At 54.5% G+C, this 141,279-nt stretch overlaps 1 protein-coding gene across 1 annotated transcript; it reads left to right on the top strand.

The window, feature by feature from the left end:
- Nucleotides 1-38,287: 38,287 nt before the first annotated feature.
- On the top strand, nt 38,288-113,696 carry LINGO1 (leucine rich repeat and Ig domain containing 1). The gene is made up of 3 exons (XM_047074405.1): nt 38,288-38,419; nt 50,443-50,528; nt 111,533-113,696. Exon 3 carries the CDS (start codon nt 111,545-111,547, stop codon nt 113,387-113,389), a length of 1,845 nt encoding a protein of 614 aa, XP_046930361.1. The 5' UTR covers nt 38,288-38,419; nt 50,443-50,528; nt 111,533-111,544; the 3' UTR covers nt 113,390-113,696.
- Nucleotides 113,697-141,279: the final 27,583 nt, after the last annotated feature.

The raw sequence follows: 141,279 nt of genomic DNA, 5'->3' as shown, positions 1-141,279 counted from the left end.
AGCCCCCACTCCCCTCAGAGTCTCCTGTCCAGCTGCACCTGTACACCTGCAGGGCAGGGCCTGAGGCCAGCTCTGCTGCTCTGTTCCTCTCCTCAAGAACCCTCAGTGTCTCTCCATTGCCTGCGCCACAGCTCCCTGTGCCTGGCCTCCCAACTCTCAGCCCTGAGCCCAGCTCAGCCCTTGGGGCTTTTCTGCACAGCCTCCTGTGGTCCAGTTCTGCAGGTGTTCATTGGTCTGGGTGCTTGCTGGAGGTGCCAACCTCCCCTCTTCTCCCCACTGTCCCCTGAGCTACTCAAAGACAGGATGGAGTCTCTCCTGCTCCCTCCAGTGCTGCCTGGATTCCCAGAGGAGTGGGGGCTCCATAAAGCCTTGCAGGGAAGGAGCGTTAAAAACAATGTACTTTCAGGAACCACAGGGGTGGGTTCTTCAGCGTGCAGAATCTGTGCGTATATTTGGCCAAGTCCAGACCTCAGGACAGCCCCATGAAATAGGACACCAACGACATACCAAGAGCAAGCCCAGTTGATGCTTTCATCGTGCCGGCTGCATGCCAGGCGCTGTTCCAGGCATTTTACAAATCTTTATTTATTGAATCCTCACCACAACCCCTGAGTCTATTTCTACAGAAGAAACCGAAACAGAGTGGCTAAGTAACTTGCCCAAGGTAACACAGCCCTTAAGTGGCATAGCGGAGATTTGAACCCAGACAGCCAGATTCAAAAGGAAGGGAAGGGGCCCACCTTTTATTATGCTTCCATTACATTCCAAGCATTTGACACATGTTATCTCCTCGGCTTCCTCCCAGGACTGGCGAGGGAGAAATGTGACACCCATATTACAGATGAAGGACTAGGGGCTCAGGGAGGATGAGGCCTGCCCGAGGTCGCACAGCTGGGAGGGAGAGGATGAGGTGGGGTCCCATCTGATCTTGAAGCTGGAGCTTCCCGTCGAGGCCCCTCCCTGGAGGCTGAAGGAACAGACAGGAACGATGTGGTTAGGGCTGCAAAAAGCCTTCTTCCAGGGGGGCCATCACTTGGGCCCCAGCCCTCAGCGAGGCTTTGGTCTCAGTCTGGCTGGGAACTGGGCAGGCTGTGGGGGCCGAGACTTGGACCTCGGTGCCGCCCCCCTGCTCTGGGCTGGTGGGCATGTGGTGCGTCCGTGAGGAATGGGCTCCTGGAAGGCTGACTGTTAATCACATTGCAGGGCAGCGGGAGAGGAGACACCAGAAGTATCTGCACTGGGCAGAATCTGCCACCACCAGGCCTGGCTGGATGGGAGGGTAAGGGACTAGCCAGCCACCATCTCTGCTAGCAGTTGGTGAGGGACGGGGCCCAGGGAGAAGACACAGCCCTGACCTAGGGGTCCTTTCTGAAGTGATGTAGTTTGAGGGGCCTCCTCCTTTCCCCCCATTTGTATGTCTTCTTTGGAGAAATGTGTACTCAAGTCGTTTGCCCGTTTTTGATCAGATTATTCAGTTTTTGGTGTTGAGTCCCGGGAATTCTTTGTATATTCTGGATATTAACCCTTATTCGATATGGGGTTTGCAAACACTTTCTCTCCTTCCGCAGGTAGTCTTTTCACTCTGTTGACTGTTTCCTTTGATGCGTGGGATTTTTTTTTTTAATTGACAAGTTTTTAAAGTTTATTTATTTATTTTGAGAGAGAGAGTGAGCGAGAGAGAGAGAGCGAGTGAGTGGGGGAGAGGCAGAGAGAGGGAGAAAGAGAATCCAAAGCAGGCTGCCTGCTGTCAGTGTGGAACCCACTGCGGGGCTCGAACCCATGAACTGTGAGTTCATGACCTGAACTGAAACCAAGAGCCGGACACTCAACTGACTGAGCCACCCAGCGCCCCAACGTGTGGAAGTTTTTAAGTATGACAATAGTTCCATTTGCCTAATTTTGATTTTGATGCATGTGCTTTTGGTGTTCTATCCAAGAAAGCATTGCCAAATCCAACGTCATGAAGCTTTCCCCCTGTGTTTCTTCTATGAGTTGTATAGTTTTAGATCTTATGTTTAGATCTTTAATCCATTTTGAGTCAATGTTTGTGTATGCTGTAAGAGAAGGGTCCAGCTTCATTTTTTGCATTAGTTATCAGAAACCGAACATAGGTCAGAGCAACTGCAAGTTCGCTTTGTCTCGGGCATATCCGTGTATGTGAGTCTACTGAGATCAGGGTCCACGTACTTTCCTCCTGGGGGATGGCTGTTGCCCTGAACCCGAGCTCTTCCTCCTCCCTTCTTTGGGCACTGCTGCACCCGGGCCAGGTCTGGGCAGGGGCCTGCAGCCCCACTGGAATGGTGTCAGCCACCACGGGGATGCCGGCCTCTGTGCCACCCATCTCCACGGCTGCCGGGGCCTCAGGGTGGGATCAGGAGTCCTGTGATGGGGCAGACGTAGATCCCCGATGGCTGTCCACTCAGAAGGACTCCATGCCCAAAGAGTCAACAGCAACACTGGGAGGTGGGAAGAAGGTCACACTCAGGGTACCTTAGGGCCCTGGCCCATCATGTCCCAATCTTCTCATGGCTTAGATGAGGGCACAGAGTCCCACTTTGGGCAGCAAGAGGCGGTTCTCGCCTTGGGTGCTCAGCTGATGGAAGCTCTGGGCTACCACCCACTACACCAAATGCAAGTTTAGAGCTAGAAATAGGAAGTTCTGCACTTGGACACAAAAACTCAATGGCCAGGGAACGGGCACAGGAGTGGGGACCGGGTGGCCGCTCCCACACACACTCAGCGACAGAGCTGTCCTGTGGCCGGCTCGCACACCTCTCTCACCCGCCCACTGTCACTTGTTCAGGGATGTTATGGGCCGCTTGTTCAACACAGGCCTCCCAGATGTTCTGGCTTTCCCAGGCCTGGCAGGTGCAGGCTGCACCTCTGACGGGGGCTGCATGTAGAGCCCGAGGGCTGACAGGCTCTGCCGCTAGCTTTCTGTGCGACCTGGACAGGCCTTTATCCCTTCCTGGGCCTCAGTTTCTTCATCTGTAAAATGACTGTTGTTTCCTTCTCATAGGGAAATTTTGAAGGTTAAAAAAGATGATGGGGGGCGCCTGGGTGGCGCAGTCGGTTAAGCGTCCGACTTCAGCCAGGTCACGATCTCGCGGTCCGTGAGTTCGAGCCCCGCGTCGGGCTCTGGGCTGATGGCTCAGAGCCTGGAGCCTGTTTCCGGTTCTGTGTCTCCCTCTCTCTCTGCCCCTCCCCCATTCGTGCTCTGTCTCTCTCTGTCCCAAAAATAAATAAAAGTTGAAAAAAAAAATTAAAAAAAAAAAAAGATGATGGATGTACATCCTTCTGTGGGGAGTCAGTCACGCTCAGAGTCCTGGATTGGGTGCCTGAAAGGTCCCAGAGAACATTGCATCCTATAGGGTGAAACTGAATGGCTGATCCGGGACTCAGACTCCAGGCGCTGCCATTTCCCATCCAGCACTCTTGGTCCTACTTATGTCCTGGGGTAGAAAACCAGCAAATCTCATTTAAACTTTTTTTCTTTAATGTTTATTTATTTTTGAGAGAGAGAGACAGAGTGTGAGCGGGGGAGGAGCAGCGAGAGAAGGAGACACAGAATCCGAAGCAGGCTCCAGGCTCCGAGCTGTTGGCAAAGAGCCTGCTGCAGGGCTGGAACCCACGAGCCACAAGATCGTGACCTGAGCCAAAGTTGGACGCTTAACCAACTGAGCCACCCAGGTGCCCCCAGCAAATCTCATTTAGACCTGCCTCCAGACTGGGTATATCCAAACCAGCTTCAAAGGCCCAGGAGGAAGCCCCACCATGTCTGGAGAGGGTGGAGTATGGGGTTAAATACTCCTGCCACACCTTGTGTGACGAGTGGAGGGTAGGACGGAGGCCAGGCCTTATTTATTCTCAGGCTCTCCAGGGTGCGTGGTAACAGGGTCCACCTGCCACCTGGGGAGCAGCCCCTTGCCATGGACTGGGTGTGAGCTTCGTGGAGACCTGCCAGGGTGGGATGTTGGGGGAAATGGACGAGCCCCTGGCCATGAGAGCTCTGGCCAAGGGAGATGGTAGGAGACTCCGGGGGTACTTCCTGTCCTGGGAGCTCGTGGATCTCTTCCTTATTATGGAATGGGGACTTCATGTGCTTCATGTTACCTCATCCTCACAATCACCCATGAAGTAGGTGCAGACCTTCTCCCTACTTTACAGATGAGGAAACTGAGCTCAGAGAGGTGGGACTTTGTCTGAGCAGGACTTGTCAGTTGCTCTGGACCTTCTCCATCACCCCCTGAGACTTGTCCATGTAGGCCACCATCGGTGATGTGTGTCTGGCTGTACATGTGTGCACACACGCATGTGCAGGGGTGAGGGGGGTGCCTGGAGGAGGCCGGTGGAGCTGAGCTGACCCTGAGGCAATTGGGCAAGAGGAAGGCCCCCATCCCACTCCCCCCATTCCCTCTCAGCTCCTGCTCCAGGGGGCAGGGAGTGGGAGAAGCCCTGGGTAACAGGGTTTGTGCCCACTATATATAGCTGCTCAGACACGCACACCCAGCTATTTCTGTGTTCTTCCTCCTACTGAGGCAGGGGGAGGGGAGAGAAAGTAGTCCATCTATAAATATAACCCGGGGAAAATATCACAGCGCCTGAGCCCGAGCCTGAGAGATCTGTCTCGTTCTCTCGCCTCCCGCCCCCGCGCCCCAACTTACCTCACAGCCGCCTCGGCTCCATTTGGAACCTTCGGGATGTTGCCTCCTCCGCTACCCGTGCCACCTTTCTCTGGTGCACACCGGGTGGGGCTAGGGGCTTGCTGCCCCCATTTCACAGGTGAAGAAACTGAGGCCCGGAGAGGGCTTGCTTCAGCAGGATTCTCAGGCACAGCCCAGCATCTCCACACCCTGCTGGGCCTTGGCCAGGAGGCGGGGGTTGCTGAGTTCAGGACTTGGCTCTGCATTCACTTGCTGCAGCATCTTCTCCCTGAGCCTCAGTTTCCTCAACTACGCAGGGGACAGCAATGCCACTTACCCAGGAGGCGGTGGTGAGGACTGAAGAGAGGTACAGGTAAAGCCTGTGACACATTCCAGGCATGGCGAAAGCAACTCAGTAAGTCAGCCCCCGTAGCCTCGTCATTGTCATTATTATTAGCCTCACCTTCATCTAGGCCATGAGTCCCTCTTTTCCCAAGGCCCCAAGTTTTCTCAGCCCCATTTCCTGTGGCTTTACTGGGTACAGGGTAGTTTAATAAAGACCTTTTCCCTGGGACGTTCCCGAGGACAGGGATGAATCTTATCAGGTCTGCATCCCGGTGTCCAGCACAGAGATCTGCCTGCCCATCACAGTGCTAGTGGATGACTGAGGTTATATTTAAATTTGCCGAGGAAGGGGGGGGCGGTGAGTCTAAGGGTGATTAAGCACCTGTCTCAGGCCAGGCTCCCACTGTATGAGCCATGTGGGGGGGGCAGAGGAGGGGGGTGTTGCCATTCCCATTTTGACAGGAACGTGGAGCTCAGAGAAGGAAAGCTGTGGTCCAAGGGTCACACAGCTGAAGCCGCGGTTCTGAAACAGAGGCTGCCTGACTCCTCTGGGCTCCCAAGTGTCCAGGTTATAAGGGGTCCCCACCTGCCTGGCCCCCTTCTGTGGACTGTGTGAGCCTTTGGGGGGCTTCTCTGAAGGCTCAGCCCCCTGATATTTCTTACTAGTGCTTTTCAGTGTCTTGCTGAGGCCTGTCTCCGAATCTTACCACCAGAGGCTTCTGTGGCTAGGAGAGTGCACCTCTGGGTTTAATGAATACCCACTGGGGTCTGTGTGGTGGGTCAGTGTGAAAATGTCAACCTACACGAAAGTGGAGACAGGTCTATTGAACCCCCTATTCCCATCAATAAGCATAAACTCATGACCAGACCTGTTTCCTCTATGCCTACCCGCTCCCCACCACCCCTGGGTTATTTTGACATTGTAAAATTTTATCCATCAGTGTTTTAGTGTTGTACAGCTCTAAAAGGAAAGGACCCTTTAAAAAACGTAACCATAATGCCATTACCACACCTTAAAAATCAAGTGTTACCTAGTACTTGGTACTTGTTACCTGATTCACTCTTCAAAATAGCCCTGAGGTAGGTAGCATTGCCATTTTATAGATAAGGAAACTTGAGGCACAGGGAGGTTTAGTCACTGGCCCGAGGTCACACAGCTGATGGTTAAGAAGGGATTTGAACTTGGGACACCTGACTACCAAGAAAAGCCAACGCTCATTCTTTTTTCCCTTGCCATCGCCAAAGCATGGCCAAGCCTTGCCCCATTTTTTGTTAGGGAATGTCTAGTTCCCAGGCCTTCTGGCGATGGAGTCCAGCCAGAGGCTCAGCCTGAGTTTGTGCTCTGAGTGCAGGCTGCAAGGGTGTCCAGGCCGCACGGGGCCAGGAGTGAGCTGTCTCCTCTGGCCAGCACTGAGCTTTACGGGGGCATTAACAAGCCATTTAAAAAGCGCTGACAACACACTTTGTGGCTTCTATTTAAGATGTACTAAAAAATAAGCACCTTTTCAGGGAGGAAACTGCAGCATGTCGGGTTAAAATATGTCCATGGTGTCACCTACGCACATGTCACCGTGCAGGTGCTGGTGGGGGGAGCAGCCAGCACTCAGCTTCACCTCCCTGGGTGGGCTTGGAGGGTGGCAGTTACTTGATGAGCAGGTTCATTTGTCAGCATCTCCAGCTCTGCAGGGGGAGGAGGAGGGAGGTCTGCAGTTCGGGGGGTGTTAGATGTCAGGGCGGGGTACAGTAGGGGGTGTGGGAGGAGGGCAGAGAAAGTTACCTGTTCCAGGCAGCCCACTTTGCAGATGGAAAAGCTGAGGTCTGAGGCGGGGGATGCAAGGTCCAAGGTCACATATCCTGAGAGCTGCCCCCAGCAGCTCTTGGCACCCCCAAACCCAAGGGGGACACTGAACCCACAAAGGGTTCTCCTCCCTTCTCATCCCGCTTCAAAACAGACATTCTCAAGACCTGGGGCAGGCCCAGACTCTGCATAAGTTCACTGTAACCTTAGGCACATCCTGCCTCTCTCAGGGGCCATATCTGTAAAATGGGTAGCCAAATGATGCCCTGGTGGGATGAGGGGAGTGGAGAGGTTCCCACTTTGGTGGGACATCCTCACTTCCTCCAGCCCTTAGCAGACGCGGGGCCAGGACACTCACTCCTATGAGAGTGTCCTGGGCTCCCTCCTCACGCTCTTCCTTCTTTCTTTCCATGACTGTTTCTTAAGTGCTCACCAAGAGCCAAGCACTGTGATGGGCACCGGGGATACAGCAGTGAACAAAAAGTGCAATCAAACGATCAAACACACAAACAAAAATAAGATCTCCGGCTGCTTCGTGGAGCTAGTAATTGAGCGCAGGAGGCTAAAGCTAAATAAAGAACCACGGCAATGTCATAAGGCTGCTGTGTCTACACTACCGAGGGCTGGGTATGTGGCGCCGGAAGAGGATTTAAGAGGAGATCAACCATGTCAGGGAGGTCGAGGAGGGTTTCTCTGAGGAGGTAACCCCTGAGCTGAGTGCTGTGGGGTGAATGGACGAGCCAAGAGAGCAGGAGGCATCAGGCAGAGGGAATAGCATGTACAAAGGTCCTGCGGTAGAAGCTCAAGGGGATGAGGAAAGGCAATGTGGCTGGTGTGGAGCAAGCTCTGGGAGGTGTGGCTGAATGGGGCTGGGCCAGGCCTCTGTGAGGCCTATGAAGGGTTTTAAGCTGGGATGGAGACGGGAATGGTGATACACTTAGATTTATGGTATGCACAGATATCTGCCTGAAGGTGAGTCAAGAGTGGACTGGGGAGGTAGATGGGGGTAAAAACATGTGCATCCTGGTAGGAGGGACTGGTGGTTTGGACCAGTTCTGTTCTGGCTGCCTGTTCTCCCCCATTATTCCCCCTAGGCCTGCTGACCCAGGAAAGTCCCCGCAAGTGTTCCGGAGAGGGGGGAGGGGTGGGGCATGAGGTGGGTGCTGTTCTGAGAAGGGTTCCCTTCCTTCTCTAGGAGGTTGGGGAGGCCCTGCTGAGGCCGGGCGTGGGAGGGGGTGGTAGCGTGGGGCCCTCCGGCCTGGGCGGAGCTCCCTCTTAGAAATGCAGCTCTAGAGCATTTCTCTAGAAGCAGCTGGGGTGTGAGAGCATGAGCTGGTTCAGGGTATAACATCTGCCTTGTCTCCGTTCTGAGATCTAACCCAGGGAAGAGCGGGCGCCCGAGAGGGGAAGGGAGCAAGAGGAAAAAAAAAAATAGCTCGCTTTCCTTAATTATGACTGATTGTGACAGCTTGCATCTTTAGTCTGAAAAGTATCTATGGGGTAAGGACTGCTTTTCTCAATCGGGATAATTATGTTAATTAAAATGCTTTCTTTATAGCAGTTCTGATTAATAAAAACAGTTCCACTGCTCTCTTTAAACACTCTAACCTTCTGTTGCACCGGGAAGGAGGTCCTTTCTCAGCAATTTATGGCTCTTCACGCAGATTCCAAGAGGCGACCTGCTGCCGGGGTGGCCTGGTGGCAGGCACTTGGCTCACGCACATGTGGGGATGGATGCAGGGAGAGGGGGCAGACGGCTGGACTGGCCGTAGCGGGCGGGGATGGGATGGGGCATCGTGCTGCTGAGTCTGCTGGAGAATAAAAATACCACTTATTTCTCTAATTGCTGTTTATTTGCTCTGGAAAACATGGGGATAATTAATGAGCTCCCAATTAAGAAAAATTACATGGGGTAAAGAGGGTGCCTGGGCCGGAAGTGGTTCTAGAGCTGAGGGGACGTTCCCCCCCACCTACTGCCCTGGGCTTGGTGGGTGGAGGGTCGGGACAGGGGGAAGGAGGAGGGGCCGCTGGGGTAAGCAGGAGGGGAGTCCTTAATAAAGTGGGGGTGGCTGTGGATGTGCAGGGCAGGGACATGCAGCAAAGGAGGGGCCGAGGGAGGGAGGGCAGTTAGGAACAGGGAGGATGGGGTGACACCTGTCTCCTATTCCGGAGGGAGCTGAGCTATGGGATGAGAGCCGGGGCCTTGATGGCAGAAATTTGAGTTCTGGGCCTGGCTTGTCCACTGACTCTGAGCCTCCCTGCCTCTCAGCCTTGATTCCTCGTCTCTGCCTACCTAGGTCAGAGGTCCCAAATGGTGGCTCAGAGGCAGAACCTGCCCCACAGGCGTATGTGAGTATGTGTATGTGTGGGGGCGTGTGTGTGTGCGCAGGTGTGAGCACATGTGTGTGTACAAGTACATATATGTGACTGTGTTTGTGCGAGTGTATGTGTATGAGGGTTAATGTGTCTGTGTGTAAGTGTGAGGATATGGGAGTATTTGTGTGTTTAGGTGTTTAAGTGTGTATGTATATGTAAGAATATGAGTGTGTGTATGTACAAGTGTGAGCGTCTAGATACATGTACGTGTGTGCGAAAGTGTATATTCCAGCTACAGAGTGTGCCGAAATGCGCAGTCCACAGATTTTTGGAACGATTGGGCAGTTTCCCATGAAAATGAGGCTTTTGGTGTCTCTTGAAAAGTCGGAAGCCCAGACCCTACGACCCAAGAGGAGCTCTGGGTGGCACAGAGCAGTGGCTGCTCCCATGGATCTTACCTGTCCGCCCCCTCCCCATTTTCACTGCAGCCTCACCTGGGGGTGTCTGAGTGTTTAAACTCTGGTCTCAGAGAGGTGCCCTGTGACTCTGTGGTCTGCCAAGGCCCATGAGAATTGGTGGGATGGTCTTGTATGGAGAAGGGCGTTTAGGCCCCAGAGAAGTGGGGGACATCTCAGCTGACCACCATCCCCTTCTCCCGAAAGGACTGAGTGCAGATGGGGTCACAGAGGCCCCAAGTGGGAGCGGCCTAAGTGCTGGAAGGAGACTGTGGGCTTCTCCACTACTTCACATCCAACCATCCCAGTTCTGGTTGCTGCTCAGTCTGGAGTCACAGCCCTGAGGGGCTCAGACAAAGCTGGGGCCTGACTCTCTCAAGGAGGCAGTGAGGAGGGGTTATATAGGGACAGCCTGTCCCCGCACCCTGGGGCCCCAGCTCTCTGCCGGATTCCTCTCCCCAGGTCTTTGTCGCTGCCACTCTCTTGGCCATGCTCCTCATTGAGAAGCCTCCTGTTCTCCTGTTCTTGCCCTTCCTGTTCTATTCATGCCAACCCAGGCCCCGTCCCAAACAGGCTGGGGCCTTGTCCGTCTCCCTTTTCCCCTCCACACCCAGCTCAGTCCTAGCCTCTCTTGCTGCTAGAAATGAGGAAATAAGCCAAGGGGCTTCTTGAATCTGTGGCCTGGTTGCAGTCAGGTAGGCCCTGTAGCCCACAGAGTATGTGGGCCAGGAGGGGTGGAGGCTTGTCCAAGGTCACACAGTCTGGGGCAAGGGACTGGGGAAAGCCCAGAACCCTCACCTCAGGGGGTTATAAAGGTGGCCAAGGCCAAGGGACCGAGGCTGAGGTGTCCCCACTGCCAGAGGAGGTGATGCTGGTGGCTCCCTAGACGCCTGGCCCTTTCTCATGAGAACCTTGCCGACTGGCTCCTGGCTAGCATCTTTGAGACCTGGTATTGGGGTCCAGAGGCTTGCTTGTGCATGTGGGTGTGGGCGCTCACACAGGTGTGCACACATGTATGCATGCGTGTGAGTGTTGACAGATGCCTGTGCACGCACACGGGCACATGTGGTTGCGTGTGGACACGCACCCAGGCTCATGAGTGTGTGTCCATGCAGCTATTTAACGTGTGTGTGTCTGGGATGCAGCACCCTTGCAGTTCTGCCCCAACATCTTTACACGTGTGTGTCTTCCATGTAGGTCTGTGTGTGCAGCTGAGGGAGGTAGCCAGCCCCGCCCCCTCCTTAGGCCCTGGAAGAGGGTGGCTCCCTAGGCAGGTGGTGACAAGTTGGAGGTGTGAGCTCTGGTTCGTGCTGGGATCCAGCCCACTTAGGAAAGATGGTACCATCTCTCTGGGTGCCAGTGAGGGTCCCCTTGAGTGCTGGCTTCTGGGTCCCACTCCCAGTTTGCTGGGTCCCAAGCCCTTGTATGGAGAGAGCATGGGCTGTATGACTTGTTCCATGACTCTACCGACCGGATGTGCTGAGGACAGAGCAGGGACCCTCCTTGTCCACCCCGCTCTGGGCCGTGGCCGGTGGCCAGGGGGGCAGGCACTTGCCCACATGGCTGAACAAAACCCAGGTGTGCGGCGGGGACTGAGTAGTTTTGAGAAGGACCTGGGGCCCCCTCCCCTGCAGAGCAGCCTGGGCCCTGGCACAGAAGGGGCTGCCCCCACCCCAGGCTTCCAGGGCTGCCCCTCCCCCTTCCCGCCAACACACGGGCAAGGTCGAAGTCGGCTCAGCTCTCTGGCCCCCCTGCCTCCCTTCCCCACCTCTCTGCCCCCATTATCTGACCCGCTCGGGGGCTGAGCTCCTAACCGTCTACCAGGAGGGAAGTGTTTTCAAAGACAGAGCAGTTCCGACCCCTAAGATGTGGTGTGCTAATGGGGGGGTTTCAGGAACTGCGCACGATGCTTCTGGGCCGGGAACACCCCCTTGCCTCAGTAGACACAGTTGGTTCCTGCATGCCAGCGGAGGCCCCACGGGCAGGCTGGGATCTGGGCCTGCCACTCCCACCTCAGCCTGCCTAGGGGGCTCCCCCCTCTCACCTCCATCGTATTTACGTGTCTGTTTTATGATTTCAATTTTTAATGCCTCTGCTCTTTGAAGACGCTTAATGCTTTCGAGTGGAACATTTCCTTCCAGGACCTGAGCGTAGATTGAGGACAGAGCAATAAATCAACTAATAACTGGAACCTCATTTTCTGCTCCACGGCAGAGAGTTAACCCCCGCCTTGCTGCACTCCTCTTGAGGTAGCTTCCTTGGCAGCAAGGGGGGTCAGCGGGGGGGAGGGGGCTGGTGAGCAGGAAGCGGGGGTGCTCGGTGCCACTGCACACCCCAGCTGCTTCCCCCTCTGTCACTTCTCCTGGGTCCCTTTCCTCCTCGGCCTTCTCTCCCCTCTTTCTCTTCATCTCTGTTTATTTCCGTCCTGCTCAAAGCAAGTCGGAATAAAGGAGATGTCTGGAGTTGGGGATCATGGGGGGGGGGACGTGAGGAGGCATCTGTTGGGAACTTCCCAGGCCTGGACTTGCTACATGACCCCCAAGGAGTGTCCAGCCATTCCTGAGCCACCAGGTCACCACCTATGCAAAGAGATCCCACCCCATGGGCACACCAGCAGTGGTGAGCCACACTTGAGGGGCCTTTTACTCCCCTGCCCGTGGTGGCCTGGGGAGAGGAGAGGTGACAGACTCTCAGGCAGCGGGACCGAGAGAGACGGCTTTTCACTCCTCTTGTGTGCGCGAGTCTGCCTATGTTCGCTAATGCCTGCCTGAGCATGTGTGTGTATGTCTTCATGTGTTTTAATCTCCAGGGTCATGGAGCCACCACTGCTGTTCGCCTAGGGTGACTCCTGGCCCCCTGCGGGACTTGCTAAGGGGCGTGCAGTGGAGAGCCGTGTCTGAAATGACAGGCTGAGCGCTACAGGTCCAGGTTAGGAGCACTGACTCTGGAACCACACTGCCTGGGTGCAAATCTGGCTTTGCCACTTATTGCCGTGTGTCCTTGGATAAGTCACTTAACCTATCTGGGCCTCAGTTCCTCTACCTATAAAACAGAGATAAGAATAGTGCCTCCCTCATAACTTTTTTGGTGCGGAATAAATGAGTTAGTTGCCTGTAAGGTGCTTGGTACAGAGTAAGTGCAATGTGTTTGCTGTCGTTATTGTAACACACACACACACAGACACACACGCACGCACACTCACACAGCATGCTCCCCTTCCCAAACCTACTGACCATAAGACACCAGAGGTACAGCAGTTACACATACCCAGACCCACCAGCCTCTAGCACCTGGTGTGTACACAGTCTGCAAGTGAGGAGGCGGCCAGTGTCTATCAGAGCAGCCAGGGGGGGCTTCCTGGAGGAGGTGACACCGGCACTAGGCCTCAGATGGAGAGGAGGGTAGACCTGGGCACCTGTTGGGGAAGGGCAGGAAGGATATTTAAAGAGTGCCAAGGCCCAAGTGGAGGTGTTTACATTGAGTCAGAGGGAAGCAGGGAGGGGACAGACTAACATTCAGTAGGCACCTACTGTATGCAGACACTTTGTCTATGTTAACTCCGTGGAGATGAAGAAACTATATCTAAGCACTACTACGTGACTTGCTCAGGGTCACCCAAGGTGTCAGTGGCAGAGATGAGGTTTGAACTCGTGTCTGTGTGGCCCCGAAGCTGTACTCAACTGGTCACCCAAGTCCCAGCCCTGTGAGCCTGGAGAAGGACAGTCCAAACCCCCTACAATGTCCTGTTCCTGATGGACTCCTCTGGTGATGGGAGCTTACTTCCAGGGCGGTTCATGCCATCTTCGTATGATTCCACTCCTCCTGACAGTGATATTCAGGCTAAGCCAAAATCTGGTTGCCAAAACACAGCCTTCTTCCGCCCCCATGCCCCTCCTCCACTCCCTGCCTGGTCCTGATGCTGCCTGACGGGCCCACGCGGAGTAGGCTGCACCAGTTCCTCCCAGTGCCCCACGGATGTGCGACAGGAATGGAAGATGCCCCATATCGAGCGCCTGCAGCGTGCTGGACACGATGCGTGGCATTGCCACATCCCACCCGTGACACAGTCACCCTGCAGAGTGGGCTGAACCAAGCTCCAGTGCCCAGCCCTGGGACTTCGGTGTCTCAGACAGCCAGGCCCACCGGAGGCATCCAGGGCAATCCAGAAAAGAGCTCAGCGCCGAGTATTTGATTTCCAGAGTATTGAAGCAGATGACTCCACTAGGTTATAATTTTAGCACATTACGGCTGATGTCTTCTTGGGTCCATAAAACAGCAAACTTTTATCACTGGAAGCAGCTCCCAGCGAGACGTGGGAAACCATCATGTCGTCGAGTCATCTGGGTATCAGTTACTGTTTGGGGGAGAGTGGAGTGTGTGGGTATTTATAGACATGCACACCCTCCCCCGTGCACAGGCGAGCCAGCCTCGGCGGTGGGGAGAGAGGATGCTGCTGGGGGAGGGGGGAGACCAGGGAGATCCTGTCCATCCACTCAGCAAGCATTATTGAACACCTACTGTGTGCCAGGCACTGACTGCGCAGGCTTCCTCAGGCTGGTGGGGCAAGGCAGACACCAAGAAATTAAAGGCAAACAGGGAATTCGAAGTTGCTAATGGTGCAGTGATGGGATGAATGGGATGCCTGTGAGATGAGGCCCAGCCCTCTGTCAGGTGAGGGAGCACCTGAGCCAGGATGCTAAGTGGGGAAGAGGAGGTTGTATGGCCGGGGAGGGGCCCCCAATGAGGGCATTTGCGTGGGACTCTGGGGCCATGGGGGAGGAGCGGTGATGTTTCCCAAGGGCCAGTGACCAATGACTGATGGGTTCAGCAGATGGTCAGGCAGGGTGACTGATCTGATTTATGCTCTTAAAAGCTCTCTCTTGGGTGTCTGGCTGGCTCAGTGGCTTAGACATCTGACTCTGGATCTCAGCCAAGGTCTTGATCTCACGGTGCATGGGATCAAGCCCCGCTTTGGGGTCTGTGCTGACAGTGTGGAACCTGCTTGGGATCCTCTCTCTCCCTCTCTCTCTCTGCCCCTCCCCTGCTTGTGCTTTTTTTTTTTCCTCTCTCAATATAAATAAATAAACATTAAAAAAAATAAAAGCTCCCATCCCTTCTCGGCCTTTTGGCTAAGATCAAGTGTAAAAAAAAATAAATAAATAAAAGCTCCCTCTGGCTGCTGGAGGGGCCAAGAGGGGAAATGGGGTAAGGTAGAAGTGATGGAGGCTGGGGCCTATATGGTGGCCATGGTGACAGAGGCAGAGGATTCTAGACCCATGATGGAGGCAGAACTGGGGGGTAAGGGTAGAGTTGGGAGGGAGGTAAGGAGGCCCCCTTGGTTCCTTACTTAAGCCACTATGGCCATTTTCTGCGAAGGGGAGGACCATTGGACGTTTGGGACTGGGAGTCAGGCAGGAGTTTATTTGTGACAACCTCCTGAAGCAGAGGTGTCCGCTGGCGGTTGGGTTCATAAGCCTGGAGCTCAGGGAGAGGGTTGGGGGGACGGAGATGTGGGAGTCACCAGCTCTAGGCGGTGTATATAGACATAGTGCAGGTTGCTTAGGAAGAGGTGCGGATGGTGGCCGGAGAGGGCCAAGGCTTGACCCTGGGCTTGCCAGCGTGGAGAGCCCAGAGGGGAGGGAGGCAGCACAAGAGGCTGACAGGGCGTGCCCAGGGAGAGCAAGGAAAACCAGGGTGGTGTGGCATCTCTGAAGCCAAAAGGGGTTCCAAAAGGAAAGAGGAAGTCAGCTGTGCTCAATGATGCGGCGAGGCTGAGCAACATGAAGACACCGATGCTGCCACTGCGGCTGATAACATGGAAGCATCTTGTGAATCATGGGGCCAGCCTTTCTGCATATAAGGAAACTGAGGCTCAGAGAGAGGAATTGACTTGTTCAAGCCCCAGTGGTCCCAGCCTCCCTGCCAGGGCCTGTCCCCCTGCCCCAGGGGCACCCCCACCCGCCACACTGCCATGCCTCCCCCAGAACACGAGTTTCTGTGCAGTGTCATCCTGGACGCTCCAGCAGCCTCATGGAAGAAGCAGGATGAGGGCCTCATTCCCACTTGGCAGATGGGGAAACCGAGGGCAGGATGGCATCTTCTCACCCCGTGTCTCCCGGAGTGCCGACAGAGGGTAGCATCTTTATTATCAGCCAGTCTTCACCGTGGGGAACACAGAAATGACACAGATGCCGTTCCCGTCCCTGTGCCACAGTCTTACAGGGGAGACAGGACAAAATAATGAGCAAAGGTAGGAACATTAAACAAATGGAATACACGTCAAGAAACAATTGCTCAAGGGGACAAATTTGAGGGCTGGAGGATCTCAGAGAAGGAAAGAAAAGTCTGGTGACTGTAGCGGTGAAGGAGCTGGGTTTTGAAGGGGGGTGTGAAGCTTAGCCAAGTGGAGGCGAGAGAGGTCACTGGGGGTGGGTGGGGGAGGGGAGGCATGTGAGCAAAGGCCCGGAGAGGGCCTTGGGGGGGGCAGGGTATCCCGCTAGAGCAGAAGAGGCGGGAAGACAAGGCCGTGCGTGCTGGCTCCTGAGACATCTCAATCTTCTCCAAAGTCGGGTGAACCAGATGCCCCGGAGGCTCGTGAACAGATGCCAACAGTGGGAAAGTGGCCAGTGGATCCTCCATGGCCCAGCACGGCTGCAGCCGCCAAGAGGTGCGACAGAGGGCCTGCGGGCAGAGGGGCATGGGCCCCAGGGTGCAATTGGCCAGCTGCCGTGTGACCTCGAGCCAGCAAGCTCTGCACTGGGGCTATCGGCACCCCTCGCTCCGCTCCCCGCCCCCCCACCCCCCCGCGGGGGGGGCTGGTGGGGTGTCACAGCCCTGTGAAGTCTTCTTCAGCGTAACAAAAGCTGGGGCTGGGAGCGATGGAATGGAGGTGAAGGCTTTCAGCTCCCTGGCAGGGATGCCCAGCAGAAACCCAAGGTGCGTCAGAAAGCAGAGTTTCAGGAGAACCTTTGATTTAGGGAACAAGGTTTTGGCATCAAACTGCGATGAGAGAACAGAGGCAGCCCGCCATGCAGTGAAACTGAGCGCTGTCAGCCTCATTAATCTGATGCCTCCGTGTTCAAAGCAGCACCTAATTAGAAGGAGCCCTGACTCTCCACCGGCTGGGTGGCCCATTGTTCCCACTGGACAAGTCACACCGGGTGACTTCAAAGCCCGCTTCTCTGCGTCCCTCTGCCGCCTAGCAGCAATTAACCAGCATTTAGAGCCGGGCTGCCCTGGCTGGCGAGCTTGGCTGCGTTCGTGCTCATTTGGTGCCAGAGCTGGGGGCCTCCACTCAGTTCTCTAGCTCCTGGGGCAGACAGGAGTGCCAGGCACAGGTGGGGGTGAGGGACAGCCCTGCCTCGCGGGGCCCAGAGGCCTGGAAGGAGCCAGACAAGGCAGAGGAACCATTGTTCTCTCTTGGCCACGCTCTCTCCTCCCTTCCTTCTCTTTCCAGGTTGGGTTCATCCTGAGAAAGCCCTAGGAGGGGGCCTCGGATGCCCAACCAGAGGTCACACTTGGGCTTGGGACACCCTGTGGGTCTCGCTGGTTGGGCTGACCTGCATGGACCCTGGGTCTCCAAGGAGATACAGGGTCCTGCCTTGCCCTGGTTTTTATCCCCATCCGCTAGCCCTGAGCCCAGGGCTTTGCCCACAGCAGGTGCTAAGAAAGGTCTGTCAGCCAGTGTAGCATCTGCCTCATCTGGTGACTGCACCCCAACACACACATCGGAGGCAGTGGGCCAACGGTCCCTTGGAAGCGTCCAGTTGGAGTTGGGCAAAGCTTTTAGCATTGATGGCGCTTTCAGTCTGGAACAGCTGGGGACAGGGAGACTGGATTTTTCTCTGCCTTCCAGGAGAGTGAACTAACTACAGTTGAGGCTAGAGACAGGGAGGGTGCAGAAGGCTCAGGGCAGTGAGCCTGAAAGAGCCCTGGACTGGCAGTCGAGATTCCAGGATTCCTGGGCTGCTGTTACCATTGACTGGCCACCTTGTGCAGCTTATCTGTCTTCTGTGGGCCTCAGTTTCCAAATTGACAGCTTTGTCTTGTCCAGTTTCTTGGATTTCATACAGTGAGGTCAAATGGGGGACTAAGTGTGAACCTGCCCCGGCAGCTGTTCAGAGCATACTGGGGGGACTGCAGACACTTCTGGTTGTGCTTGCACACCCCTGGAGGTGGGGTGATCACCACTTTTGAAGGCCGCCTGTTCCATTGCTGGATAGTCGCACTTGCTGGAATGGTCGTTGTATTAAGTTCCTGGGGCCTGCTGTAACACATTATTGCAAACTTGCTGCCTTAAAACAACAGGAATATACTCTCATGGTTCTGGAGGCTGAACATCTGAAATCAAGGTTTTGGCAGGGTCATGATCCCTCTGAAGGCTCTAGAAGATGAACCTTCTTGTTTCCAGCTTCTGATGGCTGCTGGCAATCTTTGGTGTTCCTTGGCTCGTAAATGCATCATGCCAATCTCTGCCTTCACCTTCACGTGACATTCTTCTGTGTGTCGAAATTTACCTCTTTGTATAAAGACACCAGGTGTTGGATTAGAATCCACCCTAGTCCAGGGGCGCCTGGGTGGCTCAGTAAGTTAAGCGTCTGACGTCGGCTCAGATCATGATCTCACCGTTTGTGAGTTTGAGCCCTGCATGGGGCTCTGTTCAGACAGTTCGCAGCCTGGAGCCTGCTTCAGATTCTGTGTCTCCTTGTCTCTCTTCCCGTCCCCACCTCATGCTCTGTCTCTGTCTCTGTCTCTCTCTGAAAAATAAATAAACATTAAAAAAAAAAAAAAAAAAAGAATCCACCCTAAACCAGTATGACCTCATTTTAACTAATCACCTCTGCAATAGTTACTAATTACCTGGTTTTAAACAAAGTCACATTCTGAAGTCCCAGGTGGACATGAATGTGGGGGGACATCGTTCAACCCAGTATGTTCATTTGCCTTCTCCTGAGCCCAGACTTCCATCCTGTGGCTTTCCTACCCCCCCCCCACGGGTTCTCCCCTGCCTCTGCCCAACCCCAGCTCTTGTCAGCCTCCCATGCCCCAGCAGGGTTCCAGTCTTCCCCATGCCCTCATCTGCTCTCCAGGGCACACCGGCTTGCTTGTGTTGCAGATGCTTATCTGGCAGAGGGTCTGTCTTACCTCCCAGGGTTTGGAGTCTCTCCTGTTCGTCTCACCTTTTAGACGCAGAACTCCCACGGCGGCATTCCAGGACTCAGCCCCAGTCCCGCCAATTACCAGCTGCCTTGATGTGTAACACTATAAACCCCTTCACCTCATTATGGGAAATTTCTTTTGAATGGCCTTTAAAAACCATCTCATTACACAAGAAGAACTGTAATTACCTTGCTCAAGATGGAGGTTCTGGACGAGCTTGTGCCTGGTGCTGTGAAAACTGCGGGACAGGGTTCGTTACTGGCTGCTTTGGCCACTAGACCGATCTCCTCCTCTCCCCCATTTAATCCTCTCTGGCCCCTTTTCTCCCGGGATCCAGGCACTCTCATCTCTGTTGGTGGCCCCAGGAAGTCAGAGCCTCCCACAGAGAGAGCAGAGCTGCAGAGGGCCCGGGCTGGGGGTGGCAGTCTTGGATTGGTGCTCGTGTTGTGATGGTCAGAGCCTCCCCCCCGCTATTGTTAGGGACTGTCCAGCCTCTTCCCAAGCCCACTCTCCTGGAGCCTGGTGGAGCTTGCCTGGTGGTCCCAGAAATCTGCAGCTGGGTGAGACCCCACAGGTCAATAGGTCCAGCCCCTGCCCTCAGCCACTTGCCCAGTCCTCCTCCCCAGTGGCCCCCTGAGAAGGGACCCCAGCCCATCTTCCTGGGATCATCTTCCCGGAATCAAGGTTTCTGTCCAACCTGTTTCGGGGATTTCCTTTGGTTCTGGCTAAAACTCCTGCTGCCCTGTTGCTGACCTCATTTTAGGCCCCTCTCTTCCTGACTGTGTGACTTTGGGCAAGTCCCGTGATGTTTCTGAGCTTGTTTCACGATGATCAGGATTGTTTCTGCTTCAAGGGTCGTGGTGAATTTGGGCTGTGGCCGTGAGTGTGGAATGCCTGGTGTTGGGCACATAGTGTGAAGTGAATCCATGCTGCTTTCCTTTCCCCAGGAGAGGCTCAGAATGGCTCAGTGGCCCTCAGGGGCCCTGGGTAGGTGTGGCTCTCTTTCCCTGTACCCCGCCCCCCTCCCCTGCCTAGGGTGTTATGTGCGTGTGTTTTGGGGGATGACTACAAGGATGGTTGCTCCCCTTTTTCTTGATCCCCATCCCAGCTGTGCCCAGGCCAGAGCTGTGGGTACAGCTGGGGCCACCTCTCAAGCCTCACCCTCCCCTGAGGTTGCCAGCACGTATCAGGGGAGCTGTTGAGGGAGAAGGGAGGGCCTCAGGTTGCCCATCACTCGAGACACCCTCCTATGGGGCTTTTTTGCTGTCCTGACCTTTTCAGTTTTTGGCATTCTGATAGGCTGCCGGGACCACTTTGGTCCCCACTGACTAGTTAGGTGGGCCACGGCGAGGGGATGGCGGCATGTGGAAATGTCAGTGACGTCTGCGGAGCCTGGCAAAGTGGCTCCCTTGGGGTTGGGGTGGGGGGCTGCTGTGCATGTGACAGGACAGCTCTGGAGAGAGACCTAGTTCCCCATACCACAGGCCTGGTGGTCGGGAGTTGGGGGGAGGGGCTGTGTGAGAAGGCCCTTGGGAGGGATGACGGGGCACTTGGGGTTTAGTACTAGTCTGTCCCAGACCCTCCCTCTCACCGCACCCCTCCCCAGCCTCTGTCAGTGCACTGCATGTCAGTGTAGGCACCTTCCTGGGGAGACATCTGTCTCCAGGATCCCTGCACCCCTTCCCAGTCTGGACTAGGTGCCCCTGCTTGTGCCTCCTCCGCCCTGGACTGCCACCAGAGTGTACATCCCCTCTCCTAGTCGCCATTCAGGAGCCTGGAGGCCCTGCGTGGGTGGGCTGGAAGGAGTTACATTTGTGTGGTCGTCTTTCCCAGTAGTTACTCAGGGGACCCTGCCAGGCTTATTCACTCTGGTGTCCCCAGTGCCCAAGTGGTACCTGGTCCCTAGTGCCTGGTATAGATTGATTCAGTGATTGCATGATAGGAGGACTGGACCTCATGGATAAGTCTCCTTGGCCACACCAGTGAAGTCTAAGGGCAGGTCCCTGCCTTGCCTCTGAGACTGAGGCTCATCTGTGGGCAGAAGGTGTCCCCTCCCCCTCCCCCTGAAGTCTGTCCCTCAGGCCTGCCCAGGATGGAGCAGGAGGTGCTGGGCTCTCACAACACACACCTTCCGTGATTTGCTGTAGGTCCCGCTCTGCTCAGTCCCTGGCTGCACCATCTCCTGCAGGGAATCTGCATGGCATCCTGGCACAGCCACAGCCGTGGGCACCAGCCAAGGAGGTAAAGCCATGCCTATCTGATGTCTGTGCCTGCCAACATCCTCCTCTGGGACTCCAGATATGGCTTCTGGGACTGGCTGGGGAAACAGGGAGGGCAGACTCTCTGGTCTGCTCCTGAGTGATGAACCTCAGGGGGGATTCCTGTTCATTGAGCACCTACTGTGTTCCAGGCACTGGGAGCAAGGTAGCCATGGCCCCTCTCTCTCAAAGTTCACAGATTTTGTTGGGGTAGAGGTGGGGACAGATAATAAACAAATAAAAAAAACCAGATGTGTAGTTGCAAATTGTGACAAGTGGTGCAAGGGAATGATAGAGAATGCAGAGGTGGGGTGGCCTGCTGAAACAGCGCACTCTAGGAGGGCTTCTCAGGGGCAGTGTCTCATCCCATAATCAGATGGATGAGGAGGAGGAAGTGGTGTGCAAGGAGGGGGGAAGAGCACTCAACACCTGCAGGAACCTTGGTGTGTTGGAGAGCTGGAAGAAAAGTCATGCAGTGGGAGGAAAAGAGCCAGAGGACGTGGTAGGAGGGCAGGTGGCAGGGCTGGGTCAGGCACAATCTGTGGACTGTGGTTAGGAGGGTGGGTGCATTTTGTTCTAAGAGGAGCTTGATGGAGGGTTTTAAGCAGGGAAGGGACCTCGTCTGATTGAGGGCTCAGTGATACTGGGCTGCCATGTGGGGAACAGAGTGGAGAGGCACAGGACAAAGGGTGTATCCAGAGGGTGGGGATGGGGCTGCAGAGAGAAGGTTGGGTTGGAGGGAGGGAGTTGGGAAGGAGTCCCATGGGGTCCCAGGTTTCTGGTGTGCACAGCTGGGCCAATGGTGGAGACATTTATGGAGATAGGAACGCTGGTGGCAGGGGGGATGTGAAGAGGGGTGAGGTGTTTGTGGGGTATCCTGGGGGAGATGACAAGGATGTCAGGATCTTCGTGGTGACAACCAGATGACTGACATACTCTTATCACCATTTTACGGATGATGGCTCTGAAGCTCAGAAGGGCCACACAGCTGGTGTTGCTGAGCCAGGATATGAACCCAGAGCCATCACCTTTCGAGGTGACACCCATCCTTGTCTAGCCTTATGTTTGAGATGAGCAGTGGTTTAGCCAGAAGGATGAGTTGTGAGTGTTGGGATTTCAGCAGTGGGTGAAATCTCCAGTGTTGCCACCTTGGTCTTCACCCAGGGCCACATCTGGGTTCAGTTTCAGGCTCTCCTTCTAGTATCACACTATGGTGCCCTTGGTCAGGAGGCCTCAGCTGCCCTGCAGAGGGTGGGGGCAGCTCAGCTCTGTGGCCCCATTATGCCAGGGAGGATCCAGAAAAGTCTTTCAGTTGTTCAGCCTGAGAAGAGGTCTAAAATTAGCCCTGAGATGGGACAGAGGATCCCAGGACAGGATGGCTCCCTGGGGCTCTACCCTCCCACTCCCTTCCTGGACGTGGGAGGGGGCTTAGGGATTGTCAGACCCTCATCTGCTGGGCCCCCCTCACCCACTGGCTGGGTGGGGCAGTCAGAGTGCTAGGCAGAAAAAGCATTGGACCAGGATGAGAGTCCTGGGGCTGCCATTCACCCCCAGTGACCTCAGTTTCCCCACCCAACGGTGAGCCCAGTGAATGAGTTGAGGCCTAAGGCTTTTTCCCCCAGGCATTCCAGGATGTCCACCTTCTGAGGTCAGAGAGGAAAAACACATCAAAGGCTTGGACTTTGGAGTTGTGGTCAGGGGACCGAACTGGTCAGGGGACTTAGAAAACATGGCCAGGGTGATGGAAGTGGAGTGGGGTGGAGGTGGGGCACCTTCAAGGCAGAAGCCACTGGTGTGGGGAAGGAATGGAGAGGGTGTGGATGGGAGGGACAAGGGACTGGGGGCACACGGGAATGAACCAATTCATGTGATGGCAGATTAACACAGCAGGTTTTCTACAAGAAGATGGGAGCCCAGCCACCCTCCTTAGGGCCAACTATGACATTGACCTCTGGTATGGACTGGCGATAGTAGCTGGTGCCTGGGTCAGGACTCAGTGTGTGACCAGGGTCAGGGCTCATGTGAGAGCAGGATCAGGAGTCAGTATGTGTGTGTAGAGTCAGGGCTCAGCCTGGCTCTCTACGTGCAGTCCCACTGGGGCAGGTCCAGTGCCCTCCTCATCCACACTCCTTCTGAATTCTCAGCGCTCATCCCCCCCATGGAGCTTATTGTTTAAGTGCCCAAGGCCAACATCACTTACTCTGGGCCTTGATGTGAAAAACCCATCAGCTATTTCCTGGCCAAGAATCTGGTCACAATGTCTGTAGCTCTTCCAGAACTTGCCATGTACCAGACACTATGTGTGTGTGTTTTATTCTCCCCATTGTATAGATTAGGAAACTGGAACTCAAAGAGGTGAAGTGACTTTCTGAGGTCAGCCAGCTAGTTATGTGCTGGAGCTGGGATAAAGCTTTCTGTCCCTTTCCCCCTTTGCAGGCTCCCTTAGCATCCCTCCCTAGGGCAGAGAGGGGCTCTCAGCAGAGCTCCTCCTGCCCAGGCCCCCCTCCCCTATGGAATCTTACTCCTTTTTCTGTGTATGCTAGGGGCTGTCAGTTCAGCCTTCCTCAGGCTGAGGCTCACAGGGTAGACCAGCTGGGCCTAAGGATGGACTAGGAGACCCTCCTCCAAGGTCCAAGGCATGCCGGCAGGTTCTGTGCTCACAGGAGCTGGGAATGGGTGGGGCTTGTCCTTAAGCCCATAAATCCTAGGAGTTTGGCTTTGCCCTTAGAGGGTAAGGGAAGGTGGCAGTGGAGGCATTTGTCTATCACGGTCCTGGATTTGAGAGCTTTGGAGGCCCTTGCCAGCACCCCTGACATCACCCCCTACAGGCATTTCCCCCTTTTGCTTCCAGGAAGTAGTGTGAAGAGGGCCACCTTGCCTCCTGTAGGTCTGGACACCTCTTACTACAGAGGGGGTGACTGAGGGCCAGAGAGAAGATACTTGTGCCAAGACACACAGTGTGTTAGTAGAGAAGAGGGACCAGAACCCCAGGGCCCTCTCCTTCACTGCCAGTATTCTTAGATATTCCCTTTCTCAGGCCCAAAACCATTGTGGAGGGGCGCCTGGGTGGTTCAGTTGGTTAAGTGTCCAACTTCAGCTCAGGTCATGATCTTACAGTGCATGGGTTTGAGCCCTGCATCGGGCTCTGTGCTGACAGCTTAGAGCCTGGAGCCTGCTTGGATTCTGTCTCCCTCTCTCTCTGCCCCTCCCCCCACTCACGCTCTGTCTCTGTCTCTCTCTCTCAAAAATAAACAAACATTAAAAAAAGACCATAGTGGAAACTGAACACTCATGAGCACACAAAGGAACCATATTCTAATAGTGGGATTCTGAGCACTGTACCCGTTGTTCTCTTGGGGCTTCGTGACCCTTCTATTAGCCTCAGACGTTTCTCAGTGATAAGAGTCTGCCCATTTGTAAGTCATTTGGAAAATTTCATGGGGGAAGTGGTCCAGAATTTGAGTGAAGTACCAGGAGGGAGGGGGGTACAGTGAGGGTCCACAGCAGCCCCTTGTATGGCTTATCTGCACTCTGTCCTATAAACCCAAGCAGGTCTGTGAGATGGACGGGACTATCTTGTTTCCCAGCTGGGGAATCTGAAGCTCAGTAAGGTAGTGATGGGCCTAGAGTTTTCCAGCCCAGTTCTTACCCGCATCTGCATGATCCAAAGCCAGTGGGTTTGCACCAGTGCCCTCTGTGTACCCAGACGGTGGCATAGAAAGGAGAGAGGGAGACAGTTTCCTGCCCTCAAGAAGCTGCAGAGAGAGGAGCAAGAGCTACATTAGTGGTGTGTGCCCAGATCACAGCCTGTGCAGGAGCACAGGAGAGATCAGTGTAGCTGGAGCAGTAGGAAAGGCTGGGTGAACTTTAGAAGGAAGAGGGATCCAGAAAGCAGAATCCCTAAGGCTGTGTGTGTGTGTGGCGGGGGGGGGGGGGGGGGGGGTCCTGTCAGGAAGGCAGCACCCAGGAGCTATCTGTGGTGCTGAACAAAACAGTCCATAGGGCTTGTGTGCTGTTCTTGCTGGTCGCTTTGGAGTGTCCCTTCTCGTGCCTGAGCCTCAGTTTGCTCTCCCAGCAAATTGGGTGCTGATATCTGCATCCTAGCCTTGTTGAGAGGATAAGGAAAGATCACGGAGCATCATGCCGAGCTCGCAGCCTGTTGTCGACACAGGCATAGGGAAGGGTGGCTTGTTTGGGGGCCTTGCCACACCCCTTAGGTGTCCATCAGCCTTTAGGCCTAAACACCTCATGTTGCAGATGGGGTAGCTGGGGACCAGAGAGAGGAAGACACTTGTGCCAGGAAACAGTGTGTTAGTAGAGGAAGGGGCCGTACTCAAGGTCCTATCTCTTAACGCCATTGTTCCTAGATGGCGCCTCTCCCAGGCTTAGAAGCCTTGTGGAAACTGAACACCTTTGAGAACTCACAGGAATAATGCTCTAACAGTGGGAGTCCAGGCACTGTGACATCTGTTCTCTTGGGCCTTCCCGATCCCCTCCCTCCAAGTAGCCTCAGCCCACAGGTGACCATGTCATAGCTCTGGATTGAGCTTTCATCTCCCTTTAACCACATCCTTACCCACCCCCTTGCCCAGGGCCAAGCAAAGGTTCTTCCCAAGCCCTGTTGGCAGCATAAGGCCTCCTGCCTGGCCCATCTCACCAGGGAGATGGGATGCTTTCGGGCAGAGGTGAGTGGGGCAGAGAGCCACTGAAAGTGAAAGGAGAGACCTCTCTCACCCCTCCTGCCTCATCTTCTCAAACTGCCCCACCAGCCCTGGGTGTGGGACACCTTGCTGTCACCAGGAGGGGTTTCAGGACAAGTTCGCCCCTGAAGACCCCTCCTGCGCCTACTGATTATGCTTGACATGTCCTCCACCTTCAGCCCCATGAGCCCTTTGGGCCTTTGGTGTCTCCTGGTCCACTAAAAACATACAGTCCTAGGTGTGAGTTCCAGCTCAGCCATTCCCATCTGTGACCTTAGGCAAGGGTCATTACCCCCCGGAGCCTGTTTCCTCATTCGTTGGGAACAATATACCTACCACCCAGTGTTGTTGTGCGCTTCCAGCACGGACACACAGCGACCACCACTGCTGCTGTCCTCCTTCTCTTCCCTCTTCCTCCACCCCTGCCTGCTTAAAGCCTGAGAACTTCTGGAACCTGGTATGTGGGTGAGGTTGGTCCTGGGAAGATAGGAAGGGGGAAGCTGCAGGTATAGACTACACTCAGCACCAACATTTTAAACGCTGTGAGGACCAAACTGAGCTGCCACCACAGACACTAGTTAGTGTCTGACCTTGTTGCCTCTGACCTGGCTCTGGAAGTTTCCCTCCTGCGGCCCCCACCCCCATTTCATTTGCCCAGGCTCAGGAGGGCCACATAGAGTGATGCTGAAAACACTAGGCAACTCGCAGACCTCGGCCACCAGCGACACCCGCCTTGTCTGCCACCCGATTCCAAGACCACAGTCAACCCTCCACAAGCCAGTCCAGCCAAAGGGAGTCGGGGGTGGGGGGTGGGGCGGGGAGGCTCAGCCTCATCTCTACCTCAATCTCTCTGGGAACCAAGTGCTCACACAGAGCCCAGCACAGAATTAGTGCCCCAAATGCTTTACCTATTATTATTGTTAGTAGTAAGAGGAGGAGGAGGATAGCAGTCCCATTTCACAGAAGAGCAAGGTGAGGCCCAGAACAGTTGAAAAGCCACCACCTCTGTGAAGCCTTCCAGGCTCTGCCCCTTCTCCCAGAAGTGGCTCCTCCTTCTTTTTGACTTATTTCAGTTGCTTTCCACTGCTCTAGCTTGGGCAGGGCCAGGCACACAGTGTGTGGATTCTGAGGTGGGGAAGGGGTAGGTTGGAGGAGCAGCTCACAAGGCTGTGGGTGCTGTCAGGGGGCCTGCAGCCAGGAGGCCCATCTGCCCAGGGACGTGCACCCCACCCCCAGCTCTAATTCCCCTCCGCTGGCTTCCCTGCCCGCTTGCCCAATTGTTGAGGAGTCCTACTGTGTGTGGTGAGACCAGGGCCTCTGCTGCATCTGCATGCTGGCTCCCTAGGGCATCTGCCGGGTCCTCCTACAATGTCTGTCTTCCTCTCAGCCCCTTCCCCTGTGGGCAGAATTCTGATCACCTCACATCACTACCAGCTGGTTAGCGGTTAAACTCAGTAAAAGTTAATTGAGCAAAAGTATGTGCAAGGCACTGGGGATGCTGTGAGGACTGGACTCCAAGGGGCCCCGCCACCAGGGAGGGGTGGGGGACAATCGTCTGTGTGCACCTAGTGGGCACTGGGCAGTGCTTTCCCTACCTGACCACCTGAGAGGTGGGGGCTGCCCGGGCTCACTGATGAGGAGAGTAGGGCCCCGGGGAAGTGAGGAACCTACTGGCAAATGCTTGGCTTTGAGGCCTGCAGTAGGACTGGGAACCAGGGGGAAGGAGCTACTCCTATGCTGACCCAGGTGGCTCCCAGGCAGTTAGGTTGCTTCTGGCTTTTCCAGACACATGGCTGGGCCCTTGGGAACCCACACTCTGAGGAGATCTCAGGGCAGCCTGAGGCCACTGCATGGGGCACCTGCTAGGGCAGTCATGGGGCCTGCTCTTCCCTGCTGGGGCTCCCTGCCCTCTTGAAGCTCAACCCTGCCCCTCCCCTCTCCCTGAGGCCACCTCAGAGGGCCCAACCTAGCTCTTGGTCCTCCTGATGTGCCCACCCTGACCCTTCTTACCCTCTGGCCCTGCCTGTGTGCCCCTTCCTCCTTCAGGTGGGCCTGAGGGCCCTGCCATTCCCTATTTGTGCCCCTTCTAGCCTCCTGCCCACAGAGAAGATCAGTCCCCTCCACCATAAACTTGCCTCTCTCTGACTTAATACTTTCTCTCTGGCTTCCCACCACGTCTTGGAAGAAGAGATGCTTCCATTCCAGACCAAGGCTCATTCCTGCCCCAGCCCGCAACCAGCCTTTCCTCTCCATAGCTCCTATCTGGCTTTGCCCCGTGTATTCCCCCAATTCTGGTGGATATCTGGGTTCCCCAAGCCAGTGGCCATTCCCAGTCGGCCCCGCCGTCTCTTGGGCTGTAGCAGAAGCCCTACACCACCTCTCACTCCTGGAGACTGGCAGTAGCCCTGGACTTGCACCCATCCCATGTGGCCGTGGAACTTCCTGGGCAGCACTAGTGGGTCTCAGGTTCCCATTCTCTTGAGTAGGTCAGAGCAATGCCTGGAACATAGTGGGCGCTGAACAATTCTTGTTGAATTAGTGAACTAAGTAACTAATCCCTGGCTCATCCGACTCACCTGAATGTTGTGTGATCAGAGCAACTACCGGATTTAAAAGGGCTTTGCAAAGTTTGACAGTGTTGTTTGGGCATGAGCATCCGTCATGCTCTGTGGGGTATTGCTGCTGTCTTACCAGTGGTATAACCACTGCCTTCACTCTGCAGATTCGGCCTCCCTAATACCTCTTGCATCCTCCCCCTCCTCTCCATTCCTTTGCCTGCCTCAGGACCCACCTTCTCTCCCTTGGTCACTGTTTCAGTTCTAACTTTTCACTGCTTCCTCTCTTGCCCGGTGTAATCCATCCTCTACCCAGGTGGAAGCTGGAGTGATGTTTCTGAAGCACAAATTGGGCCCTGTCACTCCCCACGTAAGACCCTTCAAGCTGCCCATGACTCTTGGGATAAGAGCTAAACCCCTGTGTCGTGCATACAAAGCCCTCCCCGGGGGAGAGGAGCTGTCTCCCTCTCCACTCAACATTCATGCCCCTGGCCATTGGCACAGGCTGCTCCTCTGCCTGCAAGACCCTTCCCCACTGCTTCCAAACCCAGTTCCTTTTCCCTCAAGGCCCTTCTCAAAGACCCTTCCCCTGGAAGCCTTCCTTCCTTGAACCCCAGCTCTGGATTGGAGGCTCCCCTAGCCTGTTCCCCAGCAACTTGGGCTCTTAGTCTCACACAGTCCCTGAGTCACCGTCTCTTATCTCCCTGTGGGCTCCCTCTACCCACTTGTCCCATTAGACTGTGAGCTCCCTGATACAGGATGTTGAGAATTTTTGTACTTGAGTCCACAGAAAGTATTAGCATTTGCTGAATGAATGAATCAATGAATGAATCAGTGAATCAATCAGTCAATGAATAAGTTGCCCCCCCCCCCCCGCCTTGCTGTGGAGACTCTCGGCTGGACCTTTGCGTCTGCGGTGGGAAGTGGGCAGTACAGCAGCCTCTACCTGCCCTAAGGGTGGCCTTCCTTTCTGACGTCTCACTGGGCTGTAGTCTCTTGTCCTGGAATCGCCCTCAGGATGGCCTTCCTGGCCCAGCCATGTGCCTCACAACAGCGGTAGCTGTATCTGCAGTGGGGGGGTCCTTAACTGTCCCAGGAGTTTACTATAGACGGATGGGCATTGGGATCCTGAGGAGCCAGGGTCTGCAGGATCTCCCCACCTGGCTCTCAGCCCTATTCCCTGGTCCCCACCCAGCTAGAGCAGTTTGACCCTTGTCTCCCCTCCCTGCCCCTCCCCCGTCAGCCCTGCCCCTCTTGACCCCGAAGACTCTTCCTGGCCTGAGCCTCCAGCACGTGAGCACTGTACAGGGAACCCAGCACTGAGTCCTACTTCTGTGCTGCTCTGAGCCGGTCCCAGCCCTGACAGTCCCGCAGATGGTCTGGCCACCACTTTGCTCTCACAGACTCGTGTCCTGGGATTTCTGGTTTGCTGGCTTGGCTTCCCTGGTGCTGACTGCCTTCCCATGAGTGTCACCTTGCTATGGATCCAGCCCTGGCTGCCCAGACTGCAAATCGAGCCAGAGTCCTAGGTGCCCTGTCCTAGAAGGGGGCTTGGGGAAGATGGGAAGGAGGAAATGTTGTCCTGTTTGGAGGGAACCCCTAAGACTGCTGTGTGCATGTGGATGCAACCACCAGAAACCGGGAGGGCCCAGAAGGTGGGTTTCTGGCTCTAGGAGATACTCGTGAGTGGGGTTCCTGGAGGGAGTGTTTCCTGGAGGAGGTGCTGGTGCCCAGTGGGGGCCAGTGAGGATGTGGAGGAGGTGACTTGGAGGGGGAGGTCCTCACCAGTGGGTAGAACAGCGTGAGCGAAATTGTCCTGGGTGCCTACTCTGCTGGGCTCTGTGCCAGCTTTGTACCCTGCCCTGTACAGCCTTCGGGTGACTATTATTAGCTCCGTCTACAAGATGGGGAAATAGAAGTTCAAAGAGGCTCAGGGACTCCCCCAGGGTGACCTGCTGTCACCAAGGCATTGTCAGGCCTCTACCCCAGGTCTGGCATCTTTTCAGGCTCCTAAGTGGAGGGAGTGAGGGAGAGTCTGAGGAAGAGGGGGAGGGAGGCTGGCGCCCGCCAGAAGCGTCAAACAGCTGCTGACTGTGACTTTCCGGGGAGGGGGTGTGGATGGGGGGTGGCTTTCTGAGTTGGTCCTGTTCCTCCCTCCCTCCCCCTCCCGTGGGAGAACCCTCACGATGAGAGAGGTTCCCGCCGCGCCCCCTCCCTGGAGAGGCCGGCAGTTTGCCTTTTCAGAGGATAATTCCCCATTATACAGAGATATTTAGCCTAATAGAAGCCGACAGATCATTCAGGGCAGTAATGTACTCCGGCTTCAAGCGTTTAGTTTCCTCGGCCTGAACTCTCAGATTAAAGGCTCCTTGCTCGTGCCCGCCCCACAACGATGCCTGTGACCTTGACTGCAGTGATGGGGTAGGTTTCTCCCTCCCTCTTTCCCTCCTCCTTTGCTGGCTTCCTCCTCCCTCCCTCTCTCTCTCTTTCTTGGGGAAAAAAAAAAGGTATTTTCCTTCTTAAATATTCAGTCGAGAGGCTGTTGCTTAAACCCTGCATGCTCTGGGGACAGGCAGATTGTGCTTGACTGCCAGCGGGGCACGGGAACACCTGGCTGGCCCAGAACACTCGCTCAGCCACATGGGGCCAGCGGGTGTGCTGAGCCTGGTGGGCAGTCTGGATGCTGGACCCTGTGGCTGGGCGTGGGCCCATGGAAGCCGGGCAGATGGTCTTCCCCGGGCTACGACTTCTCCCCTTCCCCCTCTGCCCACCCCCTGCCCTTGTCTCGGGGCTGGCTCCCAGGGGCCTGGCCCAGTACCCTCAGTGAATGGGAGACTCCTAGGGCAGGAGGTTTCATCTGATCCTCGGGCCTGGACATCCGGGGAAGGGTCTAGGGAACACTAGTGGCTGGATTTGAGGGGCAGATGGCAGCAGAAGTGGCGCCTGACAGCCGTTCATTGATCAAGAGGGTGGCTTCCGGAGCTGTCTCGTTCTGGCCCCCGCAGGATCCACTTGTCAATTCATCCATCCAGGCTGCCCTCTGTCTTTCCTTTGTCTTACCTTCTCACCCCTCTCTCTGCTGCCCCTGCCCCCCTGTCATCTGCTCACCAGGCTGCCTTTTTGAGCTGCCTTGTGCTTCTGTACAGGCAGCAGGGGGCATGTGAAAGCACCAGGTATCTGGATTCAAGCTGGTCCCGGGTTCAAACCCGGACTCCAGGACTTACGAGCTGTTTCTGTTCTATTTAATATTTTGAATTTGGACAAGTTCCTCAATCTCTCTGAAGCTTCATTCTCTCACCTGTAAAGTAGGAGCATCCTGAGGGCTCAGGGCGTGATGTGGCGAGGAGTGGCACTAGGTCTGGCAGCCCTCCCGGGCCCCTCCCCCAGATGCTTCGGCCTCTCCTACCCAGATGCCCTCTGTCCCTCTCTCTGTCCCTCTTGGCTAGAAAAAGGGAAGGTGGTCAGGAGGGGTGCCTGGCAAGGCGGGCTCTGGTTCTCCCACTCACAAGCTGCCTGTGTAAGTATGAAGGGAAGAATGAGGCCGAGTTGGAGGGACCTTTCATGAGTTCGTTTTCTGGGCAAAGCCTAGTGTATGGGCACAGGTCTGATTTGAAGGAATCAACTTAAGGGGCTGTGGCTGGACTGCCAGGGGAAGACAGGGGAGGATGTAGGAGCAGGGGCCTGTGTAGCCTGGGAGGAGAAGCCATCTGGGCTGGGACTCCCCTCCCAGGTTGCCCAGGGATGGGCAGAAAGAACCTGTAGCCATCAGGGACGAGGAGTGTTGGCAGCTGGATGAAACCCCAGGTGGAGGAGAAATTTCTGCACTTTCTGGAGCAGGGGTGGTGGGATGACCACTGGGGGTGAAGGAGGGGAAGTCCCTCTTAGGTGTCTGACCACAGAGGGAATCTGGGGCTGATGTGCTATAGGAACTTGGGCTGGTCCCGTTTCTTCTCTGGGCCTCAGTTTCCTCCTCCTATAAATGAGGTTGATCATCCTGTCTTGTGTGCCTCATGGGATGGGCAGAAGATCCAGTTAGAGAATATATGGGCATGTCCAGTGATCTATAATGTAGTACTAATGATAACTATCATTCTGGTCATTACCTTGCTTTCTTTCCACTCTGTGTGACACCCACTTTGATCCACGCAATCTAGCCCCGATTCATATGCTGGTAGAATTAAACATGGCTGAAAGCAACCTCTCCATTTAGTGCGAAATCTCCACCCAACATACATGGTCCCCAGACCTCCACTTGCATGCCCCCAGGGACAGGGAGCTCACTGCTCCTCATGATGGGCAAAAGACTGTCTCCCTAGAATCTTTTTTTCACTGGGCTCCGTTCTGCTCTCTGGGCACATAAATGCTAAGTGTCTTTGTCAGAGACTTAGAGTCCTGACCAGGCCCTTGAGGCTTCCCCAGGGAACCTGGGTTCCAGGCCCACCTCTTCCTGTCAAGGCCCCAGTGAGCAGATTTCACATTATCAAAGACCTTCTATATGGGTACATAGATGCCTGGGCATGGCGTTCTGGAAGTAACTGCACTGTGCACCGTCTCCAGAGCTGAAGCAATGGGCTCACCCAGCCTCTATGTCTCCTGGCCACCAGGCTCCATGGAGTCTACGACTAGAGTCCTTGGCCACTCTCTATAGTAGTGGTTCTTGGAGCTACTCACAGAGTTTACCCCAGGTTCTGGTAACTCTCTCTTATATACTGTTGTCTATTCCTAGGGCACATGGAAGGCTTTGAATAAGAGACCCTGCCTCCCTAATTGACCCCCGTTAGGCTGGACCTACCTTCAAGGCTCCATTCTAGTCTCTGCCAGAAAAGTTGTTCCAGGCAGGGCCAAGGACCAGCCCTGCTAGTGCCAGTGAGAAGCCTCCCCAGGAGCCAGTGTGACCTACTTTCCCACACTCCTGGCTGTGGTTATTTAGCTAACCACTGAGTGACCCAGCCCATGGCTTTCTGCCTCCTCCGCAAGGATGTCATGAGGGCCTTGCTCATGGCTGGCTGGAATGCATTTCATCCTTTCAAACAGCTAAGAGAGGACATGCAGTTATCCCGCGAGATTCTGTGGATAACTGAAGTCAAACTTGCCATTGTCTTTCCTGTGTTCTGTGTAGCACTTCTAGAATTTCTATTAGAATGGATGTGAAGCCTACTGGTCTGAGCCCAAATTGGCTCTTTTAGCCACCCCCTCTTTTTTTTTATTTTTTTAAGTTTATTTATTTATTTTGAGAGAGAGGGAGAGAGAGAGAGAGAGAGGCAGAGAGAGGGAGAGACAAAATCTGAAGCAGGCTCTGTGTTGTCAGCGCAGAGCCCGACATGGGGCTCGAACTCGCAAACTGTGAGATCATGACCTGAGCCGAGATCAAGAGTTGGATGCTTAACTGACTGAGCCACCCAGGTGCCCCCAGCCCCCCTTTTAAAACAAAAGGGGAAGGATGCTAATATTTATAAATGCCAGTTCTTGACATATATCATTTCACTGACTCTTCATCACAGCCTTGTGTGGGAGGATTGTGGTTGCCTCTCGGAAGAGGAGGGAGCTGAGCCTTGGGAAGAGGCAGAACTTACTCAGGGTCCTGCAGCTAGCAAGAGGCAGAGCTAGGGCTCCAAAGCCTGATTTTCCCCAGCCTCTGTGCTCACAGGCCCAGCCAGCTGAGGGTCTGCTCTGGGCCAGCCACCCGCCTCTCTTGTCCTGCCCGAACCTGTCTTCTTTCTTGGACAGTCTTATCAGCCTGGGGGTGGGACCCAATCTCTGCTCCTCCCACAGACCACACACAGGACCAGGGAACAGAGCAGGGGCTCTGGCAGAAAGATGCAGAAAGATGTGAGGCTCAGTATGGGCGGGGGGGAGGGCAGTTTTCATGGCCCTTGCTCATCTGCTGTGTCAGTTTCTAATGGTTTAAGTTTTACTGGGGGGGTGGTTGTAAAAGCAGGACGTGTGTGTGGTAGAAGATAGGAGTCATCCTTGATTCCTTTCCTTGCCCACTCCCTCACATCCAGCCATCTGTGGAGGGGCTCTGCTACAGCACGCACTCCGAATCTGTTGAGTCCGCCCTCAGCTGGCCCAGGCGCCACGTGACCGGCAGCTGTGACAGCCAGCCCACTGGGTCCTTGCTCTCCTGCCCGCGCCTTTAAACCCAGTCTCCACTCAGCAGCCCCAGGGAACTTTTCACAATGAAGGAAAAGTCGCAGCCTTTTCATCACACTGGAGGGGAAGCTGAAAGCCCTTACCTCCGTCCCGAGGGCCCAGCCTCCCTCTGCTTCATTCCTCACAGTTGCCCACACTCTGCCCACCTCATGCCAGGCCCCTGGCCTGCCTGCTGCTCCTCAGAAACACCGGGCTCCTGCCCACCTCTGCTCCCCTCCTCCTCCTGTCCAAGGAGAGACGGATTTCTTATCCCGTAGGATATGAATATATGAATTCAGGTCTGACGTCTGCACAAAGACCTTCCCCCGACCCACCAGCTGGAGTAACCCCTAGTCCCACCCCAGGACCTCTCTCACACTACTTGGTTTGATGATCTTATTTGGACTTGTTGCTCTTTGCAATGAACTTGCTCATTTATTTGCTTATCATCTGTACCCCCATCCCCTTGAGAGTATCAAACTTGTCTGTTTTGTACCCCCACTCAATCCTCAGGACCAGCACCCACCACCCCCCCCCCCGTCCTGCCTATTGTACACCTAGAATATAGTAAATGCTCAGTAAGTATTTGGAGGAAAAAATGAAAAATAACAGAAACATGGCAAGGAGAAATAGATTACACAATTGTGGATATAGGAGCAGTTAATAATGTCATGTGTGTGTGTGTGTGAGTGTGTGAGTGAGTGTGTGTGTGTGTGTGTGTGTGTGTGTGTGTGTGGCTTGGAATCATCTGCTCTTTTAATGAGAGGGCTGGGCCTGAGCCTGAAGCACTACATGCATGTGCATACTGGTCACACACACACAGACACACACACACACACGCATGTGCACACATATGTGTTTCCCTGTTGGGTAGCAGCATAATCTCCGGTGAGTTTTTTCACCTTTTAGGCCTCAGTTGCTCCACCTGTGGAATGGGGCTGCTGGGGCTGGAGGTGCAGGCCTGGATGCCATGGCCTCTGGATGTCAGCCCTTGCCTGTGGAGGGACACCATGGGCAGTGTGCCCGCTGGCCTGCCGGGCTGTACTGAGCAGGCTGGGAGGTGTTTAGATAAGTCCGCTTGTCACAGGGCTGCTTCCCGCTGACCTCTGAGGTGAGGATCTCGTCCAGGCAGGAGGGAGTGGGGGGGGGGGTGGCGGCAGGAAGTGGGCACAGAGGCTTGAAGACGTGAGCTTTGCTGCTAGAAGGTGGATTGCGTTCACAGTTGAGGTCTCTTGGATGCACCAGTAGCTTGACCTTGATGTGTTTTCATTTTTGTGTGCGTGCTTGCGTTTTAAAAAATATTTCAATACATTCATTTTATTTCTTGAAACTTTTTCTTGCAATTGCCACAGAAAGAATTTTTATGAAATTTAAAAGGGAAAAAAACCACACACACACACACCTGTATTTTCACCAACCCAAGACAACAACTGTCCCCTGCCTGCCTCCTTGCCCTTTTCCTGTGAAGACAATACTGGGACCTTGCAGAAAATGTTGGGGGGGGGGTAGAAGGGGCTCTTGACCTTAGACAAGTTACTTCATCTCTCTATATAGGCCTTAGTTTCCTCATCCAAAAAAAGGTAATGCATCATAATTGTGCCCTCTTACAGTTCTTATGCAGATTACATGAGTCAACGTTTATAAAGCACTTAGAAAGGTGCCTGGCACTTAGTATGTATTTGTTAAATAAAAGGAGTAAATAAATAGAAAGGAAGGGACACTCATAATGCTGCCATCATGGCACGAAGAGGCAGCTGTGGAAGTTTGTCCTTAGGGTCAGAAATCAAGAGCTTAAGCCCTGACTCTGCCCTTAGTCCCCCATGTAACCAGGAGCACATATGGCTTCTTTAAGACTCAGCTCCTCCGTCTGTAAAATGGGTATGTAATCTGCACCCCATGATGCTGCTGCACAGGGTGAGGGGTAACGGGTGCACGTGGGCTCAGTGAGCACAGGGCCCCTGCACAGCACTGCAACCCAGCCCCCACCTTCATCCGTCTTCTCAGTTTTCTTGCTCAATATTGTTATAGCTCCGTGTTGCTACCAGCCTCCGTGTTTATCATTTTTTTTTTAAATTTTTTTTTCAACGTTTTATTTATTTTTGGGACAGAGAGAGACAGAGCATGAACGGGGGAGGGGCAGAGAGAGAGGGAGACACAGAATCGGAAACAGGCTCCAGGCTCTGAGCCATCAGCCCAGAGCCTGACGCGGGGCTCGAACTCACGGACCGCGAGATCGTGACCTGGCTGAAGTCGGACGCTTAACCGACTGCGCCACCCAGGCGCCCCCGTGTTTATCATTTTTAATGGCTGTGTGATATTCCATTGAGCAGAGGTGTCACAACGCACTTTGTCTTCTCTATTGTGGGATGTTTAGGCAGCTTCCAGTATCTTGCTGCTATAAATAACCTTTCCGTGAACATCTCTGTGGCTGGAGCACTTCCCCTCTGATGGATGATTTCCCCAGGCAACTTCAGTGACATTCGTTGAGGCTGCTTTATCGGGAGGACTGAGGGGCGGGCAGTGGGACTAGGAGCTGGGGGAACAAGGTTCTGGTTTTTCCTTTGTCTGTCTGCCACTCTCTCACACACTCTCTCTGTATGACCTTGAGCAAATCCCTTCCTTTCCCTGGACCTCAGTTTTCTTCAAGTGTTGTGGCCAGGGACTGAGAGAGGCTTGGTCCAGAGCTGTGCTGTCCCCTGTGGCAGCCACTAGCCATCTGTGGCTATTTTTATTTAAATATAAATTAATTAAGGGGCACCTGGGTGGCTCAGTCAGTTAGGCGTCCAGCTCTTGATTTTGGCTCAGGTCGTGATCTCACAGTTCATGAGTTCGGGCCCCATGACAGGCTCCATGCTGTCAGCACAGAGCCTGCTTGGAATTTTCTCTCTCTCCCTCTCCCTCTGTTCCTCCCTGGCTCGCGCGTGCTCGTGCTCTCTCCCCCTTTCTCTCTCTCTCTCAAAATAAAAAATAAACTTTAAATAAATAAATAAATATTAATTAAATAAACTTTAAAAACCAGTTTCTTAGCCACACTGTGCACAACAGAACCCAGTTGTGGCTGCCGGTGGCTACCACATTGGGCAGCACAGGTATAGAACATGCCCATCATTGCGGAAAGCTCTGCAGGACTGTGCCAGTCATCATGCCTTCTTCTAGAACTAAGAAGAGGGCAAACAGCCCTTAGCTCAGAGGACTCATTAAGGACCTAACAAGACTTAGTGGCTTTCCACAGGCCAGGGCCTCTGGTAGTGTCCAGAGTCTGAAATATCCATGTCCTGTGTCTTTCTCCAAGAGAGAAGCTGGGCAAGAATATGGGCCCAAGAGAGGTGGCCCCAGCAGGGGACAGTGCCCAAGGGAGGCCGGCATGAAGACAGAGTAGGTGGTCTCCTGATTTCTCAGCCGGGAGGGCAGCTGGAGGACAGGTGCCGCAGCTCTCTGCGCTGTCCTCTCTGGATTCTTTTAGAAGTCTGGCCTAGAGAGCAAAGATTGCTGCCTCACTCATCTTGCCCTGTGCTGGCTGCCTGGGGCCCTAAGCCCGGTTCTGGGCACTTGCTGGGAGAGGAGCTGTGAGAAGCGAGCCCACGGCACCAGGAAGAAGCTGCTTCCCTCCCCACCACCACTTGACATACCCGCTCTGGCCACACTTGCCCCCTCCTCTCCCCTTCCACCTTCTGCAGTTGCTTTTCTGCAGCCTGGAGGTAGCACGGGGGCGGGGGAGAGGTACCCAGGGCAGGGGAATAGAGGAAGTAAGCGGAGAGAAACTTGGCTGGCTTTGGTCTCGCCTTTGCCGAAGCGTGGCTGCCTTCTGCCCTGCCCCCGTGCCCAATGCTCCTCTGTCCCCATATGAACCCTACTGCTCACTCTGGTTTCTCCTGTTTTCCAGGGATCCCATGGCCATGTCCTGGCTGCCTTGAGTCTGTGAGGCCACACAGCCTCCCACCTGCATCTCCAGGGCTCTGTCCCTGTCCAGCCCCTGGACCAGCTTCCGAGTCTACTCCTCACCCCAGCCCGGGGACGCCTCAAGCTTCAGGACTCAGTGGGGCACAGTAGCAGTCACGGTAGGTGGCGACCCCACTCTGCTCTCTCTTGGCTCCTGGGAATACTTAGCTGAGCCTTCTTGGTCTCTGGAATAAGAAGGATACCTTTCTGAACACCATATCTGTCACCGTATCCCTTTGGTTGCACATCGCAAAAAAACTTATTTCAATAAAATACAAGTATCAGCTCATGTAACTGAAGTATCCAGAGGTGGATGGGGCTTCTGGCAGGGCTTCATCCAGCGGTTCAAACAGTGTGGCCAGGACCTGTTTTCTGTCTGCATTTCTCTGCTCCCTCTTCCTTGGTGGTGGCTCCACCTCTATGAGCATTTCACATGACATGGTCACAGGATGTCTGCCAACGGTTTCTGGGGCAGTATGCTTCCAGGTTTAAATCTGGGGTCAGGGGTGGAGACAAAATCTGCTTTCTTGATAGAACAAATAAAAGCCCTGGGGTTGATCTCTTGGGCCCTGTTGGCAGGATTTGGATCATCCTGACCCCTTTGGCTGGGTCCACAGGTCTTGGAAACTTAAAGGGACTGGGGGTCAGGGTCTGTCCTTCCCCAACCATGTGACCAGGAGTGAGGACAGGGTGTTTCCCCAAAGGAAGCTTGGGGTCCTGCTGGTAGAAGGAGTTGCCCCCAAGTGAGGGAGGCAAATAACAAATGATCGGTGGAGTCTCCCCAGCTTGGACAGCTTAAAGTCAGTCCCAGATAGATACAGATATGCTGTGGGTCCTTGGGCAGATCCCTATGCCTCTCTGAGCCTCAGTTTCCTTACCTGACGATGAACCTCACCTGGCAGGGGTGCTATGAGAACTACCTGAAACGATGTGTGGGAAGCACTGGTGTCTATAGCAGGTGCTCAGTAAATCCTTTTCTGTGCCCCTTCCCTTTCTCTCCTGGGGAGTTTGGAACATCCTGTTTCCTTCAAACTTGGAAGGAGCTGCGTAGGAAGTATTGTCAGGATCCCTAGAAGCAAAGTCTGAGACAAGGATTTGTGAACATGAGGTTCACTGAGGGTGGGCTTTTGGGAAAAGGGAGGAAGAGAAGAAGTTGGGGCGGGTATGAGAGCCCCATGAGTGAGGTCGTGGCCTTGGGCTGGTCCAGGGGGCCCTGGTGTAGAGTTGACACCACAGAATTGTCCCCTAGACAAGGTGGCCAGGCTTTTGTACCCCTGTATCAATCAGTCACTGACTGTGGGCCATGCCTGCGGTGCCTGTGGGTGGCCCCCATTTGCAGAGGGCAATTCTCTGGAGAAGGGGGTGCAGTGAGCTGAGGAGGGGCTCTGGGAAGGCACCACTTAATACAGGAAGGCAGGATCGTGTCCCTGGCCTGGCCAGTCCTAGAGGAGCCCTGCTCTGCTGCCTCCTCTGGCTTTTGCTCCCCTGGCCCCAGACAGCAGTGCCAGTCCCTTCCACTCGCCTTTCGAGAATCTTTTTCCACCCCAGGCCTCCGTGTCCTCCCTGTGCCCCCTGCCTCTTCCCTAATCGTTCTTCTTTCCTCCCTTCAACTTTAGTCAATCATGCAGTTCCCCCACCTACTATGCCCTTCCTTGCTCTCTACCTCATCCTCTTTGTCAGGCCTGTGGGGGTCCCTCCCTCTCTGCTCACTGCTCCAGCCAATGTTTATCTCCTTTAGTCCTTCCTCCAGCTGCACCCTTTTTACAGATGGAAAGGCCAAGGCCCAGTGTGTACTTCCTCACGAATACTTCGTGGGTTCCTACAGCAGTGCCAGAGTGTGTTGCTCTCTTTGCCTTGGCCACTAGGAAGCTCATAGCTGGTTTGTGGCCCATTTCTGAGAAGTGCTGAGGATGCTGGCATACATACAGTTGCTCAGTCGCCTTCCCTCTGACTTCTCTCTCATTTTCTCCTTTTTCTGATTTCTTTTCTTATTTTTCAGCTTCTGCTTTCTCGGCAGCCTCAAACTCTTTTAGAAGGTGGTGGGGTATCAAAAACCAAGAGTGGCCTTGGCTAAAACATTCAGCCAAATACTAGGCTTTCCCCTTCCTAAGGGTAGCTGGGGTGGGAGAGTCTCCCCCAGGCCTAGGGCTGAGCCCGTCCCCAAGGAGACACCAAAGCCTGACCACGGTAGCCCCGGCATAGCACCCATCCTGCCCTCCGTGGGTCGGGAATGACATTGTTCTGCTTCCTACCCTTTTCCCTCCCCACTTTTCATCTTATCAGAAGCTAATGAAAGAGGCTGGGAAACCCAATCCTCTGGTAATTAAATTTACTTAACGGGTATTCAAGTGGAGTAATGAGAAGTTTAATGCAGTGATTAGATTTTTCTTTAATTAATTAAAATGAGAACCATGTGTCTTGCCAGCAAACCAACTTGACCCTCTGCTTGAAGAGTAGCAGCCAGGGATGGTGGGGGGCTTGGCTGCGTGGCTGGGGGCTGCAGGGTGGATGCAGGCCCCTGCCCCGGCACCATAGCTCCTGGAAGTGAGCCTAGCTCTGATGTCCACCCAGGGCCGTCTCTGACCCCGCTCCCATTTCTGAGCCCTGCGAGTGCCAGGACCGGGTAGGCCCCGAGTCTCCCAGGGCCAGGGGATCCAACAGTCCCCACACTCAGGCAGCTGAAAGCGGACCCGGAATGGAGGTTTCAGAGGGGGGTCGGCAAGCGTGGCTTAAAGCAAAGAGCACAGAGGAGGGATTTGAGGCACTGCGACAGATGGAGGCATTTTGGGATCACATTTCAATGCACGGGCCAGTGGACACCTTCACCTGCGTGTTGTCAGACCTGGGTTTACCTCCGTTGGCTTTATCAGGGCTGATGGAGTGAGGGCAGTGGGGTGGATAATCGAGAAATCTGAGATAACCCACAAAACGCTTCTCCTTGACTCGGGAATGCAGTGATGCCAGAAGGCTGACCATCCTTGCTGTGTTTCTGAAGGCCAGTTAGGAATGCAAGGAAGTACTCCCCCCACACCGGCCCCTGAGCTGCCTCTGCAGGGGTCAGGTGGTGGCTCGGGTAATGGGAATATGAGAATCCCGGCATAGCTGTCTGGAATGGAGCACAGAACGGTCCTCGCCAGGGTAGAGGGTGGGCATAATGAGGACTGAGAAGACAGGCTGCAGCTCCCCAGGGGCAGAATATGTTGTTTTCAAGCAGTGGGTAAGGCTAGGGGGAGTCCTGAGCCCTTCATGGTGGAGAGGCAGAGAACTTCCTTTATTGAGCCTTGACCCCACACCCACAACTGAACCTTGATCCTGGGCAGACTGAACCTTGATCCCAGTCCTAGACTGAACCCTGATCCCAGCCCCACACTTAGCCCAGCATTGTCACGCACATGCCAGCCGAGTAACAGGTGCTGGGGTGGGAGGGGTGAGGGGCCCTATTTGTCCATCCTCACTGCCAGCTCTCCTGCCTGTGGGCAGGACTCCTGTGCCAGGCCCCTCACTAGTCCCTGGAATGGCCAAGATGAGTCAGACATGGTCCCTGCCCACAGGGCCGGTGGGGGAGGCGACAAGCAAACAGGCACTGAGTGATCAGAGCTGAGGTGGGGGAGGCCCAGAGGGCTGAGGGCCCAGGATCTGTACTAAGAGCTTCCTCTGAAGGCAGGTGGGAGGGGGAGGTGCTGGAGGCGGGCCAGTGGGGAGGCTGACACTGGTCTGCAAGAGGTGAAGAGGATGGTGCCAGCGGGGGGCGGCGGGGGTGCTAGGGTGAGCGATTCTCCCCCCGCCCCCCCACCTCCCGTAAGAACTGGCTGTGACTCCTCCAGGCCGTCCTCAGCTCTGGAGGAACCAAGGGACTCACGTGTGGGGAGGGTTGATGGGGTGCCCGGCACTGGGCTGATAACGTTACCTTACAAGGAAAGCATGTTTATCCATTGCATGAGGAGGAAACGAGGTGTGCAGGGACTGGCCTAATGCTACACGGCTGGCCGGGTGGGGCGGGTTCCCAGTGCTCGCCTGCCTGCGGGCCTGCACACTGCTGTTCTGTGGTCTGCAGGGGAATGAACTTACCCGGGGGGGCAGGAGTCAGCTTCTGACTCCTCCACTCCCACCTGGGCGAATACAGCCCCAGCACTGGTGGGGGCTGGGGGTTCGGTGCTTGAGCCCGGGCCAGTCAGAGTGGCGTGTGGGGCTTCCTGATGCTGCTGGAGCAGGAGCAGGGAGTGAGGGAAGAGAGGAGGGTCCTGTCTGGGTAGGGGACTAGCCCCAGGAACGAGGGTCTTCTGCTTTCTTCACCCCCCCACTCCTCCCCTCTGCTAATCCCTCCCTCTAGATTCCTCTTCCGGCCCATTTCCCTTCTTCTTCTTTCCTTTCTGAAAAACCAGGCCTAGAGAAACCACCCAGCCAGCTGCCCACTGCTCCCATGTGGGGCAGGGACCTGCTCAAGACCGTGGGGCTCTGCCTCTCTTAGGTCTTTAAAGTAGAGTCTGAAATCACATTATCATGAACGTAAACACAAGGATTGCATTTGCATACTTTTCCTGGCCATGCGCACACACCAGTTCATGCTGCACGGGTAGATGCACCCAGGAAGCCACCCCTCTGTCCCAGGCACCATGCTGCCCCAGACGTGTTCATCTCTCCTGCCTGGATTCTGGGTGCGGTAAATCACTGCCTCATTTAATTCTCTCAACAGCCTGGGAGGTTATTTATACAGGTGAGGGAACCAGGCAAGGTCAGGAACTAGGCCCCAGTCACACCACCAAGTGCAAAGGTGAAGCTTGCCTGACAAGCTCAGATCCTAGGCCAAGCCACCCCTCCAGATTACCCCCACCTCGCCTCTGGGCAGTTCCCCCTCCCTCTTTCTCTCCCCAAACCTCCCCCCAAACCCCTCCTCATCCACTGCCACTTCGCTCCTTGCTGCATCCGCCAGCCAGATCCAAGGACTCTTTCCCAGGGCTCCCCACACGTTCCCACCTCCAGGCCCTTGTCCAAGCTGTTCCAGGCCCCTGAATTCCCCTCCCCAACTCCATCTGCTCCGGCCCCCTTCGTCTTACTAGGCTGGGCCCAAATGATGCCACTTCTTTCATGGAGACACCCTGTCTGCTCTCACTCTGATCAGAAGTCACCCCCCCACCCCTGCCCAGCACCATCCTCCAGCTCTTTCCTACCCCCCCCCCATCTTAGGCTCTTGGCTTTCCTGTGTCTGACCTTGCATCTGTGTGAAAGGCAGGGCCCTGGCTTCCCAGGCCAGTTACCCCCAGAGCCTGGCGCACAGAAGCTGCACAGGAGGTAGCGGGGTCCTTGTCTGGGGAGGGGCTGCACCTCTACAAACTCATCCCTTTCCTCGGCAGTTCTGGCTCAGACGGCCTCTCACAGCAGTGGCCCCAGCCCCCTGAGGAGACCAGCCCCGTGGCCTGCCAGATGCTCACTGTAGCCCTGGCTGGTGAGGACGGGGGGCAGGCTTCTGGCCCCAGCAGACCTCCCTGTGCCCAAGTCCTGGAGGGCAAGAACAAGGCAAACCCACCTTTGGGGTTCACAGGAAAGTCTTGGGGCCACCAGGTACAGCTACCAGGGTAGTCCAGTGCTGGTGGATGGCTGCATGGGCACTCTGCCTGGCTGTACTCACTGGCTCTGCTGATGACTGGCTGTGTGACTTAGAACAAGTCATGTAGTCTTCCCGTGCCTCAGTTTCCTCATCTGTTAAATGAGGTGATGACAAACCTACCTAGCGTTGCTCTAAGGATTAAGCGAGTCAATACAGTGTAAAGCACATAGCACAGCCCTAACACAGACACACTGCGTGTGCGTCCTGGCAGTTGACTGTCACCATCACTATGGGAGGGAGCCTGGAGGCTGCGTAGGGCCCAGCATTCAGGGAGAGTTTCCAGTAGGTGGTGACACATGAGCACCAACTTGAAAGATGAGGCTCAGGGGCAGTGAAGGACATACCCAGACGAGGGAACCACACAGATGAAGACCCAGAGGCAGTTTGGGGGACATACGAGGGATCTGGCTGTGTCTAGACTTAAGGTCGGAATAGACCAGGAGGCGATCCCAGCTGGTGGTACACAAAGGCTGTGTCCTGAGGGACCCTGGGTCCACACTGAGGGGTTTAGTCCTACTGCCTGTGAAGGGCCATGAAAGGGGGTACTTTTTCCCCTTTCTTTCTTTTTTAATATTTGCTCATGCAAAAACATTGAAACAGTACAGAAGTGTGTCCTGTTAAGTATGGAAGTTCCCTCTTTGCCCTTAAATCTTATTCTGTCAAGGTCTGGTGTACCTCCTTCCAGAACTTTTTCTGTGCCTTACAAATTTATTTATTGTATATTACTTTTTTTTTAAAGATTTTATTTTTAAGTTATCCCTACACCCAATGTGGGGCTCACACTCAATGTCAAGATCAAAAGTTGCACACTCCACCGACTGAGCCAGCCAGGTGCCTCCGTATATTACTTTTAAAAAAATGGAATAGTATTATGCACATTATTCCATAACTTCCATTTTTCACTTCCCAGTGTGTTGTGGGCATCTGTCAGTGTCCCAGCATACGGGTGTGTGGTATTTTTAATGGTTGCCTAATATTCCCTTGTTTGGACATAGTGTAATTTATGTAACTATTCCTGGGTTGATGGATCTTTAGGTTGTCTTCAGTTTTTCACTCTTGCAAATAATGCTTCAGTGACCATCCTTGCGTATCTGTCTTGCTGACATGTGTAAGCATTTGTGTGGGATTGATTTCTAGGCATGGAATTGCCCGGGTGAAGGGTATGTTTATTAAATTTTGCTGGGTAGTGCCACAGTGCTCTTCCAAAGGGCCAGGCCAGGTTATGCTCCCGCTCTCAGTATCTGTGGGTGGCCATTTCCCCATGCCGTCCTCTGCACTGAACATTATCAAGCTTTTTAATTTTTGCTAATCCAGAAAATCGTCTTGCTGTGGTTTCAGCACTCACTTGCCTTCTCCCCAGCGAGGCTGAGCATCTTTTCATGCGGTTATGGACCATTGTGTTTCCTCCTCTGTGAATTGACTGTTCATATCCTTTGCTCATTTTTCTTTCTTTTTTTCTTTTTCCTTTTTCTTATTGATATAAAGGAGCTTTTAGATTATTAGGAATTTTAAAACTTCTTGTCTGTTGTGCGTGTTGAAAATATTTTCCCTAGTCTGCTGTTTGTCTTTTTAACTTTGTTTATGGTCTCTTTGGCCATATAGAAGCTTTAGATCTTTATTTAGTCAGATCTGTCAGACTTCTCCTCAGGGCTTGTGAGTTTCACATCCTGCTTGGCCAGCCTTCCTGGAAGGGTTTTAAGTGGAGGTCAGATGGGTGACTGGGTAAGGTCACTCGGATTGCCACTGTGAGGAGCACGGGTGGAGGGGGGACAGCAAGAGGATAGGAAGCAGCTGAGACCTTTGTGCTGGGGTGGGGGTAGGGGAAAACGGGAAGAAGGTGAGTTTGGGAAATATTCCGGGATCGACTGCCCATGATCATAGGATGCGAGGATGAGAGAGGGAGAGAAAAAGGACTTTGGGGTGATGCCCGGGTGTATGGCTAAATCGGGGACAGGATTAGGGAGGGAAATGCCTGCAGGTGCACACGAGTACTCACCTTGGCAGGAGCACGGCACATATGAATACACATACGCACACGCATGTACGTGCTTCAAGTTCTGGAGATTGGTGTCTAGACTGTGGCTCCATGGAGGGGGTATAGTGTGGGCTCTACTCTGTGGATTAGCTGTTCTCTGCCAGGTACTGTAGGCAGCATCACACACGCGCACTCTAATCTGAACTAAGATATGAAGTATATTTTAGAGATGAAGAACCAGACCCAGAGAGGTTAAGTAACTTGCTCAAGGCCACAGAGCTAGTAAGTAACAGAAAGGGGATTTTTCTCAACAACTTAGATCTGACCACCCACACAGAATACCCACCAACATCATTGAGGAGCCTTTCATTCATTTCTAACCTGACCAACCCAGTTTTATCGGGACTCTTAGGATGAGTGCTGGAACCAGACCGCATGGGTGGGAAATGCAGCCCCATTCCTTACAAGCCAAGTTACTTTGCCTCTCCGTGCCTCGGTTTCCCCATTCTGAAAATGTAGATGATCACAGTACTCACCTTGTGGGGTGTTGGTGGAGATTAAGTGTGTTAGCACCTATGAAGTGCTGAGCCCCCTCGGGGCTCATTGGATGCTCTCCACAATGACTCCGATGATGATGATAGCAAGGTGTTCACCTCACCTGCATCTGTCCCTCTTTTCAATCTTCTTCCTCCTCCATTTTCCCTCCACCTGTCACCTCTCTCCTATGCCAGCTCTTCCCCGTGGGAACTTCTTTCAACATTTGCCTTTGAACCTCTGTCCTCTGTTTTCAGCCCCAAAGCCCTCCACAGACAGTGAATTAAAGTCCAGTCATTCAGCAAAAACCATTCAGAGGAGAACGATTCATTCTGCACTCAGGGAATCCTCCCCCAAGCAGTTCTAGTCAGGCATTTTCTGCAAGCCCATGCGTTCATCCCAACATTATCCGGTCTCTGAGAACCAGACCATAACATCCAGATCTAAAACTCCTTCCTCCCTGAGTATAGACGCTCAGGTGCACTTTCGAGGTGGGGGGTCTGAGCTGACCCCAGGCCAGCCAACTCTCCACTCTAGCCATGAGCCATCACTGGATCCCTGACCCCAGGATGAGTCATTCTCAGAATCGTTGGCCAGAAAACTTGCCCATAGGAAACAAAAGCAGAGAGCACAGCAAATTTTGAGCACATTTTCTTCCCACGAGCATATCTAAGCACATCCTGTGGCTGTGAGGGGTGGGTGCAAGGTGTTCAAACCAGGGTAAAACCTCAGGTCTGCACCCAATTAAAAATTTATCACTGAAATCACCAAACTCACCATTAAGGATTTCTCATCATTGAAATAAGCTCCCAGGTAAAGAAATCCTTGTGATAAAGAATGGAGCAGTTATTGCCTGTTTCTTGTAGGATTTTGTTTTCATTTGCATGGTATCAGTCACATCTGTTTATTTTTGACCCAACGGATGGCAGAACTCACTCCAGTCCTTCCCAGGGGACTGTTACACCTGACTACAGACCCGCCCCCCCACCCCCACCCCAAGGCCCTGGCAGAAGATTCTTTATGACTGCTTTGGGGAAGCCTGGTCACCATGTCCCCAGGGTCCCACCAAGCCTGTCCCCAGGTTCCACCAAGCCTGGCTTTGTCCCAAGGGCTTCTTCAACACCTTCCCCCACCTCCAACCCAAGCCCCCTTCCCCAGCATACCATAGTACCTCTATAGGGTGCTGTGCCGTGCTGTGATTTCCAACTAGCCTGGCCAAAGTTCAAAGCCAGATGAGCCTTTGGATACACACTGACACCAGCATCGGTGCTCACACTTAAGAACCTTCTCAAGTTTGCCCTTATGATAGAAGGGTCTTTTTCTAATGGCGTCAAGGAAGCCATGTTGTACCCTTTTTGTTTTTCAGGAGGGGTGGAGGGGAGGGAGTATATTTTACTACAGCCAGATCTTACTTCTTGGAAAAATTGAGGAAGTCACAGGGGCATTTGTGGACATTAGGGGATTTCCCCTCAGGTCGCTTGACAGAGCCTGTTATCTTGAGGGACTGTCTCTTCTCCCTATTCCCTGCATGGTCCCACAGAAGCACACAACATTTCAGGTGATAATTGCCAAAGTAAAGTGCCGATAAGTTCAAAATATAAGTGTATAATTAAGCTTGAAGCTTGCTGTCATTCGTGGTTCCAGGGCCACGAGTCAGAGTCCCCCACCCCCAGTTGTCAATCCAGGGAAGACTCATAGGGGGCCCCAGGGCCTTTCTAGAGCTGATCCTAGACCAGAGTCAGGGGCAGAGCTCTGAGGATGCCCCAGCCTTTGTTCTAAAGTGCATTTCAAGCCCTTGAATGTAAGCCAAGGCCCCACTGTCATGGAAATGCTACCGCTTGCCTCTGCTCACATGTCCCTTCTCCAGATGGGAATTGCCCTGCTGGTGGATCCTGCTATAGGCCCTGAAACTTCCCCCTTTTCCTTGTGGATAGAGAACCCTTCAAACTGGGGGTTGACATATTTCTGCCCCCCACTGAAATCCTAGTTATTTAGGGGCTCCCAAATGGAGCTTAGTTCTCTCACTCAGAAAGTCATCAAGCATCCCCTCAAACCAAATACAGGTCATGTGCCCCAAGTGGCCAGGGGTGATATGGTAGGAAAGACAAGATTGTGCTAAACCAACAGGTTTTTTAGGGACTCTTGGTGATTTAGTGCAACAAAGCCTCCCTTATTCTTTCTTCCTTTATTTACAGTATATCCTTTGTTTCCATTATACATCCAGTGTGGGAAGTGGGGAGGGTGGCAGACTCTGGTCCATAGTCATGTAGGGGCCCAGGCCGATAGAAGCTCCACCATCTTGTAGCTGTCCTACCTGGAACACATGGTCTCTTCCAGTCACTGTGGCAAAGAAGAGAAAGTGGTAGAGTCTTAAATGCTTTGGCCCAGCAATGACACACACCACTTTTGTTCCTAGCCCACCGACCAAAACTTCTTCTCATATAGCCTCAACTCACTGCAAGGGGGCGCTGAGAAAGTGTAGGGGACACTATGCTGGGATGGAGGAAATGCACCCAGACGTTAGTGAGCAGTAAAATCCTCTGTACAAGGGATATTGTGGGACCACTAAGAGCAAGGGTTTCAGAAGACCCAAGGCCATGACTTTGGCTCATTCTTTCCACTTGGGGTGGCCGAGGCCAGGGAAACCCAGAGTGTCTGGCAGGGCCTGATGAGAAAAGCTTTGGGATACTGAGCAACCAGAACTCTCATATGTTGCTGGTGAGACTGCAATATGGGGCACAGCCACTTCAGAAAACAGTTTGGCAAAAAAAAAAAAAAAAAAAAAGAAAGAGAAAAGAGAAGACAAACCGTTTGGCAGTTTCCTATAAAGTTAAAAATATGTTTATCATATAACCCAGCAATCCTAATGCTAGGGATTTACCCAAGAGAAGTAACAACTTATGTTCACATAAAAACCTGTATGTGAATATTTATAGTGGCTTTATTCATAGTCACCAAAAGCTGGAAACAGCCCAAATGTCCTTCAGCTAGTGAATGGGTAAACAATTGAATACTATTCAGCAATAAAAAAGAATGAAATTTGGAACAACAGAGAAACAACAAAGGTAAATCTCCAATGCATTATATGCTAAATGAATAAAGCCAGGCTCCAAAGGATACATACAGATAAAGCCATTTGTATGCCATTCTGGAAAAGGCAAAACTATAGAGACAGAAAATAGATCAGTGGTTGTTAGGGGCTGGGGTTGGGGAGGAGTTGGCTACAAAAGGACAGCACGTGGAGACTTTTCGGGTGGTAGAATTGTTCTAGACCTTGAATGTGGTAGTGGTAACATGGCTGCATGCAGCTGTCAGAACTCACAGAACTGCACTGGAAAGTGTAGATTTTACTCTAGGTAAATTGTAGCTCAATTAACCTGCCTGGAAAAAAAATGCTCGCTGTGAGGTTGTTGAGACAGGGAAACTGGAGTGACATCAGTCAGAGTAGCGTGACTCGGGTTAGGAGGGCCGCCCTCATACAGAGGTCAGGGAGGGCTTTCTGAGGAGGTGTCTGGAACTGAACCTGGACACTTGGATGAGGAGAAGGAGCCAGGCCTGCGAGGATCAGGAGGAGGTGGGGGCCAGGCAGAGAGAGGCTGGTGCTGTGCCAGGGAGGAGGCGAGGGCAGGAGCTTCCATTCTCTCTGGGCATGATGGCACCACTGGGGGGCATATATAGAGGGTGACCGAAACTCTGATGTGGGTCAGGCAGCCCAAGGAGCAGGGCAGGGTGAGGGGGGCAGGCAGGAAACAGCAGCTTGTGACCACGTGCAGGAGGAGGGCCATGTGATGGAGGGGTGCCCTGACAAGGAGGAGAGGGGTCAGGGAGCCTCCTGCGGGGAGGAGTGTTCAGCCAGCCAGAGACTTGCAGGCTGGGACAGGGGACTGGCACGGAGGGCCCGGGGGTAGGGGGCCTTTGGGACCTTGCTAAGGGTGCTGTGGGTGCTGGTGAGGCAGAGGCCAGACATCCTGGGTTGACTAGCAGAAGCCCATCATAGTTGCACTAACCTTCCTGCTCTCCCATTGCAGTGCATGCTGGGACCGCGACCAATAGGCTGCTGCTCCCCGGGCCCCCAGAGGCTGATCTGTTTGCCTCCCGGCGCCGTCTGACCCAGGTAAGGGGAAAGCAAGGGGACTCATGTCGCCTCACGCCTCTGCTTTGGGTGGGAGGGCTCTGGGAGTGAGGAGCAGGAAGGCCCTCTGTGGATGAGCCCCTCCCAGGGGCAGTGGTGTGGGGCACAGGTGTGGTTTGAAGGCCCTGACAGTAGCAGGGCCTCCTGGGGGACTTGGGGACACTGAGAGGCCCCAGGACATCTAATTCTGCCAGCCTCGGTTTTTCTGACATGGTTGCTGTCTGCGGTTTGTTCAGTGTCGTTTCACCGCACACACTTGCTAAGTACTTTGGCTGTGGTACTTCTGTCTCTGTGGGGCTCCCTTTGCTGTCACTCTGGCGTTTCTCTGCCAGAGTCGCCATGCTAGCCCTGTGTGTGTGCTTCCATGAGTGACAGCTCTTACTCCATGCAGGACCCCTCCAGGGCAGAGGTGTTCCTCCTGGGCACCAGGAACAGCCCAGCTGACTTTTAAGCCACTTGGCATTTCTCTGCTGCTCCTGGGCACCCCAGATGAAGGCTTTCTGCTCAGGGCCAAGTGCCCCAAAGGTGGGATGGGTTTGGGGCTGGGCTTGCCAGAAAACTTTACAGGGTATCCAATTAATTTTGAGCTTGAGACAAACAACAAATCATTTTTTAGCATAAGTATATCCCCAGATTTTTGCTAAATCTGGCAACCTGAGTGGGCCTGAGGGGGCCCCAGTGCCCCTCTTCTCCTGCGGAGTCCTCCCTGCTGGGTCCACCTTGGCCCCTTCGGATCAGCTGTCTCCAGTGCCTGTGGTGGATGTGTTGGACCCAGGGGTGGCCAAGCCTGAATAGGTCACAATCAGTGGGCATCTCCTGATCCCCCAGGTTCCCATAGGCCAATCTGGGGCAGAGCCCTGGGGGTTCCCGCTGGAGGCTGTTGACTGTGCTCTCAGGATGCCTGTCTTCTCCTCTCTGGCTCTCTGACAGCAGAGTCCAGGCCAAGGAGGCCATGAGGTAGGGCTGGCTGGGCCTCTGTACCCGTGAACAGAGCTGTGAGATGGGCCTGGAGCTGCAAAAAGAACCAAGAATAGAAAATTGTCTCATGTGCTTGGAACCCAGAGTGCATGGGGTGTGGGGCTGGGGGGGTGGGGGGCAACAGGGAAGAGGCAGGGCCAGATAATGGAGGGCTTGGAATGTCCTATTTCTGTATCTTTCAACACTGGGGTGACAGAAGTGTCTTCTTGGCAGTTGGAGTCATTTTTCTGACTAGTAATGTAATATATGTTCTCTATATGTTATCTATCTATCTATCTATCTATGTACCATCTATCCATCCATGTACCCACCTATCCATCCATCCATCCATCCATCCATTCACCCATCCATCCACCCACTCACCATCTATGCATGCATGTATCTATCCATCCACCCATCTATTCATCCATGCATCCATCCATCCATCCATCCATCCATCCATCCATCTATGTATCTATCTATGTATCTGTCTAACAATCCAGCAGTATGTAGAGCATGCAGTTCGAGGCCTGTCCGTAATCTCTTCCTCCCCACGACTAAACACTGCTAATTAGTTCAATATTTATTCCTCCAAAATTTTTGTCTGTGCACTTATAAACATATTTTAAAAGCAAAAGCATGGGATCATCCTAATTATCCTGCTGTGTCATTTGAGTTTTCATCTAACAACATACTGTGTAGGTCATTCCAGAGTTCTTTCAAATCCTTTTATGTCCAGTTGTTTGGCTGGTCTTTAAGCCTTATATCAATTGTTAATCCTGTCAGTGGCCATTTAGATTGTTTCCAGTGTTTGGCTGTTTATAGATCTCCTTCAGGGAACCTCCCAGTTTGTACATGGCCATGCACTGGGGTTATGAGTCCTCAAGGAGTGTCTCTGAAAGTGAACTGCCTGGGTCAGAGGGCATGCATATTACAGGAGTTAATCTGTACAGCCAGGTCAACCTCCAGAAGGTTGTGCCGACTTACTATGTGCAAGAGGCTTCATCCCCTCATCCTTGCCAACCATGGGCATTAGCAATCCCTTAAATCTCTGCTGATCTGTTAGGTAAAACTGCTTTTATTTTACATTTCTTTGATTACTGATGAGGTTGAACATGTTCATATATGTTTGTTGGCCATTTTAATTTCTTCGTTTGTGGATTGCCTGTTCATGTTATGTCCTCAGCTCATTTTTCTATGTATCTGTTCATTCATTCAGTAGGTGTTTATTGAGCACCTACTATGTGTTGGGCACTGTTTGCATTGGGGACCTAGCAGTAAACAAAACTGATGAAACAGACCTGCTCCATGGAACTTATAACAGATAAATGAGTGTGTGTGTGTGTGTGTGTGTGTGTGTGTGTGGTAGTGTTAAGTGCAAAAGAGGAAAAAATAAAGCAGGGCAGGGGTGGGGAATGTTGGGGAGCCTGGATCTGGTAGTCAGACTTTGCTGGGAGGTGGCACTTCAGGACACGGGCAGGAAGCAAGAGACTGAATCAGGTGGACAGCTTGGGATCCTCAGTGCCAGGCAGGCCTGGTCCGTGCAGGGCTCAGTGAGAAGGCCAGAGTGGCTGGAACATGGGGAGTGAGAGAGAGTGGGAGGTATGGCCAGAGAGGGATCAAGAGCACATGACACAGGGCCACATGGGCCACCCTGAGGACTTGGCTTTTACTCAGGATGAAGAAGGGAGTCATGGAAGGTTCTGAATAGTGACATGACGTGATCTGAATTTCATTTTAACCAGATCCTTCTGGCTGCTGTGAAGGCCAGGGAAGCAGGGAGATCAGTCAATAGGCTGTGGTAGTGATCCAAGGAAGAAACAGTGGGGGCTTAGAGCAGGGGGGCTTGGCAGAGGTGGGGAGAAGTGAAGAGGTTCTTGGTGCGTGTTAATGGTAGAGCCAAGAGGATTTGCTGACACATTGGATGAGGTGGTGTGTGAGACAGAGAGAGCCAGGGATTACTGTCTTAGTCATCTTGGGCTGCCATACCCAAATACCATAGGCTTGGGTGGCTTGAACAACAACATTTACTTCTCACACTTCTGGAGACTTGGAAGTCCAAGATCAAGGTGCTGGCAAACTCAGTTCTTGGTGTGGACCCTCTGTTTGACTTATAGACAGCTTCCATCTGTGTGCTCATAGAACCTCTTCTTTGTGCACCACAGAGAGATAGAGAGCTCTGGTGTACTCTTCCTCTTCTTATAAAGACACTAATCCCATCACCAGGGCTGCACCCTCATGACCTCATCTAATCCTAATTACCTCCCAAAAGCTCCACCTCCAAGTACCATCACATTAGGGGTTTAGGATTCAGCATATGACTTTTGAGAGGCACATTTAGTCCATAGCAATGACTCCAAGCATTTGGGCCCGAGTATCTGGAAGGGCAGCGACAGACTGGACATCAACAGACTGGACAGCGAGGAGGAAGAATGAGTTTGATGTAGGGAAGGAGAAGAGCTCACCTGTGGACAGGACTGGATATGTAATGTGTGGGGCCTGGAGCAAAATGAAAATGGAATGGTGGCCCTTTATTTTAAAAAATGATTAAGAATCGCCAAGTGGTAACAGTAGAGCATTAAACCACACTCAGGGACAATGTGTGACTGCCTAGGTAGCACACCCTGGCTGGAGACATGCGAAGTAGACATTCAAGAAGTGTGGAGTTGACAGTTGGATGTGTGAGGCTGGAGTTCAGGTGACAGTTTGGGGCTGGAGACACAATCTGGGGTTATCAGCATAAAGGTAGTATTTTAAGCCTTGAGATTGGTTGAGAGCATCAAATGAGTGAATATAAATAGAAAAGAGAAGAAAGACCAAAGACCTGGCCTTGGGGCTTCCTTCAGTTAAAAGTTGGGGAGCTGAGGAGGAACCAAAAAAGGTGAGTCAGAAAGAGCAACCAGTGACGTGGAGGGGAACCAAGCAGGTATGAGGTCCTGGAAGCCAAGGGGTCAAGCATAAGTTTGAGTAAGGTGCAGAGGGAGCATTGATCATGCATTAGCTGTGGGAGATCACAGATGACCTTGGCTTCAGTGATTGGGGGGTGGGTGGGCGGTGGTTGTGTGAAATACATTTTATTGACTTGCAAGAGCAAATTGATTTATAAGAGGTTAAGGGATTTAACCCTTTATCTGTAGTATGTTGCAAATGTTTTTTACAGTTTTGTGTGTGTGTGTGGGGGGGGGGGGGTTGTCATTTAAGTTTATAGAGTTTTTCTTAACCCTGAAATGTTGAAAACTGTCCTGTAGTCAGGGTCTGCCACTCTTTTCCGTTAGAGTTTCTGGCCTTGGCCACTGCAAAGCTTTGAAAATGTTGTCTTACGTTGTTTCTAGTCGTTTATGATATTTGAAAATATTTAAATCTGTAGTTCACCTGGACTGTTTTTAGGTGTGTGGTTTGAGGTAGGGATCGAAGTGTTTTTCCCTAAAAGACCAGCCAGTTGGCTTTGACACTTCATCGAGTAAGCTTTCCTCCCTGCTCTGCAGCTCCATTGCCGTCATTCGATTGCACTGATCTTTGTGAGAAAGTCGAGGCTTGGTGATGGATGAGGGTGGAGTGTGCAGGGACAGGAATGCAAGCTGACACAGTCGCCTTCAGTGAGGGAAGAAGCGAAGGGAAGTTAGGGAGGACGGGAGCTGTCCAGTATTGAGGGCCTCCTGTGTGCCCGCACAGTTCTGCGGGGTTGGTATGTATGTCGTATACCCGTTTGCAGACAAGGAAACTGAGGCTCGGCAGGTTTTCATCACACATGTCCAATGGCATCAACTCTTAGGAAGTGGGGCCGAGACTGGGAGGTAGCTTTCTGCTCCCGTGCCTGTGTTCTATCCACCCAGGTGAAGGGAGAGGGGAAGGGGAGTGGTTTCCAGGAAGGTTAGAAGGGCTTCCGGCCCAAAATATACCACCCCGCCCAACTCTGCTTCCCTGCCTGCTATTTGCCTAGGTCTTGAAGGTTTTCCCATTTTGAAGAGGAACCTGTTAAAACCAGAATACTCCTGGCAGGGAATCACACTTTAAGTTTACAGCTCACATCTTAATTATCAGTTAACACCTCTGCAGGGATTAGCTGACAGCCAGCTGAGGACACTGAATGGGGGCCGGTGTGATGCGTATCTGGGCTGGGAAAGGCCAGGAAGGGGGAGGGGTGATGGGGGGGGGGGAGGCCAGTACCCAGCAATTCACAGCTTTCTTCTGGGCCCTGGGCAAGAGAGGGAGGTGGAGCTGGATCCATGTGGGAGGGGAGGGGGGTAGGGGAGTGGCAGCTACTGTGTGGAAACCCGGGACTGGGGCTGACATCTATTAGATACTTGCTGGGTCCTGGTATCAGAGGAGGCTTGTCACATTCTCAGTCTTGGTCTTGAGAAGGTCAGGAAATCAGACACCCATTAGCTACCTTGGGCACCAGCTGCCAGCAGTCACTCAGAGCTGGAACTTGTCTGTGACACCCGTAGACCAGATCTGTCACCAAGCCTTGAGGAGTAGTAATAGGAGAGAGGCTGAGGTGTCTAGAACCTCTTCTAGGTTTTTGAGGGCCAGTCTACCCTGCCAGGGTCAGGGCTTGGTGTGTGACCAGGGTCAGTGCTCAGTGTGTGAGCAGCATTGGGGCTCCATGTGAGACCAGGGTCAGGACTCAGTATGTGACCAGGATTAGGGCTTGGTGTGAGCAGGGTCAGGACTTAGTGCGAGGCCCCAGATACGTACCCGACAGCCTCCCAGCCCACTGGTGCATGAGGGCAGGAGGTAAAGAAAGATGTGACTGTGTAAAGCTGGCCTTTCTCTCCCATAAGGGCCTCCTTCCCCTCCTTTAACCTCACTCTGCGCATGGGCAGTGATCTGTGTCTTTGGGGGATATCATGTATCTGAAGGTGACTGGCCACCCGACCACTTTAATCACCGTGTGGACTCTGACAGCCTTCTTGGAATCCTACATCTCCCCTCTTCCTCTCTGTCTTTTCCCTCCCCTCCTCTCCTCTGTAAGCCTCCCCCTGGCCTTACACCAGTTGCTGGCACTCAGACCCTGAGACTCCCAGACACCCTTCCAGCGGGAAGCCGACCCAGGTCCCAGGTAACCTGCGTCAGGCACACACTGAGCTCTTCCCTCATTCTCTCCTGTACCCGGGGCTGCTGCAAGGGCTCAGCTGGGCAGGGAGCCCCTTGGGAGGGGTGCAAATAGTGATGAAGGAAGACTTCCAGGAGGGGAGGAGCTGAGCTCAGTATCTGTGAGCAGGTTCAAGAGCACCTCCAGGTAGGGCACCTGCTGGGGTCTCTGCGGGTGCTGGCCTGGGGCCTGTCGTGAATTGGGGGGTGGCTGAGAGGTGTGAGGGGTCAGATGGAGGAGGCCTCCATGGCCACTTGAAGACTTCAGAATTTATTCCCAAGGCCAGGAGTTTCCCCTCTTTTATTCTTTAGCACTTCAAAGAAGTGGGGGAAGCTTGGAGCGGAAAATAGACTCAGTCGTTCATTCCGCAAATGTTTACTGGGCACCTGGTCTTCTGGAGACACAGCTGTGAACCAAGTAGAAAACAGTTCCCTGCCTCAGGGAGCTGATGGCTCCAGGGTGGCTGCAGACGAAGGAGGGATGAAGGGCCTTACTCTATTGGCCCCTCCCCACCGCATCCCCGCAAACACATGGGATCTCAGGGCTGGTTCTGGAAACTGCTGTCCTTAAGGGACCTGAAGGAGATGCTGCCAGGGAGGATTCCTTTCTGCTGATGGAAGGTTCTGGGAGTCAGGATGGCAGAGTAAAAGAAGGTGAGCAGGAGAGGAAGAGAGAGAAGGACCTTTCAGGAGAAGAAACCCCTCTCCCTGTGGCTCACCCATCAGGGCAGAGAAAGGGGATGAGGCCCTTCCAGGTATGGTGGCCAGTTGTCCTGTTTTGCCCAGGACTGTCCCACTTTAGCATATATGTCAGTCCCAGGATGGCTGGTCACCCCACCAGTGCCACTCTGCACCTGAAGCTCGGCCTCTGCCCATGGCCAACCCTGAGCGTCCAGTCACGTCGTGCTGGGCCTCTAAGAAACTGGGTGTCTAGGTCATGGTGCGGGCTGTGCCTAGGGATTATGGGAAGCAATTGTGGGCTGGCTGGGGATGCTGACGAAGGAGTGAGGGAAGGGGCCTCACTGCTGTGGCTGAGCTGCTTTCAGGGCCTCAGTGGAGACTGGGGACAGATCCAGCAAGTGGACTCAATTCTGAGGCTTGGGGAACCTGGGGGGCTGTGAGGTGGGAAGCAGCAACAGAACTGCCTTCACGGTTGTGCCCACTCAGGGCTGGCCACCTGCTGCCCTGTGGAGGCCTGGCTCCTCTGCCCATTTCTGCCTCCAGCTTGTTGTATGACTTTAGGACGTCAACTGACACTGGGCCTTAGTGGCCTTGCCTGAGACCCAGCTGTGACTCTGGGCCAGAGCCACCTGAGGGAGGTTTTGCAAAGCACAAGATGTGGCCTGGGTTAATGTGCTGCTTTGGCCACTGTTGTGGATCAGTGCCTGCTCTTGGGTGCCCGCTCTGGGGACCACAGAGGGGCCTCAGGTAGGGCCAACTCTCCATTCTTGTGGGAGAGACAGATGTGTAAACTAGGGGACAGAAATTGGAGGCCCCAACCAGGGATGTGGCTTGTGGATTTGTTTTGTTCCATTTCAAACAATTTTGTTTTTTAAAATTGAGATACAGTTCACATACCATAAAACTCACCATTTTATTTTATTTTATTTTATTTTATTTTATTTTATTTTATTTTATTTATTTTATTTTATTTTATTTTATTTTATTTTTATAACTTGTTTTATTTTTTATTTTTTTAAATTTACATCCAAATTAGTTAGCAAATAGCGAAACAATGATTTCAGGAGTAGATTCCTTAGTGCCCCTTACTCATTTAGCCCATCCCCCCCTCCCACCACCCCTCCCGCAACCCTCAGTTTGTTCTCCATATTTATGAGTCTCTTTTGTTTTGTCCCCCTCCCTGTTTTTATATTATTTTTGTTTCCCTTCCCTTGTGTTCATCTGTTTTGTCTCTTAAAGTCCTCATATGAGTGAAGTCATAGGATTTTTGTCTTTCTCTGACTAATTTCACTTAGCATAATAGCCTCCAGTTCCATCCACATAGTTGCAATGGCAAGATTTCATTCTTTTTGATGGCCAAGTAATACTCCATTGTGTATATATACACCACATCTTCTTTGTCCATTCATCCATCAATGGACATTTGGACTCTTTCCATACGTTGGCTATTGTCAATAATGCTGCTATAAACATGGGGGTGCATGTGTCCCTTCGAAACAGCACACCTGTATCCCTTGGATAAATGCCTAGTAGTGCAATTTCTGGGTCGTAGGGTAGTTCTATTTTTCGTTTTTTGAGGAACCTCCATACTGTTTTCCAGGGTGGCTGCACCAGTTTGCATTCCCCAAAACTCACCATTTTAAAGTGTACAATTCAGTCTTCTTCAGTGTATTCACAAGAGTGACAAAAGTCATTGCCCTTGTTTCAGAGCACTTCCATTACCCTAAAAGAAAACCCTGTACCCATTAGTGGTTACTCCTCCTCTCTCTATGCCTAAAGCCCTGGCGACCACTAATCTACTTTCCTCTCTTTGGATTTGCCTAGTCTGGACATTTCAAATAAAATGGAATCATACACCAGGTAGCCTGTCAGGTCTGGCTTCTTTCACTAAAGATAATGTTTTCAAAGTTCTTCCATGTTATAACACGTATCAGTATTCCTTTTTATGGCCCAGTAATATTCCATTTTATGGATATACCACATTTTGTTTATGCATTCATTCATGGACATTGGGATCATTTCCTCTTTTTGGCAGTTATGAATAATGCCGCTATGAACATTTGTGTAACTGTCTTTGTGGGGACATGTTTTCTGTTCTCTTGTGTCTACCCCGGGAGGTGGATCGCTGGGCCATGACATCACTTGGCGTTGCTGCCTCCATCAGGGCATGTGCTCTCCATTTTTCTCAGGTCCTGCCATTCCCGGTAGCATTACGGTGCCCATTCACGCTCTGTCACCTCCTCTCTGGCCCCTGTGGGCATCTGCGTTTTGAGCCCTTGATTACAGAACAGTGATGGAGGGAAATACAGGGGAGATGGGGGCTGTAGGAGCCAGAGAAGGCTTCTGACCTGGAGAGGGGTCCTGGAGGGCTTCCAGGAGGAGATACCACCTGAGGTTACCTAGGCCCAGTGGACATCTTTCTTCTAGGGCAAAAAGGGTAAGGGAGAGTCCTCCTACAGGGAGGTGTGAAGCTCCCCCTCTATCCCCACCCTGGTGGGCAAACGCTGGGAGACGAGGGGGGCTCCAGGGATCAGCCAAGATACCCTCTCTCCCTTCTCTCCATCTTCTGTCTTGCTCTTCTCTGCCATTTGTTCAGGAAACTGCCAGAAGTTGAGAGAAGAGGAAGATAAGGGAGTGAGAAAAGCCAGCCGCCCCTGCAGAGAGGTCCTGAGTAGGGCGGGCAAGAGGATGGGAGGCTTTGGCACTTCCTTAGGTGGGGACAGAGTCTGAAGACCTAGGGCAGAGGTGACCCTGGGCCAGGACACCTCGTGTCCCAAAATGCCATCTGTTTGTCCCTCCCTCAGAGGCAGGTGAGAGGTGGGATGAGCCCCGCTGGGCCAGACCAGGCGTACGGCAGAGGCAGAGCGAGGGGCCCAGACCTGGAGCTGCACGCACGTCCTCCCAGGTTTCTGCTCTGCTACCTAATGGGTAATTATACCCTGACATGCACGGAGGCGAAGAAGGGATTTTCTGTGAAGCAAAATCTCCCGTGAAATATTCAGGCCACGCTGGGCTGCACTTCCCAGCCGCCTAATCGCTGCTGCTTGGCTTGGCCACAGCGTGAGAGGCCACGTGTGCCTGGAAGGCCACATGGGGCTTTTGATTTCCTTCTCGACAGGGAGAGGTTTCCACAGGCTAGGAAGAGCGTTGGCTCTGGGCCTGAGACCCTGCATGTGTACACGTGTGTGTACCTGTGTGTGCTTCCTGTTTCTGGCCTGTGCACATTGATTTATGAACTTGGCCACACGTGTGTGTTCTGAGTGTGCGCGCTTATATGCGCCAGCGACTGACGATACTCTGGCATATACAGGGCAGTTCACACAGCTGCCTGGGTTGCCCCTGAAGGTGCTTCTCCACGATGCCGTGTTCCTCTGATTCTCGGGACGATACCTGCGTACGACACCCTCTTGGTGGGGGAAGGGCTGCCCTGTGTGTGAGTGCTGCCTGTGACTGGCATGGTACTCAGGGTTTTGGGTGTGGGTTGAAAGCCGCGAAGTCCTCACAGGCTCAGGGGTGAGGGACACCAGACGGCAGCTGGCCTGCTGTGTGTACATTGGAGTCAGGCTTTGCCTCTCTTCTGACTTTAGTGTTTGGTTTCTACCAAGTTTTGAGTGCTGGATGTGGGGCTGGGAGGGTGGGAAGGATAAGTGCTTCTGAGAGTTCATTGAGCTGGGACCTGTCTGTCCCTTTGTCAGCGCCCCCCAGCCCCTCAACTACCCCACCTGTCTCCTCCAGCCAATAAAAGTCTTGCATTTGCAGTTCACTCTCTCCTCCACGTTGCACGAGGTAGGCAGGACTGGAATTATCATACCCATTTGGCAGAGGAGGAAACTGAGGTCCAGAGAGGCAAAGAGGCATGCTTGAAGTCACTTGGCGAGCCAAGGCTTTGAGCGGGAGGACTAGCCCCTCCTCCCTGCACATGGACCCTTTGCCCTCAGCCCCAGCCCTGGGCCGTTGGTGGAGGGGAACAGAAGAAACAGGCCCCACTTTCATGAATGAATCCAGCTGGAGGGTGCTCCCTTCTCCACAGGGAGAGATGGCCCCAGGGCTCTGTTCATCTCTAAATCAACAGGTGGGGACAGGGAGGTAATAATATTGATGTCCATCGTTGATATTTCCTTATTGTGGTTGGAGTTAGCAATTCCTCCACGGCTGAGGCCCGATCTGGCAGACAAGTGGAGGAGCTCTGGCTTAGTAATGTCAACCTGGTAATGTCACACTGACAAGGCTGATGTGGGACTGGCCTTTAGTAGGGAGAAGGAGAAGCAGGGGGCTGAGCAGAAGGTCGGCAGCTGTCCCCTTCTCCCCCCTGGGAGCTTGCTGTCCTTGAGCACAGCCCTCGAGAGCACCCTTCACCCCGTTCATCCCCCTGGGAGCTCACTTCCCAGGTTGTCTCCTTCGCTCCATGGCCCCTCACCCCTTCCTGTTTTGCTAGGATGGCTTCCTTTAAAGAGTGGCCTCCGCACCCCTGGGGAAAGCCCACAGGCATCAGCCACAACCCAGGAAGGCTCTGTGCAAGCCCTCCCGGGTGGCCAGAGGCAGGAGAGCAGCTCCTCAGCCCTCTGCCCTCCTCCATCTGGGAGAACCTCCCAGCTCTGCCACATTCAGCTCTGCATATCTCCCCAGGTGCCAGTCTCCACAGCAAGGCAAGCATAGCCCCTTCCTGCAGGCCACTGCACATGCCCCCTCATCCGTGCGCTGTTTCAGACAGAAGGGCTAAGATGAGCACTCAGATCCCTGGGAGATTCCTTGCCCACTGCTTCAGGCTTCCCTCCCCCCTCCAGGGAGTTCTCCCCTCAGTGTCCCTCCACCCAGATCTCTTTAGATCCTTTGGTTCTTAAGCAGAGGAAGCCAAGCCTGCCATTATCGAGGGAGAAGTTACTCAGTCCTTGACATCTCTCAGCTCCCTTGCTGCCAACCTGCCTGTTTGCTGCACGCCTAGTGTAGGGCTGGTCTGAACTAATGATAAAATAAGCAATAGTGGCCACTCTTGCTTCTTGAGTGTTTATTCTATGGTAGGTTCTGTTAAAAGCCTCTTACAAGAGGGGTGCCTGGGCGGCTCAGTCGGTTAAGCATCTGACTTTGGCTCAGGTCGTGATCTCAGCAGTTTGTGAGTTTGAACGCCACGTCAGGCTTTCTGCTGTCAGCATGGAACCTGCTTCGGATCTTCTGTCTCCTTCTCTCTCTGCTCCTCCCCTGCTCATGCTCTCTCTCTCTCTCTTTCAGTAAATAAACATAAAAAACACCTTACAAGAATTTGATCCTCATAACAACCCTCTGGGTTAATAAGTACACTTCTTATCCCCATTTTACAGATGAAGAAAACTGAGATTCAAGGAAACTGAGCCTGCCCAAGCCCTTCTGCTGAGCCACCCCTCCTCTGCCTCTTCTGTCCATCAAGTCATTTCCTCCAATTGTATCTCTCTTCCATGAGAGTCCCAGAGCAGGCAGGGGCCATCATCATGTCTTCCTTGCCCCCCCCAGTCCCCAGCCCAGTACTGGCCCCACAGCAGGTGGCATAATCGGCAAGTGGTTCCCCTTCCTTGGCTCCCTGGAGTGTGCGTGCTGCCCTGGGAGCATTGTGTGCTCTCTGAGGACGGGGGTCTCACACATTGACTGCCCAGCCGGTGGTATTTGCTGAATGAGGGCCCAGTGTCTGACTGCAAGGCTCCCTGAGGCAGAGAGGCAGCCCCGCCTGCTAAGCTGCCCACCCTCGAAAGAGATGTTCAAAGCTGTGTCTCAGCTCATTCCGGGACTTGGCAAGTATGTCCCTGTGTTCACATCATTTATTCATTTGTTCAACAAGCACTTGTTGGCTACTGCGTGCCCGGTGCTGCATCCTGTGGAGGGTCTTAAGCACGCTGAGATGATCTGGTCCTGGCCCCTGCCCTGGGGGTTCACGGCCTTCTTAGAACTAAAGCAAAACCTCACCTGACCAGTGCAGGATAAAGCTTGCCCAGTGGAGGCAGTAGCAGAGCATCGTGTGGGGATGGGCAAGATGGGCGAGGAAGGTGGCACGGAGAAGGAGCTATTTCAGGCTGGTGGAGAGGAAAGGGCACCGCAGGCAAAGGGGACAGCCTATGCAAAGGTCGGCCTCAGGAAGAGGCAAGTTCAATTACAAAATACCCAGGTGGGTGGGCCTGCTCATAGAAAGAGGATGGGGGTGGCTGTGGTAGGCATTGGAAATATAGGTGCACCCCCACCTCCTGCAGATGCTTGGGACCCCTGGAGGGGCCTGTGAGGACAATCCCTAATGTTGAGGGCTTGTTGTGGAGGAGCTGAGTGCTTCTCCTTTTGTGCCCAGTGTAGGGTGATGTGTGATAGACCAGTGTCTGTGGGTGGGTGGTGTTGCCCAGCATGGTGACTGAGCCAGCCAGGGAGAGGGTGAGGACCAAGGGCGCCCTGACCACATATGCTGGCAGGCTGCCTTGGGCTCAGGAACCAGATACACCTGGACCGTGACGGCATTCACCTGTGCCACACATCCCAGTGATCAGAGCTCCCAGCCCTCCAAGCAACCCCCTCAACAGGGTCAGCCTTGGTGGGAGGAGGGAGACTGAGGCCCCACGACGCCAGAACCCCACACAGGGTCACGCATAAGCAGTGGGTGAGATAGGGTACCTCCTGTCCTTCAGTGGGATATTGGGGTCCTCGGCAGGCACAAGGCCCTCAGCTCTCAGGGTCCATGGCAGAGCCAGGGTGCTACCGTGCCTGGTGCAGAGAAGGCCTGGCTGGCGAGGAGGTGGTGCAGGGCCCACTGAGGGTAGCGGGCAGGCAAGGAGCTGGGAATGCTGGCAGAGAAGGAGGCTTCCCTCTGGAGACTTATCGCTAGAAGCTTCTCCAGGATTTGACTTGAGCACCCAGTGGCCAGTCTCAGGGGAAAATTTCTCTCACATGCCTCCTGGGCCCAGAGTAGACTGGGAGAGAACCAAGCACTGCCTAGCCCGGGTTTACATGTGCACAGGCATGAACACACATGTGTCCACCTGTGTGTAGAGCTCACACTTACGGGTGTACAAGCATGCTTCTGTTTGTACATGCAGGTCTCTGTGTGTATGTCATGAGTGTGTCCTTGTATATACATATATAGCTGTGTGTCTACATGTCTGAAGGAGGGTGTCCCAGGGAGTACAATCCTGCATCTGTACGGTGCACGAGAGCCTCTGGCCAAAGTCTGTAGCCCCACGGGACACACCCTTTTCTTCCCACTTGGGCTGGAAAGCTCCCAAACTCACTGTTTCCAGGCCTGGGCCCACCTGTGCCCTGCCTCTTACTCATAATGCCTGCCCCTGAGTCCTGACGTCTGGCCTCCTGGCGACAGGCACTGTGGGTGGAGGTGAGCATCAAGGGGACAGCTCAGGCTGAGAGGGGCTATCCATCCTCTTTTTCGTGTCCCCCACCAAGCCCTAAGTACCTGCCATGGGATCCTGACAGGTAGGTTCCCCACCTCCACCACTTGCATAGCCCCCTAGATGGGGGGCTCACTGCCTCCCAGAGCAGGACCAGAGGAACCTATGGGATATAACCCAGAAAGGAGAGGTCAGGAGGGCCAGAGGGTGGGGTCATGGCTCAGCCCTGACTACTAAGGGCCTGGGGCTCTCCTCCAACAGCCAGGCCTGGGGCTGCAGCTCCTGGCGGCAAGGTCAGGCCCCAGGATTCAGGGCCTTTCACCTTGTTGTCAAGAGCGAATTCCAGCTATTAGTGACAGAAGCAAGGGATTTGGGGAGGATTTCTCTCTCATTTCCCAGAGCTTTCAGCAAGCCTCCTCCCTTCCCACCCTTCAGCCTGCCAGAGCTGAGAATACACACACACACACACACACACACACACACACACACACACACGCACACACGCTCAGTGTTCTTGTGTGGCTGAGAGAGGGAGAGAAATCTGGGTCAGTCTCCCAGGGAAGGCTCCATGGCATCTCCCCACCTTCCCCAGCAAATGCTCAGGGTTGCAAACTTGGGCTGTGATCTGACGGCCAAGGCCTGCCCCAGTCCTGCCCCAGCTTGCCAGAGATGCCCTGCAGAAGGACCCCAGGCCTGCCCCTCCTGGGCCCTCCCTGGGCTTTCCCGTCCTGGCAACCTTGCACTCCAGCCTCAGTGTCTTCCTCCTCCAGATACCAGGACTCACAGGGCATTTTTGCCATATGCTCCACTGATTGTATGGAGGGTGACAGAGGCTTTCTACTGGACCTACTGGACCCTCAGCCCCTGAGGTTTGGGGGATGGGGGCAAGGACTGGTCTTAAGAAGCCTCTGATAGCAACACTATGCACAGAATGCCTGAGCTGGAGGGGAGACCCCCAATGGTGGAATTGCAAGCAGATGGCAAGGGCCTGGGTCTGGGTAGGATGCCTCAGGGAAGCAGTTTCTGAGAGAAGGTGGACTGAGAAACAGCTAAAGATATCACTGCCATTTCAGGATGGAGCTTGGAGTGGAGACTAAGTGAGAGCCCGAGGGGTTAAGTCAGTGCCTGAGACAGGCCTGAGGTCCAGAGTGGGCCCCACCGCACCCAGTGACTTCAGAGAGACATTCACCTGACTGGATGGTGGAGAGAGGTGGTGGAGTGTCCCATTTCTCTGGGAAAACTGGATCATGGGGAATTGCCATGCTTTAAGTCACCCAGGGACACAGGCAGCCCCCCCACCCCCACCCCTGGGAGACACCGAAGCTACTTCCTTCTTCCTGCCCCTGGTTCTCAGGTGACCTAGCAGATCTCTCCATCCTTCTACAGGGTGACTGTGGGGTCCTCAGTGCCTGCCTGTGAATGTCTGTTGAGTGAAGGGATAGAGAATTGATTTGATTTAAGCTAAATACAAGGAAGGACTTCTTGATGCCCTGGGGCAGCCTGGGTCTCCAGCTTGATGCTAAATGGAGGTGAGACAGATCCTCAGAAGGGCTGACGGGTGGAGGGAGAGGACCCCAGGCCTCCCAGCTTCCTCCGGAGGCCAATTCCTGCCAGTGTGTCCCAGAACCCCCAGATCCAGCGCATCCCAGCTGAGATGCCCATTTTATTTTCAAGTATAGGAGGTGTGCACCCTTGTGAGGGTTGGCTGTTGAATTGTTGGAGTCACTTGCACGTGTGTATATGCCTGTGATAGGTGAGGGCACACATGCACAGCATGGCTCAGGAGTCACTTCATGGACTTAAGAACTCTTTTAGAGTATGGAACCAGAGACCATTCAGCTTTAGAAGGGGCTAAAGGGATTGCTTTTTAGGCCATGGAGAGGGCAGCTCACTTCCCCTTCCTCACCAGCCACTTGTGGAGTGGCACCTGGACTCCCAGGCCAAGGCGTTCAAGGAAACGCTGGAAAGGGGAGCTAGTCCCTGACCTTGAGGCCTGGAAGTGAGGAGCTGAGGGTCAGGGGAGGCCTGGAGGAGAGGGTGGAGAGTGTTGGAGTTTGAGAGGCAGAGCGGACGGCAGGGTCATGGCCTCCTCAGATGGGGCACCGGGGCAGACCTGGGTCTCCCGCCTCAAACTGGGGTCCCTGTGGCACTAGCTAGGCTCCTGGACAGTCTGCCCACCCCCTTGAGAACCTGTGGAAAGGATTTTCCCTGCTCCCTTGCCCCAACCAGGCCAGGCTGCAGCCCTGTGCCCAGGGGTCCCAGCCCAGCCCAGCTCCTCCCAGGGGCATCTGAGCTGCCAGCATGGCATCCCTCTGCTAACCTGACTGACCCAGTCCATGTGTGGAGACCCCGGACCCCGGACCAGGGGCACACACACATTCACATACGCGCGTCCTCCCTGATCAATAGGGTAAGAAACTGGAAAAGGTATAATTCAAACTGTCAGCCTGGTTCTTATTATTGTGCTTGAGGTGACTCCCGCCTCAGCCCTCACCTCCTCTTGGCTCCATTTGGAGGGCCATGCAGGGTCCCGGACTGGAAAGAGAGGAGGGCAGGACGTGGTGTGGGCAGTGTCCCTGGCAGGAATGGCCCATGAAGATTAGGGCAGAATCTGAGATCATCTCTCCCCAACATTGGCCCTTGGTTCAGCTAAGCTATTGTGCAGACAGGGAAGCCGAGGCCCAGTGAATGTATAGGCCCTCTACCTCTTTGTGTCCCGGCTTGTTCAGCCCCTCTAGGAAGGGCAGAAGGGAAGAGAACAGAGGTGGGGAGGTCAGGAAAGTGGGATGCAAGCTCTAGGGCATGTGACCCAACTGTTTACCCAGCAAACGTTATCTAAGCCATTGGCCAGAGAAGGGCTTGTGTCAGCCCTGCCCTCAGCAATGGTGGCCTAGCTGAGAATGGACAGTGACTTGCACTGTGTCTCATTTGGATCCTCACATGGCCTGGCAAGATAGGTGCTATTATCCCCATTTCATAGATACGCAAACTGAGGCCCAAAGGGAGGCCTTCCCAGGAATGTGGATAGGTAGGGAGAGTGCCTGCCCAAAGGGGACACAGACCTGCTCCTGGTGAGGGGATCTCCCACAACTGAACACTCTCAGCAAGGCTTTGCTCACTGCCTTAAGGCAGAGCTGAGACCAGCCCCTGTGAGAGGGCTAGTCACTTGTCTTTCGGACTTCAGACTTCCTGGTTTGTTCCCTGCGCTAGCCAAGAATGTCTTCTGTAAGTCTGACCACAGTCCCTCATGCTTTTTGACCCTGTCACTCTTGTGGGATCTTGTCAGTCCAAAGGCCCCACTGGCCTCTCCTCTGTTCCTCTCTCTTCTTGGTTCTGGGGAGGTCTGGGGGTTTGGGCACTGGGCCCTACAGCCCAGCCTCCCCACCAGGCCTGTTTGCGAGTGCCCACCTGTGCCCAGCATAGCCGTTCTCATCACAGCCCCTGCCCGTCTCATTTCTACTAAGCTTATTTGCCACCTGAAGGGCTTCCTTTTCCACTCTGTTTGCCCATAATCACCCCCTAAATCCGTCACTGTCTCCCCAGTCTCTCCCTGCAGTGCCCAGCACAGTAGTGAACAGGCAGCCAGGCTCAGGTACAGCTCAGGGTCCTTCCTTCCTCCCTCCTACCTGTCCTGGGAAGGGGTGGGTGTTGCATCCCTGTCTCTGTGGATTTCCCTGCTCCGAAACCAGACATGTGGTTTGGTTGAGAACCAGGGGCAGGCTCTCAAGCCCCTGAAAGCTTTTCCCTCCTGTCTCTCCACCTTATCCACCTGGACTGGGAAGACCTAGGTTCACCCTGAAATCTGATGCTCAGAGGCCCAGATCTTGCTTCTTATGCACCCCCACATACACACACACACCCACATCCCAAGGGAAGCTGACCTTTGGTTAGGGTGAGCAGGGAAGCAAGGTGGCTTTTTAATTTTTTTAAATGTTTATTTATTTTTGAGAGAGGGACACACACAGAGCACAGATGGCCGAGGGGCAGAGAGAGAGAGGAGACACAGAATCCAAAGCAGGCTCCAGGCTCTGAGCCGTCAGCACCAAGCCCAAACCAGAACTCGAACCCACGAACCACAAGATCATGACCTGAGCCGAAGTTGGATGCTTAACCAACTGAAGCACCCAGGTGCCCCATCAAGGTGGCTTTTTAAACTAATTCATACTAAGGTGGGAGTGACTGATAGCAATTTATCCTACCTATGGTATTTGGATTTGAACAGAGGAGCATTACAGCAGTAATGTTGATAATAACAAAAATAACCACTAACACTCAGTTTTTACTCTGTGTCAGGCACTGTTGTTAACACTGTATTAAGTCACTTAATTGATCCAGTAACCTAGATGAATTTCTAAATTGGTTAGAAGATAAGGAAAGAATATTGAGGGGCAGGAGGAGAATGAGGAAGCAGGAGGCAGACCTCTCCCTCCTCTCATCCTCCATCCCGGCTCCCACTTGGTATAGAGAAGATTCTAGTTGTTTGCATGGCAAACCATGTCAGGCATTGCTTGAGGTCACCTTGGCAGGGCAGGGGAGGCTCTGCTTCTCCCTGGAGCTCACAGTTCTCCCATGAGATGGCTAGACAGCCTGTCCCCCCTCCCACCGATCTCCAAGCACCCTTTAGAAAGTCCCTTGGTGCTAAGAGTCATCACACAGGCCCCCTGAGGAGTCAAAGGCAACGTCCTCTCTGGTCTCTGAACCCCTCCAACTCTCTTATGGCTTAGCAGCTGCCTGGCCTTCTGACCGAACTCTTGACCCTGCTTCAGCTAGATGTGCCCCAGAGCCCGGCTATAAATTTGATTTAATGTGAGCCTCAAATAAACCCTACAGGGTGAGTGGAGCTGGGATGAGGATCCCCATTTTGCACGTGGGGAGACCGAGGCTGAGAGAAGAGAAATAACTGTGCTGAATCTTCCTATCCAGAAGGATGGCCTAATGAACTGCTTCTGAAGTGAGGGGTGAGGAGGGTCTATCGCACCCTAAGAGGGACGCTCACCACTTCAAACAAATGAATGTGAGGTAATGGTGGCATTTTAGGCCCTGCCCGTTTGCATCTTCACCACGCCCTTCCCTGGGTCCTCTGGGTACCTCTGGGCATCCCTGAGGCTGAGTAGCTGCTCCTAGACTGCCCCTCCTCACCCCACCCCAGCCTTGCCCACCTGCCAGCTTTCAAGGTCACGCTGTCTGGAAATTCAGCAACTGATCTGGGAGACTTCCATTGTAAATCTCCCAGCATGGCCCACTTCTACAGTACAGCCAGCTGCCACACCCCACGGCCCATTCCTCTCAGCCTACCCTGATGGTGACCAGTCATCTATCCTCTGTGGGAGGGTAGCTGGCCATTCGCTGCTTCTCCCCACCCCAAACTCCTGAGGACAGGGCCCCAGGGACTCTGAACTCAGACAGAAGTAACATAATTCTGAGCTGAACTCAACCATCAACTGCTGTGTGGTCTCAAGCAAACCACTTCCCTTCTCTGAACCTCCGTGTCCACACTCAGGATGTGGATCAAGGTCACATGACCTTGATGATCCAGTGTGACGAAGTGTGGGAGCTGACAGGGTGGCCACTCTGATGAGGGTTCCCATGGGACCCATCCTTGGGAATCCTCAGGGTGGAGGAGCCCAGAATAAGGCATGATTATACCTGCCTCTCATCAAGTCAGGGAAGACTTCTCAGAGGAAGTGGCATTTGGTTTGGCCCTGGAAGGATGACCAGACTTCACACATCTGGGGATGAGGACACTGGTGGATGGTGTTCTGGGGGTGGCAAGAAGGGGCCCTCCATGAAGGCATGACCAGCCTGGGGCCTTAGAGTCTCCAAGTTGCATTTCTTACTTGCTTGAGCATATCAGGCCCCAGCTTATACCCTTCAGTGGCTCCCTGATGCCCTTGGGCTAAAGCCCCTACTCCCTCAGGAAGCTTCAGGTACCTGGCAATATCTGGTCCCTGCCAGCTTCAGGACCCAGGGCACTGCCCTTGCCCCAGGCCTCCAGCCTTGGTGAATTTCTTTTTCTCTATAGAATGTGCAAGCCGATCCCTGATTTGACTCTTTGATCAAATAACCCCCCACCAGGCGTTATGTGATCTGCCTCTCCCGCCCCCCACCCCCGAGCCTACCCCCTCCCTCAGGGTCCCAGCCCCTCAAGTTGAGTCTGCCTGTTTGGGATTCAGCTCAAATGTGCCCAACTTAAAGTACCACTTTAAAGTAGTACAACTGAAGTACTACCAGGTGACAAAAATCCCGTTTTGCCCAGGCCTGGGGCTTGCTATTGAAACCTGGACAGTGCCAGGCGCCTCAGGGTGGTTGGTCACGCCAACTGACCTCCAGCCCCTGCCGCCTGGCCTGCCTGTGTTTGAATTTCCTTACCACTTTCCCTTTGGAAGACCCGTCTGTCCCTGCGCTTTTCCTCATTGGTCAGCCGTCATGCCCACCCCTGGCCTTGAGCTACTGGAGAGCAGAACAGGGCCTACGTGTCTGTCCAGTGCTAAAGCCCTTGTACCCAGAAGTATGCTGGCGCCAGACCCTGCTCAGCTAGTTTATTTCGGTGAACGAGTGAGGGGTGTGGACTCGGACGCAGGCAAGTGTCGTTTCCTCTCTGGCCTGAGTTTCCTTACCAGGAAGGTGGGCTCTGGGCCCCGTGCCCCCACACACAGCAAGTAGGAGAAGAGGGGCAGAACGCGGCTTGGCGAGGGGTCCTGAGTGGGCAGGGGTGGTGTGGCCAGTGGCGGGGTGGGGTGGTGTGGCTGGGAGTGTCCCAGCCCTCACCTTCCTAGATGTGCCACCGTCACCTGAGGGCCATTTCTGGGGCAGGCTGTTGGGCCAGCCCCGGGGTTGGGGGTGTCCGAAGTGATGGCGCCGACTGCCAAGCCCCACTCCCCTCCCACCCCCGGGAACAGATGGCCCAGGCTTGGGCGGGCGGCAAAGACGGGGACTGGCATTTGTGTATGTGTGTGGTTTTTTAAAAATCTGACACATTTTTGTCACGTCTTGGTGCATCAGAACAGTAAAGGAGGCGGGAGTGTGAGAATGTTTTAACTTGCAACTTTGTATCAGCTCCAGTTTCTCCGGGCCTCCTCCCCCTCCCCCGGGCCCCCGCGGCGGAGCCTCAGAGCCCATCTGTTCCTGAATCCCTGCTCCCCCCACATCTATCCATCCTTCCTCCCTTCCTTCCTTCCTTCCTTCCTTCCTTCCTTCCTTCCTTCCTTCCTTCCTGTCAGCTGAGGGGAAGAGAGAATCAGAGGAAGCAGCTTGATACTCCCAAGAGGACCCTGGGCAGGAAGGCAGGGGACCTGTTTTAGGGCCTTAAGCTTGACCCCAGACTTGCTTTGTGATCTTGTGCAGTTCCTGACCCTCACTGGGCCCCATCTAGCCCTCTCTGGGCTCCTAAGGAGTCAGGCCCATCCCCTTTGGGGCTCCATGACTCTGACACTCAAAGAAATGTCTGGGGAGAGGGATTAGAATTGGGGAGAATACTGGAAGAATCAAGACAGGGAAGTTAGGGGTTCAGAGCATCCAGGGATAATGGGCCCAATGGGCCCAAGGTATCAGAGGGAACCACATTCATGAAGCGAGACTAAGTGGGTCCCAACCTTCACTCCCCTCAGGTTTGGGGCTTGGGTTCCTCATGACCTCAGTCCCTCCTCCACCTAGCCCCCTCAGGGTGGTTTTTTGACGGTGACCCAAGGCTGGCCAGGTCTGAAGCAGCTGCTTCAGGGAAGAGCTGGGTAGAGGGAGGAGGAGCCAGGTAGTAATCCCAGGGACCTAGACGCCTCTCTGCTGCCCTGCTGTGCTTGTCTGTCCTGCAGGGCCCTGGGAAAGGAAGCGGGGTGAGTGCCAGCTCCTAGAAGATTTGCTTCTCAGCCGCCAGCCCTGCTGTCCCCAAGCCTGCCTGGCACTAGCTTCCATTTCATTAGTCACAGACATGCCAACTGGCCTGGAAAACCAGGAGTCCACACGGCAGGCTGGTGGGAGCTGCCCTGGGCATTGGGAACTGTTAGGAGCATGAAGGAGCGATGCCCGGGGCAGCTCAGTCATGGCAAGGGCCCAAGCCTCACTTCCTCATTCTGCCGCTCAGAGACCAGGGCTGCTGGACGCCTGTGCTGTGGCTTGGGATGGCGCGGCTCAGGTAGCTGGTGTGCCACCACCTGGGGCACAGAAACCAGCCCAGCGCCATCCCTGCAGGTTTGCTCCCTCCACACCTAACACAGAACTCACGAAGTCCATGGCATATATCAGGGAACAAGGGCAGAGGGAATGGGAGACAGAGGGGGTTGTCGTCATCTGTCCCATGACCCCTGTTCCCCCTCCCCCCATCAAAGACTGCACTAGATCACTGCTGACCACAGAGGTCCCCCCAGTCAGGGTTGAGGCAGCTCCTGAATATTGCCCTCACCTCTCTGCTCCTTGGGTAGGGCCTGGGACAGCTGGACAGCCAGCCCCCTGTGCACCGCCCCCCATGAGAGTCCCTGTAGGAGATGGACTCAGCTACTCAGGAGCCCTGGCTCTGGCCAGGGCTAACAGCAGCCAAGTAAACCAGCATCACCCCCTTGCGGCCCGGGCCCCGGACCCCAGGGCCCAGCTGAGTCAGTGCCATTTGAATCTCACCATATGGGCGCGGGGTGGGTGCAGGGGGAGGAGCTGGGGTTGCCATGAGAACCCGCACGCTGGCATTTCCTCTTTTGGGGAAGCTGAACCATACTTTGCAGGCGGTGTAGGCTTATGAATCCCATTTCTCTGTGTTTTTTAGGAAGGGAAAAAGGGCAGGGGAAGGGGGTGGAAAAGACAAGGAGGGAGGGAGATGGAGTGAGGCAGAGGGAACAATGGGGGCTCTCTGGAGCTCTTGGGGGGTTGATCAGGGGCCTGTGTTCCCCAGAACTGAGCCCAAGGCCAAAGTGGGGCCCGGTGTCCCCTCTGACCCCTTGTCCAGGCCTTTGGTAAACCTTTTCCTTTCAACCCACATCCCCGCACGCTGCCTGGTTTCAAGCCAACTCTTTGACCCCTTTCCAGGTTCCCTATCTTCATCCCTGTCCTCTGAGTGCCCCCTCTATGGACAGTGACACTGGGGCAGAGGAGGTCAGGAGGCTCGGGGCCTGCTCTTGGGGCGGGGCCTCAGTCAGGGGCAGGCGTCTGTTCTAACCCAAGTATGTCACAGGTTCCTTGGGCTGTAGTAGCTCAGCAAGTGGGATTCCACATGTCTGGGTGGATAGACGTGGAAGGCTGTGTGGAGAGCAAGGAATCGTGCTGGGGTGGGGCTTGGGGGGGGTGCAGGGAGCTGAAAGGAGAGGGCTGTTTCCACCCATCCATCTGGTAAGGGATTGGGGGGTGGATATGCTAAGAATACAGGCTTTGGGGGCAGACAGATCTGGGTGTGAATCTGGCCCCGTCTCTTCATACCTGTGGCATCTCTGGCAAATGAGCCTCCTCGAGCCTGTTTCCTTCTTCTGTGAAATGGGGATGCTAGCACCTGCCTTGCAGGTTTCCCGAGGTGCCCACCACAGTGGAGGGACTGGAGTAGACCTTGTTAGATGGCAGCTGCCGCTGGCATTATCATTCAGGACATGGTCCCTGGCGTTGGCTTGGGGCACAGGGAGGGATGAGTTAATGTGGTCCTGGGCCTGGAGGGGTGCGCACCCTGAGCAAAGGTGTGGTGGGGCCCCATGGCCATGTTCTGGGGAGGCGGCCTTGTAGAGAGGAGCTTTCCTGACGGGGAAGAAGAGTGAGATGGCAGGAAGAGGGCTGTGGGTGACAACTAGGGGGCTTGGGGTCTAGGGGCAGAACCAGGCTCCAGGCGGGCCCAGGCCACGTGGGCAGCTCTACAGCAGAACTACCGCATCTGCTGAGTCTCTGGCTCTCCCCCAGCTCCTTCTCCTGGAAGCCTTGCCTGTCACGTCTGGGGCACCAGCCTTCCTTCTGGGGAGGTCCCTTCCAGATCCTTGGAGAATGAGGCTGCCGAGTCAGGGGACCAGCATTGTGACACCAGCTCTACCAGAACCTCCTGAAGTGTGACCCCGGGAAAGCCCCTGCTCTCTGGACCACCCTTTCCTGACTGTAAATGGGGTTATAGACTGCTATCCGTCCCTCCTCCAGGGGCTGAGTAGGGCCCCAGGAGACGAGGGGGCGAGCTTCCTTTAGGATGTGTCTCGAGAAAACAGAGGACGAGAGTCTGGCTTCATCCCCATTGAGCAGGGGGTGGGGGAGGGGCAGGCGGGGGAAGCAGGGTCCTCCTCAGCTCTGGGTGCTGCCCCTGCCTATCATGAAGCCCAAGCATCAAGTCCTCCTAGGTGCCAAGTGTTTACATCTTGTTTCAGTCTTCCAATGACTAGGGGAGCAGTTGACACCCGAGAAGACCCAGGCTTAGAGAAGGAGGGATCAGAGCCCAGGCCTGCCTGGCTCTGGAACCCTATCCATGACCCCTCCAGACCTCTCTTCTTCAACCCTTTCCACCCCTCCCAGACCCAGGCCCTCGTCTGGCCACTCCGATGGGCCACCGTGAGGGGTTGCAGGGACACTGCACACAGCAAAGACAGGAAAATGAAGACGAATGGATGCTGAGCACCAGGCCCGAGTCCCCCCTGGCTGGAGTCTGACCATACCTAGCCAGCCTGGAGCCGTCCCAGGACCCCGGCTTAGGAAGAGCACAGTCTTGGCATCGAAGGTCTTGAGAGTGATTCTGAACTTTGCTGTGAATTCACTCTGGCTCCTCAGCAAGTTAACTGAACCTCTCTGAGCCTCCTTTTCCTCATCTAGGAAACGGGCAATAGCGCGGCACTGTGTCAGCCTTAAAAATCTCAGATTTAAAACAGCTTAGGTGCATTTTTTTTTTGCCCTGATTGCAACAGGGGGAGGGGCATCTATTCTCCATTGTCACTTGGGACCCCAGGCCGAAGGAGCTGCCCCCATCCCAGCATGAATACCAGGCAGCAGGAAGAGGCCTGGCCGAGGCTACTCCGGCTCTTACAGCTCCCTCTTCTAAGTGATGCAGGTAACTTTCGCCACATTGGCCAAAGTGAGTCATGTGGCCATGCCCAGCCTCAGAGGGGATAGGGAAGCACCGTTCCTTACCACCTACCTAAAGGGGGAAGACTGGGATCTTAGCAGACATCCCAACCTGATGACCACAGGCGCCTGCCCCACAGGATTGCCACGAGCATACCATGTGCCGAGGGGAATGGGGACCCTGGCACACAGAAGGCACCAAATCAATGTTCAGCTCTCTTCCCCTTCACCTCCAGCTCCTAGGAGCTCTACATCCTGTTTCCTTTCCTGGCTGCCTCCCCAAATGGGTCATCAGAGTTGATGGACAGCCCCTACCTTGCGGGTGAAGACCTTTGCTTCTGTGACAAAGGGGGTGGTGTCTTTCCCAGGGGTACTTGGCTTGGTGGCAGCAGAGCCAGGAATGGGAAGACAGACTCCCTCACTCCCAGCTGAGCTCCGCCCCCCTCCCAGGGCATTTGTTTTTGTTAAAAAACAAATGAAAAAAAGCAGCAGATACCAGTAATACCTTGACTTTATTAAGGGCTTCATAAGACCCAGATCAAATTACATCTCCTGCAATCGAACAGTAAATTCAATTCTGTTCAACAAATGTTCTGTTCTACACTGAGAGGGCCCGGGGTGGTCTGGGTGGCCCACTGGGCTTTGACCCCGCCTCTCCCTCAGCACCTTCCCTCATCCTTCAGGAAGATGCCATCCTCTCTGGCTGGAACTTCAAGTCGGTCCTAGAGCCCAGGATGAACCCAAGATGAGTAACTGAGGCCTGGGGAGGTGGGTGACGAGGGGAAGGGGACACTGAGCAGGACAGTGACTTAGGCCTTGGGCCACTTAAACTACATAAGGCTGTGTGTCCTTGGGCAAGTCCCTTTCCTTCTTTGGGTTTCAGTCTCCCCCAAATAAGAGAGCGGCCTAGGTCCTCATCCCTATGCCTAGCGTAGGGTTCTGAGAGCTTCTTTACCAACCGGCATTTTCCCCTCCCCAAAGTGAGGTGGCTGGTGTGAGGGAGAGGGCCTTACCCATTCACCCCATCCTTTGCTCTGCACTCAGTGGGCCTGTCAGACCCCACCATCCCCTGCAGTAGCTCATATTCAGAGGAGACAGACAGATAACTAGGTAAATACCAGGTGGTGTGACAGAGGCACACTCCCTCCAGGGAGGCTCGCTGGTTACCAGCCACTGGCACAAACCAGACAGGCTGTAGGGTGAGCCCAATTCCTACCTTCTCCCCTTTGGTCCCACCACTGACCAGCAGGCACTGAGCTGGAGAAATCCAGGAGGACTCCCTGGGGAAGAAGGGACTGGAGCTAGACCCTAAACCACTTAACTGGGCAAGGAAGGGGAGCAGGTTCCAGGTGGAGAACAGAAGCAATGGCTTGGAGGAGGGGTGTGTCTGGAGTGCGTATGAGTGATAGACACTATCGGGGACATATATTGACACGGGGAAATGAGATTTCTGTGTTCTAGCAACACACACACACACACACACTTACACACACGCGCGCGCACTCTTTGTACAGCTGCAGCCACAGGCAAGAGATGTTGGGGTTGTTCAGGAGGACAGAAGAGCTGTCAGCCAGGATTTCATAGTGCGGAGAAGGGATGCTGCTGGAAGGCCCAGAGAGGCTTCTGAGGCCCTCAGGGACTGTGGGAAGGGACCTCTGTCCCCGGTGAATCAATAAAAGCAACAAGAACAGTAGTAACTCTTCTTGGCACTTTACCATTAATGAAGCACTTTGGTCTCTGTCGTCTTATTCGATCCTCACAATGGCCCTGTTAGGGCTGCTCTGGGCCACTGATGCCCTGATTCACAGAGAAGGCAAGATTTGCCCAAAGCTGGTGGGCCCATGACATGCGCTCACACCGTTTGACTCCATGGCGTCTTTGTGCTGCTTTTCAGGAATCACATGGGCCTTTATCAAAGGGACATCTCCTTGGCGGATAGATGGACCAGGGTTCTGGCATGAATGGGAAGCAGGTTCTAAATTTCCCGCTCTGTGGCTTCCCTTGACTTCTCAAGTTTGAGAGGCTTCCCGAGGCCACTCTTGCTCAGCCTTCTGTGCAGACTCCCCGGGGGCCTGGCCAAACCCAGAGACCCAAAAACCTTAAGCCCCAAATGATGGCGGGGCGTCTTTCCCCCTGAAGTAAGACTGGGGCAGTTCCCGGGGTCAAGGGGTCAGCCCCGGCCCTGCCCCACAATCTATAGGTCGCTTGCTGGAGTTTCTCATCCATCAGGGGCTCTCTTTGTCTGTGCTTGTTCTTCACCTGAAGCTGTTTAGAAAGTGTGGCTTCAAGCTGGGAGGCTAGTGCTGCTTCAGAATCCTGGCTTATTAAGTCAGAGCACAACTTAAAGAAATCTGAACACCTAGGTGCAATGTGGTACTTCCTTAGTAGAAGTTGACTGTCGTCAGTTACTACTTGATACAAATTTGGGCTTTTGTCATTTGGCCCTAAGAAGGAACCATTAGCACATTTTCCAGATTTGGGTTGCTGGAAGCTCTGCGTGTGCTTTGGCTTCCTGGGCCTGCCACTTCCTCGTCTGCATTTTTAGGTTAGTTTGGTTTATTTCTCTTTTTTTGTTTTTGGTTTTTGGGGTTTTTTTATAGTAATGTCTATACCCAACATGGGGCTTGAACCCACGACCCCGAGATCAAGAGTTACACGCTCTTCTGACTGGCGCTCATTCGGTTTGGTTTCTTTAGCTGCCTGGCTGTTTCAACACCAGCCTGCAAATTATCAGAGAGGTGTCTCCTGAGAGCTTCCGTGTCGGTTTCTAAACACTCTTCATTCAGTCTTCTGTCATTCATTCATTTATTCAAAAAGTCTGTCTTGAGTGTCAGGTACCAGGGTTACACAGTGAAAGAGGCGGTGAGCGCCTAACTATCTTTCCGCAAACGGAGGACTCTCTCTTCCCCCCCAGCTCAGCTTTCCATCAAAAGCGGCCTCTGAGCAGGTACCCAGATGCATGAGTCTGCCGTAGGTATTTTTTTCCAGTTGGTATTTTCCTTTTCCACATTCCTCTCCTGCCTGACCCCTGCCTTTGAAGCTCACCAGTGAGGCCAAATTCACTCTAGATTCAGACTCTAAAATGTCTACCTGCCCTCCATTAACATGGACTCAGGGCGGCTTGAGAGAGCCCCTAGCTTCTGTACCGTGCCTTGTCCGCTCCAGCACCTCGACTCCCCACCCCCCCGCCACTGCTTACTTAAACACCTCCCAACCCTCACCCTGCCATCTGCATGAGCATGCATGGCTTTTCCCCTCTGTGCCCAGGCCGTGTGCCCACCCTGCGGGACTCCCTTGCTGCCTCCAACAACCCTTCAACCCTTCACTTCATCCCATCCCTGTCCTGAGACGTCAGTCTTCAGATGTGGCTCCCAGGCTAAACCTGGCCTGCCCCGCCCGCTAGGCAACTCCAGTCTGTCCTCTCCCTGTTGTGATGGCTTCCAGGGCAGGAGGAAATGATTGTCCAGGACAAGACCCTCTGGAGTCTGCTGGGCTAACTTGCCCTGCTGGAACCAGACAGAGTTACAGGACCCCGGGGCAGTCCCCTGCCGGATGCCCCTGGTTGCTATGGCGACCCTCTGCCCAGTTTCCCTGCATGGAGACCACTAGAAAATAACAGAAATAATGGCGAAGACTGTTTTATTCTGTGTCCCACCTGGGAGCCATTTAAGTCTCCCAATTCCTTTTGACACGTAATAATTTTTTTTCACTTTAAGATTGTCTTGAAATCTCACTTCCTCCTCTTCCACCTTACTTCTGCCCTCCGTGGCAGAGTCTCCTAGAGCCTCAGGTTTTATGTCACATACATGCACGTGCTGTGCCCATGCTTACACACCGTGTAGCCAAATTGGCCTCTTGGTTGTTGCCACTTGACAGCAAGGCCCCAGAGGCCAGGAGCTCTGCACCCGTCGGCCTCGGGAATCAATGTCAGGGTCAGGATCGGGCCAGGTCCTCCTGTGATTAGAATTGTTATCTAACGTTCCTCGGCAGTAGCAATCAACATGGGAGTAGAACCCAGCCTTGGAACGACCGTGTCGACAAATGTGGGTTCAAGTCTCGGTTCTCCCACTTTCCTGCAGTGGGGGGAGGGGTGCAGTTGGCAGAATGGCTGCATACATGGTTGCGTGAGTGGGATTCCAGCTCTACTGGCCCAGGTGTGTGGCCTTGGGCTAGTGACTTCCCTTCTGTGAGCCTCAGTTTTCCCCCCTATAAAACAGGACCGGTAATGTACCTGCCTCATAAGGGTCATTGTACCCGAAGTGTCCAGCACAGTGCCTGGTGCACAACAAGTGCTCCTTAAATGCTAGCTCGACGGCTGATGTTAATATTGTAATTATTTTTGTGTCTGGGTGATGTTGGTGCTCAGTCTTCTCATCTGCAAAATGGGGTTTATGATGCTACTGGGGGCCCAGCTGCCATCTGATACCAAAGTCCCCCCAACTTACCATCCCCTCTCCCCCTCTGCTGTCCATTGGCCCTGTCTTTCCTAGACATCCTAGAACAGAGAGAGGGAGGGAAGAAGGAAGCAAGGAAATAAATCTCTAGCTGTCCGTCCATCAGTTAGCAATGGTGGTGTCAGTTTTCATAGAGAAGGGGATTCTGCAAAGTAGTCAAAAAACTATTTCCTCCATGACTCCAGCAGCCCAGCTGTTCCCTTTCAGAAAAAGTGCTGAGGGCTGAAAATCAAATAAAGGAACAATGATAGAAAGACACAAAGAAAGAAGGGTGGGGTGCAGGGAGGGAAGAAGGGCAAAGCAGACAGGAAAGAGAAGGGCATGGGGCGTGGCAACAGAGGACTGCCAGGTTTTACCAGGGCGTTTCCTGGGCTGCTTGGAACAACATTCAGCAAGACCACCATTGACCCAGCACCTGCTCGGAGCCACCAGCCATTGCCTGTCCACCAGAACCTAGGTTCAAAGGCAGTGCCAATGAAAGAAGGCATCTGAGCCATCTGAGGTCTTAACAATGGGTGTATTTATGAGTCTTCCTGGCTCAACCTGAGGGGGCCCTTGGGCCCCTGGGCCTTTTAGAAATTGATGCATCTCAGCAATGAGTTAAACACTGGCCTCGGTGCTGGGGAGGGAGACCCTGGAGAGGAATTTCCAGGCTCCCACTCGGCCTCTGGCATATACTGACTCTGACCCCGTGCTGCGCAAGGGTAGGCACTCTGTGGGTCAACGTTGTACAGACCCCACTCTGTCCAGCCTCTGTATCTTACACCTTGTTTCTTCCTCCCAGAATGTCTGTTCCCCTCTCTGCATGTCAGGACTTTACCAGTCCTGCAAGACTGCCTGCTCCAGGGAGACCCCTGGGATTCCTCCTTCCCAGGGTTCATTTCTCCTCCCTTCCTGTTCTGATCACTACCCACCTTGTGTCAGCCCTTCTTGTGAGCTGGGCCTCCCTCTCCTCTGGCCTGTGCTCTGGCAGATGGACCAGAACCCTTTCAGCTCTGGCTTCCTAGTACCTCCTACCGGGGGGCAAGACAGCCTGGAGACCATAGCAGGGCCTGGTCTGAGAGCCTCCACCTGGCCATTTGCCCATCCCTGCGCTCCCACTAGGGAGACAACCAGGGAAACTGGCCCCTGGCTTCAGCATCAGTGCCTGGAAAATAGGCAGTAAGACTATATGGGTTCTAAGTCCCCTGCCACCAGCCAGGGGCCCTGCCCACAGCTCCACACTCTTCAGCTAGAGTGTACTCAGAGTGCCAGTCCCAGCTTTGCCACCTCCTCCTCTATGACCTTGGGTGAGTTACTGTGCCTGTCTGTGCCTCTGTTTCCTCACCTGTAAAATGGGGACACTCCCAGAGCTTTCCTCATTTGCTCTTGAGAGTATGAAACAAGTTAATGCCTAGAATATAGAAGGGTCCTGGTGCCTGGTGCAGAGTAAATGCTTAGAAAGTGTGAGGCATTTTAATTTTCCCCCAGGGTCTGTGGCTCCCTTCAGGGCCCACTTTAGAGGAACACACCTTCCCTGGCTGGTCAGCTAATCCCAGGCCAGGCACTTAAGGCCATCAAAGTCCCCACCCTTCCTGGGGTGATCCTGGAGACAGAGCTGCCTCGGAGGCCCAGTGGAGGAAATCTTTCCTGCTGGAACTTCAGGTCATGTGGAAGATGGGTGAATAATCATGGGAGGCTCAGCATGGGGTGATGTCTGCGCCAGGGGCTGGCCCTCAAATCTTCCCTGAATGTGGGTTTATACTCGGCCGCATCTGCTCCCAGGAGAGAGGGCTGGTTGGCCTCTGCTCTGACTCTCCTGAAAGTGGTTCATGCTCCGCTCTACCTGCTCATAGATTTGTGACCTAAATTGGGGGCACGAAGAGGAGGGAAGGAGAGCTTGCCCTCTTCATGAATTGTGAGCCACAGCCCATTCCCCTCACCCCTCTCCTCCTTCCCCGTCCCCACCCCCGACTCAGCTCTCTTGGTTGCCATGACAGCAGGGCACTAGGGACAGGCTCCTTATGGGGACAGAACCAGAGTATGCCAGCATGTGTGCCCAGGGTGGGTGGTGCCTCTGTGTGCATTCCCAGGTCCTCCTGCAAGCTGGTGTATGGTGGGGTGGGCTGGGGGCTGTGCATATGGGTGGGGTCCCTTCAGGGCCGCAGGCCTGGTCCACACACACTTCCCAGACATGCAGCTTAGAGTGCGGGCAGGAGCAGTCGGCGCCTTTACTGACCCTGGGGCCGTACTGCCTCTGCAGGTGTGTTCGCCCCCTCCGCCGCTGGGGGTCTGCCCTTTCACACCGCCACCGAGCTCTTGCAGAAGACCCTACACCATCCTCATGTCGCTGGCCCCTGCATGAAGCAGGCAGGCTAGACCATGCTGTCCCAATGTACAGATGGGGAAATGGAGGCCTGCTCATGCACTAGCTCATTCACTGGCTCCCCTAGGCCGTAGAGGCATCAGAGGGGCATTTGGGATCTTATCTTCCTGGCTGTCTCTTCTTCCACACCTGAGTAAGGCTGGCCAATGTCCACCACAAGGGGAGAGCTATCAGCAAGGTGTTAAACTTTGCTTCTCTTTATTCTTTAGTTCTGAGAACTAACTTCTTGCTTAAGGAACGGCCATCAGCCTCTCTAAAGTGGGTCCGGAGCCAGCTCTCTAGTGCGACCCGTGAGGCATGTGCAGGTAGAGAGTGAGTGCAGGCATACAGACTTGTGAAGACAGCAGCTCTGCAAGTGTGAGGGGCCAGTTGAAGCCGCCTGGGGATGGGAGGGCCACCAGGAGGCCTGAATTTGTTCATGATGCTTCCTGCACTTCAGACATTAGCTGGCATTTATCCTTAACCATAACATGTGCAGGGACACACCCACCCCACCCCCTAGCCTCCAGCACGTTAACTAAATGTGACAATGTTCCTGCCAAGTTTGAGTGGGGAGAGAGCTGGGCACCGGTGGTCGTGAGGTCCACCCTTCCGCCTACTGCTTGGGCAGACTACAGAATGACACAGCGAGAAGGAACCAGCCTCAGGGTCAGCCCTCCATCCCACACCATCCTACCCACCCCATTGTGCGCCCTGGGGACCCTCCCTGGTCCCTGCTTCCCGGGCTGTGATACAGGAGGTCTTTGCCAGCTGGCTGGCCAGGGCTTCTTCCTTCCAGCCCCCTCAGCCCCCCTGATTTGGGGAGTGGGTGGGTGGTCTTCTTCGCCCTCTTCTCTTTGGGAGGAGGACAGAGGCTCCCAAACAAGTGAGTTCCAGGGGTGTGTGCATGGGGGAGGAATGTCTGGGTGTGCACAGAGAGGTCCACAAGTCTGTGAGTCACTGGGAAATTTCCTGAGGGCACACCAGGCCTCTCTCCCCACTTGTCTGATGAGCCACCACGACAGTGCAGGTATTTATGGCTGGTTTTCACGCCCTAGCAGGTGGTGTGAACACACTGCCTGAATGTATGTGTTTTGGTTTGAGAGTGTGGGGGCTCTCCCATTGTCTGCCTTCCAGATCTATCCACCTAGGGCTGCCAGCCTGAGCCTCACGTCACTTACCCCATGGAGAGGATTCCACCCGAGGGCCCCCCATCTGACCCCAAGCCTCTATGACTGTCACGAGCATCAGGCCTGGCTGCTGGTTTTGGCGTCAACAAGGCGAGTCACCTCACCTGTCTGAGCCTTAGTTTTCTCATCTGTGAGATGGGCACAACAGCCCCTTCTGCACGTGTTGCTGAGAGATCGAGGGAGCCAGCGTTGTGTCCATCAGCTTCAGGAATGGCCAGTGAGAAGTCGGCCAGGGCTCAGTCTGTCCCCTGCTCAGCCCTGCTCTGGGGCTGTCATCTCAGGGGCACATGTGCTGGGCTCTGTCTTACCCTCTTGGTGTCACTCACACTGCCACCAATGTCAGCCTCATTTCCCAAGTAACAGAAATGCCACAAACAGGTGGGCCCAGAAGGAGCAGATAGATGCTCAGGTGTGCCCTCGGGACCCCGGGAACCAGGGTACCCCCTCACCAACCTGGCCTCCTGGGCTCCTAGGACAACATGGACAGAGAAGGGACAGAGAGGGAGGGCACTGCCTCCATACAGACCCCGGACACTGCTCCAGCACGGCTGGGAAGCCCTAAACGAGGCCCTGCGTTTTCCGTCTGGGCTGCGGAGCCTTGGCGAATGGAGGGAAATGCAGAAGAGTCCCACTCAGGACACACACAGCTGAGTGACACGTCTTGTTTAACAGTGGCACACCCAGCACAGATCTACAACACAACACAGTGACACTTAAACAACAACAAAAACCGGATCCGCACACAAAGCACCACTGCACCTACTAGACTCACAGTCATAATGGCTTGCCCTCTCGAGGGCTGAGTGTATGCTGGGCCCAGTTCCCAGGGCTCGGAATGGATTATCTATCTCAGTAATTTCACGACTCTTTGGAGCAGGTGAAGGGTCTTGCCCGAGTGCTCTGCCCAGAGGGGTCCATATTCCAGAAGATTCTCCCGCTTATCACCGTCACCGTTTCCCTGTTCGCAGATATCATCCCCCCCCCCACCTAGCCCCATATACTAGAGAGAGATGAAGTGGGGGGGGCAAAACCCCAGGTATCCTGCCGGGGGGGGTGGCACCAGCCTCTCAGGAAGGACACCCCTTGTCTCCCAAGTCCCCGCCTGAGATTTTCCCTTGGCTTGCTGCCTCTGGGCCAGTGCTGTGGCTCCTCCCAGGGTACAAACCCTCAACCATGGCCTTGGGGTGGGCCACCTGCCGTGCTTCCCTCCCTGCACCCCCTGCTATGACTGGCAGGGTGGCACACACCCAAGAATGGCAGGGAAGGCAGTGCAGGCTCACATAGCCAGAAGTGGCCCTGCAGAAGCCCCGGGACCTGAGGCTCCCGGGCTTTCCTCCCTGGGTGCCCACCTTCCGCGTGCCTGTGGGCCTCTCACCCTTCAGGGTAACCTGACCACTGCGGGTAGTTCCAGCAGTCCTTATCAAGGTCTGACCCAGATACGGGAGGACGGAGGGCCCTTCCTGACTTTGAGGTTGTCCTACCCTCGGGGTCTCGGTTCTCCCCTGAAGCCCTGGATAGCCTTGCCTTCCCACCTGGTCCAGTACACGAGCCTTCTTGCTCCCCATTCCTTCTCAGCTTCCAGCACCGTCCAGGGGGCCTGAGTAGGGCCCCTGTTCCCTGTCCTGGGGTCTAGCCTGCCTTCTCTCCCCTTGGCCCTCTGCATGAAGGAAAGTGACCCAGAGAGGTGGAGGGAGAGAGAGAGACCGAAAAGGATGGATCCTTGACAGGTCAGAGAAGGGCTGATGCTGAATTCTGGGGGCCCTGAGGAGCTGTGGCCTGACCTGACCAGCCCATCCCCAAAAGTACACCCCCTGCTCAGTGGTTTGTAACAGTCGGTGGCCTCATCCCTGCTCTTGCTGTCTGCTTCCCCCTCCCCACCCATTCAGTGCAGGCTTTGAAGCCAGACACACATGTTCCAGCTCCCCCACACGTGACCTGTGTAATCCTGGGCACAAGATGTCCCCTCTCAGAGGAGACTCAGAGCGAGCACCCAGTCCCAAGAGCTGTCCCTCTCTGCCCAGCCATTCAGCTGTCACTACAGGCACCTGTCCCATCTGTCCGTATCCCACTGGTCAGGTGATGGGTGGGCAGGTGCCAAGGACCGGGAATTCTTGGGCAGGAGGAGAGCTCCTGAGAATGCCACGCCACAGTGGCTGTCAGAACGCTTGTCCCAGTTGTCACAACATGACACTGAGCGTGGAGAATGAGCGTGAGTTTGAGCATCTCCCCACCTCCTCCCGGGACTGAGTCCAATATGGGGAGAGGCAGGAGGCCGAGGCGCCAGCCTCCGGTGGTGACCTGCTGTGTGCCCTTTGGCAGCCATGGTGCCTCTCTGTCCATGTGCAAAACAGGCTGCTGTGGGACGGACCACGGCTGCATAAAATAAGGCAAGGGGTGCAGAAAGGACCCCCAGAGGAGAGGCCCAGCCCAAAGCATAGCTGATAAGAACTTTCGGGATTCCCTTCTTTCCTCTGGGAGAAGGAACCCACTCACAGAACTAATGTACTCCTGGGGGATGGTTCAGGACTGGGGAGAGGAGCCTGTCTGCTGCCCAAAGCCAGGTGACACGCCCAGCCCTGCTCCCTGTGTGGCCTCCAACAGGTTGTGGGTGACCTGGCTGCCTCATTTAGGGCCAGGCTGGGGAGAGGGGGCCTTCCTGGGCCTGGACTGCCTCCTCTTGCCCTGTGTGGCCCTCAGCAGAGCTGAGCACAACACGGGCACCCGAGGCCCCGAATCGGGCTGCGTGGTTCCACTTCCCTAAAGGAAGTATCCCAGAGACTGAAGACCCCCCAGCCAGAGAGACAGTGGGGTGCCAAGCCTGTCATCCCTGAAGAGCCAAAGTGCCGGCATTCCCATCCATCCCTCCTTTCCCTCCCCGTCCCGGGTGAGGCCTCTCTCTGTTGGCAGCTGTGCCTCCAGAGCCTCGCCTCCACCTTCCTCCTCTGCTCCCTGGGGGTGTGGATGCCCCATGTGTGGCGGAGCCTAGGGCGGGCCAGGCGCCGGTGGCTGGACACCTTCCCCCTCCTCAGCTATCTTCCCCGTTCTCCTAATGTCCTGGATGCAGGCCTTCATGGAGCGGAAGGAGAGTCTAGCACAGGGAAGCCTCGTTAGGAGCTCCCGCAAGATTGGGGTGACTAGGCAGCGCCCTCTGCACCCAGAGTGTCACATACAAATTCTCCTAGGACCCTGCTCCTAGTCCTCCCGGGTAGGCTTGACTGTCCCAGGATGGTGTGAACGCAAAGTGGCTCAGAGAGGGTAGGTGACTTGCCTAAGGTCACAAGCCAGCAAGTGACTTCCCTGGGCCGTGCGCCATGTGGATCTGGCCCTGGCATCCAGTTCTTGCCAGCACTGGCCTCAGCCCATCAGGCTGGGCGGGCCCTCAGGGCTCTTCAGCCTCCCGTAACGTCCTCCACGGCAGGTCCGGCCAGCCTCCGCTTGCACGCTGCAGTGATGGAGCGCTCCTGGTCCGTTTCTGGCTCTTCGTGGCTGTGGACCTCCTCAGTACCGCCTGACTCCCCAGTGGGTCAGGATGAGGGAGGGGGTGGGGAGCGGGGCCAGCCGGTCTCTCAGGCTCTCTCCATACCCACCCTCATCCATCTCCCTCTACAATCAGAAGGGGTGTTGGGGAGCCCATGCAATACCTGGCGGCCAGCCGCCTCTTTGTTAGTCTTAGCTAACAAGCTGTTTATGGGTGCGACACGACACCCGCTTTCTCTTTTATAACTTCAATAATTTATGGGCATATTAGTGGCCAGGCGGCCGCCCTGGGTCCCAGCCAGACGGGACGGGGCGATGCAGCCGGGTGCCTCTGCCGATATTTACTCTCTCCCACCATCAATTATTAAGGAGCTCACCTTCATTTTTGCACATAATTACATGCACCGTGATGGTTCGAACTCCCCTGCTCTTAGTCCCTCTGGAGGGGGGCCCAGCCTGCCCGACAGGGCTGAGCTGGCAGAGGGACCCAGCTGGTTGGAGAATGCAGCAGAAAGACACCATACCTGGGAGACAGATTGTGGTAGCCTCAGCTCCGCACCCCCTCTCAGCTGAACTAGAACTGCCTTGGCCGGTGCTGGCCTTCTTAAGAGCCAGCTGTGTGTCCCCACCATCCCAGGGTCAGGGTTTTGCACCTGCCAGACACTGCCAGACTGCTCAGACACTGTCCCCGACTCTCCATAGAGCTGGTCGACTCCTACTTAGCCTTTGGATTTCAGCTCAGCCATCACCACCTGCTGGTTATCTGTCCTGCCTCCTCTGTGTGTGTGCATCTCCTCACACTCTCCTCATCTCCACCTGGATCACACTACATTAAGTCTTGCACACTAGACCATGGGCTCTTTGGGGCACAGAGAATGCTGTATCAAATGTTTATTGAGTGTAGGAGTGAATGGATGGGTAAAGGGATGGATGGATCCCCCACCCCCCTCACCACCAGTGGGCCCACTGAAATGCCCACGCCCTCCCCTCCAGGAAACCTGTCTTGGTTGCACCCACCACACATCTCCCTGTCCTTGAATCTCCTCCAGGTCCTCCTGGGCTGGGTTGGAATCCCCCAAAGGACAGAAAAGCCTGGGCCCTCCATCTAGCCCCCAGCACCAAACAGAGGGCAGGTGAAGATGGAGAGAGGGCAAATTCTGACCATCTCAGCTCTGTTGCTGACCTGGGGAAGTTACTGGTCCTGTTTCCTCACTGGCCATATTGGATGTGGAAAGGGGCATATGGAGATAATAACGGTTCCTACTTTGCTGGGTTGTGGTTGAGGCTTAACGTGAGATAATTTATAAAAGCACCTAATACAAGGCCAACCATGTCATAGGTGCTCAAGCAATATTCCTTAATGTCAGCCATTGTCTGTGAATCGAACTGAAATGTGTTGAATCGAATCTTCTTAGTCACACCTTCTCTTGTCCACACCTGCTTGTTTTTAGTCTCCTCTGCCATGTAGCGGGCCCCAGCCTTGGCTCACGAGAGCCCTGAAAATATTCCAGATTGATCAATCAAGACTCCCAGCACCTCAGTCTGTACCTACGAATCTCTCCCATGCTACAGAAGAATAGACCGAGGCCAGGGAGGTGATGTGGCCTCCCCCAAGTTGACGGCAGAGTGAGGAACCGAGCCCTGGCCTCCCACTGGACTTGAAAACCCAAGAATGTCTCCCCAGAGACCCTCTACTGTAAGAAGGAATAATAGTGGAATAGACCCATGGGACTGTTAAGGGGATTAAATGTGTTGCTTAGAACCACCGTGTCCACTCAAGTTGAGTGCCTCAGAGTGTGGGGTTCGGGATAGGCATGTCTCTACCTCTTCCCTTCTTCTCTCTCCAGAGGGAGCACTCCCCTGGAGTTGGTATTGAACACATGCATGTTTTTAGACTTTGCCTATATATGTAGTGTCCACACACAGTTTATAGGGTTTGGGGCTTTTTTTTTTTTTTTTTTAATTTTTTTTTCAACGTTTATTTATTTGTGGGAGAGAGACAGAGCATGAACGGGGGAGGGGCAGAGAGAGAGGGAGACACAGAATCGGAAACAGGCTCCAGGCTCCGAGCCATCAGCCCAGAGCCCGACGCGGGGCTCGAACTCAAGGACCGCGAGATCGTGACCTGGCCGAAGTCGGACGCTCAACCGACTGCGCCACCCAGGCGCCCCTGGGGCTTGTTTTTAAACCCTGTATGAACAGTACCATCTTGTACATATCTTTGGGGTTTTTTTCTCGGCATCGTGTTTGCGAGATCCCCACGCCGGCGCGTGTAGCTCCAGCTTGTCCGTCTCGGTGCTGTGTAGTATTCCAGTGTGGGGTTACATGGAATTTTGTTCATGTTTTCTCCTAGTGGTGGGCATTTAGGGTGCTTCTAGTTTCTCACTAGTACATTCTGCACATTTGTGAAAATCCCTGTACTTGTCTTGTGAATGTTTCTCCAGGGTATATACCATACAGTGGGCATCTTTTCAACTTCTCTTGATAACCACTAAGTTGCGTGCCGCTTCTCAACTTGACCGGCAGGACGCACTTGGCCTGAATTATCTCAATGCCCCCAGCCACGTTGGGAGAAAGAAATTTTTTGCCCATCTCACGCATGGAGTATGTATTAGTTATCTATTGCCTCATAACAAATCACCCCAAAACTTAATGGCTTTAAACAACAAATCTGTATTATTTTACAGTTTCTGTGGGTCAGGGATCCAGGTGAGGCTTAGCTGGGGGCCTCTGGCTCAAGGGCTCTCACAAGGCTGCATTCCAGCTGTTAGAGTGTCAGTCATCTCAGGACTCGACTTGGGCAGGGTCTGCTTTCAGGCTTGCTCATGTGGGTATTGGCGGTTCTCAGGGCATCATGGGGTGCTGGTTAGAGACACCAGTTCCCTTCCATGTGGGCTTCTCAACAGGGCAGCTGATAATACTTGGCACCTGGGATCTGTCATCACGAACAAGCAAGTGATGGAGAGAGGGTACCCAAGACGAAAGCCAGTCTTTTTGTAACCTAATCTCAGAAGTGATATGCCATCCCTATTCTCTTCATTAGAAGTAACTCAGTTAGTCCAGGAGCACCTGGGTGCTCAGTCGGTTAAGCGTCCGACTTCTGCTTAGTTCATGATCTCACAGTTCGTGAGTTTGAGCCCCACGTCGGGCTCTGTGCTGACATCTCAGAGCCTGGAGCCTGCTTCGGATTCTGTGTCTCCCTCTCTCTCTGCCCCTCTCCCGCTCGCACACTCTCTGTCTCTCAAAAATAAACATTAAAAAAAATTTTTTTTAAAAGAAGTAACTCAATTAGTCCAGCCCACACTCAAGGGGAGGGGATTGCATAAGGTGGGGGAAATGCCAGAAGGTAGGGACCATTGGGAGTCATCTTAGGGGCTGCCTATCACAGGGCGACTGAGGCTCAGAGAGGTACAGTGACTTTTCCAGGGTGACACAGCAGTTAGAGCCAGAACTGGAACTCAAGGCTCTAAGGCTAGACACCCGAGCCACCACCGCTGCCTTTGGCTTAAGTTAATAACAGGTTCCGACTTAATAAACAAGTCTGCTGCACAACAGAACTCAAGACAGGCACTTAATGAATGGATTTGCTAATAGTGCTGCCTGTTTGCACACATTAGCTCAAGTGCCCCCCTGACATGATCCGTGGGGACAGCCGAGCCCAGGCTCTCAGGAGAGGCTGCTCTGCCAAGCCCAAGGAGCCAGGGGGTGGTCCCTTTTTATAAACTGCTTTTTGTGTTTTTTTGTTTGTTGGTTTTGTTTTTGCTCTCAATTTCATCATTTGGGTGTCTTCGTGGTTTGGGTTTTTTTGTTTTCGTTTTCTAGTGGAGTGCACATTTCCCTGGGTTTTAAGGAGAGCGAACTGCAAGGTCAGGAACACCAGGTATTCCCCTGGAGGGACTTCGGGTCAGCAGGGCTGATGAGCCCCTTCACGGCCCCAGACGAATTTCCTGCTTCTCAGCTATTATGGGGGCAGCAAGCGGGCACCTAGCCCAGCAGGGCCCTGTGGCCAGGCTGAGTGAGGGCCGGTCCCCAGACCTTAGCTCCTTACAGGGCTTCTGCCTTGGGTCTCCCAGGAGCCTTTTGGTTTCCCCCAGTTCTCAGGGCGATTCCAAGCAGTGGGGGCTAGTGCCTATATTGCTGCTAGATAAGTGAATGTCACGGGTGCTAGAACATTTCCAGTGGAGGCATGGGTGACCAAGGCCCCGAGATGAGGGGAAGTGAGAATTGAGGACTCGTGTGCCCCTGCTCCCATGCCCTGGCCTCCTTCTGCAGGAGAACCATTGGTCCTTCCTGATTAGTGGATTTTAGTGGAGTTTAATTTGCACACATCAGCCCCTCTGGAATCAGGGCTCTGGGCTCTCTGCAGAAATTGGAGGAGACACAAGATCAATCCCTGCCTTCAGGGTGTTCCTGATTCTCAGAGGACGAACTTGGTTGAGGCCTCTCCTAGTGAGAATGCTGAAAGGAACCTTAGGGTGGACCCCTGTCTTTACAGAGGAGGGGCTGCAGGGTCAAGGAGCAGACAGCAGCCATGACAGTGTAATAACCATTTATCAAGCACCTACTGCGTGCCTACATTTATCAAGCACCTACTGTGTGCCAGGCCCAGCATCAAGTACTGGATATATATGAGATCTTCACACCATCCCCCATGAGATGAGTTCTACTGATATTCCATCTTCCAAAGGAGGAAACTGAGACCCAGAGAGGTACTCAAGGATACAGAGCAGGAGACTGAGGTGCTCAGAGTAGGCTTCTGGAAGGAAGGGGCCACACAGAGCCCTGAATGGAAAGGGAAGAGGGGAAAGGTTGGAGGAAATGGGTTGGGAGCCTGAGAAAGCTGTCAGCGGTAAGATGTGCCTGAGTTGGGGGCTGCCATGGAAGAGGGTACCCAAAGGAAGTGATGGAGGGCTTTCTACACCTCTGCCCTTGGAGTCTTGGCCTCAGCCTTGGCCACAGTGGGTATCCCTCCATGTCGATTAGCACATGTCCACATCCAATGGAGCCAGCCACTGTACAGAGTCCCCTCCAGCTGGGCCCCAGTGCCCTTCCCTGTAGTCGGCTACCCCATGCAGGACCCAGAAGACAGGAGCTGGGATGCACCGGGACGAGCGTCCTTTTACTTGGAGGTTCCTGGGCCTGACCCTCTATAACATGCCTAAGTGCGACCCTGGCATCCCTGAGTCCCTTCTGGCTTGGGGAGGGGCTTAAGAGGGGGCAAGGAGGTCCTAACCCTGGCCACAGCTCCAGGCCCACCTCCTAGGGGGACTTTCCTGCCAGCCCCCCCCCACAGGCCCCCCGTCTCCCACCCGCTTCCGCAGCTGCACCAGCGCAGGGCTCTGACCTATGGATTTTCTGCCACTTCCTGATCCACTTCACTCCAGCCTGAGTCTTTAGGACTTCATTATACCTGCGGCCTCAGCAACCCCAGCATAGAGGGCTGCCATTGCCAGAGGGGAGTATGGGGCTCCCGCTATGGCTCCCGGACGGCTACAGTGCCCCCAGCTCCTGGGATTCAGCCTTCTAGGAACTCAGAGTCCTTCAAGGAGCTCCCTCTCAAGGCCACATCCCATTCACCCCACTGTCTAGGTGGGGCCACAGAGCCCTGAGCCCAGAGACACCACCACCCCACCCCTGCCAACCCCTCATTACCCAGCTGGGAAAGCTTTCACCCAGGAAGGGGCAGTGGCCCCTCAAGGTCACACAGCAAGTTATTAAGAGTGCTTAGCATCAAATCTGTGGCATTAAGTGGGACATGGGGTCCAGCGGCTCCACAGGGACCTCCTGCTGGATCCTGGCTCTGTCCTGCTCCCAACCCTGCTCCATGCCCTGTGCTGCCTGCCCAGCCCCCACCCGCCTCCCTGGCTCCTGGTCTCCGTTTTTCTTGCTAATTAGAGGTCTCAGCAATGACTCCACTGTCCCAGCCATTTTAGAGCTGTCATTAATTTCAAGTGGCTTCAGAAATAATCATCATCGTAAAACCCCGCGAGCTGCTGGGATACAAGCAGGCAGCACCAGCACAGAGCAGGCATACAGGCAGGCCTGTGTGTGCCACCCGTTCCTTCCTGGGCCCTGGGGAACTGGCCCTTCCTCCTGCATCCTCAGCCTCCCAGATTGGGGAGAGCAGAGCTTGCGCTGTGACATCAGACACATGCTGAGCTTCGAGGCCCAGCTCTACCTCTTATGAAGTGAACTGGGGCAAGATACCAGCCCTCCCAGAGCCTCGGTTTTTCATCTGTACAATAGGGATGGCAGTACCGATCTTGAAGTGACAAGTATATAAAGTATAGCTCAGAGCCTGGCTTACAATAGGAGCTGAGTAAATGTTAGAGGGTGCTGTCCCCTCCTCCAGAGTCCCCTGGCAAACCCATTCTAGTTTCTCTGCTTTGCTCTTACCACTCAGGCTACTGCAGGCTGGCTGCTTCTCCCAGCCAGCAGCTCCTGCTTTATTGGGACCTGCTGAGTTTTCACCCTGAAGCCGGGATCTGCTCTGTGCCCACCCAGGTAGTTGTGAGACAGGTAGTTTCAGGCCTGCTCTTGGGAGCTCCGATTGTGAGGACAGAGAGGAAGGACACTAGGGCCTTGCTTCTAAGGCCATTTCAGTTTGGGGAGGGGAGACAGAACAGAAGAGAATGGTCTTAGTCTGGTCTTGAAGCACAGGTGGAATCCAGGCAGAGGGCTCACCAGGCAGGTGAACCAGCAAGGACTAGGGCCTGAAAGTGTGGGTGAACATTCTTCAGCTGTAGCTCCAGGGTATAATCCCCTGGTTGTGTCAGTGAAGCGTTGGACCAGGCCACTGCAGTGTGTCACGTTCTCCATGGCCCTGAGATCCCTGAGAGGGATCTCAGTAGGAGCTACTCCGACAGCTCATGCAGAGACCTCTGACTGGGTGAGGACCCAGTGACAGACCTCCTCACCCTTTTATGGGGTCTTTGAGTGACAAGGCCAGGGGCCAGCACCCTCACCAGGCCCATGCTGGACCCTCAAAAAGGCCTTTTCTCCAAGTTCTTCCCCTAAATCCTCCCCCACCCCATTGTTTCCATTGATGAAATAAAACGAGTGCTGCGAGGGGTCACTTCTCTTGGAGAGACCGGAAGGGGGAATGGCCTGGATACTGTGTATCATGGAGAACTAAGGCTGTGGGGCAGTTCCTTCCAGACGCAGCTCTCTGGTCACTCCTGCTGCCTCAAGGCTCAAAGGGATAATTGTGGGCCCCAGAAGACCCCGTCCCCGGACGCTGACTTCCTTAGCCAGTATCTGGGGTTTGGGGGTGGGGGCAGTGGGCTCTCCCCCATTCCTCCTCCGAGATCACTGAGGCGGGGAGCAGGTGAGTCGGGGGCGGAGATGCCGTGGCCGCGCTGGGCCTGCGTCAGTCGCCGCACCAGGAATAGCCCCCGCCCCCGCCCCCGCCCCCCAGCGGGTCTGCGCGCCCGCCGGGCGCCTGGCGGAGCCTTTACGCAGGAGCTAGAGAGCGTCTATTCCTGTCGGGCTGGTGGGAGGAGGCGGCGCGGGAGGGCGGGAGCTCACGGGTAACTCACCAGCAGCCGGGGTGGGGGAGCCAAGGAGCCTGGGAAGGGGGTCCAGGCAGCTGAGAGTTGAGGGGCAGGGAGCCGCCTGCGCTGGGCTCTTGAAGGGACAGGACACCTGTGCCGCCTCCCCTCTTCCCCGCCCACCTGTAAGTCCTTCTGCCAAGCCTGCCCCCTACTGGTTTACTTAGTTCTGGAAGGCGACTCGAATTCCCATTCTAGGCTTTACTAGCTGTGTGACGGCGGGCGGGTCCTGTAATCTCTCTGAGCCTGGGGTTCCTTCTCTCTGTCACCGGGGAACAACAGCGCCTCCTTGGAGGGTTGTTGGAGGATGAATGTGGAGTGCGCGCCACAGCATCCGCACCTGCTAGGAGGGGCTCCAGCTAGGCCTAGGATGAGGATGGACATAGTACGGAAGACAGGGGATGGTTTTTCAGGCAGGACTGTCCAGACAGTGGTGTGGCAGTGGGACTGAGAAGTACCCAGAATCTGTTTAGCTGGGACAGAAGGTTTGTGCAACTCTTTGGGCTGTGTGTGTGAGGCTGAACAGTGGAGGTACAAGATGGTGTTGGGAGTAAGGGGAGACTCCTAGCCCCTCCGTGCCAGCCAGTATCTGTTGAATGTCGGGCAGGCTCTGCTGGGGGCGGGGGCACTGGGAGCAGGATCCTGTGGTTTGTCTGAGAGACTGAGAGGCCTTGGGTCAGCCTCTGCCTCCCCAGACTCAACTTCCTTCTTGACGTGCCAGAACCTCTACCCCTGTGGGGTACACAGCGTCAGGGGCACTAATGCGCTAATGGCTGTGAAGAAACAGTGAAGAAGGGTCGAATGTGCCTGGTGGTGTCAGCATGGATGCTTATTCTAATCAAACTAGCTTAGTGCGAAAGGACAAATGGCTTTCAAGGAGGTGGAAGGGACGTGGAAGCTGGCGAGTTCCTAAGGGTGGTAGTTGATTCTGCAGACTGCTAAGACACCACCTCCAGTTGATTCTCTTTGCATATGCTGATCAAGAAGGATCTGGATCTCTGAGGAGAGGTCCCATTCTCTGGGCCCATCTAAGTCTGTGGCCCCAGCCCAGAATCCCCTGGATCTTTGGGATTGGAGGCACAGCGGGCCCAGACTGAGGCTCTGCGCTGCCCTCTGCTGGTCTCTGGATGCAGTGCGGGTGGCCAGAGCCGGCCATAGCAGCCTGCTGCCCTCTGCTGGACAAGAAGCCAGGTTGGGCGGGGACCCGGGCTGCAAAGGGCGGGGCAAGACCCCTCTAGGGGCAAAGCAGCGGAGCTGGCGCGCCTTCCTCGCGTTCCAACGGAGCTTCCCTCTCTACCTGCCTGGCCCCCAGGCCGCCAGGATGTGGACCCTATAGAGATTCGCGAACATTTGGAGAAGAGGGGCAGGACAGAGGCTCCGGGCCTGACCCTTCCCACGCCGTCCTCCAAACAACCCTGGCTGGGTGGGGAGCCTTGCCCGTTCACGTGCTTGTGTCCGTCCACACGGCAGTGTGCAGTGACCCTGGTTAACACGTGTGAACACACTCACGTGCTCACATGCACACGTATGTGGCCACACAAGAGGGTGCGTGCACATACTCAGGGAGGACCGTAGCCCGGACTCCCCTGGGTCGGGCTGGCCCGGGACTCGGAGGGGCGCGGCCGGTGCGGGGCTCGTGCTCCGGGGCGCGGGCTGAGGCGCGAGCCTGGCGCGCCCTTCGCCTGCGTCCCCACTGCCAGTTTCGTTGCCCCATCCGTGCAGGGCAGTGGTTGGGGCGCTCCTCGCTCTCCGCCCCCTCTGCTGAAAGAACACTGGCCCCCCACCCCACCTCCCCCCTCCTTGGTTTTGCGGCCGCGCCTTCTCCTCCCCCGCCCGGCTCCCGCCGCTCGCTTGCTCCCTCCCTCCCTCGGTCCCTCCTCCCTCCCCGGCTCGCTCCTCGCTCCTCACGCTCCCTCCCCGCGCCGCGGCAGAGCGCGGAGCCCGGGCGGGAGCCGGTGCGGGAGCCGGAGCGGGCGGCCGGCGACAGCGCAGGCGGCAGCGGCGGCGGGTCCCGGCCCCGGCCCCGGAGCGCGCGGAGTCCCCACCCGCGCGGCTCCGGCCCCTCTCCCGGCGCGGGGCTCCGAGCAGCATGCGCGGCCGCTGCCTGCCGGCCTCAGCCCTGGCCCCGGCCCCGCTGCGGAGCGCGCCCGGCCTCGACCCCGGCCCCAGCGGCAGAGGCGGCGGCGGCGGCTCCAGGCCGGCCCGGGGCGCAGAACCAGGCTCTCCGAATCCGCGTCGCGCGTCCTGAGCGCGCCCGCCCCTCCGCCCGCCGGGGCCGCGGCCTCCCGCCTCCCCACTCCCTCGCCCTTGCCCCGGCCCCGGCTCCGGCTCGGCTCCCGCCCGCCTGGGGCAGACAGACGGACAGACAGCCCCGCGAGGGCGCGTGGACGGCCGGGCGGAGGTGTCGGACGAGGAGGAGGAGACGGAGGAGGGGGCTGGGCAGGGGCTGAAGCCCGGCGGGGGAGACATGCGATTGGTGACCGAGCCGAGCGGACGGACGGTGCGCCCGAGATGCAGGTGAGCCCGGCAGCCGCGGCCCAGCCCCGAGCGGGCAGCCCCGCGGCACGCTCCCGTGCGGGCCGCCGTTGGCCCGGTTGCGCCCTCCTGGGGCCGCGGGGCACCCCAGCGCCACCCAGATTCCTCTTTGGGGTCACAGATCTGACCCTCCTCAAGCCTCAGAAATGGAGACTCTTCCTTTCCCTTTTCTCCCACCCCAACAAATTCCTTGTTGCCTAGCTGGGATCCCAGAGCTGTGGAGGGGCCCTGCCGGGTTCCTAGTCCGGCTTGTCCAGCGTCCCCCTTCCCCTTCTGAGCACCATTCATCCTGGAGGGTAAGCCCCTTGCTCAGCGGGGTGGCTGCCCCTCTCCTTAGATCCCAGGTACCCCCCCCCCCGCTGGTACCCCTAGCCAGCGCTGGGCACTGGCTAGCTGGGGGATGCAGGCGAGGGACCAGTTTTCTCCACGGGCTCCAGCCTGGGCACCAGCTCCGTCCCCTGATCAGGAGCAACCCCCTTCCAGCTCGTGCCCAAGGAGGGGGGGGGGAGGTGAAATGGGGGGTAGGAAGAGTGCAGGAGAGGGAGTTGGGATTGTGGAGGACCCAGGAACCCTTTAGGGGCCTCCCTTTGTCTGTCTTCAGCCCCGGTTTCTCACCTCCTCCTGCCCCACTTTTCATTCTGAGGCAGCCGGTGGGAGGTGGGAACCAGCTGAGAAAAGGGAGGTGAGGAGGGAGTGTCCTGTTCTGCCTCCCCACTCTCTGTGAGGTGGCCAAGGCACCCACAGAAGATGTGTCCCTCCAGGTGGCTTCCACTTTGAGGAGGGGTGGGGCCAGGCCCAGTGGACAGTCCCCTTCCTGTTCCTGCCTGGGATCCCAGCCCAGAGCCATCGGTCCCTGGTTGTGCTGGAGGCATCCCCCTTTGTTCTCCTGGTCCTGAATCTGGTGGGGGAGAAGGGGCGGGTGGGAGTGCTGTGTGAGTGCAGGACGCCCTGAGGTGGGGGGCAGTGCCATCTGGGCCAGCCCCTTCCCTGCCAGCCCAGACCACCATCCGGCCCTCCCCTGCGTGGCCTGGGCGGCCAGAGGGTGCTCAGCCCAGCCTGGCCCGTGGCTCTGGGCTCAGCCCTGCTGGCCATTATGGCAACAGCTCCGGCATCGGTGCCTCCCATGCCCAGGGAGCAATGAGCTGGGGCACCCAGGCGGCAAAGCGCCTGGGGCTTCCCCACATCCAGGGAGGAATGCCGGTGAGGGAAGAGAGGGTCAGCGGTTTCCAGACCCTTTGTCCTTATGTGGGACCTGGTCTGCCAGGACAGCTTGCCTGCTTTCTCCCCACTGCCTGAGGCAGGAGAGAGGGAATGAGGTTCCAGAAGGGAGAGACCAGGAACTCCCCGGAACCCAGATAGGGACTCCGGGCAGCACCCCTATGCCCCTATTGGAGGGGGGCTTAGCAAAGGTGAGGGTAGCCCCCCCTATGATGCGCTCTTTGTCTCTGTCTCCTCCCCTACCCCCTGCCAATGAAGTATGAGATGGGCCTTGGTCAAGGCTGCAGTGCCTCCAGGGCCTTGAGTTAGAGTAGGTCTTCAATCCCTGGGGCCAGATTTGGGGGGATGGGTGTGTGCTCAAAGCCCAGGAATCTTGGCTTGTGGGCTGAGGGCCCCTGTGTTGACTAGGGAGAGACTGCTCTGCCCCTGGCAGTAGTCCTCTTTGATCCTAGTAGTCAGATGCTCTATCCCCTGCCTCTGAGCACCCGTTTTTTCCCTTTACTAGATATTGTTTCCTAAAACTCAGCATTCCAGAGGGACACCAACAAAACCCAAATCGCAAATGACCCGAAACCTCCTGTGGCGGGGCAGGTGGGGGGGGGGGGTCATTGTTCTCATAAAGCCAGATGGGATCCCTGGTCCCGGTGATGGCTCATCTGGTGCTGCTCTCCAGGTGCCACCAAAGCAAATGGCTGGAGGATCACGACTGGGGCTGAGGGTACGTTCCAGTGGAGAAGTGAAGCAGTGCAGTGATTTACACCGGGTCCCATGGAGGCGTGAGGCAGTGTGTCATATAGTCCTGTGGGGCCAGTGAAAGGCCAGGGAGGGGAGGCAGTAGATGATGGTGACTTCAGTCAGAGCCTCGCCTTGCTAGCCAGGGTCTCCTGGTCTAGCTGTCCTCTGTGTGGCACTCTATGGAAAGATGGCACCTCCCGGCCACTGGGTTCCTCCCCACCCACCCGCCCCTCCCCCCGCCTTCCCAGTGGTTACCCATTGATGGCTCTCTGTTCCCTGCCCACCAGTTCCTCTATACACCCCCCTATGACCTGTCTTGCTGTCTTGGTCAGGCATCCCCACCCAGAGGCCCTCCTCTCTTCTTCTCCTGGCCCCTCCTCGAGGGAGCCTCCTTGTACCTCAGCATCTCTAAGTTACTGATCCCCCTCCTCCAGGCACCCACAGTGAACAACCACATTGGTTTGCACCTAATACTATACCAGCCAAATTAATTCATGTGTTTATTTTACACATCCTGGCTGAGCTGTTTAGCTCTGGACTAGGCCCTCTTATGGCTCCCTTGGATTGCCTTGAACACCCTGGGCCATCTTGTCCCCATCCCCTGGGCTCCCCTGATTGCCCCTGGGATAGGGAAAACACTGGGAGGCACCGGGGAGCAGCTATTGACTGGTGGCAAGGACTGCCTGGAGGGGACACAGTGTCCTCAGCCTGTATGGATGGACAGAGCTAGGTGACATCAAGGGTGCCCCAGGTGGGGTACTTAGCACACACAGGCACTCAGAGAAGGATGGGATTTGTTTGTGGGGGCTGAGGTAGTCAGGGGTCCACCAGAAGGAGAGAGACTGAGTAGGTCCTGAGGTGGTAGCAGACTTTACAGAGACACAGAAAACAGAGGATTCCAGAACTGGGGACGGTTCTTTGTAGAAAGAGTGTGGTAAGGCAGGTTCATTTCCAAAAGCATTTGAGGCATTCTTGATACTGACCTCTGTTTATGCATTGGATGGATGGATGGATGGATGGATGGATGGATGGATGATGGGTGGATGCATGGATAGATGGATGGGTGGATGGATGGATGGGTGGATGGATGAACGTCCTTGGGTGCTGTGGGCCCAGTAGAGCTCTGCTGCCCAAGAATCTCATCCTCATGTTTGCTCGGTTCCTTTGATGTCACTTTATAGTGAACTTGTTGAGTGTGGACCCTGGGGCCAGATCCCTGGGTTCAGATCTCAGCTCCACCTCTGCCTAGTTACTTAATCTCACTGGGCTTCAGTCTCCTTAGCCACAAAGTGAGGATAGCAAGGGTATTTACCTCTAGGACCGGCAGGAGGATTAAGTATGCTAACATGCCAAGCGGTTAGAACAATGCCTAGTATACAGTAAACTCTCCAGAAATGCTCACTACTCATAGTTTAGATCAGTGATTTGTTCACAATCTTTTCCCTGTAACTGGTGCAAAGATTTGATTTTATAGCTGAGAAAACTGAGAGCCAGAGAGGTGGCATGACTTTCCCAAAGCTCCCAGCCCACAAAGCTGTCTAGAACGCCTTCCTTCTGACCCCTGGGGCTCAGGGCTCGCTGGTCTGGGCATGGCCTGGTGACTAGTTAACGTGCGTAGCATTAGTGATAATGATAATAGAACAAACATGGCAGCCCTACTCCCCAACCTGAACAGCAGCACTTTAATAATGATGTACATCTTCCATGTGCTTCTCCTCACTTTATTCCTGGCCTCTTTCTCTGAGGCAGCCACTATCCTAACGGTCTGTTTAGCATTGCCTTGCCTTTTTAAAAATCATGCATTTTAATAGATAGACATTGTTCCGTTTGTATTACTTTTGAACTTTGTAAAAAGAACCTGAAACTGTTTGCAGCCCTCTAGAATTTGCTTTTTTTCTTCAACATCGTATTTGTAAAGCTTCCTCTGTATTGTTGCGGATAATGGTAATGTAGTTCATTTATTTCCACTGATGCATAATGTTATGTGGTTTGAACATAACACAGTGTATTTATCATTCTTTTATTGATGGGCCTGTGGGTTGTTTCCCTTTTTGTTCTTACAAACAATACTGCCATGAACCTTCTTGTCCTGTCTCCTGAGGCAGCGTGCAGAGTGTCTTGGGGCACACAGCTAGGAGCAGAATTGCTGGGCCATAGGGCATGTTCATATTCAGCTTTACTAGAAAATGTGCCAAAGTGTTTTCCAAGTTGGTTGTACCATTTATGCTTCCCCCCCAGCAGGAGAGGAGTGTCGCCACTGCTCCCCACCCCTGCCAGTACTCAGTATGGTCAGCCCTCTCGGTTTTTACCAATTGATTGAGTGTAAAATGGTGTTACATTGTGGCCTTGGTTTGCATTTCTGGAATTCAAGGTTTCTGGTGTATGAAATGGGGGTTGAGAGGGCAGCAGCCAGCGTGTAACAGATGCTTAGGAAGCGATTGTCCCTTTTGTACGTCAGCATCTCCAGTTGTGGGGTGCTGTCTGTACAAGCCCTGAGCTCAGGGAGGGGCAGGAGCAGTCAGGAGGACTCCCCAGGGAAGTGGCGATGAAGGAGGAGGGAGCAAGGAGAGATTAAGTTCTGCACAGTTAAGCCAAAGGAACCCCCGTGGTTCTGTGTTCACTCCCAGGATGGGCACGGGGTGATCCTAGCTTTGGAGAGGGGGAGAGCCCGTGCTTCATTATTTTAATAATGCACAGTCCATTTTAATAATGGCATTGGTGAGTGCTTAATAAGAGATTGGTGACCTGGGGAATGAATACTGGATGGAACAAACGTATATTTGTTCTTCTTCATTCTCACCTCCTCGGGGAGTCCTCCTTGATTGCTCTTGCCCATTGCATGAATGAAGGGTGGCTGAGCAAGGTCGTTCCTGGATGTTAGCAAGGTCCCCCCAGGAGGCCCTCTGCGTACCCACAGAGGCTGAGAAGCTTGGTGCTGGCAAGGTAATTTGAGGCTGCTCCCTCTGCCAGCCTGGTGCACCAACGATTGATTCCAGGCCGCTTTCCCCGCCCAGACCTGGGCCCCTGGAGCTGGTTAGAAACGAGCAATGGGGCTGGCGGAATAATTATGCCTATTTCATGTGACACCCAAATTGATTGCCGCCAGGGTGACATTACCAGGCCATTGTTCCTTGTCTCCAACCTCTTATTACATGTTATTAGGGTGTGTGGTGTGTGTGTGTTTTTCTATTTTTTCCCATTTCAGGGAATTAATCTCTCTCTGCCACCTCCTCTGCTTCCCCCTCCAGAGAACCTGCTCATGTCTCTGAGAGGGAGTGGGGCCCTGGCCAGCATGTTTCCTCTGCCCGGCCCAGCACAGGGCTGGAGATGCAGTTGGGAGGGACTGGCCATCTCACGTCCCTTTACTTAGGTGCGAGATGGGGGTATCTCAGAGGTAAGAGGGGCTGCTGAGGTGTGGATCCTAGCTGGCAGAGGGGTTTTCCTGCAGTGTCCCTGATCCATAATGCTCTGCTTGCATACCTCTGATGGCAGGCTACTCACTCACTACTCCCAAGGCAGATCTTCTATCCTGAGCCATCTGGTCTTCCGTTCGATACCTCACACGGAGCTGAATGGGCCTCCCCTAGGACTCTGCCCGTGGGTTTTGACTCCACCCTCTTGGCTTGCACTGGACTCTGCACCCTCTGCCTTCCCCTTAGAGATTTGCAGAGATGCCTCTCCCCACGCGTGGGCTTCTCACGAACAGGCAGCTGTGTGATGGCAGCAGTCGTGCCTGAGCAGAACGTGGAACCTGTGTGTGTCTGACCAGAGGGGCGCCCCACCCCTTGATTCTGACTTCCTTCCGTGTACCAGGTTGGGGAAATGGGTTTTGGCAAGGGGTTGGACAAGACTCACTTGAGCAGAGAGGGCTTTGAGTAGTCAGTGGTGATAGAATGGCAAGCGGTTTTATTTATAAAACTGTCCATGTTATAAAAAAAAGATTCACTGGGCCTCAGTTTGGATGTATTGGGGGTTGTTTTTAAATCTTTTCCCCTTCTTGAGGCAGAAATAACTCAAACCTTCACTTATCCCTGATCTAGCCCCATTGTGGTATCCTGTCTGGCATTACGTTGGGGAGAGATGCTGTAGTCAGGAGGCTGGGATTCTTCGTAGGCCTTAGCCCTGAGATGCTGTGGGACCTAGGACAAATCCCTCAAGTTCTTGGGCCAAATTCCCCTCACCTGTGTGGTGGTCTCTGGGGTTACCATGCCTATAGAGGCAGACAAGTTCAGTAACCTTGGGCAGGTGAACTAGTGGCTTGGAGGCTCAGTTTCCTCATCAGTGAAGTGGGGTTAATGGTTCCTCCCTCACAGGGTATGTGGTGAGGGTTGGTGAGGTCATTCCGCAAAGCACTCAGTATATGGGTTCGATATAAATGTCTCTTTCCTTCCCTCTCTTTGAATTCTCTGCCTCCAGCCTTGAGAGGGCATTGTGAAGTCTGCTGTCCCCTTTTCTGAATAAGGAGTTTGGAGCCCTGAGATATAAAGCCATTTGCCCACAATCATACTGCTCAGTAGGCCCTTGAACCTGAATCTGGGAAAGGCAGTATGCAAGCCTGGTCAGGACAGCCTTGGGTCCAACTGCCTCAGTCCTAATCCCAGCTCTGCCATCTGTTGCTGCGTAATTTGTGGCAAACTGCATCACCTCTCTGTGTCTCAGTTTTCTGATCTGTAAAATGGGGATAATAATGTCAGCCTAATAAGATTGCTGTGAAAATTGAACCAAGTTCACGTTTGAGTTCATATTATGCTAGCTGTTTGACCTTGAGCAAGTTATAGAACCTGTTTTTGCTTCTGGTTTTCCCATCTGCAAAATGGGGATAATAACATGACCTACTTCAACAAGTTGTGGTGGCAGAAATGAATTATTTTTTTAGTTTATTTGAGAGAGAGAGAGGATATGAGAGAGGGAGGGAGAGAATCCCAAGCAGGCTTCACACTGCCAGCACAGAGCCCGACACAGGGCTTGATCTCACGAACTGCAAGATCGTGACCTGAGATGAAACCAAGAGTTAGACACTCAACCAACTGAGCCATCCAGGCACCCTAAGAAATGAATTTTTATACGGCAAGTGCTTAGAATAATGCCTGGCACACAAGAGGCCCTCATTATCATTATATTTATTAGGTCTCTGGCCTTCCAATGCCATACTGTTGCTCTCAGCAAGCTGCTCCCTGCCCTGGGCGGGCCTCTGAGGCTGTGAGCTCCTCCTCATTCAAGCTCAAGGCTGATGGCCCTCCCAGGTAGGGACTGGCTGGTTTCCAGGCTTCCAAAGCCTGAGACGGGCCAATCTGAGTTGTTCCCAAGGTAGAGGAGCCCTGAGGACTGGGGCAACCAGTATGCATGAGGGGATCTGCTAGGCACCTCCCAAGATGGCCTGGGTGGGGGATGGAGCCAGAGGCTTTCTGGGGCACCTCCTTGCCCCTTTGAGCCTATGTTGGTATCTTAGACTCAGAGAGGAGGTGTGAAGGGAGATGTAGGGGTACGGGACCTGGGTTTTCCTTGAGCCCCATCAGGTCACCACATGGGTGCTTGTCTACCCCTCCTCGATCCTGGGACAGCTCCAATCCAAGTAGGGGTGCTGTCCACTCAGGTGACCTCAGTACAGACAACTAAGAAGCTTCCTAGAACCAGTGGCTTCCTCCCACTTCCCCCAGGACAGCTCCCAGCTTCCCGGCTGGACTCTCACCTCAGAAGAAGTCTGTGAAGAGACAGGCAGCGCCCAGAGTGGTCCAGGGTCACCCAAGGTCATATGGCAGGGCAGGTGCACAGTGGGCCCTGATTGGAGCCCAGGCCTGGGACCCGTGAGTCCCATGCCCTTTGCTTACCCAGAGGAGGGCTCTTCTAGGCCTTGCCCCACCCCTGCTCCTCCCCACCAAGCCGGCCAGTCCTGGCGGGCAGAGCCTATACATAGAAACCTTTAAACACTAAGATGCTTTGACAATTAAAATTCATAATTTATCCTAAAAACGGCCTGGAGCTGTGGGCTGGCCGGAAGGCTAGCGGCTCCTGAGATCAGCTGTGCTCCGGGGGGGTGGGCTGCGGGGTGGGCAGAGGCATCCCTCCCTCACATGCAGGGGGCAGGTGCTTGCCCAGGGGCACACACAGAGGCAGCTGGCCTAGCCAATGGGCAGGCAGTCACCCCGTGCCCAGTCAGCACCCTCCAGCTCGGCTGTGGCTGAGAGGCCGGGTGAGCACCTTTGGGAGAGGCTTGAGTTTCCAAATGCGCCTAAGAGATGGGGCTGGCGGCACTGGGCAAGGGAGGGTGTGGAGTGGTGGGAGGAGGGACAGCAGGCACACACACCCACACAGGCCACCCCCTACACACACACACACACACACACACACACACACACACACACGCCCCAGGAGCCCAGCAACTCTGCCAAAACCAAGAGCAAGAGGAAAATAAAGAATTATACACGACAAAGGACATGACCTCAATTTTCTTCCAGGTTGATTTTTCTCTCCCTGTGGGGGGCAGCTGCAGGAGGAGGAGAAGGGAGAGGGAGAGGACAGGCCAAGACGGGCAGACCAGCCCAGGAGGAGACAGACAGAGGCTGCCATGCTGCCCGCCCGCTGACCACACAGACAGGATTTCTCCTGCCGGAGGCCAGCCTGGGCACCGGAACCTTCCTCTCTTAGGGTTCCCTGTCCACTCAAACTCCCTGTGCCAGGGGGCAGCCCTTGCCCAATTAGGCTGGCCAGGAACTGGGTTTCCCCCATTAGCTGCTCACACCTTAAACTATTATCAGCCATTCACACCTCAGCAGGGATTAGCCCTAGAAAGCTAGAATGGAGTGGCTTTAGAAGGAGCCGGGGAGGAACCATCTGGATTTGGGGTAGGAGAGAAGCAATTAGGAGTCCCTGGGTGCTTTCCACCCCTGCACACCTTTGCTAGCATATTCCCTCCCTCGAAAGTGCCTTCCCCCTGCTCCCTTCTTGGCCCGTGGAAATGTATTTGTGTTCAGCCTGAGCTCTCATGACACCTCCTCCTCCAGGAAAGCCCTAGGAGGGGCTGTTCTCAGGAGGTGTTTGACTGGCTCTCTCTGCCCCTTTGAGGATGGGTGAGGTTCTGTCAGCCCTGGCCCTGCCCTGGGGGTTCTCAATCTGGGGGACACAGAGGAGGCTGCAGAAGCTCCAACAGGGAGGAAGGGAGAGAGCGAACACAGCAGTGGCGGGCGCTCCTCGGACACTGGACACGGCAGAGATCAGAGGGGTTCCCAGGAGGGTGACCCCTTCTTCAGCTGGATTCTGAAAGCTGAATGCGAGAGCTCTGGGCACGTGGTGGACAGCCAGCCATTGCTAGGGGAGAAAGACCCCGACCTAGGGTGACCGTCGAGGGCTTTGTAGCCAAGCCTCATGCCACCCCCACCTCCACCCCTCCCCCGGCCACGTGGCCACGGCTGCCTCCGAGCCGATACTACACTTCCCATTAACACACTTCATCCTTTCATGAAACGGATCCAGTGGCTCCATGTCCCGGAGCTGAAGGCAAAGAAGGGACCCCAGGCAGGCAGGGACTTGGGGACAGGGCAGGCCACGAGGAATCTGCCTCTGTTCTTTGGTCACCCTGCATGAGTGCCTTCACTTTTCTGAGTAATCCAACCCACCTCATGGGGTGGTGGTCAGGACAGGAGATGTAACGGGCCCAGGGCTTGGGACATGCAGCGTGTGCACAGGAGCTCAGGAAATGGGAGTCGAACCTGTGGGGCAAGCTCTCGCTCCGTGTTCCCCTGACCTGGGCCAACCTTCCCTGCCCACTGTCCCAGGTGCCCGTCTTTCTCCTCCGTGTTCTCTGACTCTCTCTTCTCCTCCCTGTCTTTCCTGCATGGCCCTCTATGTGTCTTTTCTTCTCTATTGCTGTCACCTTTCCTCTCCTGCTCTTCCACGCATTTCTTGGTGGCAGAGCTGGATAGGGCCGTAGGCAGACGTTCTGATGCCCTCAGCCCCCTCAGGTCCGCCAAGTCCCTCGTCCCTCCTCACTCCCTCCTGCTGCAGACCCAGTCGTAGTAGGATGTCAGGACAGGAGGTGAGGGGGCATATGCCCACCTCATTTGCACGTGGGGCAACAGCCCACCGCGATTGCTCAGGTCATAAGGCCAGGCTGACACCCAGAGGCCCCGAGCCCCCAGCAATGACAGCGGGCACCTCCATGCCAGGGACCTTGTGCCTGTGTGTTCTGGGGAGGCCTGCGCTCCCTGAAGAGTGCTGAGTGGAAGCACCATGAAATATTGATACCATAAACCTAAAACGACAAAACCTTCCATTCTGTGCTGCAGCCCACCCCAAATTAGGTGAGATTCTAGCACGGACAATGGCAGCAGGTACAGGAGAAGAAACTCAGTGTGTTCAACGTGCACAGTCGAGGAACAGGTCGGGTCTGGGGGGCAGGGCGCCTACCTGAGCTCTCTAAGGGCAGGGCCCCCCCCCCACAACCCTGGGGCCTTCCCCAGCACTGCCCTGACAGGCCTGCCCCTCCCTGCTCTGCCTGTGTGTCCAGAATTCCCGCTTCACACCAGGCAGCTCTCGGGCAGGCAAGCTGACCAGGGGGAACAGAACTCTGCTGCCCCCTAACTTTGTGCCTAGGCCTGAGGGCGAATGAATTCCCTTCAGGAAGGCTGAGTTCTTATCTGTCAAATGGCTACAAAATAATCTCTTTTGAATGCTGCCTTAGGAGATGGAATGACCCTCACCCTCTCCCCAAGTCTACTCATGGGTGATCTGATGCCCCTTCTGTCCCCACCAGTCCCCTTTCCCATCCTGAGCCCCACAGGGGACAGCCCCACTGGGGAGCCTTTCAGATAGATCCTTCCGGGCCCGGTGGAACTGCAGTTTGGGGCCTGAGCCCCCACTCCTCCTCTAACCAGGTTTGAGAATGTTGACTTTCTAGCTGGTGAAAGTCATTTTCTGTTGTGGGCTCCCTCAGGGAGCCTGGAATCCAGCCCCTCACTGTACCGGGAGGAAATAGACCAGAGAGGGCAGGCCTTGCCCAAGGTCACACAGCAGAGTAGGAGTGGCCGAAGAACCACTTGGGGCCAGAGTGGGGAGCAACTGAGCCAGGCATATATGCCCCAGGATAGGAGCGGGAGTGTGATGGTGGAGGCAGCCCTTTGCAGAGCAGGTCTGACGGCTCAGCTTCTCTCACCACTCTGGGATCGGGAGGGCTCAGGCTGCGGTGGGGTCTGAACATTGTGCCCCGGGCACAGCTCTCCCTTTGCCTGCCCACCTGCCTGCTTTCGATGTTTATTCCCTTTGTATTTATTGGTCCAATTTTTAAACTCTTGCCCTTGTGGGAAGCCCTTCAGGGGGCAAGGATCCAAAATAAAACGCTGATTAAAATGCATAAAACACTTCTCTGCAATTGCAGAAGTAACCAGCGGGATTCGCCCTGCCAGGAAGGCAGGAGCACACTGCCCACTCAGCAGTTCTGGTGACCCCCTCAGACACAGCCCTGTCAGCACCCCTCAATGACAGGGGCCCCCTGGGGGTGCCAGGCCAGGAGACTAGGCCCCGTGTGCTGTGCTCCTGCCGTGCCAGCTCGAGCAGGCTTCTTAACCTCTCCAGGCCTCAGTTTCCCCACCTTTCAGGACAGCCACATGTAAAAGGTGAGGGATGAGGCAATTAGGAGGATGTGCCCTTCTGAAGCTATCTTGGTCCCGGGGAGCATGGCCTGTCGGTCGTCTGCGGGTCTAACTGCCAGGCCGGAGTGTGGCAGCCACACCAAGCAATGCTTTTCCATCGACGTATGTGAACTCTCCACTCTGTCATTGCTCAGCGGGCCTGCTCGCTCACAGGGCCTCAACCCCTGCACAGACTCTTGCATACATTCTTTCAGAGGACACCCCTGGGCGCTGCTCTGTGAGACAGAAGCACCCGTGACTGTTTGACCCAGGATTAAGCATACATCACGGGTGCGGCGCCAGGCGCTGAGGATCTGAGCGTATTTGCCTCTTTGTTCAGGTTCCCAGGAAGCTCTCACCTTTAGTCGTTATGCATGACTTCGTGGGATTCTTTCCTCACTGGCTGGCTTTATCTTTTTATCTTGTTGCATAATGTTTTCTGTCAGTTGTCTCAAGTTATTTTTAGAACAAGGTGTGCTCTACAGCAGTTATGTAACGTCACTACTAATAAGTGTAAGGTGCTTCAGTGTCGTGGGAAAGAGTTGATTTCTGACTGCATAGGTTCCAGATGGCTTCGTGGAGGAGGCGACATTTGGAAAGGGAGGTCACAAAGGCTGCTAGGGCAGGAGGCTGGGAGAGTCCTCCAAAAGCAGATGGTTTAGAGCCAGGACAAGGTGGGGACACCTGGGTGGTTTCACGGAGCAGACTGGTGGCAGAGGAGTACGTGGGTAGGTTGAGGCAGGGTGGTGGTGGCTTTGAATGCTTTATTCTCGTGTATGTGAGGGACTTATCAGCGTCTCAGGTGCCCTGTGCCATTTCTGTCCCCCCTGTCAGTCCTCAGCCCCCTCTCCAGCAGCCCCCACTTCGCCCATCAGCCCAGCCCTGCGCTGGGCGCTAAAAGTCCTATTTACCTCTCCGGGTCCCCAGCCTCATACCCGCGCCGGCCCCAGCTGCCAGCACAATTACTTATTGATCGCCTGTCAGGATGTTTGCTTTTCTGGTGGGTGACTGGAGCATGTGTGACTGTGGAAAATGGCCTGGTGGGGGTGGGGTGGGGGAGGCTGAACCACAGGAGTCTGGAGAGAGGATGAGAGGGGCTGAGGGGAGGGGGGGTGGGCAAAGCCGTTGGGGATGACAAAACCTTGCAGATTCCATAACATGTCAGTAACACCCAGAGCCCTCTCCGGTTAATCAGTCACTTAGTCGATCAACAACCAGGGAGCACTGTCAGTCCTGGGAGACTGCGGGAGCACCGGAAGTTGTGTGGCATGTCTCGCAGACTAGAGCTCTGGTCCCAGATCCACCCACCTTCTACAGGTTGGGTTTCCTTGGGCAGCCACAGGCTCTTTGAGCCCCACTTGCCTGAAGAGTTGAAGTGTGGGTGACAAGAAAGCAGAGGCTCTGTACAGGTGTGTGTCGGGGTGAGGGTGTGCTGGGAGAGGTGGGAGAAGGGCCTGATCAGGGGCAGAGATGTGGGGCCCTCCCAGCCTGGGCGTCCCCTTCCTGTGGTGAGCCCCCCTTGGCACCATGTGTGTGGGGTGTGTGAACAGGGCAGAGGCCCGAGGGTGGCATGTGAGCAGTTGGGCTATTGCTTGGCCCCCAGAGACCACCTGGCCCAACCCCTGGGGTTTCAAGAAGTCCAGACTAGCCCTCCTAGCTCCCTGCTGACCTTGCTGTTCCATGGGGTGGAACAGAGGAGGGAAGGAGGAGGTGGCAGAGGCAGTCTGGGCACAGGTGGGAGCAAGTAGCCTCTCAACACAGCTGGGGGAGAGTCACGGGGGTGGAGGGGGTGGGGAGGCTCACTCTCCCACACCCCTTGCTTACTCCACCTGCAGCCTGCACTCAAGCTGGGCCCCCTCCTGGCGCCACTACCCCTGTCACGGCCACCCAAGCCCGTCGTGTTCCTCAGGGCCCGGCTGTAACGAGCCTTGCGTCCTCAGTGCCACAGTGTGGACGGGCGCCTCCAGCTGCCACTGCCGTCCTGGGCTATGGGAATCTGAATGCTCCCACCTCAGACTAGCAGCCTCACAGAACCCCGGCTCCAGGAGGAGTGTGATCGGAACCCCCAGAGACAGATGGGAGGCATCAGGGTAGAGTCCTGGGTTCTGGCGGGGGTGCCCTCCACTGATCCAGAAACCCCATTGGGAAGCAAATTAATGCACACTGACAGGTGCCACTGGGTTTGCTGATATCCCAGGACTCTTGGGCTGGGGGCTCAGCTGCAGTGCTGGTGAGGAGGGCGCCGTGGTGTCTGTGCCTGAGGAAGTTCAGGCTAAAGGCTGAGAGGGTGGCCCCCAGCAGCCTCAGAAGCCCTGGCCTGACAGCCTGGGGACCAGACATGCTCCTCTGCAGGCTGTTTCCAGAGGCTTCAGCCTTTGGGCCCCTTTGATTCCCTCGGTGAGCCCCGAGGCCACTCAGCAGGTCCGGCTTTCTCCCTGATGAGCACCAGGGGAAGCTGAGGCTCGGGGCGTGGGGTGGGGTACGGGGTGTGTGCCTGGATCACGTTGCCTGTAAAATGTAAACTGTAAAGGAGGTGGATGCCACCTGGGGTGCCGATGTCAGGCTCCTCTGAGGGAGGAAGCAGCACGGGGTGGCAGGAGGCTCTCCGGCTTGGGCATCGGGACCTCACTGTGGGGTTCCAGGAGCGACCTATACCACTGTGGACCCCCAGCTCTCCGTGTCGGGGACATTCTAACAGGGGCAGGAGGGCACAGACTGGGGTCCAGACAGACCCTTTCCTCTAACCCACCCCCTCTGTCCTGTGCTTGCTCCTGGCTGCAGGTGAGCGAGAGGATGCTGGCGGGGGGCGCGAGGAGCATGCCCAGCCCCCTCCTGGCCTGCTGGCAGCCCATCCTCCTGCTGGTGCTGGGCTCGGTGCTGTCAGGCTCCGCCACGGGCTGCCCGCCCCGCTGCGAGTGCTCGGCCCAGGACCGCGCCGTGCTCTGCCACCGCAAGCGCTTCGTGGCGGTTCCGGAGGGCATCCCCACCGAGACCCGCCTGCTGGACCTGGGCAAGAATCGCATCAAAACGCTCAACCAGGACGAGTTCGCCAGCTTCCCACACCTGGAAGAGCTAGAGCTCAACGAGAACATCGTGAGTGCCGTGGAGCCCGGCGCCTTCAACAACCTCTTCAGCCTCCGGACGCTGGGGCTGCGCAGCAACCGCCTGAAGCTCATCCCCCTGGGCGTCTTCACCGGCCTCAGTAACCTGACCAAACTGGACATCAGCGAGAACAAGATCGTCATCCTGCTGGACTACATGTTCCAGGACCTGTACAACCTCAAGTCGCTGGAGGTCGGCGACAACGACCTCGTCTACATCTCCCACCGAGCCTTCAGCGGCCTCAACAGCCTGGAGCAGCTGACACTGGAGAAATGCAACCTGACCTCCATCCCCACCGAGGCGCTGTCCCACCTGCACAGTCTCATCGTCCTGAGGCTCCGGCACCTCAACATCAACGCCATCCGGGACTATTCCTTCAAGAGGTTGTACCGGCTCAAGGTCTTGGAGATCTCCCACTGGCCCTACTTGGACACCATGACACCCAACTGCCTCTATGGCCTCAACCTGACATCCCTGTCCATCACACACTGCAACCTGACCGCCGTGCCCTACCTGGCTGTGCGCCACCTGGTCTATCTCCGCTTCCTCAACCTCTCCTACAATCCCATCGGCACCATTGAGGGCTCCATGCTGCATGAGCTGCTACGGCTGCAGGAGATCCAGCTGGTGGGCGGGCAGCTGGCTGTGGTGGAGCCCTATGCCTTCCGCGGCCTCAACTACCTGCGTGTGCTAAACGTCTCGGGCAACCAGCTGACCACACTGGAGGAGTCAGCCTTCCACTCGGTGGGCAACCTGGAGACGCTCATCCTGGACTCCAACCCGCTGGCCTGCGACTGCCGGCTCCTGTGGGTGTTCCGGCGCCGCTGGCGGCTCAACTTCAACCGGCAGCAGCCCACCTGTGCCACACCCGAATTCGTCCAGGGCAAGGAGTTCAAGGACTTCCCGGACGTGCTCCTGCCCAACTACTTCACCTGCCGCCGCGCCCGCATCCGGGACCGCAAAGCCCAGCAGGTGTTTGTGGACGAGGGCCACACGGTGCAGTTTGTGTGCCGGGCAGATGGCGACCCGCCGCCCGCCATCCTCTGGCTCTCACCCCGCAAGCACCTGGTCTCGGCCAAGAGCAACGGGCGGCTCACAGTCTTCCCCGACGGCACGCTGGAGGTGCGCTACGCCCAGGTACAGGACAATGGCACGTATCTGTGCATCGCGGCCAACGCGGGCGGCAACGACTCCATGCCGGCCCACCTGCATGTGCGCAGCTACTCGCCCGACTGGCCCCATCAGCCCAACAAGACCTTCGCTTTCATCTCCAACCAGCCGGGCGAGGGAGAGGCCAACAGCACCCGAGCCACCGTGCCTTTCCCCTTCGACATCAAGACCCTCATTATTGCCACCACCATGGGCTTCATCTCTTTCCTGGGCGTCGTCCTCTTCTGCCTGGTGCTGCTCTTTCTCTGGAGCCGGGGCAAAGGCAACACGAAGCACAACATCGAGATCGAGTACGTGCCCCGCAAGTCGGACGCAGGCATCAGCTCTGCCGACGCGCCCCGCAAGTTCAACATGAAGATGATATGAGGACGGGGCGGGGGAGGGGCAGGGACCCCCCGGGCTAGCCGGGCAGGGGAAGGGGCCTGGCCGCCATACGCTCGCTCCTCGATCCTTCCCGCCTCTCCCTGCCCCTCCACACACACTCTTTTTCTTCCTCCCAGCCCCATTCCCTGCTGCCCGCCCCACCCCCCCGCCGGCCCTCACCGCCTGCCCTCTTCCTAGCAGGACCTCAGCAGTCCAGGCCTGGGGACCCACCTGCACAGGGGCACTCGTTGACAGACTGGAGTCGGAAGCTGACAGACCGACATGCAGCACAGTCAATAATTCAATAAAAAAAGTTACGAACTTCCTCTGTAACTTGGGTTTCAATAATTATGGATTTTTATGAAAACTTGAAATAATAAAAAGAGAAAAAAAACACTATTTCCTATAGCTAGTCGGAATGCAAACTTATGACGTCCTGATTGCTCCAGGGCCCTCTTCCAACTCAGTTTCTTGTTTTTCTCTTCCTCCTCCTCCTCCTCCTCCTTCTCTTCCTCCTTTCTCTTCTCTTCCCCTATGGGGAGGGATCACTCAGGAAAACAGGAAAGGAGGTTCGAGCCCCACCTGCCCGGGCGACCGACACGAGCAGGCAGCGGGGCAGGTGCGGGCCCAGCTCTGGGCTGGCTGTTTGCAGGGAGCAGGTGGAGGAGACAGGGCTGCCTGAAGGGGGTGGGGGCTGTCTGCCAAGCTGCCAGGAAGCACTACTGCCAGGGGTTGGGGGGCCTGGCTCGGGTGTGGCCGAGACTCTGGACAGAGGCTGGGGTCCTCCCGGAGGACAGCACAGTCAGTGGAGAGAGCCAGGGGCTGGAGGCGGGACCGAGGCCTAACTTCTGGTCCCAGCTCTGCTGCTGACTTACGGTGTGGCTTCAAACAGGTCATTGACCCTCTCTGGGCCTCAGTCTCCACATCTGTACAAATGGAAACGTTACTCCCCGCCCTGCCTACCTCACAGGGCTGTTGTGAGGAATTGATGAGATGATGTATGTGAAACACTTTGTAACCTGTAAAGCGCTGTGCACATGTGTGGGTGACTGTTCTCATTATGGTCATTATTATCTCACTGTCGGGGATGGGGCTCCGGAAGGGATCTCCATGGGGTCAGGGTTGGGGGCACACCAGGGGAGGGCCGCTCCAGGGACTTTCAGAGGCTCCTCCCAGGACAGCGGTCCAGGCCACCACCAACCATACTCTGAGCCTAGTCTGGGCTCTGAAGAGTCATGGGTTTGGGGATAGGATCCAGGCACTCAAGCTGACCTAGAGGGTCAGAAGCGGCCCCGCCCATTCACACCAAACCCAGCCATTCCAGACTCGGCCCTGGAAAGGCATGTCCCGGATGACAGAAGTACAAAGAGCCAGCCAGGTCACCTTGTAACTTGCCCTGACACCGTGGGCCCTGGCTCGAGAAGCTGGGCCAACGACCCTTGTGCTCATCCCCATCCCCGTCAGGCAGGGGGTGCCCACCAGGGTAGGGAGGCCTGGCTTCTCCCCTCCGAGTTTCCTCTTTCTCCTCAGGGACTACTCGGATTCAGCCCCACGGTGGGCCCAAGATGACCGTGCTCCCTGTTAGTCCTCAGGCTAGGGGAGAATCCAGTGATGCAGACTTAAGCTGAATGTGAAGGGGAAGCAGTGGGGAGGTCAGCACTTGACAACAAGACTTCAGAATGTAGCTCCTCCATCCGGGGCTCTTCCTGGGGCTCACACCCCCAACCCAAGTTGGCACGGACTAGGTAGCTGCATGCCTAGCACCTTCTAAACCAAACCTCTGGTGGGGTGGCCTGGTGAGCAGAGTCTGGCAGGGAGTTGGCACTCATTCATTCATTCATTCATGCATGCATTCATTCATTCACTCATTCATTCATTTATTTGATCCACAGATGTACCCGAAAGCCTGCTCTGCTCTCGGTTCCCAGCTGATGCAGCTTACAGCCAACAGCTGGGACAGACTGCCCCGATCCACCTCTCTCAGCAACAACCCCAGGACTGTCCCTGATTCTGGGTAAACCTCAAGCCCTTGGACCTATGGTTTTATCCCTCGGAAGAAACAGGAACATCTCTCTATAGGCTTCTGGAATGTTGGTGTGGAAAGGTTGATGGTCCCTGCAGAGCAGCCTAGACTAGTGATTATAGGCTCTGAGGTTTGAGGTCAGATCTGGGTTTGAGGTCCTGTTCTAGCACTTACTAGCTGTTTGGGATTGTTACTTAACTCCTCCGAACCTCAGTCTGCTTATCTGTAACGTAAAGATGATCTTACTACTTTTGGTTGTTAGGACGTTAAATGAAGGAGCATAGGTGTATTTGTTGATTGATGTGGTGCCGGGCACTCAGTGAGCCCTCTACCAGCGGTGGTGGTGATTACTATCAAGGCCAACTCCGGTACAGATGCAGAGACTGAGGACCAGAGAGGGTGGTAGCTTATTGAAAGCCACACAGCTTCTAGGTGACAGGACCAGGGCCTGGGAGTTCCAGAGTCCCAGAGCCATAGCCTTCTAAGCCTGGCTTGGGACTTCTTAGAGCCAGGCCCGGGGACTCCCATCGGCAGGAGACCACAGGGGCACAGGAGCATGGAGGGGAGTCCTTGAGCAAGGGGGTGGCTTGTACACCACAAGAGGCCAATGGTATCACTTGAGGCCCCACGACCCTGAGAGGGCTGCTCACCTCCAGAGAGAGACCAGAGCACAGACTCTCCATAACCCCAGCTCTAGATACCTTGGTGGGCACTGTTCTCCCTCAGGAGCCAATGGGAGCCAATGGCTGACAGTGGGATTGTTACTTAACTCCTCTGGGATGCCTGGGGCTTCACAAGGTCTGGGAAGAGGGCCAATTTATTCTCGGCCACCATGAGGCAGCCAGACCTCTGAGGAAACTCAAGGACACAAGAAAATTGTGAGGTTGTTTTTGGATCGGGGAGAGAGTCATTTTGGGGGAATGTGAACGCCCAGGGCGGGCGGCTGGGTTGGCCCGAGCAAAGGCAGCCTGGGCTTTAGTACTACCCCTTCTTAGCTGTGGGACCTCCTTCTGTAGAAAAGAGGAATGGACTTGACTTTTAAGAGCCCTGGCCATATTTAACGGGGGAATAGGCTGAAAGGTCAGACTGAAGAGGTTACTTTCTCCATGGCCTGAGAGCCTCTGATGGGGAAAGAGGAGGAGCAGGTATGCTCAGCCCCAACTGTGTGTGAGGCACACCCACCGCTGGGAGCCTGAACCCAGAGGTGGTCTGGGCAGCCCATGTTGCACACAGTCCTAGTTAGGTCTGCCTCAGGCCCAATGGGGTTGTGGGGTCCAGATGTCCTGCCTGATAGGAGGCTGGCTGCTCTGCTCACCCCTCAGCCTGGGTCCAAGCTATTGGGGAAAAGGCAAGATAATCCTGAGAGTCCAGCCTGATTTCCAGGGGACCGAGACCAGAGGCAGCCTCCAGGCTTGCTCCTCCAGGAGACAGGGGTGCCTTGAAGAGAAGGGTGGTAGGACTGGGAGCCTACCTTGGGCAAGCGAGTGAATGTGGACAAAGACGGCACCCAGCTGGGTGAGTATTAGCAGCCAGCACCCGGATCACCACCACCTCTGCCCCACCTCTGCTTTGCCCTTCACAAGCCCCTCTCTGGGGCTCAGAGAGGGGAAGTAACCCCCTCAGAGTCACACAGCAGAGTGATGGCTGGGGCGTGGGCTTTGGAGTCAGGCAGACCTCAGTTTAAATTCCATCTCAGGTGTGACAACTGGTGTGCAATAATCACCACCATTATTAGCATGGCATTCTTATGGACAAGCAGGGGAGTGGTAGTTGAACTCAGGAACCGAGAAAGGAAGGGACTGTATGGGGGACAGTGAGGGACAAAAGGAGCTGCAACTTCAAATGAGATCGGGGTAGAAGCCAAGCCTGGTGATGCCCTCCGAATTGCCCCTGAAGGCTCAGGGCTGTGTGGAAGGATAGAAGCAGACCTCAGGCCATCAGGGCGGTGTGCCCAGGACAGAGAGAGTGGCCGTGCCCGGGGCCCTGGAGGACAAGGCCCCCACCTGCGTGCGTGTGCAGGGATGGAGGTCACAGGGAGCAGGGGAGAAGGGGTCAGAGAAGCAGTGTAGACCCTAGCGGGTATTAGGAGTCCTGGGGGGCCTTGAACTTTGGGGGGCCTGAAGACAAAGTTCATGAGGTACAAGGATCAGGGGCAGCACAAACCATCTGGAGTTAAGTGATTTACTGGGGACTTCACAGAACTTGGTTCCATGTCTATCAGCTTTCCTGCTTCTCTCCCAATTTGATGTCCTCTGATAACACAGGGTTAAAAGTCACCTCCGCTCCCATTCCAAACCCCAACTCCAGCCTCCTTCAGAGTCTGACTTGCTAGGATCTCTGATCGCCTCATTCATATTCTCCAGAGAAAAAGTCTGATTAGCCACCTGCCAACCAATGGATTCACTGCCTCTAAATCAGGTGCTCGTCTCCTTGTCCAATCAGCTCAACCTGATCTAAGCCAAGTTGGGGTAAAGATGGTGCAGAAAGAGCTAAGAGACATATCAATTATTTATTCCTGCATGTCAATCACCCCAAAACTTAGTGGTTCAAAACGACAACCATTTATTTGCTCCAATTTGCAACCTGGGCAGGGCTTGGTAAGGACAGCTCATGTCAGTTCTGCATGGTGTTGATTAGGGAGACTTGCCTGGGGCCAAAAGATCCAAGGTGGCTTCTGGCCATGTCTGTCTCAGCTGAGGAGGTTGGAAGGGTTAGAGGCCAGCTTCTTTATTTCCACGTGGTCTCTCCAGCAGCCTAGCTGGACTTTTTTATGGTGGCTCAGCACTCCCAAGATGGCAAAATGGAAACCGCCAGGTCTCTTGAGGCCTACGCCAGGAATCAAGGCAAGTCACAGGTCTGCCTAGATTCAAGGGGAGGGAGGACAGACCCCAGCTCTTGGTGGGAAGAGCTGCAGAGTCACGTAACACTAAGGGCATGCAGGATGCAAGGGTTGTTGCAGCCACCCCTGGGGACCTCCACAGGGACCTCAGAGGTGCCTTTGTCCTCTTAGGAACCACTCATTGGCACACAGGCCTCTACAGTGTACCCAGGAGTAAGGAATTAGCGATGGTGACTGGCCTACAAATGGATCTCCAGCTGGTAAGTAAAGAGTCAGGACCTGAAGCAAGTTTGCCACCCCTGGTCCAGTGTCCTTTTGAGCAGAAGCAAGAGGCAGGGTCTCCCGGGAGTGATATATTGATGGTAATAATAATAGCTATTGTTTATCTGGCCAGGCACCAGGCCAGACACTTTGCCCACATTGTCTTATTTAGTCCTACCATGAGGAGGTTCTAATATGCTCCCTTTCAGATGAGAACACAGGCTTGGAGAGGAGAAGGGACTTCCAGGGGCCCACCACCAGGTAGGTGATGAAGCCAGGATTCATACACAGGGTGCCAAGTACTTCACAGCAGAAAAAGCACCAGACCGGTCCCCTCATATTAAACCACCCCAGACTCGGGCTTCTCATCTGTGGAGCTAGGCACAGCCATGTCTCTTCCTGTGGCCTCCTTCCTTTGTAGGCTGGGATGAGTCCGTAGTGGACAATCTGCTGTGGCACAGGTGGGTGAGTGCAAGGGTGGGGTAATGATCAAGGCTGCTACCAGTCAGTTCCCCCTCCCAGCCCCAAGTCCACCTGGCATCTCTATGGGGCCCTGAGATCAGAGCACAACAACACGAGGCTGGGCGACCTGTTCTGAAAACCTAGAGTCTGGCCCTGGTACCTAGCAGGTGACCGGATACTACTAGACAGGGGTCTGAGAGTAGCGGCCTTGCAGCACAGCCCTGGGATCAGGGCCTTCCCCTGGGTGCTCCAGCTCTGCCTGAGGGAGTTGATTGCTCAGACTGTAAAGGGATTTACAACCTCCCCATAAACCTATTATGGCTCATCCTGTGTCCCCAGCCCTGGCCCTGTCATCATGCCAGCGGACTGCTGGTGTCTGGGAAGGCGAGGGTGGTCCTTTGGGGGCTGTGGAGACTAAGCATCAGCCCCAGTACCCATTCTCCCAATTCCGTCATGCCCCAGCCCCCATGCCAACCCCTGCCCTTGATGGGACCTCAGCAGGGACCAGGGTCTGGCTCTTGCTCTGCCTCTCCAGCTAGATCCCCCCATCCCTTCACTCTTGGCTGGGCTGTGACACACTGCCCTGGGGAAGGCTAACCCTGGGGATGGAACAGCAGGATGTTCCGGGGGGAACAGAGGAGGAGGAAGCTGAAGGCAGAGCAAAGAAAAAGCCAGTCAGGAGAGAGGGGGGTGGGATGGCCACCATACCCAGTTCCCAGGATCCAGAGCTCAGCCCAAAGGCAGTGACTAGCATGCCTGTCTCCCTGTTTCAATGATGAGAAACATGAGTCTCAGAGAGGCTGAGCCACTGCCCTACGTTGCACAGCTAAGCAGTAGCAATGGTGGAAAGCACGCGCGCGCACACACATACACTCACATACGCGCGTGCGCACACACACACACACACACACACAGATGTTTGTTGTGCTCCCATTTTGCAGATGAGGAAACAGATTCAGAGAGAATTGACAGGTCCAAGGTCACAAAATGAATGAGTCAGTAGTAGCACCAGCTCTGACTCAGCAGAAAGGGGGGTGGAGACAGGGAGGCAATTGCTGTGGCATCCAGAAAGCTCTCCCATGGGAAACACAAGGTTAGGCTGGCCCCAGGGTGGCACTCAGTCCCGGAAGAGGTGAGCAGCTGGAGGCCCTGACTCTGCTCTCTGACTGGCAGGCATTTACATACCTCGTTAAAAAATATGGCGTCATAAAGAGGAGAGATGTACGCACCGTGAAGCCTCATCTCCAGTCTCCTGCCAGCCCCAGAGCCTCTTACGGGACACTCCAAGGGCACAGGCAGCAGACCTGGGTGGGAGGGGGGTATGGCTGCCCCTTGGCAGCACCCAGAGCTGGGACGGGGTGTCTGTCTCTCCTGGGCTCTGTCCTGAGCTCAGTGTTGTGAGGTGAGATACTTCACTGTGTGACCTTGCTCCAATCCCTGAGCACTTCTAGGCTGACCCTTCCCAAGGGCCTGAGAGAAGGTTGTACCAACTGGGACTCCCCACTCCCTTCTGGTTTCATGGTTCACCCCAGACCTCAGTGGTGTCCCTCATCCCACTTCCTTGCCCCCACACTGCTGCTGAAGTGAAACAGGAGTTATAGCCTCTCTAGTAAAATGACATTTACTGCCTGGCCCTGTGCTTGAGCCCATAAATCACCCTCGCCATGCTGGCTACCGACCATGCAGTCACCTGGAACAGAGGCCCAAGGGGCCTGCCAGCCCCTCCACCTGGCCTTGGCCCCCGCAGGTTGTCTTTCACCCATTCCCTGTAGCCTTCCTCAGGTGCTTCTCAGTCCCGAGCCAGGATACAAGCACACCCTGGATATCACCTTTCTGGAGTCTTCCTGTAACCTCAGGGAGCTGCCTATCTTCCGCCACTTGGGGTGAGCCCCTGCCCCCTCTACCTTACTTTCCCTCTCTTACAGCTGAAGCTGGAGCAGATGGGCCGCAAGAGCTCGGCTAGGGAAGATGACCATGGAGAGTGGGAAAAAATCCTCTGCTCCGGGGTGAGTCCAGGTGGAGCCACCAGCGGGGAAGTAAGACTGGTGGACGGCCTGCAGCCAGATGTACCAAGCAGGACTGCCTGACCCCTGGCTGGCAGCTGGCCGGCTGGGAGCCAGGAGGCCAGCTGTTTCCTTTCTCCTGTGGGGCAGCTGGAGGGGAAAGGGACACGGCAAGGTTGATGGCCCCTGCAGTGGCCCATAGGCAGAAGGGACTGCTGGAAGCGTGGGTCGATGGGAGGATTGTTTCGTGAGAAGGCAAAGAGCTGGAGAGGCCTATGATGGTTTCCCAGGTCCCAGCCGGCCTCCAGCCCTTCCCCACAAAAGAAGGCTTTCCAGACACAGGTGTAGGAATGGGAGGATGGGGTGGGGAGGTAGATAAGGGAGTAACATCTGGTAAACACCCCGTAGCGGTGGAGTACAGTGTCCCACAAGCAGTGGGGGGCTACGGGAAGGTCACCATTCATGTAGAGAGCGCAGACAGGGGAGAACAAAGGCAGGTACGAGCTTTTCAACGATCCACAGGCCTTCAGTTCCAATTCCCCTGGCTTAGGATGAAGGAAAATGCTTTGAACGCTTCATTTCTGCCCTTGAAGCCTCCCCTCTTTTTTTTTTCAAAGTCTATTTATTTATTTTGAGAGAAAGCACATGCATGCAAGCAGAGGAGGAGCAGAGAGAGGGAGAAAGAGAATCCCATGTAGGTCCCACACTAACAGTGCTGAGCCCAGTGTGCGGCTCCAACTCACGAACCCGTGAGATGATGACCTTAGCTGGAATCAAGACTCAGACGCTTAACTGACTGAGCCATCCAAGCGCTCCGAATCCTTTTTCTGAGCTCTCAGTGCTCCTGTGAAAGGGAGGCAGATGTGTGGGGGGTGCGGGGGACTGCGGAAGCTGAGGCTGGTGTTCTGTAGAGCACCATCTTGGCCATGGGGAGCTATGGTGGGCGCTTGAGCATGAGAGGGACCCATCTCAGAGTCTAAGGAGGAAAGATTTGAGGTGTGGGAGCAGAGAAAGCAGAGGCAGAGAATGCACACATGAGTTTGCACACCTCTATGCTCACACTCAGGCACGCACACACCTACTGCAGCAGGCACACGTGCAAACGGATTTATACAACCTCACACATTCTCCCGCACACATAGCAATTCATGTGTTCATACACAAACCTTTCACACACCCATGCAAACACTCTCAGTATACACACTGGTACAGATAATACCTGCGCACACCGGTACATCACACTGGACATTCACCGGATGCATTCACATTAAAGCACAGATCCACAACGCAGCCCGCTTTGCGCAGCACGCAGCAGCACGGCCCACATGCCTCCAGGGGCCCCCTCGCAGAGGTCCACGCTCTGCCACCCAGCCCGCCGCCTCCCTGCTTCCTGGGATCACAGAGGCGCCAGGCCGGGCCCGTGCTCGGTGCTCACATACCCTGCACCGCACACGTGAGCCTGCGCACACACGAGCACACGCCTCCCGCTGCCCCGAGCCTCACTCCACCCTCAGAGCTGCGGCTGGCCAATGAGAGCTCGCTGGATGTTGTCTCCTAGGCGACCAGCGCAGCTGTCCCGCTGGGGGGGGCGTGGCCATGGGGACCCCCACCCCTCACTCCCAACCCCTGTGCCTGCCTCCTTCGGCCCCTTGGTCCCTCGAAAGGTTAGAAGGTGGAGCTAGGCTGAGGGCAGGGGTGGTAGGGGCGCTTCAGAAGCTCCCAGATGTAGAGCCCAAAGTGAATCCCAGCGCCGCTGGTCCCCCTAGATAGGCCCCCGCAAGTGAGAGCACAGGTTCGAGATCACCCTGGCCAAAGATGCCTTGTGTGGTCAACCCCATGAGGTCTGTGAGAGGGCCTGGCTCAAAGGCTCCAGGGGGACTCTATGACCCATCCCCTTCTCCCCTCTCCAGAGGAATCTGAACAGCTCGCACCAGCATCCTTTCTTTTCCTCAAATACCCAAGCTCTTTCCCCTCGGGATCTCCCCACATGTTCTTCCCTCTGCTTGGGATGTCCCTTACTCACCTCTCCCCGCACCATACCCACTCATGCGCTCACTTCTTCCATTCTGGCAACCTTCAGCTCATGGCATAGGTCCCTTGCCTAAATAGCCCTTTCCTGGCCACCACTGTCTGTGCCCCCCATTCTAAATCAATCCCCTGGGTTAGGGCCTGCCATCACCGGGACTAGGCAAGAGCACACCCTGAGCATTTGAATCACATCAAAACACAAGGGATACCAAGAGGTGGAGGCTGGTCAAAGGGGCCAAGTGTGGAATCGAGCCAGACAACCTGGGTCTAAATGCTGGCTCTACCATGTACCAGCTGTGCGACTTTGGGCAAGTTGCCCATGGGACTTGTGAGGATTCAGTTAGATCATGCCTGTGTCTGGTACAGAGCAACTGACCAGTAAATGTTTGCTTCTACTATTCTTCTTCTTATGGACTCCCCATTATGAATAATGTCACCTTCCCCACACAGCTTCCAGACCCCGGCCTCATTCAGAACATGCCGAACAATCATGGGACGCTGGACCAGGAGACTCAACGGTGAGCAATGAGGGAGGGTTTGCCCCTCATACGCAGCCACACTTGTTCCGACACCAGGTCCAAGAGGAAGACTGTGTCCCATTGGGGCAGAAATTCAGAGTCCATGGCGACGAGCAATTTTAATTGTCTTTTATCCTATTGAATGGACAAGTCTATCCCTAATCCTCTCTCTCCCTCCTGTCCCCCAACATTAAAAGCAAACATGATTTTGAACAGGTCCCAAGGAGATTCTGCGGGCTTTTCGCGTTCTTCAGCTCATGGGAGACTACTGCTCACTCAGGGTCGGCCTGTGGTTCTCAGCCTTGGAGAGAGCCGCCGCTGTTCATTCCACCTGCTCCTGTTGGAAGGGAGGCTGTTCCCCACCAGAGAGAGAGGGCTCAGTCACCGGAAGGGGCTTTGCACACTCAATTTGTAGTTATGTATTTCCCCAGGATTACTTATGCCTGAAATCTCACTTCTGCATTGTCTTCTTGGGCCTCCCTCCTTACTCTGCGTCAGGTCCCAGCTCAGCTCATCTGTTATCATGTCTGATCCTGGCCAGTTGGTTTCCCCTCCCTGAGTTTCACTTCCCCCTTCTATTAGATGGAGTAATCATTCTTGCTTTTGAGCATCCCTTTTGCCCCTCTCTCCTTCCTTCCCATGTATTCAATTGAGCATCTTGGCTCACCAGACACTGGGCTCACACTGGGATATTATGAGGAGCAAGACTGGAGAAGCTTCTGCCCTTGGAGAGCTTAGAGTCTGGTGGGGGAGATGGATTCCAACCAGTCAATCCCTCATATAATACAAATTTTTAAAAATTGTAATCAGATAACTATACTGGAATTAAAATAAAATAAAAATTATAATGAGATGTAAGTAGCGTGCATTGTGGGAAATCACACAGATGGAGGTAGCTGAGGAGTGGTTCACAAAGCCCTCCTGCATAACAGCCATAGTAATTGAGAGAGTAATCGCAGTGCCCCACTTGTGAGCATGCCCTGTGTGCGGCCCCGCTCTCCTGTTCTCCTACAGTCTCTCTCAGGGCCTGGGCCAAGTGGGGTTGTTTTCAAATGGACAGCCCCCAACCTTTCATAACCTGTCCCCACTCTGGGGGGGGGAGTTGGTAAGCAGCAGCCCCCCACTCTCCTATTGCAGCAGGACCTCCACTCTGCCCTGCTTTGCATAATTGGCTTCCTGTGAGATCCACTGGAAGCGATTTGGCACACCCTGGTTTATGTCTCTGCTCCACACTAATCAGCCAGGCGCCCTGGGGCATAATACTGCACTTCTCCCTAAAAACAGGGATAATCATTCCCACCTTACAGTTTGTTGGGAAGCTTGGCCACAATGCCCATGGAAAGTACCTGGCTTGTGGGATGTAGCCAGTAGGTGCCAGCCGCAGTCCTTTGCTGGGCCCTCCAGGGCTGTGGGGCTCCGGTCTGGAGTGCATTTTAGATTTCAGTGCTGTCTGTATCCAAAATGATTTGACTACAAGGAACAGAAACCCACTTAAAGATGTACTCTAACAAGGGATTTTCTATAAGCAGGTAGTCTCAGGGAAGTCCATCACAACCAGCTCCCCCTCTTTCTTGGTGGCTTGGGTTCTGGCTGCACAGAAGCTCAGGTTACCTGTCTCTGCAGAGACAATCAAGGGGTGTCTGAGCACAGCTACCCTAGGAGGGCAGCCCCAGGTCCCCATGGCCTCTTTGTTCAATTCTAAATTCCCAAGAGAAACCGTGGTGGGCCAGGATTAGGTCAGGTGTCCACCTTTTGTCCAGTCAGCTGAGACAGGACAGAGATAGAGAAGGCTACCTCTTCTAGGTTTGGGGAGGAGCGGGGTCTTTAAGTAGGAGTGTGAGTGGAGTGAAATGGTGGCTTTCCCTAGATCAGCTCGCTGCACTTCAGAATCACCAGGGGAGCTTTAAAAAATACTGCTACCTAACTCCCACTTCCAGAGATTCTGATTTCATTGGCCTGGGGTGATGCCCAGGTAATAAAATTTTCAAGACTTCCCCAGGTGATTCTAAAGTGCAGCCAAGGTACAGACCACCGCTTTAAAAGCTTCCTGCTGGCAGAGTCCACGCTGCTGGTGTCACCCAACCCACTGGCTCAGTCTCACTTCAGGCCAGATGAGAGTTTCACCCTCTGTGGTTTAAGTCAGTGATTCCCAAGACATACCCCAGATAAGATAAAGTCGGAATCCTGATTCCCTGGTCTGGTCCAGCCCTACTGAATCCAAATGTCTGGAGAGAAGCTCTGCTGATTCTTATCACCAAGCAAGTTGGGAATACTGGCCTAAATGATAATTTACCCACTGACATGCAGTCATAGGGGGAAATCAGCCCAAGTGCAACGAACACTTCCCTGTAGCAAGGTAAGGAGTATAAAAAAGCTTTCAGGCCAACACTGCACAGTTGCCATCATTAGGGGCCATCCTGTCGGTGATGGGAGCAGGGCTGACACCCCCAGATCTTCCTGCACAAAGAACAGGGTGGACATCCGTTGTTCTGTCTGCCTTGTGTGAAGTGCCTGTCCTCCAACCATGTGGTGACACTAAAAACTGCTGTCTTCGTGTGGAACCTCCGTCCCTGGGCATGGCTCCATCTAGGACAGAGTAGCCAACCCCAGTAGGGCCAATCCATACCCATATCTCCTTGTTGGTGTGAGAGTAGACAAGAAAAAATGACACCTATCTCAAGTGTAGCTAATCAGAAACTTTCCCTAGGATATTTGAACTTGGAACCAGAGAATACCAGTATTGGTTTTTCTCTGAAGTTCAGTCTAGGAAAGGTGAACCTGGGCACTACCAAGAGCCAAGTTTCCAGTTCACAGAGGATGTAGGCAGAAGCAGAGGCAAGCTGTGGGGAGTGTCCCTGATTCTGCTCTTGGGCCCCAGGTCTGATCCCAACAACTATGGGCACAGCATAAGCCACTTTGCTACCACATACTGACTGCCACTGACTGCCCCCTTCCCAGCAAATTCCACATTTTATCTGAGGGTCTGTTCCTTGTCACCTGAGTCGTGGGTCAGTCTCTTATCTTAGGGCCAGTTTCAGTGGACCTTTTTTCTTTTCCAGAAAAATGCCCTTTAAATGTAAGGTTATAGAGGAATTGAAATAAACATAGTGTATAATGAACTGCCAGGTTTTCCTGCCCAAAACTGAAAACCATCTATCTGTGTCTCTATCAAGAACTAGATGCTCTCTCATCTCTGCTCATCTCTGCATCTCTGCTCCATTCTCCTCATCTTTGACAACCAAGCTTTTCTTTTACTTACCAATGCGCACTTAGCTGAGCTTGACCACCTCAAGATAGCAGCCCCTGCTAGGAGCCAGCACAACCTGAAATCTCAGTTCCCTGCTGCTAACCTAATAGTTGTACCCTGATTTTAAATTCCCATGAGACACACTCTGATTGGCCGAATTTTAGTCAGGTGATCTCAATCTGGTCCAGTCAGCTGGGCCTAGGGGAGAACAAAGACTCACCGTTGTTCACCAGTTCGTGGACACCATCCTTGGAACTACTGGAACATGAGGGAGATTACTTTCAGAGAAACTTAAATGAAGCCACACTTTCTCCATGAGAGCTTCTTCCTCAGCAAGTCAAGAAGAGAGTGGAAGTCTTAACAAGGGGGTCGGCTGATTCTGCTAGCAGGGCCTAGTAGCTGCCAAGGAGGTACGGGCAGGGGTGACCCTCACCCTCACCCCTGAGGCAGCAGCTGCAGGCCTGCTTTGCATCCTGTCCAGATATTTCCAGTAAATAAACATTGACGCTTTCGATATCATGTTAATTTCACAGGCGGCTGCTCTGCTGACAGTTTCCACACTCCGCCAGCGCCTCTTGTCAGTTTTATACTCACAGGCGGACGCCAGCCCTGCTCGCGGGCTACCCGACATACAGACATAAAAACAAATGGATCAGAAAGCCCTGGTGAAATGACGGTGAACAGCATGGGTGCCTAGATTGGGGAGAAGCGGCCCTGTCCACGGTCCTGAAGATGACCAGGGCAAGGACGAAGCCTCAGGGCTTAGAATCCACTAGTGTAGCCTTGGGCAAGTCTCTCTATCTTTCTGGATGGAATTAATTTTGTAGCATTGCTTCTTTGGGACCTTGACTGAGAGTCCTGGACAACCCCTGACTCTAAAACTCTTGTTGAACTTTCCAGGGGAATCTAATCCAAATGATGGCTATTGTCTAGCTTTGACCTTCAACACAATCCCCGGAGGTATTTGAGCAGAAATTTATCCCAGTTTTGCAGATGGGGTAGCTGAGGCCTAATGCAGGGCAGTAATTTTCTCTGTGTCACAGTGGGAGACAGGAGCAGAACCAAGGCAGGAACTGGGGCTCTGGCTCCAGCTCCAGCAGCTTTGATGGTTGTCAGCCACATAAGCCAGAGTCCTAGGGCCACAGGGATGGTGGGACCAGAGACCCCTGCCTTGTCCCAAGCCCAGCTGAACCCGCCCCTTGGAGCATTTAGGCTTCTTCCTGACATACATAGTCATGAAGTCTCATGCATTATGTATAATTCATTCCTATTATAAGCTAAGCTAAGGCGTTACTTTCCGGCTAGGGTCCTCCTGTGCTTTAGGACCCTCTCTGTCACCCAATGTTTCTAGGTCTCTTTCAGGGACCCCACCGATAGACCCATCTTACTCCACACCAATACACGCTGGGAGCTGAAGAGGGGAAGCTGGGCAGAGAGCTCCTTCTAGTTGCTGGGATGCCTCCCTTTTTCCTCCAGCTGCTGCTATGGTTGCTTCTGCACCCTTCTACCTGGTGGGAAGGAGCACTTGCATCAGCTGGGCCAATTCTGCCACACATCCTACCACTTCCCCAAGACCTAGGTTGGACCCCAAGAGGGACCAGGCTGAGGCTAGGTCATAAACAACGACAGTGACAGCCCACCTCCTTGTCTGCCATCTACTTCCCAAATAAAGTCTTCACTAGCCTGGAGGGACATGTGGGGGCACTGCAGCCCAGGGGTGGTGACAAGGAACAGGAGAAGATATCTTGGCCTCTCAGAATGCTGTCCAGGGTGACTCAGATGGCCAACTTCTCTGGGGGCAGGGCTCTGGAGCACCCACATGGCAACTCACACCCACTCACTACTGGCACCTGCTTCTGCTCAATAAAGACTCATTAATGGACTTAAGTGAATTAGAGTCATTAATACTGTAATCAGAGGCAGGCAGAGGTTGGCGCCTGCCCTCTAGGCCCAGCCCACAGTCTGGGGAACTTGGGCAAGGCCTTCACATCTCAGGGCCCTCTCCTATAAATTGGGGCATGAATGTTCCCCTCCCCCCAACACACACAAACACCACAGCACTGTAGCTTCCATCACCTGTAGGCCAAGATTCCTAAGCTCCTAAGGCTGGCATTCAAGGCCTCCTAGCCTAGCTCTTTTTACCTCTTTAGTTACTCCTCCACCCCCATTTGTGCTTTGCACATACTATTTCCTCAGTCTAGAAACTCAACTCTACTTTAACCCTATCCTTGCCTCAGCCTGCAAAACTCTTGAGCAGCCTTCAAAACCCTTTGCCAATGTTACCTCCTCTAGGGAGACTTCCCTAATCACCCCCACCCAAGCTGGGTTGTATGGTCTCTCTCTCTGGGGCCACCTAAGGGAACCACCCATAAGGAAGGTTATGTGTTGAACAAATTTAAAAGAACCCCCACTCTCCCAATGAAGAATTGCTCTGAAAGGCTTGTTTTTAAGGAAGCCAAGAAGAAAGCAGAGGTCTGGACAGGGGCCCAGCTTCCCTCTGTCATCTGCAGTGTGGCTATCCATTTAAGGTTTTGTTTCCCCTACCAGCTACATCTACTTGAGAGACCGGAGTCCTGGTATGTCTCATGCAGGGCTTGGCACATAGTAGGCATGCTCCTAGTTGGATTTCCAGAACAGGCAAGAAGGGAATAGTTCTAGGAGCTTCCTCCAGCACATTTCTCCAAAGGGCCCTTGGCAAGAAGGAAGGACATAGCCTCCCTCCCATTCCTTCCCCTCACCCTCCCCAGTCCCTGCTCAGCACCTTCAGAATCACTTAATTTTTACAGATTTTTCCTCCTTAATTACAGCCCATGTAACAAATAACAAATAAATGAGAGAGAGAGAGGGGGAGAGGAAAGGAAAGCAAGGAAGCTGCCAATCTCTTGCTGCCACATCCTGGAGCTCTGAGCCAGGACAAAGGTGGTGGGAGGGAGGCTTTCCGACTGCAGAATAGTTCTCGCACCAGTACTCAGTGACCTCCTCATCATCTCTGGCCCCAAGATGAGCTATACTGGGGCCTCTCCTGGCCAGGGATCTTCTTGGCTACACCAAGCAGGTAGGAGCTATCTAGACCCCTCCTTCTCTGGCCCCTGGTGAGGGAACTGTCTCTTAAATGAAGATAATCAATTACAACTGCCGTTTATTGAGGGCCTTCAGTGTGCCAGGCACTTGGCTCAACCACTGCTCTGATCATCATAACAACACCTACCATAGCCATTCTAGAGAGGGGGAAACTGAGGCCCAGAAAGATAAAGTGACTCCCCACTAGGAAGTGGATCTGATTTCAAAGCCTGCACTTTCCATGAAACCATGCTGCTTCCCACATGAGCAAGCCTACCCTCTCTGAGGGGTGCTTTAAGCATCCCCTGGGGCTGTCACACCATTATCTCTGTGGCCCCAGCAGGGGCCACAGCTCTGTCTCATTTTTTCTCTCTGGGTTCAGTATGGACAAGGAAAGCCACCAAAATCCATTCTGCTTTCTCACTGCACATACTGGATGGGTGGAGATGGTCAGAAGCAATTTCATTGCAAGGAATGTAAAAACTAAGCCCAAAGGAGCCAGAAACAAACCACCAAGACACATTTTTTTTTGTTTAAGCATGAAAACATGATAGCCAAGCCCTGCTTTCTAATCTGTCAAGGCCACAGCTTCTTGTGCTAGGCAGACAGAGCCTCTTATCTGCCGGGCCTGGTTCTGTGCCTCTGGGCCAACTTGCTTTCCACCAACAGACTCCTCAGAGAAGAATTAACCCTGAGGAGTAAATAATCCAGACCCAGGTTCCCAGGCCAAGGCTGATTCCCTCTTTCTGTCAAGACATTTGTCCCTTCTAGGGACCTGGATTTCTCTGATCTAAGGGGTCAGTGAATTCTGTCCACTTCCCCTGCCCCCAGGGTTTTTGGCAGCAGGAATGACGGTGACTTTGGCCTCTGAAAGGGTGGGAGGAAGCAGCACACTGCCCTGCATGTATTGTTCCTGCACCACCCCCACCCCAACCCATGGGCCTTCTATTTAGCTGTGCCAGGCGGTGCTCCTACTGTTGCAGGCACTGGGGACACAGTGAAGAACACAACTGAGAAAAGTCCCTGCCTTTGTCAACCTTATAGTCTAGTGTAAACATTTTCTGTAAAGGCTGGAAGTAAATATTTTATGCTTCATGGGCCACCTACAGCCTTTGTTGCATATTCGTCTTTATTTGTTTTCTTACAACCCTTTAAGAATGCACCAGTGATTCTTAGTTCATGGGCTGCACAAAAAACAGATTGCTGGCTGAATTTGGCCCATGGGCCATAGTTTGTCAATCCCTGGTCTAGTGCAACCTATCCAATAGAAAAATAATGTAAGTCACATGGGTTATTTGAAATCTGTAGTAGCTTCATTAAAAAAGTATAACAAAACATGTGAAATTAATTTTAATAATATAGTTTATTTAAGCCAATATATCCTTAATATTTTCATGTTAAGATTCTTCAGTGGCTCCCCATTGCTCTTAAAGTGAAGTCCAAAGTCCTTATTGTGGTCTACATGGATGTATGTCAAGATGCTTTTTGCTGCAAATAACAAAATGTCAAACTGGTACTGGCTTTAACCATAAAGAATTGTGCTGGCTCACAAAACATGAACTCAAGGTAGGTGGTCCTCCTCTTACTTCCCATTGACCAGAACTGGGTCATATGCCCATCCCTGAGCCAATCGTGTACTGGCAAAGTTATAGTATGGTCACTCCATTACCTTGAGCTGAGGTCAATTTCTCTACTGTATTGGGGAAGGGTGGGGAGGATGTTGTAATGCCTCACTGTCCACCACAGCCAGCTTGTGATGGGTTCAGCTCATACCTCCAGCTTATCCCTACTACACCCTGCCTCACACTCTATGATCCAGCCTCCTCTGGCCCACCAAGGTGCCCTCCTTTGCCTCTAAGACTTCATACACTCAGTTCCTTCTCCTTGGAATGCTTTTCCCAGTCTCTGCCTCTGTGGTCACCTTTGCCTACTTCCTCTTGTCCTCTAAGCTTCAGGCCAGATGTCATCTCCATAGGAAGACCACTCCTTGTCCCCCAGATCAAATTGAAGGCTTCATGAACAACAGAGACCACAGCAGACTCACTTCTGTGTGCCTAGCACAGAACCTACACACAGTAGGTGCTCAATAAATACTTGTTGAATAGGAACATCTTTGGGCAGAGTTGTGGTGAGCCTGGCAGACAGAGCAGGTCCCCATGCCACCCAGGCCTTCTAGAGAGCAGTACCCCACACAGGGAGAGGTCAGGTCAGGAGAGCCAGGTTCAAGTGCCAGTTCTCCCTCTAACCTTGGGTATAACCTTGGGCAGGACGTCCCTGGGCCTGACCAGGCTTTGGAGATGGTGGGTAGATGAGAAGGCTGGGAGCTGGGGCAGCGATGTGAGCCCAGTGCTGTGTGGCCAAGGACCATGTGCTGCCGCTCTGTTCAAGGCAGGGTCTGTGATGCCTGCAGAGCTCATGTAGGGCCAGGCCTCCTCAGCGGGGAGAGCCCCAAGCCTCTAAGAGAGTAGGAGGCAGGAAGAAAGCAGGATTGAAATTCCATCAGGCACTCACTAAGCCTGCTCCCTGGAGCCCCTGTGCCTTTGTTCCATTTAATCAATATGTAATTAAACTGAAATCCCAGCTTAAGAATTTCCAGCGGTGTTAAGACCAGGCTTTCCAAAGGGCTGGCAGAGGCGAGGCTCCTGGGTCCTCCAGCTATTAGCCCTTCATCAGTCTGGCCTGCCCCTACCCTTCCAGGCCTCAAGGTCACCTTCCCCAGCCAGCCAGGCCCAAGTGGGACTCTAATTTTCCACACAGGCTTTCTGGGGGAGGTGGTGGGGCATTGGAGGGGCAAGAGGATCAGGAGAAAGGTGCATGCTCCCTGGGCCACCGTTACCACCATTACCACCACCTTGGGCCATCAGGGTTCTGGTTGCCCTCACATGACAGGGAGGAAACTGAGGAGAGTGAGGCCATGGCAGAAATGAGACTCAAGCTGGCCTTCCCCATCAGCCCACCTCCCATCTCCTCTCTCCTCTGACCCAGACCAGGGCTCTGACACCACTGGCTGCTGCTGCGTGCTGAGCACTTACCCTGCTCCATACGCTATTCTGACTCCTCTACATACCCACTGACTCTTCAGAACAGCCCAGGAGGGAGGTATTAATATTACCTCCAATTTAAGATGAAGAAACAGAGGCACAGACCTCCCAGTGTCACCAGATAGGTGATGGTGGAACTAGAATTTAAACCCAGTGGTTCTTGTTCCAGAGCCCTTAAGCACTAAGAGCCCTGGCATTGGGACCTTGGCTGCCTTGGAGGGCAAAGACTCTGTGACCTCCATCACCAGGAGCCAGCGGAGACCTCAGTCCCAATCCTGGTAGGCCCCACACCTGCCACAACAGCTCCTCACATGCCTCCTCACAAACCCAGAACTGGCTTTCAGGTGAGAGGCTAAAACTCCTCCAGGGCTCACACCGTCAACACCTCCAAGTCCCGAGGTTTCCTGCATGGACAGCTCTGTGTTCAGGGATTTCTGAAACCCTGCCGTTAAACCAACATTGGCCCGATGAACTATAACATGAACCCCAAGTGCAAGGCACACGTGCAAATTAAAATTTCTAGTAACCACATTCAAAAAAAAAAAAAGAAACAGGTGTAATGAATTTAAATATATATTTAACACAATAAAAGTATGATCATTTCTACATATAGTCAGTATTAAAAATTATTGAGCTGCTTTACATTCTACAGTCTCTGAAATCTGGTTTGTATTTTCCACTTACAGCACATCTCATTCCAGATAAGCCACATCTCAAGTGCTCAGTGACCACATGCAGCAGGTGGCTCCATGTTGGATGGTGCAGTCTTGGACAGCCGCACCCTGTGTCCTGTTAAAATGTCATGAGAAAGGAGATGAGGTTTCTGCTTCAAGGTCACTCTGAGCCCATGCAAGCAAGGGGACCTGCAGGGGAAAACCACAGGCAGGAATATAAAGTAACAGGTGCGTTCCCCACTTTAAGTGTTCTCTGGGGAGTGGGGAGGAGAGGAGCCAGGCTCTGGGAAATTGGACCTTGGGGTCTAGGCAGGTAAGAGGAGTGGAGGAGCATTACTAGACAACAGAAGCCAGACTCCAGCTCCAAACCCATCCTTTGCTAAGTCCTCTCCCCCCACCCCTAGCTGCTGCTGCTCTGAACATGGGGGCCTCCTAGGGGATGGAAAAGAGAGAGTCACACCAGAGGCCACCCTGTCTCCCTAGAGGGATGGAGAGCCCCAGCAGAGAGTAAGTGTTCCCCAGAGGCAGCCCCTTTCCTTTCCCTAGATTGATGAGCGGAGCTGTTCCCCATTCCTCCTGGCAAGCATGCTGCTGCCATATGCCATAATCTCCCTTGGAGACTACCCACGGCTGATTCTCTAACAGGCCTGGCCCAGCCAGTGAAGAAGGAAAATGCCCTGTCCCTTGAAAAAAGCAGAGGCTGTATTGTCCAAACAAATCAGTGCTTGGCCTTTAGAAACATTGGAATCTCAGAACCAATACCATAGACATCTTATGGTAACTCCCCATCCCCTCTCTCAAGCCCAGGAAGCATGGGTCCCCACACATACCAGCGAGGTAGGTATACTGGGGCCTCAAGAGTTAGGAAGGTTCATGCCCACCTCATGGACTCTTGGAACCTTTCACTCCTTAGAACTATTGTCACTTAGAACTATTGTCACCTTAGAACTATTGTGTGGATGTTGCAAAGATGCTTGGAACAGAAGTGTAGAAGAACGTCGGTCTCTTAGAAGTGTCTCATATGAAGACTTTTTAACTGCCTTGCCTACCCTTCTCCCCACTGCTCCTGCTATGGGTAGAACATAGTATGAACTGATTTGCCTTGACCCAAGGCCATCCCAGGAGTTTCCTCCCAGGTGCACTGTAGTTGAGACCTATTTCCTTTGCATGCCCTTGACATACACTTCTGTGAATGTCTAAACACTTGACCCTGGTAATTTAGAGTGTTCTGGTAAACCTCTGCTGTTGCTCATACCCTATCTCCCATGCTTTCTTCTTCTCAGGCTTGCTGTGATGTCTCCCCACCACTATCCCCTAACCCTACTGCCTATCCTCTTGACCTTTGGTCTTGGATCCTTGGTGCACTCTAATTCTTTAGGGCAGGAAGGCTCTGGGGAATTCTTCTTGTCATTCCTGATATCTAAGCAGGGCTGCTCCAGAACACCCTAGAAATGTGACAGACTATCTCCTAGCTTTCCCAGAGAAGGAGGGCTTGAGAACAATGGGGCTCTTCAGCCAGACCCCAGAAGAAACTGGCAACCCAGGCACCCAGCTCTCCAGAAGAGAAGGGGCACAGCTGTCAGGACAGCCTGTCTGCCTCTTTGCTCCTCACTAACCCATGCTGCTAGGTCAAGTTCCGGGTCCATGAAGGGCCAGTGCCCTGCTCCCACCTATCTGACAAGATCTGGATAAGAAGCCCTCCAGGGAAACATCTGGTCTCAATAAGCAGTGGAGATGGCCTCAACCCCTGAGTGGTAAGGATCCCATGAGGCATCAGAGAAGGGTTTGGAGAGGCTGGGGCTACTGAGGCCGGGGGAGAGTCCAGACAAGGCCATGCCAGCCAATCCCGGGTTTAAAGCTGGCCTGTCTATTCAGTGCCCATCCGATGCACTCCCTACATCCCCAATTAATGTAGCAGTAAGTCAATGGCAGAGCCGGGCTAGAATGGGTCCTGGCTGGAGAGAAAGGCTGAGGAAGAGCCAAAGGGGATGCATCTGGGCGTCCAGGCTGGATGTTCTCTGTCCTCGTGGTCATTCTTGGATGCGGGCAACCCAGGTGGGAACAGTCAGGGAATTCATGATCAGAACCTGAACTCTGCACTGGGACTTTGACCATGAGGGAGGCTAGGGGCTGGGCCCAGGGACAATAGCCAGAATAACAAGGGTAGGCAGACAGCAGAGGTCTGGCCAGGACATTTCGATCTCTAGCCCAAACTCCAGTGGAGATGCCAAAACAGCTTAGAATCCCGGCAGTTTTTCAAAAGGGGTGATATCTATGGAAGCACCCAGATTCTTGCTTGGAGAGTAGCATCTAAGTCTGTAGGTCATTGGGAGCCAATGCATGAGCAGGAGAGTGGCCAGAATGGGAGCCCAGCAGCACTGTGTGCAGAATGGATGGGTAGAACAATGGGGTCAGAAGTTATCACAATGACACTGCTCAAAATGACCAGTGCCAAGGCTGGGTGGGTGGCTGTTCAGGCCCATCCTTCTCGAATGGAGCTTCAAGACAGCTGCACCGGGGCCAAAACAAACGTCTTTCCTGGGGACATCCCCACAGGCCACTCCCCTCCTTGCCTCCCTCCCTTCTGGTTTGTGCCAACCTTCAAGGATAATGTACAGGCCGCATGTGGAGAAAGGGTTAGTTGAGATTGAAGAGAAGGCTAAGAAAATGTGACGGTGGTTCAGCTCCCAAGAGAGGGGTGAGAGTGGGAAGCTGGCTCAGGGTCGTGACAGTCATAGTGATTAAGGTCGTCCTCAGCTTCTGCCCCTGGCCCAGGGAGCCTCACACCAATGCCTTCTCTCCCTACTCTCAGGACACTCCCTTGAGGGGGTGGCAAAGGCTATTGTCTTCTGTTGCCAAGGGCAGCCAGAGGCATCGGTCTCTGTTTCCCGTGCCAGCCCTACCCTGTGTGGCATCCCATCTTCCAGCTCTTAACCATGTGGCCTCGGCCCACCTTCCCTTTCCAGAGCAGGATAAGGGAGGGCTAGAGAGAGCAGGGTTGGTCAGGGGAGGCGCTGTCCAGATTTGGGGGCCAGCAGGGTCAGGGAGACACCAAGAAGTGCAAAGCATTGCTCAGGACCACCGGCCTTGCCACAGGGCCTTGGCACATCCATATCTGTTCTCTGGGAATACAGGGGTAGTGCACACCCAAAAACAGGTTCCACCTCAGCTCAGAGACTCCCAAGCTGCAGCTTTCAGGTTTCACCACACAACTTTCACTAAACCTTGATGTTACTTGTTCTTTTCCTAATTCTCTTTAAGCCAACTTACCTTTTTACTTAGATAAATTTACTTTATCTTATTTCATTTATGTTTGTTTATTTATTTTTTAGAGAGATAATGAGAGAGGGAGGGGCGGGGGGGTGGGGACAGAGAATCCGAAGCAGGCTCTGTGCTGACAGCAGCGAGCCCAACGCGGGGCTCCAGCTCACAAGCCGTGAGATCATGACCTGAGCCAAAGTCAGACACTCAACTGACTGAGCCACCCAGGCGCCCCTAAATTTATTTTAAAAGAAGCCCTTCGGGGCGCCTGGGTGGCTCAGTCAGTTAAGCATCCGACTTCGGCTCAGGTCATGATCTCACGGTCCGTGAGTTCGAGCCCCTGCTTCAGATTCTGTGTCTCCCTCTCTCTCTGACCCTCCCTTGTTCATGCTCTGTCTCTCTCTGTCTCAAAAATAAATAAACATTAAAAAAATTAAAAAAAAATAAATAAAAGAAGCCCTTCTACTAGTAACTTCAGAAAAAAAATCTAGTTTCAATTTTCATAAATAGAAGGTACGCGTAAAACCAAATACAGTGACAGTGATAGGAACAAAAGCCCATTCTAAAATATTAACTAGTCATGGAAGCCGGCAGCCCTTGAGTCTGAGGCCTGTCATTTTGGTCATCATTTTGGTCATCAGCGGAGGAGATTTGCATGAGTTAGAGTTGCTAAAGGGAAACCAGCACCAACTGAGACTTTCTCAGTGTTTCCAGAAGGATTTTGAAACTGACAGCAGAGTAGCTTTCCCATCAACTGACAGTTCAGTGACACGATGACGTGTCCACGTCTGACATAAAATCACCTCCCTTCCTCCAGTCACCAGGGGTTCCTCCCGGATTAGTCCATCGGGTCAGGACCGCCGGAACGTCATCCCTCACCAAGACCGTCTCAGCGGCCTCCTAATGGGCTCCCTGCTTCCATCCTGCCTCGTTTCCCCTCAGTGGCCAGGGTGGCATGCCAAGGCTCATGTCAGGTCCTGTCACTCCTCTCCCTGGAGCCCGAGTGGCTTCCACCTTCCGAGAGCAAGAGCCAAAGTCCTGCCCATGACCGCCGGATCCCGTTACTCCTCCAGCCCCTTCCCTTAACATCTCCCAGCTCCCTCAGCCAAAGGACCCGCCTCAGGGCTGGCTGTTCCTTTGCCTGGTCTGCTTTCTCCCAGGGTCTACACGACCTCCTCCCTCCCCTCCTTCAGCCCTTGTTCAAATGTCCCCTCCTCAGTGTGACCCCCCCCCCCCCGCCACCCGAAAACCGCAGGTCTGCCACCACCGCCACCACCACTGACGCTTTCATGGTTTTTTTTCTTTTGTTAATGTTTATTTATTTTTGAGAGAGAGACAGAGTGTGATTGGGGGAGGGGCAGGAGAGAGGTAGACACAGAACCCGAAGCAGGCTCCAGGCTCCAAACTGTCCGCACAGAGCCCAGCGCGGGCCTCGAACTCGCGAACTGCGAGATCGTGGCCTGAGCCGAAGTCAGACGCTTAACCGACTGAGCCACCCAGGAGCCCCTTCCACTTCCTATGTTCTTCTGATTTATTTTTCTCCTCGTTATTTGTCAACATTTAACCATTATATGGTCTGGCAGATATGGCTTACTTATCTAGTTTACTGGCTGGTGTCCCTCCGCTAGAACACAAACTTCACGGGGGGCAGGGATTTGTGTCTGTCTTGATCACTCTTGGGCCCTCAGTTCTAGAAAGTGTTCAGGAAGTGTTTTTGTTGAATGAAACGAAGAATCTCACCCCCTCACCAGCCATGAAAAGCAGATGTCCGTATCACTATCTTCTCCATTTCACAGATGAGAAAACTGAGGTCACAAGTCAGCAAGTAGCAGAGTCAGGGTTTGAAGACAGACTTCTAACTGCTGTTTCCAAAATGGCATTTTGTTCAGGCCCCTTCTATGGTACTGAGAGTGGCCAAGACCCCCTCCCAGAGTCACACCAGACTTAATCATAGGACAGGCTTGGAGGAAGGACCTGAACTTCCAGTTCTCCACTGGAAGAAATCACAAACTCCATGTGGAGCTGCCTCATGGGGGACAGGCCCCGAGTCCCCCACTGCTCAGCACTCACAGGGGCTGCTCTTATCGCTCTTCCCCACTCCCCTCAGCGGCTTCTTCAGGCAGGCCCCGCTTTCTCTCCCAGTCTGCTCCCGACATCCTGCACACCTGGCTGGACCCACCTCCCCAAGGCCCCTGCCACTTGGAGAGGGATGACCTGGCAGAGCCCAAGACCAGGTCTCTTCCTTCTGGCAGAAGTTTCCCTGAAATTGCGAAGGGCAGTGGCGCCAATGCTCAGTAGTCCCAGTAAGGGAGAAACTCTTGTCTCCATGATCCACAGTCTTCTCATCAGAGCCTACAGGGAGCAGCCTTCTTGGGCTGGTCCTGGGGAAGGCACCCCCTCCCCAGCCCTGGCCGAATCCTCCTGGAAGTGGCCAAACCCTTATCCTGAGTTCCCAGAGCAAGGACAGCGTCCTTATTCATTCAAAGAGCCTGCCATCTTCTGGGTGCCACACTGGCACCTGTCCCAGCCCCACCCACCCAGGACTCGTAGCCACGGGGGACAGAGGAAGGAACCAGCAGCCGGGGAGGATGTGGGACCCCAAAGAGCCCCCACCCAGGAATGCAGACTGTGCCCTGAGGGAAATGGGGAGCCCTTCGGGAAGGGATAAGATCAGAACTCAAGCTTTGCTTTTGTGGGATTGCAAGTGTTTGCTACCCCGCAGGGATCCGGTCCCAGCTGGCGCTCACCACGCATGACTGTCTTAGGCTGGATTCCCCAGAAGCAGACACTGAAACAAGGATTTGAATGCAATAGTTTAATTGGGAAGTGAGCCCAGGAAGCACTGCCAGGGGAGAAGGGAAGTGAGGGGAAAGGAAGGAAGCCAATACAGGGCACTGCTACGGGCAACCAGGGTCCAGTCTGCCTGGGACCTCGGAGGGACTGCAGCCTCAGGACTGTTTTATTGTGGGGTGAGGAGCTGGAGTAATTATCTACCTCCCACCCCACCCAGTCCCTTGGTTGAGGCACTCCCAGGAGAGAGAGCCCCTGATCTTGCTGGAGTCCCTACCCATGGGCTGGGCTAGCTCCTGGGCCAGAGAAAGCTCTTGGCAAAGACTTGTGTTTGCAGGGGAAGCTATGGGGTCTTCAGAATCCATGGGATGAAGGGCCACCGGCAGGGCCCAATGGCATCCACCACACGGTGCATTTTGGACAGTCATGTCACTTCTGAGCCTTAATCTGCTTACCTATAAAATGGGGATAGTACCAACTCCCCTAGAGGGGTTTTTTGAGCTTTAAATGAGATAATAGTAGCTCAGTGCCTATCATATAGGAGATACTCAATAAAGATTTGCTTCCTTCTTGGGCAACATTGTTGAGTATCCTAAGGCCATTTTTTTGAGCTGTGGAGTCATTCGTGACTGCCCAGGGCATAGTGCCTTAGTGGAGCCCCAGGCCCATAAACAGAAGCATGAGTAATTGACTATTTTTCAGGTGGTCAAAGCCACTGGGGCTGAGAGCCTTGGGAGGCGTGGCCCCGCCTATGCCTCTGTGCACCAGGGGTGCCATTAGCCTGGTGCCACTGGACACACAGGGGCAGGAAGGCCTGCAGGACACTGCACAAGGGCCTGGGGACCCACAAAGAGCAAGCCTCTTCATCCCACACCCTGGTTGTCAAGGAGGCTGCCGGGCGAGGTCCAGGAAGGCCAAGGAGGGAGGAGATGGGCTGTGTAGGACACTGAGCAATCTCAGGTCCCAATTATAGAATGAATATCTGGTGTCCTGAGGACATTTCCCTGGGGTCAAGACTTTTTCATTCTGGGGGCGATGGATGAGTCCTGGGAGAAGGTGACAAGTGAAAAGAGAGGTCCTGTGTCTGCAGTTGGGTCCTCCCCCTAGTCCTTCTGCCTCTATTTTACTCCCCCCCACCCTTCCCTCCACTCCCCTCAGCCTGGGGTAAGACAGGGGCTCTAGATGCTTGCCCCTGCCCTCCCCACCCCAGGACAGGGTCAAGCCAAGCAGCTTCCCATCCCTGCCTTCAGGACTGCCCTGCTGGCCAGATGGAGCCTCAGGTGTTGTCTGGAAGGAGAGGAGAGACAGGCTCCGGGTAAATGTCAGAAGGAGAAGTGGAGGCAGGAGTGGAGAAGGGAGGGAAGGGGGGGTCTCCTCCATCTCTACCCTATTCACATCAGAGATGCAGCCCCCTGTAACTGTCCCAGGAACCCCAGAGTGGCCACTGGCACTGCTCCCTGCTATGAATAGGGAAATGAGTCAGAGGGAAGCTGTGTCTTCCCTTCGTTACATTTGGGACTCTCCTCCTTGCAGTGGGGCAGTGGGCACCAATGGGTTAATGGATTTGTCTTCCAGAATCACAGACACTGAGGGTTTCTGGCAGCCTAGGGTATCCTTGGAGCAGGGCTCTTAAAGTACCCACAAAATACCCGCCAGGGCAGTGACAGCTCCTCCCACATGCACATC

The sequence above is a fragment of the Lynx rufus genome, unplaced genomic scaffold (assembly GCF_022079265.1).
Source record: "Lynx rufus isolate CCGP_SWC_20201006 ecotype Redwood Valley unplaced genomic scaffold, mLynRuf1.p SCAF_13, whole genome shotgun sequence".
Taxonomy (NCBI): Eukaryota; Metazoa; Chordata; class Mammalia; order Carnivora; family Felidae; genus Lynx; species Lynx rufus.
The sequence above is the reverse complement of the archived record's forward strand: the minus strand, read 5'-3'. Positions and strand labels throughout refer to the sequence as shown.

Coding starts and splice junctions, on each gene's coding strand:
- LINGO1 (XM_047074405.1), top strand. CDS start 111,545: ATGCTGGCGGGGGGCGCGAGGAGCATGCCCAGCCCCCTCCTGGCCTGC.